Source organism: Pseudophryne corroboree, chromosome 6, assembly GCF_028390025.1.
Source record: "Pseudophryne corroboree isolate aPseCor3 chromosome 6, aPseCor3.hap2, whole genome shotgun sequence".
NCBI classification, from domain to species: domain Eukaryota; kingdom Metazoa; phylum Chordata; class Amphibia; order Anura; family Myobatrachidae; genus Pseudophryne; species Pseudophryne corroboree.
In genome coordinates this window covers 35,904,299-36,048,477 of record NC_086449.1, presented here as the reverse complement: position 1 = coordinate 36,048,477, position 144,179 = coordinate 35,904,299, and the positions used below count along the sequence as shown (strand labels likewise).

The 144,179-nt window shown below is 45.3% G+C and overlaps 1 protein-coding gene across 5 annotated transcripts; it reads left to right on the top strand.

Moving 5' to 3' along the window:
• Positions 1-40,546: 40,546 nt before the first annotated feature.
• LOC134935988 (uncharacterized) lies at positions 40,547-140,219 on the top strand. Of its 5 annotated transcripts, none has more exons than XM_063930854.1 (7): positions 83,318-83,831; positions 90,805-91,293; positions 94,172-94,567; positions 107,323-107,655; positions 116,937-117,311; positions 131,033-131,137; positions 139,780-140,219. In XM_063930854.1, the coding sequence occupies exons 2-7, from the start codon at positions 91,260-91,262 to the stop codon at positions 139,791-139,793; spliced, it is 1,257 nt and encodes a 418-aa protein (XP_063786924.1). In that variant the 5' UTR covers positions 83,318-83,831; positions 90,805-91,259; the 3' UTR covers positions 139,794-140,219. The 5 variants fall into 5 exon arrangements, with proteins under 5 accessions (XP_063786926.1, XP_063786922.1, XP_063786925.1 ...); XM_063930853.1 differs by having other exon boundaries at positions 90,798-91,293; XM_063930856.1 differs by lacking the exons at positions 83,318-83,831; positions 90,805-91,293 and adding an exon at positions 40,547-40,592 and having other exon boundaries at positions 131,036-131,137.
• The last annotated feature ends 3,960 nt before the right edge of the window (positions 140,220-144,179 follow it).

Below are 144,179 nucleotides of genomic sequence, written 5' to 3'. Positions count from 1 at the left end.
TACCAAATGAAAAATTCAATTTAGCATATAAGATATACTTATATCCAGGTGGATCAAGTCGGTCCAGTATGATGTATTAGCTCAATCAATCGCCTGCTGCTGCCTTATATAGCAATATCAGATTTTTAATCAACAAATATAATATACAAAATTCAAATAAAAATAAATCAAATAAAAAATCTTAGCTGATTGATATAAGCAGTAGGTAGGTCAGTCTCAACGCGTTTCGCCTCCAGGGCTTCCTCAGGAGAATACATCATGTCACATAATACACATATTTATAGTTACTTTCGGTTTCGTATTGCTAATACTTCCGGTTCACGTCATTTCCGGAACCGGAAGTGCTCGATCGAACTTACATCGTAAACATACGGTGTGGGTGCAAGTTTAGCAGTAAAATACATTGGTGGGGCAGTGTTTCTAACAATGTATGCACAGTTTCATTGTACTGGACATAGACGGAAACCTAGTCCGTGTAGTTTCGTGAAACCGGAAATGACGCGGCTCGTTCCAGCCGCTGCCGCGTCACTTCCGGTCCGATCCCCTCAGACTACATAGCCAGCGTGCGTTCCAGCCGTATTACTGAGCACTTCCTGTTGCTGGCTGGCAAACTGGATGGCGGAAGTGACACAAATAGTATCATGAGTGCATATTAAATTACTAGAGGTAAAAGGGAATATCACAGATATTAGGCAGTAATTCATGATATTCCCTTTTACCTCTAATGTATTTTACTGCTAAACTTGCACCCACACCCGTATGTTTACGATGTAAGTTCGATCGAGCACTTCCGGTTCCGGAAATGACGTGAACCGGAAGTATTAGCAATACGAAACCGAAAGTAACTATAAATATGTGTATTATGTGACATGATGTATTCTCCTGAGGAAGCCCTGGAGGCGAAACGCGTTGAGACTGACCTACCTACTGCTTATATCAATCAGCTAAGATTTTTTATTTGATTTATTTTTATTTGAATTTTGTATATTATATTTGTTGATTAAAAATCTGATATTGCTATATAAGGAAGCAGCAGGCGATTGATTGAGCTAATACATCATACTGGACCGACTTGATCCACCTGGATATAAGTATATCTTATATGCTAAATTGAATTTTTCATTTGGTACGCATGAAATATAGGGGAGGGTTCCCTAAGAGAAACACGAGGTTACTACACTATATGGCGATGATCTTTGTCTCCTAACATATAGGTGGGGAACAGCCACCAAGAATAGAGAGAGACAGACAGGCCTGATCTCAAGAATCCATCCGGTACTTACATTTTATATACGTGTATATAATACTCCGATTTATCTAAAATACTACACCATATGGCGCTTGTTCTTCTCCCCTGCCTCTACAGAATTGCATGACTGAATATACCCAGGTCATATTTTGAAGAACTGAGCAGCCACCAAAGAAGCTTGGGAGGTGTTTATTGACGGAGCATTCACGACCGATTAAGTCCAAACATCTGGACTTTTTGACGACCCCTTCCTTCAAAGGAACATTTGAACGTTAGACTAAGAGCACTGACCTATAAAACTCTTTCCATATATATATATATATATATATATATATATATATATATACGGGAAGGGGGCATCATAGCATGGGCTTTCTCTGGGATCAATTTTGTCATGCCCCTTCCCCGGGGTCCCCACACCGCACACCCATATAATTATACTTACCCATCCAAAGTCCCATAGCGGCTGGCTATGGTTTCATAAGTCTCAGGGAAAATTGCGTGGTGGCCATTTTGCTGGTGATTCACGCATTAGCAGTAGATATGTCCCTGGGAATAAGGCCCGGGCACCACTTTCCCGAAGATCTGCGCATGCGCAGTAGACTCTTGCGCAAAGCCAGAGTGTCAGGTTCGGTCTGGTTTGTGTCCCCGGAGGGGGCGCTAGTGGGTCAGTGGAGGTAGGAGGGAAAAAGTGAGGAGGCTGGATTAAGTTTCTGCGCATGGGCGCAATGATGTTTTATTCAACAGAAAGTTCACAAAGGCAGCAGAAATAAACAATAAGGAATGCAATGTAAATGGTGCAGCGTGAAAGCTGAGAGTCTATGGCAACAGAAATATGACAATGGATGAATGATAACTGATGAATGATAACTGATGAATGATAACCTGGTATGGGAACCAGAGCAGTTTAAAACATGGAGCCAGCAGAGATGGTAACATACAGCAAACCTGGTAGCAGAGGCAGGAGACTAGCAAAGTTCACAGTGCAGGTGATGAGGCACAAGCAGCAAGCAAGCTGCATCACAGGTGAGGTGATGGAATGCACCTGGAGAGAGTCTCTACTGCTAGGCTGAAGCACACTGTGTTGGTGATTAGTGTGAAGCCTGTAAACAGAAGCAGGTGTTGCTGAGGCTTGTAGTTCCACGGAGCTGTAAGAGGATTACCAGGAACACGGAGTAACAAGCAGGTAACCAGGAACACGGAGGAACAGGTAGGTAACCAGGAACACAGGGGAACTGGAGACTGGAACACAGGAACTTGCACACTGAATGTCGCAGGAGAGCTGGAGGGGTTGCTGGAACTTGTAGTTCCACAGGAACAGCTGGAAACTGGAACGGAACAGCTGGAACCTGTAGTTCCACAGGTCCAATACACAAGGATATCTCTGTAGACAGAGGACTGCAAACAGGAGACGCCTGTTCACAGAATGTGACGTGCAGGAGAGTTGGAGTGGTTGCTGGAACTTGTAGTTCCACAGGAACACCGGAACTGCTGGAAACTGGAACGTAACTGGAACAGCTGGGACCTGTTGTTCCACAGGTCTAATACACAAGGATCTCTGAAGACAGAGGACTGCAAACAGGAGCCGCCTGTTCACAGAATGTGACTTGTTGTCCAAGGCAATGTGAGAGAGCCACAAACTGGAAGTTATACCTCCTGCCCAGCAGTGATTGGACACAAACTGCAGGCGGAGATACTAGCTGGATTGGGTGTCCAGATCAGCTGTGAGTTAGCTGAAGCACTCCAGGCTGCAGAGGACTGAAAACTAGAACTGGAACAGAACTGAACTGCTGGAACCTGTAGTTCCACAGCAGTGATGCGATGGAAAATGCAGATTCCTGACAGTACCCCCCCTTTTATGGGTGGGCACCGAACACCCACGCTGGAACTTTTTGCGGAACCTTGAAAAAGAACTTAGAAATACACAAAAGCTGAGGTCCTCAAAAGTCTTCCCAACTTTCATCTTCAGAAGACAGATTTTCCACGTCAGAACAAGTAGACCATTCATGGTCATTTGAGACAGAATTTACTTCCTGGGAAAAGGCATAGCTAGGAAGGATAGAACCTCCCATAATGTAACTTGAGTCTTTATCAACAAACTCACTTTCAGAGTCAAAGTCCAGGTCTAGTGTGGTCATGGGAGCCTTCTGTATAGGAATAACATTATCTGAGACAACCTGTGGACCAGTGAATTTGAAGCTATATGAGACACCAGGACTAGGGGTAACGGCAGCATAGCCAATACTTACATCAACGGATGGTAGACTTTGAACTGGTTTTTGAGCTCTCCAATTCTTATAATTCTTGAAATCTCTGATACATTGATTCAACAGAACCTGAACGTGTTTGGAAAGAGTTGAGTCGAAAAACTGAGAACTGGAAGACTGATCAGAAGACTGAGCAGATGTCGAATCCGGGGAGTCAATACTTTCAGAAGTGTTGCTGTAGGATGGAGACACGGAAGTATATGCAACTTTCAAATCTGAAGTCTGAGAACCTTGTCTTGACTTTGCAGCTTGGAAATCTTTAATAGCTTGGTCTAATGTATCCTGATCTTGCACAGACAGAGATGTTGGAGAGGATTTAGCAGTAGACAAACTGTTGACAAATTGGCCAGAATGCCCAGATGACTCTGAATGCATAAACTTTGGAGCAAACTCCTGTTTTACGGCTTCGCAGAAAGCGGGAAGATCACTCAGTAGCGGATCTTTAGATTCAATGAGAGGATTCGCCCAGTCCAGTGCTCTACCTTTGAAGAACAGGAGGAAGTATCTGATTGCATTGGCTGGAGAAATAGTCACTGAAGATTCCGACTCAGTAAAAGCGAGGTATTGGCTCGCCACTGCACGAAACTGAGCATAGCCACCATCAAAGTAGACTGGAGCTTTTGTATCTAGTGGACACTTGGAAGGCTGAATGTCAGTTGAAGTCTCGGAAGACAATGTAGGACACTTGAGAGTTGAGGACTGGAATAAGCATTCAGAAGCAGGAGTAGAATCAACTTGAAATACTCGAGGGTGGAGAGAGGACGTCATCTCCTGGATTGACTGACGTGAATTCTCTGCTGAGGTTGACAGAACGCTAGAAGCTTCATCTTGGGGTGAGATGCTTAGAGCCTCCATCTGGGTTGAGGCAACTGCAACATCTGCAAGAACTGTAGACTCTGGACATAGCGACAGGAGTTGTTTACTTGAAACACTGGAGAGAACCACATCGGGTTCAGAGGAACTGGAATCGGCAGGGACCAATGGCAACTTTAGACAAATGGATGGATCCGGAACTTGTACAGGACTACTTGACTTGACTTGAACTGAAGGAGGCTGATCTGGACAGACGGATGGGACCGGATTGGGTCCAGAAAAGCTTGAACCGGCTGGAACCGGAGGAGTCTTCGGACTGACGGGTAGGACCGGATTTGATCCGAAGAGACTGGAATCGGCTGGAACCGAAGGAGGCTTACTGGAATCGGCTGGAACCGAAGGAGGCTTATCCGGACAGACGGATGGGACCGGATTGGGTCCGGAAGAGCTTGAAGTGGCAGGAACCGGTGGAGTCCTCGGACTGATGGATAGGACCGGATTTGATCCGAGGATTCTGGAATCGGCTGGAACCGAAGGAGGAAGCCCATCATTGGGGCCACTCAGGCTGGCTGGAACCAGTGGGGACTTTGGACCGACGGCTGGAACCGGGCTAGGTCCATTGACACTTGATTCTGTATAGACAGAATCCGGATGTTCTGATGATCCCTCTTGGAGTGGTACTGAGCTGGTAGCACTCTCTGAAGTTGGCAAACAAAAGATCATGTCTGTATCTGTGGCTTTAAGAATTCCTCCTGGGATCTTGGCCCTGGATTCCTCACTTGAGGCTGAAACTCCAAAGACCCCTCCTGGGGTTAATAGATTAGACACACTTCTTTGAGTTGCATGCCTGGATGCCACTCCTGGAACCTGAACATCAGATGCCCCACCTGGGGCTGTAGACACAGACGCCCCTTCTCGGGCTGTAGGCACAGATGCCCCTTCTCGGGCTGTAGGCACGGATGCCCCTTCTCGGGCTGTAGGCACGGATGCCCCTTCTCGGGCAGTAGGCACAGACGCCCCTTCTCGGGCTGTGGGCACGGACGCCCCTTTAGTTATGGGTAACATAGATAGTCTCTGTTGATATCTGAACTTGGGATTGGGTCTGTTTGTCACAGGACCCCAATCGTAGACTTTTTGGACACTCCTGTCCGGGGTAAAGGAACTTGAAACTGTAGAGGATACGTTGGAAGGTTTGCAGGTGAAAACACTGTGATGTTGGGACCTGTCACCAACTTTTGAGTTGCGGAAGGAACAGTCCTTAATAAGATGACTAGAACTCCCACAGTAAAAGCAGAGGTGAAGCTGCTTGCGATGCCGGCGTTCAGCTTCCGTGAGTTTGGAGCGCGGGTAGCTCTGGAATATGCCCTCTCTCTGCATAGGAGAAGAGACTTTAGTTTGAAAAAAAGTTGACACGGAGGTCGCACTAGTCTCAATACTTTGAGCGGTACTCTTGACTGCGTTTAAAGCACCACCTAGGATTTCTGGCATTATTGGAATGATTTTTGTTAGGAGACTTTGAAGTTGTTCCAATAGATGATAAAGTGTGCTTATTGGTTCAGAGTTCACAGCAGACAACAAAGGAGTCTTGAAGCTTTCAAAGGAGGAAGTCGCTCTCTCAGGAGAATTAGCTGTTAAGGGACTGCCATAGGACTGACTTGAGCAAGAATCATCCACAGGAACGGATTGTGCAGGGAAAGTTGAAATGACTGGAGCAGGAGTGACTTGAACAGGAACTGGAGAAACAACAGAACTTGGAAGGGATTGCTGCAAGGTATCCAAACGGATAGACATTCCCTGTAGAAACTGGAACATCTGCTGCTGCGCAGCCTCTTGACCATCCAAACGGGAGACCAGATTTTGTAAGGCCCCTGACCCCACATTCTGACCACCATCCGAGTCCATGGGCCTTGGACAAACTGTCAGGTTCGGTCTGGTTTGTGTCCCCGGAGGGGGCGCTAGTGGGTCAGTGGAGGTAGGAGGGAAAAAGTGAGGAGGCTGGATTAAGTTTCTGCGCATGGGCGCAATGATGTTTTATTCAACAGAAAGTTCACAAAGGCAGCAGAAATAAACAATAAGGAATGCAATGTAAATGGTGCAGCGTGAAAGCTGAGAGTCTATGGCAACAGAAATATGACAATGGATGAATGATAACTGATGAATGATAACCTGGTATGGGAACCAGAGCAGTTTAAAACATGGAGCCAGCAGAGATGGTAACATACAGCAAACCTGGTAGCAGAGGCAGGAGACTAGCAAAGTTCACAGTGCAGGTGATGAGGCACAAGCAGCAAGCAAGCTGCATCACAGGTGAGGTGATGGAATGCACCTGGAGAGAGTCTCTACTGCTAGGCTGAAGCACACTGTGTTGGTGATTAGTGTGAAGCCTGTAAACAGAAGCAGGTGTTGCTGAGGCTTGTAGTTCCACAGAGCTGTAAGAGGATTACCAGGAACACGGAGCAACAAGCAGGTAACCAGGAACACGGAGGAACAGGTAGGTAACCAGGAACACAGGGGAACTGGAGACTGGAACACAGGAACTTGCACACTGAATGTCGCAGGAGAGCTGGAGGGGTTGCTGGAACTTGTAGTTCCACAGGAACAGCTGGAAACTGGAACGGAACAGCTGGAACCTGTAGTTCCACAGGTCCAATACACAAGGATATCTCTGTAGACAGAGGACTGCAAACAGGAGACGCCTGTTCACAGAATGTGACGTGCAGGAGAGTTGGAGTGGTTGCTGGAACTTGTAGTTCCACAGGAACACCGGAACTGCTGGAAACTGGAACGTAACTGGAACAGCTGGGACCTGTTGTTCCACAGGTCTAATACACAAGGATCTCTGAAGACAGAGGACTGCAAACAGGAGCCGCCTGTTCACAGAATGTGACTTGTTGTCCAAGGCAATGTGAGAGAGCCACAAACTGGAAGTTATACCTCCTGCCCAGCAGTGATTGGACACAAACTGCAGGCGGAGATACTAGCTGGATTGGGTGTCCAGATCAGCTGTGAGTTAGCTGAAGCACTCCAGGCTGCAGAGGACTGAAAACTAGAACTGGAACAGAACTGAACTGCTGGAACCTGTAGTTCCACAGCAGTGATGCGATGGAAAATGCAGATTCCTGACACAGAGTCTACAGCACTGCGGCCACTAGCAGAGAGCAGTGGGCCTGCATGGAGCCTGCACATGGTCCCCTCCTCTCTTAAGGGAACATGTACTAAGCAATGATAAAAGTGGAGAAGTGAGCCAGTGGAGAAGTTGCCCATGGCAACCAATCAGCGTTGATGTAACATTTATAATTTGCATACTATAAAACTGTATAGAGCAAATAATTGGTTGCTATGGGCAACTTCTCCACTGGCTCACTTCTCCAATTTTATCACTGCTTACTACATGCTCCACTGAATCCGCCCTTGGCCCTGATGCTGTAATATCCATGCCTGCATCTTGTCCCGGTCACCCATCTGTGACTTTATGCTCCTTCCCTGGCATACAGCCCTACATATGAATGTACAAAGACTTAGAAGCCCTCTCTACAGACACTGTAATTATGCTTGATGCATCTTTAGCTGTCACCACCGGTCGCACCACCGAAACTTACATCAGCCCCATACCGAGGGCAGATTTTCCATCTGAGTATGGCCTCCAATATAAGTGAATAAGCATCTGATTATTAGAGATGAGCGGGTTCAGTTCTCAGAGAACCGACCCCTCCCCCGAACTTCACGGTCCGAGCCAGGAACCGAGCCCGGCTCGGGACTTCCCGCCAGACCATGAAACCAGAACGAGGCAAAACGTCATCATCCTGATGTCGGATTCTTGTGAGTTTTGGATTCCATATAAGCATCCGCGCGTCACCGCCATTTTTACTCTGGACTTGGAGAGTGAGGGAGAAAGACCTCTCTCTCTGTAGGGTGGTGGCATCGGGTGGGGTCATTATGTGCTCTCTAGGGGTGCTATTCCTGTCACTGTGGTGTCCCTCTGCTGTTAGGGGTGCTGTCCTGGCTGTCACTGGTGTTTTATTTGCTGTAAGGAGTGCTGCAGCTGTACATGGGTGTTCCTGTCCTGGGTTCTCACTGTATTGTACCGGGGGCATGGACACTGTTCTCCTGTAAGCAGTAAAAATACATGGGTACTGGCTGTAAAAATTCAGTGGTGCAGTAAAAATAAATGTACACTGGCCCTGTCTTGTATGCTATCAAAAATATGGGATGCTGCTGTGAAAATCAATGTACACTGGTCCTGTATGCTGTAAAAATACAGGGGTGCTGCTGTTAAAATAAAAGTACACTGGTCCTGTATGCTGTAAAAATACAGGGGTGCTGCTGTTTTAAAAAAATACGCTGGCACTGTATGCTGTAAAATTCAAGGGTGCAGTGAAAATAAATGTACACTGGCATTGTCTTGTATGTTGTAAAATTACAGGGGTGTTGTGAAAATACAGGGGTGCTGGCACTGTCCGCAGGTTGCGATGTTTATGCCTGACCTTTACAAGACTCTATGGGAAGAATAGGCTCTTACCACCATTTGCATGCCCTCTGCAAGAGCTGGCAGGAACACCTCCAGTCCAGTTGCTGTTATTGAGATTAAGGATGTTACTGTAGAAGTACACCAGGATGAGGAGGATATGGGTGTAGCTGGCACTGAGGAGGAAGTTGACAATGAGAATTCTGATGGTGATGTGATTTGTTTGAATAAGGCACCAGTGGAGACCATTGTTGGCCATGGGATGAAAAAGCCCATTGTCATGCCTGGGCAAAATACCAAAAAAGCCACCTCTTCGGTGTGGAATTATTTCTCCACAAATTTGGACAAGTGTCAAGCCATTTTTTGCCTTTGTCAATCCATAATAAGTAGGGGTAAGGGTGTTAACCACCTAGGAACATCCTCCCTTATACGTCACCTACAGTGCATTCATCATAATTCATTGTCAAGTTCAGAAACCTTGGGTAATAGCGTAAGCAGTCCACTGACACCTAAATGATGTGGTTTCTTTGAATATTATTTCTCTGTGAGGATGAGGATGTAAACATTGAAGAGGGAGAAATCTGAGGATGAGGACATCTTGGCACTCTAGATCCAGCTTGTGCAAGGAGATATTAATTGCTTCTTTTTTGGTGGGGACCCAAACAAACCAATAATTGTCAGACCCTGTCGCTGAAATGATTGGTTTGTTAAAGTGTGCATGTCCTGTTTATACAACATAAGGGTGGGTGGGAGGGCCCAAGGACAAGTCCATCTTGCACCTCTTTCCTTTGCCACATCATTCCAGGGGTGCTGCCCTATATAGGGTGCTGCCCCTCTGCCCTATCTGTCCAGGGGTGCTGCCCTACTGCTGTTTAATTCCAGGGGTGCTGTTGTCTGTCTGCTGTGCTGTGTAATTCTCCAGGGGTTCTGTTATGCTGTATAAGTCATGGGGTGCTGCCGTATAATTTATTCCAGGAGTGCTGCTGTACTTGATCCTAGGTTTAAATGAATGACTAGAGCAGATATGAAACATGCTTCAACATCACAGATTTGTGAAAACATAGCCGCAAAGATGGAAATGGAAATTGCTATTTTGACGAAGTGTTTTTTAATAAAGTGGAGAGAGACCACATTTGTGGCCAAAGTCAGTGTGACTCAGAAGAGACAGAATCATAATCCAGTGCAACTGCCAAAGAGGTAAAAGAGAGATTTTCTGCCGGAGCATTAGAGAGAGATCCTTCTCAATTAGGTATTCACTCAAATGAATGGCTCCAATTAGTCAACCTTAATTTTTATTTATTTTTGATGTTCCACATTTTGGAATTATTTATTTATAAGATGCACATTTCTTATACAGGGTTCTTTTCCTAAGGACTGCGTAGGGTTATCGCAAGACCTTGTGGTGTTAGAAGAACATAGTTTCAGTGATCTTGCATTGCATCAGCTTTCCATTGCACTGCAGCACTAGATGGGCCAGGAGCTCCTGTGAGGCACAAACAGTTACAGAATAAGGCCCAGTATGGAGTCTCATGTTGACTTACAGCTAGGAAGATGTCTGGATTGCCAGGCTGAGGCATGCTGTGGGCAAAGAGGTTAGCATTGCTTCCTCTCACAGTCCTACTTACAGTATAATATGAAATGAGTTTCGCTGTAGAGTAGTAAGCTCCACTAGGGCAGGGGCTCAATAACAAAAAATGTACTGCACAGTCCTGCTTAGTACTGTACTGAAACCACCCGAACTGAACTTGCCCTGCCCGGGGCTGCTGAGGGGGCTCAGGAGGGGCTGCTAAAACATCTAAGGGGCTGCTTTATTTAAAAATTAAATGTGAAAACAATAAACAAGACACACAGGTATGCTCATATGCATGTAACTGGGACACACAGGTATGCTCATGTGTGTTTGGATGATTGTTTGGGGAATCTCTTGGCGCTCCAAATGGTCTCTGCTGCCTCCTACTTTTATCCCGGATCTATCCCAATAGATCCAAAATGAAATACGTAGACAGTGAAAAAAGTGGAAAAAGAGGGATGGCGCTGAGAGTGGTTTGCTAATACTTATCTAAATATCGGGATATCCTGATATTGTGGGTGGTCTTCCTTCTCCTTCTGTTTTCTTTGGAGGTAATCTTCCAAAGAATTTCGGATGGTATATGTGAATAGAAAAATTGGGATAACTAGGTTATGTTCTAGTTCCAATTTGTTCTATGTAAATTATGCAATATAAAATTTATTGCCGGATATACCTAGCTTACACAATAATTGGTAAGACTTAGCACATAATGATTTCTTTAAATGATGATTGGAGCTAGAAGATCTCTCAAACATGCGCACTTTTTTTAGAGTGAGTGCGTACCTCCACTTACACTATAACGATAGCTGGTAAACTTATAAAGGTATCTTTTTTTCCTTTCAAATTCGTATCAGGGTTTGATCTTAATTTCAAATGATGTTACAAATGCATAGACATCTTCTAAGCGTACCTAACTTACACTCGTTAGGTGCAATGTCCTCCTATAAAGGTATCTTTATAAGTGTAGGAAGTCGTACCAGTACTCACGGTGTCGGTGTGTGTTACATTCGCATCAAGGTATCTTTGTTCTTCATGAAGATAGAGACTTATATATATATGGTAAATATAAAAAAATACATAATTTATTTTCTTTTTACAAAAAAGACAATGATAAGATCCAAAAAGGTTAAAAATATATATATATTGGCTGCCGGAGGGCACCGCCCGTATTATGGATTTAGGAAGACCAGCCAAATCTGTGCATAGGAACCGGTAACTATGAAACTGAGATGGAAAAAAAATTGGTCGTACCTTTAATCCAAACAGCGGGCGGTGTGGTGTCCAGCAGGCAATAGTCCTCAGCCGACGCCTTTCGAGTATGCTACTCTTTTTCAAGGCTGATGGAGGACTGTGTTTGAGGGGTATTTAAAGTATAAAGCCGGAAATTGAAGAAATGACATCACTTCCGGTTCCGGTGTATCTCGGAATTTGTGCATCTTAATTACTGGTTTTTCGGTGGTTTGTACATTCTGATCAATATAACTGGAGGATATATGGGTATTCTGTGCGGTTTACTGATGGTTTGATTTCATTTAATGGATTTATAGAGAAAACGCCGCACCGGAAGTGATGGTGGGGGTTTCTGGGAAATGTAGTTTTTTCCTATAAAACGAGTATAACTCTTTCTTGTGGAGTATTTCTTTGGGGCATTAAAGCAGTATATGCATGTGTTGGGGATTACTTAGATTCGTTGGTGATACAGTGATGAGTCTTAAATAAGCTCTGAAAGAGAGTGGTGTTTACGAGCCGCAACCGGAAGTCCGCAACCGGAAGTCTTATCCGAGGCTTCTGGGTAATGTAGTTTTCATGGTGAAATGGAGTCGGGTTTTTTTCTTTTGTTGTTTTTTGTCTTTAACAATCTTAATACAAAAAAATCAGTCAGATGATTTAATGGATGTGTCCGAAGGCTTGACAATCGGTACTGTTATATGAAGAAAAACATTCCTTAGTGTGTGCCGCAACCGGAAGTGGTCCCTATGGTTTCTGGGAGATGTAGTTTCTGGAAGAAGACACTTGATTTTATCTCCCACATATTGGAGATTGCCTCGTCCGTGGAGGGGGAATCTTGGGACATGTTTTCAATGTTGATAGTTGTCTGCACAATATTTCAAATAAAGTTGGAGCTGGATAATTCTGTTTACTGTTTTTTTATGAAACTAGAAAACAGAGGTTTATAGACAATTAGTATAAAACCTCCTTTAGAGGCAATTAACGATTATAGTGTGGTATAGGTATCAATAATACTGTATCTTTTTAGGTGAATTGGAATGAGATTGGTGGTTAGATATAGTTTGGAGCCAGTGTGAAAGAAAGGTGCTTAAAATGGATGTTTTAAATAAAAGGTATTAATAGCCCACTTGGTTGGTGTGCATGCATTTATTGTACGGTGAATGACAGAAAAAGACTGTTGTGATTAGGGTGGTTATAGAAATGAAAACTTTGTTCATAAGAACCACTTAAGTTCAAAGTCGTGGTTCAATCCTCTTGGATGGAGTGTTTTCAAATCAAAAATGGTTCGCATTTCTGTTCTTGCTAGTCTGTTTTCTATGTTTTTGTCCTTCCATGTTGTCTTTATGTGTTTCAACCCGACGAATCTTTTTATATGATTGGTGGAACATTTGTGTTCCATCTTGAAATGGTTGGACAGGTGGTGTGTTTGGAGTCCTTTTTTAATATTCCTTAAATGTTCGGAAATTCTTATCTTAAAAGGCCTGGAGGTCCTCCCAATGTATGCTAGACCGCATGAACATTCAATTATTGGAATTATTTTCTTAAGGACAGGATCTCGTTGTAAGAGATGCCAGTTCTTCTGAATTATTTTTTCAAGAAGAAAAAAACAAGGACCATGCGAAATGGGCATTCATTACCAAGTATGATACACAACACAAACAACTGGAAAAAATAATTCAGAAGAACTGGCATCTCTTACAACGAGATCCTGTCCTTAAGAAAATAATTCCCGAAAAACCATCATTTATATATCGGAAATCAAGGAACTTAAAAGACATGTTAGTAAGAAGTGCACTTCCTATACCATCAAAAAATCTGATTAGAACTAAGGGATTTCACCGATGTGGAATATGCATAGGATGTCGGAACATCAAAGATTCCAATTCCAAACACACAGAAGTCAAAATTAACAACAAAACTTTGAAAATCACAGATTTTATTACATGTAACACCCCGAATATAGTTTACCTAATTGAATGTTCATGCGGTCTAGCATACATTGGGAGGACCTCCAGGCCTTTTAAGATAAGAATTTCCGAACATTTAAGGAATATTAAAAAAGGACTCCAAACACACCACCTGTCCAACCATTTCAAGATGGAACACAAATGTTCCACCAATCATATAAAAAGATTCGTCGGGTTGAAACACATAAAGACAACATGGAAGGACAAAAACATAGAAAACAGACTAGCAAGAACAGAAATGCGAACCATTTTTGATTTGAAAACACTCCATCCAAGAGGATTGAACCACGACTTTGAACTTAAGTGGTTCTTATGAACAAAGTTTTCATTTCTATAACCACCCTAATCACAACAGTCTTTTTCTGTCATTCACCGTACAATAAATGCATGCACACCAACCAAGTGGGCTATTAATACCTTTTATTTAAAACATCCATTTTAAGCACCTTTCTTTCACACTGGCTCCAAACTATATCTAACCACCAATCTCATTCCAATTCACCTAAAAAGATACAGTATTATTGATACCTATACCACACTATAATCGTTAATTGCCTCTAAAGGAGGTTTTATACTAATTGTCTATAAACCTCTGTTTTCTAGTTTCATAAAAAAACAGTAAACAGAATTATCCAGCTCCAACTTTATTTGAAATATTGTGCAGACAACTATCAACATTGAAAACATGTCCCAAGATTCCCCCTCCACGGACGAGACAATCTCCAATATGTGGGAGATAAAATCAAGTGTCTTCTTCCAGAAACTACATCTCCCAGAAACCATAGGGACCACTTCCGGTTGCGGCACACACTAAGGAATGTTTTTCTTCATATAACAGTACCGATTGTCAAGCCTTCGGACACATCCATTAAATCATCTGACTGATTTTTTTGTATTAAGATTGTTAAAGACAAAAAACAACAAAAGAAAAAAACCCGACTCCATTTCACCATGAAAACTACATTACCCAGAAGCCTCGGATAAGACTTCCGGTTGCGGACTTCCGGTTGCGGCTCGTAAACACCACTCTCTTTCAGAGCTTATTTAAGACTCATCACTGTATCACCAACGAATCTAAGTAATCCCCAACACATGCATATACTGCTTTAATGCCCCAAAGAAATACTCCACAAGAAAGAGTTATACTCGTTTTATAGGAAAAAACTACATTTCCCAGAAACCCCCACCATCACTTCCGGTGCGGCGTTTTCTCTATAAATCCATTAAATGAAATCAAACCATCAGTAAACCGCACAGAATACCCATATATCCTCCAGTTATATTGATCAGAATGTACAAACCACCGAAAAACCAGTAATTAAGATGCACAAATTCCGAGATACACCGGAACCGGAAGTGATGTCATTTCTTCAATTTCCGGCTTTATACTTTAAATACCCCTCAAACACAGTCCTCCATCAGCCTTGAAAAAGAGTAGCATACTCGAAACGCGTCGGCTGAGGACTATTGCCTGCTGGACACCACACCGCCCGCTGTTTGGATTAAAGGTACGACCAATTTTTTTTCCATCTCAGTTTCATAGTTACCGGTTCCTATGCACAGATTTGGCTGGTCTTCCTAAATCCATAATACGGGCGGTGCCCTCCGGCAGCCAATATATATATATTTTTAACCTTTTTGGATCTTATCATTGTCTTTTTTGTAAAAAGAAAATAAATTATGTATTTTTTTATATTTACCATATATATATAAGTCTCTATCTTCATGAAGAACAAAGATACCTTGATGCGAATGTAACACACACCGACACCGTGAGTACTGGTACGACTTCCTACACTTATAAAGATACCTTTATAGGAGGACATTGCACCTAACGAGTGTAAGTTAGGTACGCTTAGAAGATGTCTATGCATTTGTAACATCATTTGAAATTAAGATCAAACCCTGATACGAATTTGAAAGGAAAAAAAGATACCTTTATAAGTTTACCAGCTATCGTTATAGTGTAAGTGGAGGTACGCACTCACTCTAAAAAAAGTGCGCATGTTTGAGAGATCTTCTAGCTCCAATCATCATTTAAAGAAATCATTATGTGCTAAGTCTTACCAATTATTGTGTAAGCTAGGTATATCCGGCAATAAATTTTATATTGCATAATTTACATAGAACAAATTGGAACTAGAACATAACCTAGTTATCCCAATTTTTCTATTCACATATACCATCCGAAATTCTTTGGAAGATTACCTCCAAAGAAAACAGAAGGAGAAGGAAGACCACCCACAATATCAGGATATCCCGATATTCAGATAAGTATTAGCAAACCACTCTCAGCGCCATCCCTCTTTTTCCACTTTTTTCACTGTCTACATATGCTCATGTGTGTAACTGGGAGCTGTGAAAAACAAAAATAAGACATCTGCCACAAAATATGCAAATAAAAATGCAATAAAAAATGAAAAAAAAGGGGGGCGTGGCTTGAGGGCTAACTGAGAAGAGGTGTCCCGAGAGAGCTCCTGCAGTTCCAAACCCTTATAACCCCTCAAATAGGCTTTTGCACCACCTGTCTCTCCCCTATACCACCCCACAATTGCCCCTGCTAACTAGGGTACTAAGGGAGTGAGCTGCAGAGCCGGAGCACGGGCTTGCCCTGTGCTTGCGGGTTGCGGCCTTCCCTGAGAGACGAAGCCGGGGCCTAAATTTATTCATACCCCCGCCCAGGAACGCCCACCGTCCGGCCGCTGAAACACTGCCCCCAGACTTACCCTTTTCATCATACCACCTACCCCTTGCCTGGGGAGGCCTGACAGGGAGGACGAAGGAGTAACGTGTGCTCCTGATAGTGCAGGGCCGGAGCCGAACTGAATCGCGGAGCTCCGGTGGCGGCGGCCATATTGGATGTGGCGTCTGACGAGAAGCAGACGTACACCGCTCCAGGAAGCCTGCTGGCCGCTGTAATTGACGGGGGGGGACGGGCGGAGGCCGCTGAGGGGCCTGGGAGCCTTTAAATACGCAATAAACCCCTGGGGGCACCGCTATAAAAGCCCATAAGAAGGTACAACATATATTAATGACGGCGGCCATCTTGGTTGTGGCAGACCAGACACGTCCTATATCACCTGCACTCTGCTGCCCCTGCTGGAGCTAAGAAAATACAATCTCCCTAATATCACAAGAAATCAAAGAAAAATTACAACCCAGCAGCTGCTATTTCTTATCTTTTACATCACATCTTTTACATCACATTTTATACAACCACGGAAAAATATGTTGTAAATCGGGACGCTCTCCCGTGGACCCCTCTCACTGTCTTCATCGGTTAATAGGACCAAAGACCTATAAATGATGTGATTTCACGGATGCCTGACTTCCCCCTCACCCGGACCAACTGTTGATCACGTAACATCAAAGTGGACCGTTCTTGTTACCACTCCTTAAACAGACGTTTTACTTTCACCAGATATTATGAGCAGAGCGAACACCAGAGCAAGAAAACCAGGTGCTTCTTAAGATATCTCACAACACTTCTCACGCCGGGAAAAACCGTCAGAAGCTTCATCTCCATCCTCACCGATGCCCACCCCCATCATGGATCAGTCGGATGCACCCTCAACTAAGGCGGACATCCAGTCCCTCCAGAACATGATACTAGACCTTAAGAATTCATTTACGACAGCTCTCCAGACAGCGATCGGGGAATTAAAATCTGACGTGGCGGCTTTGGACTCCCGCACAACCGCGTTAGAATCGCGGGTGGACCACCAACAAAATCTCCACAAACAAGTGGGGGAGGACATGAGCTACCTATCCAGCGAACTAGAAATCCTTAAGGATAAGGTTGAGGACAGCGAAAATCGCGAAAGACGGAACAACTTACGCATCCGCAATGTTCCGGAATCTATCACAGCCTCTGAACTGGAACCATACCTCCAACGCTTGTTTCTACACCTGGTTCCGTCACTTTCAAATTCTACCATCTCGATAGAGAGAGCTCACCGCACCTTGAGACCTAAACCAAAGGACTCGGAGCCTCCCCGCGATGTTATTCTCCGATTTCTGTCCTTCAAGATTAAAAATAGCATCACTCTGGCGTGCAGAAATTCAACCTCGATTTTATTTGAAGACTCCCGGCTTCAGATTTATCAAGATCTGTCACCAGTGACCATTGCTAAGCGACGTGATTTACGCCCTGTTACCTCCACACTGCGTGACAACGGTTATAAATATCGCTGGGGATTCCCTTTTCGCCTCATTGTGGAGATTGATGGCAAAATTTACACCATTCGCTCTCCTGATGATGGGGACAAATTGCTTCGAAAGTTGCAGCTGACCCCAGCTGCTACCTCATAGTCGAGAAGCTCCTGCCGTTTAATTTTAATGTTTTTATAACGCTTAATCTACTCGATTTTGTTCGCAATCTTGCTCAACTGTTATGTAAGCCCTGTTTTAGGTTCCGATCCATACGCAATTGCGCATTAACTCTCTTCTTAGAGGGGCTCTTGCTGACAGACCTTTATGCCTCACGTAGTTATAGGTTGTCGTCTCGCTGGGTTGGTCGGCAGCTAGGAGCCATTGCCGTATACATAGATTAATGGATTATATCCTATTCCTAAGGACTGTCTCTGGCGGCCGACCTGCCCAGCGATCTTATCATTGGTTTTATTGTTAACACTAAATTGTTACTATTTGTTATATAATCACTCATACTATCGGGTTCTATAGTTCGGAATATCGCGCCCCTGAAGTAGATCTTAGGTTGCTACACAACGGTCCGCCCGACCCATTTATTAGTGGTTTCGGGTGAGGGGCGTCAGTGTCCTATCCTGATACCTCCTCCCCCGAATCTTAGGGATTAAAGTTATTTTCACGCATAGAGGGGCAATACCCTCGTCTGTTATATTGTATTTGTGTCCCGCCAGCGAGCTCTCTCATTTTTCTCTTCTTTGAGAGCTCAACCTTGGCAGCCGAGTATCCTGCCTACTGGATACTACGTCTGCTTTATTCTTTTTTGTTCTTCTTTCTTCTGTTCCCCTCCTCTTATAGACCCTGATTACAGTCCACCTGTATATTGACACCCCTGTAACCACAGAAAGTTTGTTTAACTTAACTAACACTGTTCGTACACAGAATTATATACCCCTATTTTGTTTTTGTTTTTTTGTTGTCTCTTTCATCCATATTAGCAGAGTCCGGGACCCTAGAGATCTCCAGCGAAGTACCCCCTCTTCAGCTTCAAACATGCCGCTAAAATGCCTGTCCATTAATGTCAAAGGGCTGAACACTCCCCAGAAACGCTCTCATCTCCACAGATCTCTCAAGACATTAAAAGGTGACGTGATTTTCTTACAGGAGACACACTTAAAATCAGATTCCCATCCCTCCCTGACATCTAAACAATTTCCTATGGTCTGGTACTCCAATCACACAGCAAAAAAACATGGGGTGGCTATCTTAATAAGGGGGTCCGTCCCTTTCCAATTCCTAGACTGTAAACACGACAATGAAGGCCGATACGTAATGGTGAGAGGTAAAATTGGACACGAGGAGGTTACCTTGGCTAACCTGTACTCTCCAAACACTGCCCAATCCAAATTCTTTCGCAAATTTTTTCACGAACTTTACTCATATAGACGAGGTAAAATACTTGTTGGTGGCGATTTCAACTTGACTCTCACGGGCATGGACAGGTCCGGCCCTTTACGTAGTAGTCAAACCCCAAATTCCTCCGTATTACACAGGGGCATGGCCGAGGCTGGTTTGTTCGATGTCTGGCGATTCCTTAACCCGACCACCAGGGACTATACCTTCTACTCTAATCCGCACGATGTGTACTCTCGTATTGATATGTTTTTGAGTTGTGCACCTCTCTCCCGCACCGCTCGCTTTTCCTCGATAGTCCCACTTACCTGGACAGATCATGCAGCTTTAATTGCGACCTTTGACATTTTTGATATCCCTGACGGTAGACCGACATGGAGACTAAACGAGACACTATTGAAGATCCCTAAGTTTCAGGACTTAATTAAGACAGAACTTCGGGATTATTTTGCGGTTAATGTAGAAGGCGACTGTAATATAGCCACTATATGGGAAGCCCATAAGGCGGTTATCAGGGGATCCATTATCCAATTTGCATCCCGCCGTAAGAGAGACCGAGAAAGCCAAATTGTCCTGTTAACGGATAATATTGCAACATTGGATCAAGAACATAAACGCACACGCTCTAAAAAAACTCTAGCCGAACTTTCAAAAGCACGAGATGAACTACAATCTCTCTTGGCGGAGAACATTGAGCGCTCGCTTCGATGGGCCAATCAATCATTTTACGATAAAAGTAACAAGGCACATACTTTATTAGCTAACCAATTACGTGCCAAAAAAGCTAATCAATGCATCCATACTATCAGACAACCTTCAGGTAACATTACCTATGACCCCAAAACAATTAATGGTATCTTTTATGACTATTATAAGACACTCTATAACCTTGATCCTCCGTCCGACCCCTTAGCACAAGCCGATCAGGCACAACAATATTTAGATTCATGCGCTCTCCCTCGTATAGACGAAGAAACCAATTCTGCTCTCAATGCTGATATTTCTGCTGAGGAAATTGAAACGGTTCTGAAAACCCAGAAACCTTCGAAAGCACCCGGTCCGGATGGCTATCCGATGGTGTATTACAAAACCTTCGCCCCGCAACTCATCCCTCATATGGCCTCCCTGTTTAATAAAATATTACGGGGTACGCCCTTCCACACTGACTCCACGACGTCCCGCATTATTGTAATCCCGAAACCCGGAAAAGATCCTTCGCATTGCACAAATTACAGACCCATATCCTTGATAAACACCGATCTCAAACTCTTTGCCAAAATACTAGCAACTCGCCTGAACGCTGTGTTGCCATCATTAATAGATCCTGACCAAGTGGGATTTATCCCTGGCCGTCAGGCCTCGGACAACACCAGACGCACTATTAATTTGATTCACCAAATAAACTCGAAGAAAACACCAGCGATTGCCTTGGCGCTAGACGCCGAAAAGGCATTTGATCGCATTTCCTGGTCCTTCTTGTTTTCTACTTTATCTACGTTCGGCCTCCACGGTCAATTCATCACTGCAATAGCGGCCCTCTATTCCAACCCCTCATCTATGGTCCTGACCAATGGACTAAGCTCACCTCGATTTAATCTGAAAAATGGTACGCGTCAGGGTTGCCCTCTTTCACCCCTACTTTTTGCTCTATGCATCGAACCTCTTGCGGCCCATATTAGACTTAATACGGACATTGGGGGTATTACAGTGGGGCAGAACTCATACAAAATATCTTTATTTGCGGATGACGTGCTCTTGACTTTATCTAACCCTTTGATTTCTCTGCCTAATCTACAAAAAGAACTACTCCTATATGGTTCCCTCTCTGGTTACAAAATAAACCACACCAAATCTGAAGCCCTTGCATTTAATATCCCACCCCAGACCCACTTGATTTTAACCTCCTCTTTCCCTTTTATTTGGAGACCCTCTGCTATCAAATATCTCGGCATATTTATTACTAAATCCTACACCAGCCTTTACCAGACTAACTATGTTCCTATGATTAAAACTCTCACCCAAGACCTGGATAAATGGGACAGATTATTTGTTTCATGGATTGGTCGGATTAACGCCCTGAAAATGAATCTCCTTCCCCGTATTCTTTACCTATTTCAGACCATTCCGATAATGGTGCCCCGCGTGACTTTGACCTCATTGCAATCATTGTGCAACAAATTTATTTGGGCACACCGTAAATCCCGATTAAGACGAACACTGCTGGCCAAAAGTGCTACCTCAGGCGGATTGGGATATCCTAACCTCCAGGCCTATTTTAATGCCTGTCACCTTAATCATATGGTGTCCTGGCATTCCCTTCAAGGGAACAGAAAATGGGTCGATATTGAGAACTCTATGTACCAGGGCGTCCCCCTCGACTCTCTTCTATGGCTCCCCAGGTCCTGCAGACCAGCCTCGGCCTACTCAATCCCCACGATTAATTTCACCCTTGGATTATGGGACAAACTCCGCAGCACCTACAATCTAACCTCACACCCCTCACCTTTAACACCTATCTGGGGACATCCTGCCTTTCCCCCAGGATGCGAACGAAAAATGGCGGCTCCATGGCAATCACAGGGTGTCACAAGATTTATCCATGTTAAAGGCCATTCAGCACCGACCTCTTTTGGAGAATTTCAGGAACGCCTTGGTTTGCCACCCTCGTGCCATTACCATTACATCCAAATTCTTAGCTTTCTCAAATCTCAGCTTAAAACTACATCTTTGAAATCACCCACCTCCTTTGAACATATGTGTTTACTTTCAATTGGCAAAAAAGGAAATATCTCAACAATATACAACTCTATTCTGACCCCAGACCCCCCTGACCGTGAATCACATGAATTAGCCTGGGAATCAGATCTCTCCCATCCGTTGGAAGATGATCAATGGGAAGAAATCAGAATGCGCATTGCTAAAGCCTCCATTAATGTGGCACTCAAAGAAACATGCTATAAGGTCTACACCAGGTGGTACTTAGTTCCTTCCAGACTTCATTCCATTTACCCCACGACATCAAACCTGTGTTGGAGACTCTGTGGAGAGGAGGGCACCTTTTTCCACATATGGTGGACGTGCCCCTCTATTCGCCCCTTTTGGAAAATGGTAGGAGCACTTATTGCTCAAACATGCGGACATAATCTAGACCTCTCCCCTGAAACTGCTCTTCTGCATGCTCCCATACCATTGCTACCCAAACCCCAAGACAAATTTACCATGTTCCTTTGCATGGCGGCTAAATCTCTGATCGCTAAATGCTGGAAAGACCATAAACCTCCCTCCAAGGCATTACTGTTGACCAAGATTAATTATATAGCCAGTATGGAATATATCACAAGCCTGAGGAACAACACAGTGGCCCAGTTCCACAACATCTGGTCTCCTTGGTACCTCGCTCGGTCTTTATTGATGCCCGGACTCTGTTGATGTTGCTAATTATGCTAATATCTATATCACTTCTGATGTCCCCCCCTCTGTTATAAATACAGTGGACTGTTCCCATCCTCTTGCCTCCCGATATGCAATTTTTCCTTTGTTTCCCCTTTATTAAGATATACTCTATAGCCTCTTCTCTCCCTCCCTTTCCTTTTGCTTTCCTACTCTTACTCTTCACAAGATTACACTCTGTTTTGGTATAAATTTTATACTATATCGGAAAAATAAAATGAGAAAGGTCAGATACACATGTAGAGTTACGCAGGGCACAAATTACTAATACCTACTGGCCTATTACTCCATGAAAATGTCTCTATTGTTTTGATATGGTATGTAAAATGTTTGTTTTCATGTTCAATATCATTACCCCGCACAAGTTTGTTCTTGTTACTGTTTTGTTTACTGACCAACCTCAATAAAAATTCTAACTTTTAAAAAAAAAAAAAAAATGGAAAAAAAGAAACCCACGAGATTTTCAAAAAATAAGTCTCCAGACTCAGTGGAGGGGAAAATATCCAATCTTTATCCTGTGGTGTACACCAGTTTATTTGCATCCCAGCATTAAATCCGAGATTATCTTAATCCCTGAAAATGGAGAAGGGGGTTCATATTTAGAGGCTTTGACCCCTAGTTTTTCAGCTTTTCCAGTAATGTGGTAATTATATATTTGCTTGGTTGAAGATCTTTCCGTTCCACATCAATATAGGAGTGGAGGTGAAAGCCTGTGTGTTGTTCCTGATTGCGTGTGCCTCTCTGATTTTTAATTACCTTCTTGACACTGTCCTCTTCCTCTTGCCTCTTCTCATAATGTGAAAAGTCATCAAAGAAGGAGGTGGTATGTTTGAAGCTAGCTATGAGTCAGTGAACTTGGCAAGTTTTTTCCAAGGCACCACCTGTCGCTGAAATGATGGGTTTATTAAAGTGTGCATGTCCTGTTTAAACAACATAAGGGTGAGTGGGAGGGCCCAAGACAATTCCATCTTGCACCTCTTTTTTTCTTTGCATTATGTGCTCTTTGGGGCCTAGTTCTTAAAACTGCCATCCTGTCTGACACTGCAGCGCCACGCCTAGATGGGCCAGGTGTTTGTGCCGCAAACTTGTGTCGCTTAGCTTAGTCATCCAGCCACCTCAGTGCAACCTTTTGGCCTAAAAATAATATTGTGAGGTGTTCAGTGTTCAAAATAGACTGGAAATGAGTGGGAATGAATGTTATTCAGGTTAATAATACCGTAGGATCAAAATTACTCCCAAATTCTGTGATTTTAGCTGTTTTTATGTTTTTTTTCCTTCAAAAAACATCCAAACCCGAAAAAAGAGTGTCTGCTGCACATCTCTACTATTTATGCATCCATAACACTACCATAACATGCCCACAATACATCATTGTGCGTTTGATTAGCTACCCTGCTGTCTCCACATACGTGTGTCTGATATCACTACTTTGTCACTGTACATACTCAACTGAGATACTGTTTTTATGTTTTTTCTTCTTCAAAAAACATCCAAACCCGGAAAAAAGTGTCCGCGCACATCTCTAGTGTTTATGCATCCTTTTCAGCCCATAACACTACCATAACATGCCTACAATACAATATTCAGTGGCGGATCTTGCCATGGGCAAGCGGTACTTTTGCCTGGGGCGCCGCCTTCTGGAGGGCGCCGTCGCCGTCCGGAGGGCACGGCGCCATCCGGAGGGCGCCGGCGCCATCCGGAGGGCGCCGCACCAGGGCAAGTTCTGCCACTGTGCCCCCCGCAGTGCCCCCCCCCGCTTTGAAGGGAACCAGACACGTAGCGTCTAGTTTCCCGTCATTGAGAGGACCTTAGTTGTGCGGTGCGCGATGACGTCATCGCGCACCGCACAGCAAAGGTCCTCTCCATGAAGGGAAACTAGACGCTATGGTCTAGTTTCCCTTCATGTAGAGGACCTTTGCTGTGCAGTGCGCGATGACGTCATTGCGCACCGCACAGCATAGTGGCACAGACACTAGGGGTCATAATTGACCTCTAGTTTCTATGCTGTTCTATGGGAGAGACGTAATAACGTCTCTCCCATAGATCGAGGAGAGGAGAAGAGCGGCGCCGCCATGGAGGAGGTCTGCAGTGGTCTGCATCAGGAACGGGGATGGTAAGTATACTTTTTTTATTACGTTTTTTTTCAGTGTCGCTACAGGGGTCATAAATGGGGGAGTAACTGACCACGCCCCCATTTGAAGCCACGCCCCTATACTTTGCCCTGGGCGCCACAAGGCCAAGGACCGGCCCTACTGATATTGCTACTTTGTCACTGTACATACTCAACTGAGATACATGTGCAAAAATAATTGCTCTACTGCGCCCGACTTCCACATAAGATGTGACTCAGAATCAGGCCCTATATGTCATGGTAATCAAAGCTGGAAACATACATAATGATTGCAGGAAGACATGGCAAAAAGTGCAATGAAACATTCTGTTACATATTACACCATTGAAGATCATATTTTGGTTATGTCCCTGTGTATGATTGAGCAACATAAAAACGTAGCAAGGGGCTCAGGCCGCAGGACTCATCCCAGGGTCACAGGACTCATCCCAGGGTCATATGCACCTGTGCACCTATATATAAACATACCTGTGCTTACATATTACAAAGCGTGATTTTATGTAAGCATAATGTGTGTTCTAGTTATTCTGTATCATGTGCTTGTAATCTAATGAGAGGAATATTGGTATTTGGCTCATTGTCAGGTTGCTGTGTTACCTTTTTATAGTGAAATGCGTTATCCTGTACACTGAACATACATCCCACATTATCTGGGTAACGATTTTGCATATTCTATACTAATGTATTTGTGAATCATACAAATGTATAAAATATCCCATCAATAGGTGACTCATTCTCTGTGGTGATGATATATATATATATACAGGTTGAGTATCCCATATCCAAATATCCGAAATACGGAATATTCCGAAATACGGACTTTTTTGAGTGAGACTGAGATAGTGAAACCTTTGTTCTTTGATGGCTCAATGTACACAAACCTTGTTCAATACAAAAAGTTATTAAAAATATTGTATTGAATGACCTTCAGGCTGTGTGTATAAGGTGTATATGAAACATAAATGAATTGTGTGAATGTACACACACATTGTTTAATGCACAAAGTTATAAAAAATATTGGCTAAAATGACCTTCAGGCTGTGTGTATAAAGTGTATATGTAACATAAATGCATTTTGTGCTTAGACTTGGGTCCCATCACCATGATATCTCATTATGGTATGCAATTATTCCAAAATACGGAAAAATCCCATATCCAAAATACCTCTGGTCCCAAGCATTTTGGATAAGGGATACTCAACCTGTATATATATATATATATATATATATATATGTATATGGTGGCTGTGGTAGATTTTCATAATAATCCAATGGGATCTCTAACTCTGTTATTATCTCATTTCAGAACCAAGAACTAGAGCCGGCATGTGACAGCACAGAAGTTATATGGCAACGGGGACCTGGAGAGTGGACAAAAAGAGGATGGAGAAGATGAAAGTAGTAGAGAAGAGAATAGTGATGGCTGTCAATGGTTTACCTCAGGGTCATGAAAGAAGTCCCGGACATCTGTCACCTGACCCATATATAGGTGTTCATACACAGCACCAATTACACTATGGCACTTCTTTCTTTTCATCAAAGTGATTGAGTTTAGCTGTGATATTCTATATAAATGTGTGTGTGTGTGTGTGTGTGTGTGTGTGTGTATATATATATATATATATATATACTGTACAAATGTAATTGTCATACTTTGTTGCATATCATAATCACATGTAAGCACTTATGCTAGAAAACATTGCTTCTTGTGTTTATTTCTATATATATATATATAGTGTTTATTATAGAGATGAGCCGGTCTGGTTCTCTGAGAACCGGACCCACCCAAACATAGCATTATGAGCCAGGATCTGAGTCCGGCTTGAGTTTTCCTACCTGACTCGGATCCCAAAATGAGGCAAAGCATCATCCTCCTGCTGCTGGATTCTTGTGAGTTTTGGATTCTATAAAGGTCCCCTGTGATTGTGCCATCTTCACACTGCCTGTGGAGCTTGTATTGAGTGAACAAGTCCATGCTGTGTCTATCCAGGGGTGCTGTGTTGTCCATCCAGGGGTGCTGTGTTGTCCATCCAGGGGTGCTGTGTTGTCCATCCAGGGGTGCTGTATTGTCCATAAAGGGGCCGCTGTGTTCGTCCAGGGGTGCTCTTGCTGTTGATCAAGGGACTGCTGTGTCCAACAAGGGGCTGCTGTGTGCGTCCACGGGTGCTCTGGCAATCTAGGGCTCCAGTGTAAAAATAAATAAAAGCTAAAAATATAATTTCAAAAATGTATCTTTTTTTGTGCTATACCCCAGTGTACTATGCTATTATTTTTCTGTGACATCGCCAGTCAGACCGCAGTGTATCATACACGGATCGTGACACTGTAGGTGATACCACAACTGTATTTGCTTTGTCCCCAGGGGTGCTTTGTTGTACATAAATGGGTGCTGTGTTCATATTGGGGATGATGTGTCCAACAAGGGTCTGCTCTATGTTTGTGCATAGGTTCTCTGGCCTTCCATCAATGGGCTCCTGGGTCCGACAAGCAGCTGCTGTGTCCATCCAGAGGTGCTGTCAATATAGGGGTGCTCTGCCCTAGTGAAAAATAAAATAAAAGCTTATATATATATATATATATATATATATATATATATATATATAATGCTATATCACAGTGTACTATACCATTATTTTTCTGTGACACTGCTGGTCAGACCGCATGTATCATAAATGTATCACTATTCAAATGGCACTTTGCCACACAAATCGCTGACTTGATGAATGCCCTTTGTTGGCGAAGGAAGCAAATATCAAAGTTATTTTTTTATTGTTTCCTCTTTTTTATATAAAATAAAGAATCATATCTCAGCAAAACTGCGCATGCGTATGCACTGCAATGCACACGTGCGTCGTATGGGTACAAAGCGGATCGTTGCTGGCGATGGATTTAACAAAAAATCCATTTGCACAGCCGATCGCAAGAAGATTGACAGGAAGAAGGCGTCTATGGGTGTCAAGTGACCGTTTTCAGGGAGTGGTTGGAAAAATGCAGGCGTGTCCAATCGTTTGCAGGGTGGGTGTCTGACGTCAGTTCCGGGACCGGACAGGCTGAAGTGAGTAAGTTCAGACCTACTCAGAAACTGCACAAACTGTTTTTGTACCGCTTGGCTGCACATTCGACCGCACACTTGCAAAGCAAAAATACACTTCCCCATAGGCAGCGACTATCTGAACGCAGCGCTGCAAAAAATACCTAGCGAGCGATCAACTCGGAATGACCCCCTAAGTGTATCTGTGGGTGCCATGTGTGAGTATGAACTTTCCAATACTCTACTCGAAGAAGAGGATCCTTCCACCATTTAAGTGCCCTCTGCAAATGTGGGGATGAGCAGCAAAAGTCTACATGCTGACAGAAATTGAGGATGCCTCTGTGGAATTGCACCAGGATGAGGAGTATATTTGTCTAGCTGGGCTAATAAGGATGTTGATAATGAGGATGTTGATGAGGATGTTGTTTGTGTAAATCAGGCACCAACTGTCAACAGATGTGTACCCGTTGTAAAGGTAGAGACCTTAAAAATGTAGGAACTTCCTCCCTGTTACGTCACTTGCAGTGCATTCATCAAAAAACATTTTTTTTTCCAAATTCAGAAACTTTGACTAAAAACATAACAACAACCAGTCCAGCATCACCTAGCTCCCTTCTCTCTATTAGATCCAAGCACCTGCAATCTCCACCACCAACACCTTCATTGTCAATATGCTTAAACATGTTTAGAAGTAGTCCTGAATCCAATGTTATAAGCATGACTGGCTCCTATCCAGGCTTCCTCAGATGGATCCTTGAGTGCTATGCCTTCTGCTGCTGCTATGAGTGGATCTATATCCCTGAAGGGGACCAAGAAGACAACTAATAGTAGTTTAACAAAACAATTGACTGTTAAACAATCCTTTGCAAGGGGGAGCAAGTATGGCAGAAGTCACTCAGTTGCACAGCGGATAACTGACGCCATAAGAGCTATACTGTTTTTTGATGTGCGTCCAGTGTCCACCATTAATGCAGTGGGTTTTAGACAGTCAATTGAGATCCTGTGTCCCCGCTACCAAATCCCACCTAGATTCCACTTTACTAGAAAAGCAATTCCCAGCCTGTACAAGGGCATTAAAAAAAGTACTTAGTGTCCTCTGAAATTCCGCTGTTCCCACTATCTACTTAACCACAGATATGTGGACAGTCGGAACAGGGCAAATTTAAGATGACATGAATGTGATAGTATTGCCTTCAGCAGCAATGTGGCAATATATACCGTGTAATAGATACCAGACTGCACTAACATGCTGACACAAGGGTTACACTGTGGGTACTAGTATAAACGCAGACATGTTCTGATATATAATTGGCATAGATAGACCTGAAATAGGTTTTTGATACAAGAGAATGTGTGACCTGATGATCTCCATTCAGATCACATAGAGATTGACTCAAGAACCAACGCAATGTGACACCTATGCATGACATACAATACTCTGTGATATACAGGTTGAGTATCCCATATCCAAATATTCCGAAATACGGAATATTCCAAAATACAGAATTTTTTGAGTGAGAGTGAGATAGTGAAACTTTTGTTTTCTGATGTCTCAATGTACACACACTTTGTTTAATACACAAAGTTATTAAAAATATTGTATTAAATGACCTTCAGGCTGTGCGTATAAGGTGTATATAGAACGTAAATTAATTGTGTGAATGTACACAGACTTTGTTTAATGCACAAAGTTATTAAAAATATTGGCTAAAATTACCTTCACACTGTGTGTATAAGGTGTTTATGTAACATAAATGCATCTGTGCTTAGACTTAGGTCCCATCGCCATGATATCTCATTATGGTATGCAATTATTCCAAAATACGGAAAAATTCCATATCCAAAATACTTCTGGTCCCAAGCATTTTGTATAAGGGAGACTCAACCTGTACTGAGTGGGATAATCTCTGGTTCGGAGTTTGAAGTCTGGAGTTGTCATGTCATTTTTTGCTGTCACTCTTGTTTGCTGTTATCTGTGTCACCTTTTACTACGAGGACATGCAGAGTATCCAGGTAAGTGTTCATAAATTGATTCAGGGTAAACCACCTAATGTTGATCCCTGCTGAGATGAAAAGAGAAGGGAATATTCTTCCAATGACTTAATCCATTTTCACTGAGTGTGTGTTTGTGACAAAAAAAATGGATTATTTATGAGATAGACAATAAAAGTTAAGTTTTATGTATATTTACATACACAAGTCTTCTCTCTCTTCCCTGTCTAAATACGCATTTCTCTGACTCATGGGGAACACTGCCTGAACAACACAATAAATACAAAAACGTTCTCTAAGTGTAATTAACAATTTGAGAGACTCTAATAAGATAACATATCCGGCCACATACCAGTACAACATACTACTACAGGTTGAGTCTCCCTTATCCAAAATGCTTGGGACCAGAGGTATTTTGGATATGGGATTTTTACGTATTTTGGAATAATTGCATCCCATAATGAGATATCATGGTGATGGGAGTGAAGTCTAAGCACAGAATGCATTTATGTTACATATACACCTTATACACACAGCCTGAAGGTCATTTTAGACAATATTTTGTATAACTTTGTGCATTAAACAAAGTGTGTCTACATTCACAAAATTCATTTATGTTACATATACACCTTATACACACAGCCTGAAGGTCATTTTAGACAATATTTTGTATAACTTTGTGCATTAAACAAAGTGTGTCTACATTCACACAATTCATTTATGTTTCTTATACACCTTATACACACAGCCTGAAGGTCATTTAATACAATATTTTTAATAACTTTGTGTATTAAACAAAGTGTGTGTACGTTGAGCCATCAAAAAACAAAGGTTTCACTATCTCATTCTCACTCAAAAAAGTCTGTATTTCGGAATATTTGGATATGGGATACTCAACCTGTATCTAATAAACAAAACTTGTGCTCACTACCGCCCCCTTTTTTTGCAACATATATTTGCCCATACAGTATAGAGTTGTATGCTTCTCTGCATTTGGATGTCCCCTATACGTACACTTGGCACCATAGCCTCATTGGTTGCGTACTCACACCAGCCCTATCACTGCTGCAAGAGATGCTTCTGAAAACAGGGATAATTACAATAGGCACATCACCGCATTGGCTGATATTCCATTGACACACCCTCATTGAGTTTTGCCTATGGGTGAATGTCTTGCTACCACCACTCAGAAACCCCCCCTGTGTGCGCTACTGCAGGTAAATGAATGAGCTACAGTGTGGCCATTGGGCAGCCTATGGGCTCATAACCGGTATCACTAAAAGTATCCTTCGGATCCCTCTGTGGGCCACTATAGGCAATGTAATCTATAGAAAGTATCGCCTATCAGGCACAGGCTATGGTAACGCTTTCTGGTGTTTGATGCATAGAACCTGTTGGAGCTCTCTGTGCTGGTGGCCCGTATCTGCTGTGCACTTTTTAAATGGTTATAGCATCCATGTGTATTGTGGTAAACCTCCAAAAATGGCAGCTCTGAGGTAGGACCACATTTCCTATGAGACTCAGGGGTCTATTTACTAAGCCTTGGATGGAGAAAAAGATAAAGTACCAGCCAATCGAATCCTAACTGCCATGTCACAGGCTGGGTTTGAAAAATTACAGTTAGGAGCCAATTGGCTGGTACTTTATCTCCATCGGATTCATCTCCATCCAAGGCTTAGTAAATAGACCTCTAAGGGGCATATTTATTAAATATTGGGTTCTAGACCTGATATTAATTATTCATTGGCACATATTGCAGCAATATGAAGTTATGGATTTCCCCCATGTATCCTTATACACCTGCAGGGACAGCGACTCCGTTAGGATCCCAGCCCTGCCATGTGTTACAGGTAAATTAATGCAAACACTTCACTTGTTCCAAGGGTGTATCTCGGGGTCAGAGTGCCCCAGGCAAAGTAAGGGAATGGCACCCCCCTCCCCACCACCACATTTTTGTGCTCTGTACTAGTACAAATGCTGGTGCACCCCTCCATATTTTATGGAGGTACAGCACCCAAAAAAGTGGCATGGTCTTGTGGTGAAAGTGCATGGCCACACAATGGTACCTCTTAGTCAAATGACTCCACACAGTAGTGCCCCTTACTCACATTACACCACATATTAATATCTTGTATTCATAATATATCACACAGTAGGGCCTGTTATTTACTTTACACCACACAGTAGCCCCTTACACATTATGCCACGCAGTAATCCCCTTGTTCACATTACACCTCACATTAGTCCCTTTACACTTTATTCCACACAGTATGCCCTTACACATTATGCCACATAGTCAGGGCCGGCAACAGAAATCTTGGGGCCCCATACACTGATATCGCTGGGGGCCCCCTACCCCCTCAACTCTTCCCCTCAATATAAATGTGTGTATATATATATATATATATATATAAATATACAGTATATACATACACACGCACACATATACATACACATACACATATACAAACATACATATATAAGCACACATACATGTACATATACTACACAGACACAAACATACATATATAGACACAGACCCACAGATTGTCACATCACATTGGTAAAGCTGCAGTCGGCTGCTGTCTGATATTCCCAGTCAGTGGGCCTGGCAGTGCTGTGCCGCTCAGCTCCTCGGAGTCAGCGGCAGCAGCAGGGACGGGCTGGCGCGGGTTCATGCGTAGTGACGCCGCAACGCTGGCAACACAGCACGGGATCAGCTCAGACCAAGTGATGGGGTATGCGGCGGGGGTGGTGTTTGTATTGGGAAGTAATTATCTGTTAATTGATGTATGGGCGTCCCAGAGTGCACGGGAGCCACAGCTTTCTTAGGCGCTGCCTACACATTTCTTGTGGCCCTGATGCTCGGGGCCCCCCTGATCCTTGGGGCCCCATACGGGTGTCCCCTTTGACCCCCCCTGTCGCTGGGCCTGCACACAGTAGTAGTGCACCTTACACATTATGCCATACAGTAGTGCCCCTTACACATATGCCACATGATAGTAATTGCTCTGCGTACCATCAGTGGGGGTGCTCACAATTGTCCTGCTACTAGTCGTGGGAGTGTGCTTACACACACTCCCCCTGGTGCCACTGAGTATCAGTAGCTTCCTGCTATCCCTGCTAAGCTCCTCCAGCTTTTCCTTCTGTGGGTAATGGGAGCATCGCTACCTACTGCCTGCGTCTGCAATGAAAAAATATATATATTGGTGATTAGAGGTGGCACTCACACGGACTTCCAGATAAATAACACAAACTGTAGTCGCAGTTTGATTCAACTGCAGCAATTGTTATTTGTCTGGAAGCCCGTGTGAGTGCCACCTCTAATCACCACTGCATTGCTTCTCTCTGTGGATGGCACTGGGGGAGTGTAATATGGTATGTCGGCGGTCGGGCTCCCGGGGGCGAGCAGCATACCGGTGCCGGGAGCCCGACCGCCGGCATACTGACAGTGTGGCGGGCGCAAATGAGCCCCTTGCGGGCTCACTGCGCTCGCCAAGCTGTTAGCACGAGGCACTCTCAGGACTTTGCTGAAAATATGTAACATATTCAGCAATGTCCTGAGAGTGCCACCTCTGATTGTACCTGTCTATATTTGGCTGTACAAACAGTCGTGGAAGGCACCAAGACAGTACTGGATTAATGAAAGTTGGAGGGCTGGCTTGAACTCTGTATAGAGCACACACATCTAAACAGAGACACAGTGACTGAGCTACTGCACATCTCACCTTGGCCAGTGTGCCAGGAACCAGGCCGAAGAGAGCTGATGTTGGGGCTGGACGGCATGCACCCTGTATGCAGAGAGCTCTGTCAAGCAGAGCTCTCTGTAGCTGTGGCTCCGATCGTGAACGTGGCTTTTTCCACTTCTGTGGGCAGGTTGGAGGGCCATGCCTCATCCAGGTGTGAGTCCATGGGTGGCAGCGCCACCCTTTGGGTGGTGTCCCTGGCAACTGCCATCCTGGCCAAGGGGTAGATACGCAGATGATTTGTTCTGTGGGAGCTGGCAGCGCTACTATACATGATGGTCTGCTGGCCACATCAGTGCAGAAGACGATTGCCAGAGAGGGATTATTACAGACCCCTCTCCTAGAAAGTAGCCCATAGGCTACAATGGCTAATGCCATCTAAAGAGAGTTTTAGCTGCAGGGGCTAAGCTTGGCAAATTTGGCAATAAAGCAGCCACCATAGAACCCTATAAGGGCTGCCTCTTCATTGGAAAACAGAGAAATGCAGTAGATATCTTCTGTAGTTCTCTGTACGGGAGGTAGTCATGTGACTGCCAGACGCTATATGTCGATGCCGGAATCCCGAACACTGGACCGACCGACAGTCAGCATGCCGACTAACAGGGACTATTCCCATTGCCACGACACCCATAGAGTAGGAATAGAACCTGTGTCAAGCACAGCGAGCCACGAGCCCGCAAGCGGCTTCCTTACACTCACCCCCCCTTCTCTCTGGCAACTCACACAGGATACATCCATAATCATCAAGGAAGCCGATAAGAGCGGAGGCTTGGTGGTGATGAATAGGTCATATTACCTGACTGAAGCCCTTAACCAATTAGAGAACACTGCATTTTACAGTGTCCTCACTCAGGATCCAACTTCTAGATTTATTCAAGAACTTAAAATATTATTGGAGTCAGGGTTGAGTAAGGGGGTCATATCCAGGGACGAATTACGGTTCCTATTACCACAATTCCCCACCACCCCCACATTTTACTTTCTCCCTAAGATTCACAAGTCCATCACTGCACCACCGGGACGCCCAATTATTTCTGGCATCAATTCACTCACATCAAACCTTTCATTTTATATTGATGCTTTTCTTCAACCACATGTACCATTATCGAAATCACATTTGAGAGATACTAAAGATTTTTTAAATAAAATTCAACATATCCAGTGGAAGGAGACGTATGCCTTCCTGACACTGGATGTCAAGGCACTTTATACGAATATACCTCACACCACTGGTATCAAAGTTATTACAGATTTGCTACGCAGGACACAGGTTCTTGAAGAACAGCATCAATCTTTTCTTATACAATGTATTCTCTTCATCCTTACACATAATTATTTCATTTTTAATCACAAATATTATTTAACTCACAGGTACCACCATGGGAACCAAGTTCGCCCCCAGTTATGCGAACCTCTACATGGGGGACTTTGATGACGCCCGTGTGTGGGACGCGGCCTGGGAGGCGAACCTGGTTTTCTATGGGCTGTACATAGATGATTTATTTATTATTTGGGATGGGGATCTTCTCTCAGCTACCACCTTTGTTGCTCACCTTCAATCCAATGTGCACAATCTTAATTTCACCTTCACTTATGATAGGGACCGTGTTGACTTCCTGGATGTGACCCTTGAGATAAGAGAAAATACAATTATTACATCAAATTTTATTAAATCAGTTAATACCAATTCATACCTACATTATAGAAGTGCTCACTACGCCCCATGGAAGAACAATATCCCTAAAGGGCAACTAATGCGACTTAGACGCAACTGTTCGAATATAGACATTTTCAAAACACAGGCCAACCAACTTATAGACTCTTTTAAAAATAGGGAATATCCACAATATATTCTTGATAAAGCTCTCAGGGAGGTTCTGGATATGGATAGACAAGACTTACTACTTCCGTCTAGAAATAAAAATGTTAACCAGGATACAAAAGAAAGAGAAGTGGCTTTTATCTGTAAATATAACAGATGCGCCAACTAAATTAAAACCATTGTTAGTAGGAACTATAGGATATTAAAACAGGATAATGTCTTAGGAAGTATACTACCTAACAAACCACAGATTATATACAAGAAAAATAGAGCCCTTAAGACCATCTTGGCACCTAGCCATTTCAGACCTGCATTAATGAAAGGAAGAGGAGACGGTTCAGATTGGCTAACCACCAAACCAGTAGGTCTCCATAGATGTGGCAAAAGTAGATGCACTATGTGTCACCATATGGATCGTAAGACTACACACATCTCTATACCTGGTTCTTCTGAGAAATATATCCTCAAATCTTTATGAATTGCGATTCAAAATTTGTGATATATGTGTTAACTTGTGGGTGTGGCCTAAATTATGTAGGCAGGACCACAAGAGCAATGCATACACGTTTTATGGAACATCGCCGAAACATAATACGCAAATTGGAGGCACATAGTGTCTCACGACATTATATAGCCAAACATGAAAGCAATCCTGCTTGTCTTTCTATCATTTGCCTGGAACACATTACACCAACAGATAGAGGGGGCGATAGGTTCAATCAACTATGCCGTAGGGAAGTCTTCTGGATGCTCAAATATAATTTGTTACATCCAGATGGACTAAACGAAGCCATATAACTAAATTCTGTCATCTAGGGATATGTGGAATCCTTCTAAAATTATGACATATGTACTCGGTTACAGTACTATCATTTACATATATGCTTTTCATGACAATATTGTTAATATTGGGATTATCATATGATTATTATTAATACCGTTTATATTTTCTATTCTGGATATAAGATTGACTAATTTATTACTATGGACATATCCATCGGGGTATGCGTGCAGATGCACAGATTCTTATATACATTGGTTGATACGAAAATCATTAGACAATTGTTAATAATCATTATTCTGCACTAATTGGAATGATATCTATGGGTAATTATTTGTAGACTATAGACAAGATGTTTGAATTCACCCATACATCTAGTCTTATTTGAATCATAACAAAAGTAAAAAAACTTAACTCTATGTGGGTTCATGATGGCACATATAGGAAAATGAAATCTGTGTCCGCATCTATTTAAAGCAAAAGATATCTGTCATTTAATGAGTTCTTAATGTTTATTCATTCACTTCTCATACAACATTGTCTCTTATATTGATAAAATACACATCTCCAACCAAAGTATAATATGTAGAAACTGTATATAGGTCTGAAAAACTAATAATGCCAAACAGGTTTCCATGACAACCATATAGTACGGAAGCCGATATATGGGGGAGGCCCGGGGTGGGTTTAGTATTCCATCAAGAGACCGGGTCTTCGTTTTGAAGGGGAACTCACAACAAGTGGGTTGCGCTCACGTGACAAGCCGGATGATGACGCACATCACGTGAGCGCTCCGTCATGAGGTACAGGCCCGCCTACGGAATAGAAGATCGCCGAGGTCTCCTTAGGAGCAAGAATATACCTCGGGAGAAGGGGCTTTAAGAACATGGTCACATGTTAGATACCATGTGACCACTGAGAGACATTCCGGACCAATGGGACTGCTGTTTTTGCCGATCATGTGACGAGGCACGTCACATGATCGGCACTATCTTACATTCTTTTTCTGTTTAAATGGGGTAATAATACTCGTTTTTTAAATGTAATATAATTTATAAATAGATATTAAGTTTTTACTTTGGACTGATAGTCTTTTATATTGTTATTATGGATGGTTTGTCTTTATGTACTAACAATAACCCAAACAGGTGGTGCTAATGAGTTCATCAGGAAGGGTATAAATAGAGCACCCCATGCTTATGGAACTTATGCTCCTGAGTAAGCTGGATTATACCAGTGAAACGCGTTGAGATTACTCTACTCATCTGGACTTGAGTTTACCTGATCTATCTGGACTCCATTCTCCAAACCAGCCCGCAAAGCCGTGTCCTCCTTCGGCACAATTTGGACTTCTCTCCCATCACTGGACCCTATCATCAAAGTGGTTTACTTCACCCCTACAGCTACAAATGGACTTGTTCCAACGCTGATGCTTACCAACGTGGGGATCTGGTAATTATTTACCTATTACAGTGAATGCACAAAGGGAGGCTGTCCTAGCCTTTAGGAATGGACAATTCTAATACAGGAGAATATGAAATTTATGAAATTTTGTCCAGATAAGACATATTCAAGTTTTATCGCCACCTTGTGGCAACAGGAATTCCTTCTTTTTAGATTTGTTACATGTGATATGTCAATAAATTGTTACTTTTTTTAAATAGAGCAAACCATCCTTATTATTTTTATTACTATTAATATTATATTATTTTAACTTATTAATCCGTTCAGCCAGCGCTGGTATACATATCCTTTTTTCTATTGTTTAGTTTTGAGGTATTGACCTTCCTCTTACCTGCTGCTGTTGGTCGCGCCCCTGCTTATTTATTATCCACCTCTGATTGTACCTGTCTATATTTGGCTGTACAAACAGTCGTGGAAGGCACCAAGACCGTAATGGATTAATGAAAGTTGGAGGGCTGGCTTGAACTCTGTATAGAGCACACATATCTAAACAGAGACACAGTGACTGAGCTACTGCACATCTCACCTTGGCCAGTGTGACAGTAACCAGGCCGAAGAGAGCTGATGTTGGGGCTGGACGGCATGCACCCTGTATGCAGAGAGCTCTGCCAAGCAGAGCTCTCTGTAGCTGTGGCTCCGATCGTGAACGTGGCTTTTTCCACTTCTGTGGGCAGGTTGGAGGGCCATGCCTCATCCAGGTGTGAGTCTAACCCCTGGCCATGGGTGGCAGCGCCACCCTTTGGGTGGTGTCCCTGGCAACTGCCATCCTGGCCAAGGGGTAGATACGCAGATGATTTGTTCTGTGGGAGCTGGCAGCGCTACTATACATGATGGTCTGCTGGCCACATCAGTGCAGAAGACGATTGCCAGAGAGGGATTATTACAGACCCCTCTCCCAGAAAGTAGCCCATAAGCTACAATGGCTAATGCCATCTAAAGAGAGTTTTAGCTACAGGGGCTAAGCTTGGCAAATTTGGCAATAAAGCAGCCACCATAGAACCCTACAAGGGCTGCCTCTTCATTGGAAAACAGAGAAATGCAGAAGATATATTCTGTAGTTCTCTGTACGGGAGGTAGTCATGTGACTGCCAGACACTATATGCCGATGCCGGAATCCCGAAGACTGGACCGACCGACAGTCAGCATGCCGACTAACAGGGACTATTCCCATTGTCACGACACCCATAGAGTGGGAATAGAACCTGTGTCAAGCACAGCGACCCACCGAGCCCGCAAGCGGCTTCCTTACGCTCACCCCCCCTTCTCTCTGGCAATCTAGAGCAAAGGATCCCTGCATCGGTATGGTGACCGGCGGGATCCCAAACACCGGTCACCCGAACCCAACCGCTCTGTACATACATCCAGGGGATACTTAATATTTGCTGCTTCAGCCGAAAGCAGATGTTTTATGGAGACAACCCTAAAATATTAACTGATAAAGAGGCCCCTATGTTATATATCCTCCTGTCTCTCCCACCAGCCTCCATGACACAGGGACTGCTCTCTCTGGTCCCAACATCCAGTGTCAAATTACAAGAGGTAGGCCTAGGCGGTTGCTCAGGAACCCACACATACAGAGCGACCCTCACAAATGCCCACATCACAGTGTGGAGGCGCTGTGGCATAACATGAACCGGAGTTCTTGTACAGCATAATGGGAACTGGAGGCAAAGACAGATTAAGGAGGGGTGCAAGGCATACTGTCCCACAAGCCCCCCTCTGTCAGGGGCCCCCCCAGCAAGAGCACATTGATATCACTAGTTTTCCCTCTTATGCAGCAGCAGAATGAGACAGCTAGAATGCGAGCAGGACGGTATGCAGTGCAGGCAGAGACACAGGAGTATCAGAATTAATTAACTATCGATGGAGCTTCCTAACCAGAGAAGAGATAGGAGGCTGGTGAGATCTGTAAGTGACACAGGGTGGGATCCATGTGTCACTTACAGCTCTCTCCACACCTGGGTGTCTGAGTCCTGTGTAACTTGTTTTCTAATGAGGGTCTAGAAACACACACACACACACACACACACATACACACTCCTCCTGAGTCCTGAGCCAGTGTGTAAGTAGTAAAGAGGCTGCTGCTATTTTTGCATGTGACAAGATAAATTATATATTTTATTTTTCTATGTGTATTTTTAGATTGTTTAAGTTGTCTTTGTTCCACTACAAGAACATTTTATAAAATAGTTATATTTCAATTAGGTGTTTAGTTTAAATCTAATATACACCATTGGGCTAAATGTAATATACAAAATCCATAAATCCCAACATGACCCATTCCAGGAGAGACTAAATGCTCTCTACCTGGACTTCTTTCTTAAGTTATGATTGCAATCACCTGTGTTGAAACAGCTTTCTTATCAATGAAATAGTTCAACACAGGTGACTACGATCATATATTAGAGGGAAGTCCATGCAAAGAGCATTTTGTCCCTCCTTGAATGGGTCATGTTGGGAGGCATGCACAATCTTATATACAGCCCCCCCTCCCACTTCCACCGGGGACCCCCTGTCTAAAGTGCCCCCCAGGCTTAATCCAGCCCTGACTGGAGGCATTACAGTGTTTGTAACATATTTGTGGAGCTGGCAGTATTTGCATATTATACCTATTAATACCATCACCAGCGTATGATATTGACACGTCTTTTGGTAGGGGCACCCACATGTTAGTTGCTCTTAAGGCCACAAACCTTAATGTCTTTTGTGGGGGTTGCTATTGTTATTTCCAAAACACAAAAATCTCTTTAATAATTTATTTAATCTATTAGATTACTTAAATTCTCTGAACAACTTTTATCTCAAACTTCCATCTAATGTTCTTCCGAGAAAAAAAATCTATATTTATCATCTTTAGACTCATCAGCTATTTGTTGTTACTTCTCTGTCTCCCTTATTACTTATGTGTTTCTCCTCCTACTACTTCCTCTGTGTTGAAATCACTTAATTTTATTTTTTATTCAAACATTGAAAGAGCTTCCTGTATATAATCATATTCTACCTCTGTCTACAAGAAGACATGCAGCTCGCTATAGTGCTGATATATTGCTTCCAAGGTAAGAAATGTATTATTGTTACTTTTATTGGTATTATTATTATTATTATTATTATTATTAGTAGTAGTAGTAGTATTATTAATAGTGGTAGTGTAGTAGTAGTAGTAGTAGTAGTAGTATTAATAGTGGTAGTGTAGTAGTAGTAATAGTAGTAGTAGTATTAATAGTGGTAGTGTAGTAGTAGTAGTAGTAGTAGTAGTAGTATTAAAAGTGGTAGTGTAGTAGTAGTAGTAGTATTAATAGTGGTAGTGTAGTAGTAGTAGTAGTAGTAGTAGTAGTAGTATTAATAGTGGTAGTGTAGTAGTAGTAATAGTAGTAGTAGTATTAATAGTGGTAGTGTAGTAGTAGTAGTAGTAGTAGTAGTAGTAGTAGTATTAAAAGTGGTAGTGTAGTAGTAGTAGTAGTAGTAGTATTAATAGTGGTAGTGTAGTAGTAGTAGTAGTGGTGGTGGTAGTAGTAGTAGCAGCAGCAATAGTAGTATTACTATTATTATTATTATTATTGTTGTTATTGTTATTATTATTATTATTATTATATTTTTGGTGTCATTTTTCCATTCTTATAATTAGTTCCACAAACAAAAATAAATCAGTGAAATTATTCCAGTAATAGATAAAATAAGGGGTTGGGGCTAAAATTCCGGCTGTCGGAAAACCATCCATGAAATGTATAATCCCAATAGGGGTAGGGCAAGCATGCTACCCCTGTCCCCCTAACCTCCTAACCCTCCCTTACTGCAGCCTAAACCTAATACGCTCTCTCCCTGCAGCCTAATCCTCCCCGGTGGCGCCTAAACCTAACCCCCCCCCCACAGCCTAAATCTACCCCCTCCTCCCCACAGCCTAAACCGCCCCCCTTTCCTTCAGCCTAACTCTACCTAAACCTAACCCCACTGCTTACCTCTCCATCGGCAGTTACTCAATAGGGATCCCGGCTGTTGAGATGCCAACGCTGGCTTTGTGATCTCATTCGAGGTGCCGGCGTGCTGAGCAGTGTCGGGATTCCGGCATCTGTATTTCATTATACTGTATATAGTACATAAGAATATTGGTGGTAAAATTTGATACATACTCAGTGTCGGACTTGGACATGAAGGGCCCACCGGGGGAATGTTGTGGTATGGGGCCCATATTTAGGGGTGTGGCCATCCACTAAATTGGTTTACCTAACCATTAGAGAGTCCATGGTATGGTCCCCTTGATAAATATATATAGTAAATGCTGTCAGTGCGTTTATTTTAATGTAAAAGATTAATAACAGGAATTCATTGTAGAAAATATCCCATAGTCCCCTGCAGTATAATGAAACATATGTATAATGTAAAATTGAAGTGCACAGTCTGGAACTTGACCCTTGAGGGTGAGGTGGGGGGGCAGGTAATGGGGCCCTCTGGGGGTTTCCCCTGTACCCCTGTGGGCCAGTCCAACCCTGTACATACTGTATGCTAGAAGCCAGGGGCGTAACTAGAAATTTGTGGGCCCCATAGCAAAATCCTGAAAGGGCCCACCACGTCACTGTCACTACAATGCCCCTTAGGAGAGCAGGAGAGAGAGAGTGAGCAGAGTGAGAGAGAGAGACAAAGAGGGTGTCAGGTGCAGAAAGAGAAGAGCAAGACAGAGAGGAAAAGGGTGGGGGATCAGGGAGAAAGAGAAAGGAGAGATGAGAGAGGGAGGAGAGTGAGCGGGAGTGAGACAGAGTGTCAAGGGTGCAGGGAGAGAGAAAGAGCTGGGAGCAACAGAAAGTGAAAATGTCAGGGACAGACAAAAAGGGAGAGAGAGGGTGTCAGGGAGAGAGAGAGTGAAAGAGACAGTGTCAGGGAAAAATAGTCAGTGTCAAGAAGAGTGAGAGACACTGTCAAGGAGATAGAGAGACAGTGGGGTAAATTTACTAAGGTCCCGATTTTGACCGAGATGCCGTTTTTTCATCAAAGTGTCATCTCGGTAATTTACTAAACTCAAATCACGGCAGTGATGAGGGCATTCGTAATATTTGGAAGTCCTAGGAAAAAATCACGAATGAATACACCATCGGTCAAAACGCGGCTGTTTAAGTATGAATCTCGGTCATTTACTAAGAAGTGCAAAGCCAAAAAAAACAAAACACTGCCGTGAAAAATTACAACTCGTAAAAAAGTGCTTTAAAAAAACAGACATGCTTTTTTTATCCGTGATTGGATAGGCATGCACGGATCCATGAGATCCGTGCATGTATATCAGTGGGAAGGGGTGGGAAAGTGATTATTTTCTCAAAAAAAATTGCGTGGGGTCCCCCCTCCTAAGCATAACCAGCCTCGGGCTCTTTGAGCCGATCCTGGTTGCAGAAATATGGGAAAAAAATTGACAGGGGTTCCCCCATATTTAAGCAACCAGCATCGGGCTCTGCGCCTGGTCCTGGTTTCAAAAATAGGGGGGACAAAAAGAGTAGGGGTCCCCCGTATTTTTAAAACCAGCACCGGGCTCCACTAGCTGGACAGATAATGCCACAGCCGGGGGTCACTTTTATATAGTGCCCTGCGGCCGTGGCATCAAAAATCCAACTAGTCACCCCTGGCCGGGGTACCCTGGGGGAGTGGGGACCCCTTCAATCAAGGGGTCCCCCCCCCCAGCCACCCAAGGGCCAGGGATGAAGCCCGAGGCTGTCCCCCCCCATCCAATGGGCTGCGGATGGGGGGGCTGATAGCCTTTGTTGTAAATGAAAAGATATTGTTTTTAGTAGCAGTACTACAAGTCCCAGCAAGCCTCCCCCGCATGCTGGTACTTGGAGAACCACAAGTACCAGCATGCGGCGGAAAAACGGGCACGCTGGTACCTGTAGTACTATTACTAAAAAAATACCCAAATAAACACAAGACACACACACCTTGAAAGTAAAGATTTATTACATACATGCACACAAACATACATACATACTTACCTTATGGTCACACGCAGGTCGGTCCTCTTCTCCAGTAGAATCCAAGGGGTACCTGTTGAATAAATTCTACTCACCAGATCCAGGGTCCTCGGGGCAACCATTTGTAATCCAGGTACTTGAATAAAAAAACAAAACGGATTCCCGAGCCACGAACTGAAAGGGGCCCCATGTTTTCACATGGGACTCCTTTCCCCGAATGCCAGAAACCAACTCTGACTTCTGTCTAAGTGGGTTTCCTCAGCCAATCAGGGAGCGCCACGTTGTAGCACTCTCCTGATCGGCTGTGTGCTCCTGTACTGAGTGACAGGCGGCACACGGCAGTGTTACAATGTAGCGCCTATGCGCTCCATTGTAACCAATGGTGGGAACTTTCTGCTCAGCGGTGACGTCACTTTAGGTCAACCGCAGGGCAGAAAGTTCCCACCATTGGTTACAATGGAGCGCATAGGCGCTACATTGTAACACTGCCGTGTGCCGCCTGTCACTCAGTACAGGAGCACACAGCCGATCAGGAGAGTGCTACAACGTGGCGTTCCATGATTGGCTGAGGAAACCCACTTAGACAGAAGTCAGAGTGGGTTTCTGGCATTCGGGGAAAGGAGTCCCATGTGAAAACATGGGGCCCCTTTCAGTTCGTGGCTCGGGAATCCGTTTTGTTTTTTTATTCAAGTACCTGGATTACAAATGGTTCCCCCGAGGACCCTGGGACCCTGGATCTGGTGAGTAGAATTTATTCAACAGGTACCCCTTGGATTCTACTGGAGAAGAGGACCGACCTGCGTGTGACCATAAGGTAAGTATGTATGTATGTTTGTGTGCATGTATGTAATAAATCTTTACTTTCAAGGTGTGTGTGTCTTGTGTTTATTTGGGTATTTTTTTAGTAATAGTACTACAGGTACCAGCGGGCCCGTTTTTCCGCTGCATGCTGGTACTTGTGGTTCTCCAAGTACCAGCATGCGGGGGAGGCTTGCTGGGACTTGTAGTACTGCTACTAAAAACAATATCTTTTCATTTACAACAAAGGCTATCAGCCCCCCCATCCGCAGCCCATTGGATGGGGGGGACAGCCTCGGGCTTCACCCCTGGCCCTTGGGTGGCTGGGGGGGGGGACCCCTTGATTGAAGGGGTCCCCACTCCCCCAGGGTACCCCGGCCAGGGGTGACTAGTTGGATTTTTGATGCCACGGCCGCAGGGCACTATATAAAAGTGACCCCCGGCTGTGGCATTATCTGTCCAGCTAGTGGAGCCCGGTGCTGGTTTTAAAAATACGGGGGACCCCTACTCTTTTTGTCCCCCGTATTTTTGGAACCAGGACCAGGCGCAGAGCCCGATGCTGGTTGCTTAAATATGGGGGAACCCCTGTCATTTTTTTCCCCATATTTCTGCAACCAGGATCGGCTCAAAGAGCCCGAGGCTGGTTATGCTTAGGAGGGGGGACCCCACGCAATTTTTTTTTTATTTTACACTGTTTAATTTTAAAAAAAAATAAAAAATGAACCCCAGCACGGATCACACAGATCCGGCCGAGATTCATTTTTAAAAAGTCGGCAGTGTTTTACTAATCACTGCCGTAAAAATAGAAAAAAAAACACGAATGACATCGACATCGGAACAAAAGAAAAACCCGAATACGACAGCTTAGTAAATTAGTCGTAATAAATTCAAAAAGTTGCAGTTTTACACTTTCGATGTCATTCGTGATTGAACTTTGACCTGAAACGGGAAAATACGAATCTTAGTAAATTTACCCCAGTGTCGGAGAGGGAGAAAGAGCCAGGGTCAGAGGAGAGGGAAAGAAAGTGTCAGCGAGAGTCAGAAAGAGGGGAAAGGAGCAAGAGAGAGCGAGGGGAGTGAGCGGGAGTGAGAGAGAGTGTCAGGGAGGAAGGAAGAGAGACAGAGAGGAGAGTGTGAGAGTGTCAGGGAGAGATAAAATGAGAGAGAAAAAGAGAGAGTGTTTGGGAGAGAGTGAGACAGACACTGCCAGAGAGAGCGAGAGACAGTATTAGGGAGAGAAAGACAGTATTAGGGTGAGAGGGAGAGAGAGAGTGAGAGAGGCAGTGTCAGAGAGAGAGAGAGAGAGAGAGAGAGAGAGAGAGAGTGTCAGGAAGAAAGAAAGTGTCAAAGAGAGAGAAGGAGGAGTAAGAGGGAGGGGAATGAGCAGGATTGAGAGAGTATAAGAGAGGGAGGGAAAGAAAGAGAGGAGAGTGAGTGTCAAGGCGATAAAGAGTGAGATAAAACAAAAGAGAGAGGGTGTCAGAGAGAGAAAGTGTCAGGATGGGAGAGACAGAAACATTGCCAGAGACCATCTCAGGGAGAGAGAGAGAGAGAGAGAGAGAGAGAGAGAGAGAGAGAGAGAGAGAATGAGATCATGTCAGGGGGAGAGAGGGATATATATTGTGTGTGTGAGAGAGAGAGAGAGAGAGTGTCAGGTAAAGAGAGAGTCTGAGTATCAGGGAGAGAGAGGGAGAGACAGTGTCAAAGAGAGAGAGAGAGAGAGAGAGAGAGAGAGAGAGAGAGAGAGTGTGTGTCAGGGAGAGAGAGTCTGAGTGTAAGAGAGAGATGGAGAGAGCGTGTCAGAGAAAGAGAGAGAAATTGTTAGGGAGAGAGACAGTGTCAGGCAGGGAGAGACATTATCAGAGAGAGGGAGTGACAGTGTAAGAGAGAGTGTCAGGGAGAGAGAGAGAGTCTGTCAGGAAGAGAGAGAGTGACAGTGTCCGAGAGAAAGAGAGAGTGTGTCAGAGAGAGAGTCTTAGTGTCCGGACGAGAGACAGGGAGACAGACAGGAGCGTAGCTATGCCAGACGGGGCCCAATAGCATACTTCCATGCCGCAGAACAGGCCCACCCCTGTCGCTACTGCGCATGCCCCCCCGTGGATTACTTCATAGAAACCCCTTCCCCGCAGCACTCACCATTGGGACTGCACTGCCGCCTCATCCGCTCTCCCGGCCGGCCCGGCTCCACCTCGTGTCTCCTCACAGACGCTGAGAGGGGGTGTGGCCGTGGTCCAGGGATGTCCTTGCAGACTCAGCCACACCTCCTCCCAGCATTAATACTCAGGAGAGGCGGAGCTGGCGGCCGGGTGAGCAGGTGTGGCTGCAGTGCAGCAGCACACCTAAAGGTAAAAGATGCCAGTGCTGGAGCTCACTCAGTAACTACAATAGTGCTGGGGAAGGCTCGGGCCGCAGAGACAACTCGGGCCCCATAGCAGTCACTTCCCCTGCACCTATGGTAGCTAGGCCCATGGAGACAGAGAGTATCAGACAGGGAGAGAGAGAGGGAGGAAGCGTGGTAGCAGCTTATGAGCAGTAACTGACTACAGCTTCAGAGGTCTGAGATGGGAACGGGCACTTTTCGGCAATAGGCCATGCCCCATAAATACCCACGAATCGCGACACTGCTCTGCTCTTCGATCAGAACTTGGAGCTGACCACATATGGCCCCCCTCCTTGCTACACCCTCAGTGCGGCTGTAACCTGGGTGGGGAGCAGTGGGAGGAGGGGGAAGTGGAGCTATCGCTGGGGCTGTTTTTCCCGTGGGCAGGAGTGAAGGGGAGCAGGCCTTGGAGACAGTCCTTGACAGGGTGCAGGGGGAGCTGCAGGCCCTTGAAGCAGCCAGGGCCCCATAGCAGCTGCAACCCCTGCACCCTAGTTAGTTATGCCACTGCTGGAAGCAGAAGTCTTATACTATAAAGACTGTAATTAGTGAAGGAACTCAGGGATGTGATTGGAGGATGGGAAGGGGTATATGACAGATGGATGCTGGTGCCCAGCATGAGACAATAATAGGATTTTGGTTACCTACCGGTAAATCCTTTTCTCGTAGTCCGTAGAGGATGCTGGGGTCCATATTAGTACCATGGGGTATAGACGGGTCCACCAGGAGTTTAATAGTGTGGGCTGGCTCCTCCCTCCATGCCCCTCCTACCAGACTCAGCCTAGAAACTGCCCGAGGAGACGAAATACTTCGAGAGAAGGAATTACACAGATAGTGGCGAGATACATACCAGCTCACACAACAGGCAAATCCGGCTAACATGCCGGAACAGCTCAGCAACAGCTGAAACAGTAAATAACGCAGAACTTACCTAGGAACCAGGCAGTACTGAACAATAAAACCAATGCAAGAGAACGCAGCGCTGGGCGGGCGCCCAGCATCCTCTACGAACTACGAGAAAAGGATTTACTGGTAGGTAACCAAAATCCTATTTTCTCTTACGTGCTAGAGGATGCTGGGGTCCATATTAGTACCATGGGGATGTACCAAAGATCCCAGTACGGGAGGGAGGCTCCTGCAACACTGCTTGACCAAACTTGAGGTCATCAGAGTCCAAAGTATCGAACTTGTAAAACTTGGCAAACGTGTTCGACCCAGACCAAGTAGCTGCTCGGCAGAGTTGTACAGCTAAGACACCCCGGGCAGCCGCCCAGGAAGAGCCCACTTTACGAGTAGAATGGGCCTTTACAGATTTTGGACACGGCAATCCCGCCGTGGAACAAGCATGCTGGATAGTGAACCTGATCCAGCGTGAAATCGACTGCTTAGAAGCAGGACACACAATTTTCTTGGGATCATAGAGGACAAACAGAGAGTCACTATTCCTATGACGAGCCATCCTCTTCACATAAATCTTCAAAGTCCTCACTACATCCAAGGCCTTTGAAGCAATTGAGGAGTCAGTAGCCACTGTCACCACACTAGGTTGGTTGATATTTAAAGCCGATACAACCTTAGGCAGGAACTGTGGACGAGTCATGAGTTCCACCCTGTCTTAATGGAAGATCAGATAGGGGCTTTCACAAGATAAAGCCCCTAATTCCGACACACTTCGTGCAGAAGCCGAGGCCAACAAAGTGACCGCCTGCCACGTGAGAAACTTGAGAGCAGCCTCCTGTAGAGGCTCAAACCAAGCAGATTGCAGGAACTGCAACACCACATCAAGATCCCAGGGTGCTGTCGGCGCCACAAAGGGAGGCTGGATGTGCAGAACCCCATTCAAAACAGTCTGAACCTCAGGGAGGACAGCCAATTGTTACTGGAAAAATATGGACAAAGCAGAGATTTGGACCTTGATGTAGCCCAATCTCAGTCCCATACCTGCTTGCATGAAAAGGAGAAAACTCCACCGCAGGAAATTTCTTGGATTCACACCAATAAACATATTTTTTCCAAATTCGATGGTAAAGTTTAGACGTTACCCCTTTCCTAGCCTGAATCAAGGTAGGAATGACCCCACTCGGGATACCCTTCCGAGTTAAGATCTGGTGTTCAACTGCCATGCTGTCAAATGTAGCCGTGGTAAGTCTTGATAGGCGAACGGCCCCTGCCGTAGCAGATCCTCCCGAAGAGGTAAGGGCCTTGGATCCTCCAGCAGAAGATCCAGCAGATCTGCATACCAAGCCCTCCTTGGCCAGTCTGGAGCAATGAGGATTGCCAGAACCTTTGTTCTTCTTACCAGCGGAAGAACCCTTGGTATCAGAGGAAGTGGAGGGAACACACACTGACGTGAACACCCACGGTCCACCGCCACTGCCTGAGGGTCTTTCAACCTGGAACAGTAACTCCCCATCTTCTTGTTGAGGCGGGAGGCCATCATGTCTATGTGAGGAACCCCCCACCAACCGGTTACCTCCTCGAACACCTCCGGGTGGAGGCCCCACTCTCCTGGATGGATATCGTGTCTGCTGAGGAAGTCTGCTTCCCAGTTGTCTTCTCCCGGAATGAAGATTGCTGACATCGCTACAGCGTGCCTTTCTGCCCAGAGGAGGATTCTTGATACCTCTGACATGGCTGCCCTGCTCATCGTTCCACCTTGTCGGTTTATGTAGGCCACTGTGGTCACGTTGTCCGACTGCACCTGAACAGCCCGATCCTGTAGAAGGTGTGCTGCTTGCAGAAGGGCATTGTACACGGTCCTTATCTCCAGGAAGTTCATCGGGAGAAGGGATTCCTGATTCGACCACCTCCCTTGGAAGGTTTCCCCCTGAGCGACTGCTCCCCAACCTCTTAGACTTGCATCTGTGGTTAGAAGGATATAGTCCTGAACTCCGAACTTTCGGCCTTCCAGAATGTGTGGAAGTTGTAGCCACCAGAGGAGCGAAAACCTGGCTTCCAGAGACAGACGTATCCTCTGGTGCATGTGTAGATGAGACCCCGACCACTGATCCAATAGATCCAGCTGAAAGGGACGAGCATGAAACCTTCCGTACTGCAGAGCCTCGTGGAGGCAACCATCTTCCCCAGAAGGCGGATGCACTGATGAACCAATACCCGGGCAGGCTTTAGGACATCCCGGACCATTGATTGAATCACCAATGCTTTCTTCCATATGAGACTTTGGAAGGTTCAGGATCCAACCGTGCATCTTGAGCAGCTGTGTCGTGAGCACGACGGATCGTAACAACCTCTCCCTGGACGATGCCTTGATCAGGAGATCGTCCAGACATGGAATTATGATCACCCCCTGCTTGCGGAGGAGAACCATCATCTCCGCTATCACCTTGGTGAAGATCCTAGGTGCCGTGAAGAGGCCAAACGGCAGCACCTGAAACTGATAGTGATTGTCTAACAGTTCAAACCTGAGATATGCCTGATGCGGCGACCAAATGGGAATGTGGAGGTACAGTATGCATCCTTGATGTCCAGAGACACCAGGAACTCCCCCACCGTCAGTCCTGAGATGACAGCTCTCAGAGATTCCATCTTGAATTTGAACTCCATGAGATAAGGGTTCGTAGACTTTAAGTTCAGAATTGGCCGTACCGAACCATCCGGTTTCGGTACCACGAAAAGGTTTGAATAATCACCTTTGTTCCACAGCTGAGGCGGAACTGGAACAATGACCTCTGACACCGCCAATTTTCGGATGGTCCCCAGAAGAATTGTTCTGTCTGCCAGCCGAGCTGGCAAGCCTGACTTGAAGAAACGGTGAGGTGGGAGATTTTGAAACTCCAGACTGTACCCCCTGGACACAATATCCAGCATCCTGGGGTCCAGGCCAGACGACACCCAGACGTGGCTGAAATGCCGGTCTCACCCCCACCGGACCTTCCTCCAGGCCTAGCTGTCCACCGTCATGCGGAGGACTTAGGGGTATCAGAAGTAGGCTTCTGGTTTTGGGAACCTGCGAGAGCAGGTTTCTTTCCTTTTGCACGACCGCCTCTGAAGGTGTTCGAAGGCTTGTTTTTTCTAGGCCTCGTGGGCCGAAAGGATAGTGTCGTGGCTGGTGTAAAAGGCTTCTTCGTAGCCGGTGCAGCTGAGGGGAGAAAGGGAGACTTACCCGTGGTAGCCGTGGCAATCCACGCATCCCGCGCCTCCCCAAAAGGAACCTGACCTTGTATGGTAGGCCCTCCACACTCTTCCTGGATTCCACATCCGCAGACCATTGGCGCAGCCAGAGACCCCTGAGAGCCGAGATTGACATGGAGTAGATCTCCGCAGCCATGGAATCCAGATCGTTCATGGATTCTACCAGGAGCCCTGCAGAATCCTGTATGTTACGTAGGAACAATGCAACGTCACTTTCATACCATTGTAATAAATTACTCAAGTAACGTAAGAATTCTCAGTGAATGATGTTATTTTGCGCCAAAGACAACTGCAGCTGAGGTCTCCTCTCAAGGGTACCAACACTTGAATCAATTTAGAACAACAGAGACACCCTGAGGAAGGAAACATTTCCGAAACGCGTTGGTGATATGAGCTACAGGGAGTAAACATCCCCATCCATATAAGGAGTAAGATCTTTTTTCCTCAAGATTAACCTTTTTCCCCCCCGTTTTGTGCTGTTTTTGGGGACTTGATTGGCAGACCGGTTGATGTTTGAGGTCCTTATGGAGTGGAGTGATGTAATCCCTGATTTTTAAAATATTTTATGTATGGACAATTTCTGTTTTATGAATTAAAATATCCTCTACGAAGAATCCAAGTATTCCTATCCATATTTTAAGGAAAAACCATCTGGTTTTTTGAAGTGACCGATGCTGCAGTTATAAAGAAACCTTTGGATGAACATAGGGCCCAGACCAATGGTGAGTTTATTACCATATGCCCTTTTGATGCTGGTTTTAAAACTATAGTAAAAGATACCTTTATATGAGGAAACCTCACCATACGTCGGTGAGTAAGGTATATGAAATTATCAGTCATCCTCCCTAAATTATTTATAAGGTATAAGAATTCATGTTTTTCCGACTCCAATCGTACAAGGAAAAGATACCTTTATAAGAGGAAATTTCATTGTACGGCGGTGAGTGAGGTACATCAAACAAGGAACATTTTATTGAAAATATTCTCTGATAGTTGACTGAGGAGTAACATCGGTTGAGAGATATTAGCACATTTACTTGACATTAACAGCGCTGGTGGTCCACTCCCTTTTCTCTGTTACTCAAGTAACGTGTCAACTTTACTACAGCTTTAGAAATCCATACACGGGAAATGCTAGGTCATCGCCCCTGGATTTGAGCATAGCGTCAATCCTGCGATCAGCCGGGTCCTTGAACGCGGCAGAGCCCGGGACTGGTAAAATTGACAGTCTGGACACAGAGGTCCCAATTTATTCCATCCCCCTCCCAGGATATTACAAAACAGTGTCTAATACAATAGACTCAGGGAAGGGCAGTGAGGCTCTCATATTGTCAGTGACGTAAGGCCCACAGCAATATATAAACTTATATAGCTAATGGTCTCCCCCATGAACTGCACCCCCTGCAAGGGGCGCCGTCCTCCAGTAATGGGAGCTGATGTAAAATGGAGCTGAACTCCACTGAGAAGAAGCTCCGTCCACTGAAGATGGCGCGCCTTCCCACGCAACTTCTATACACCCGCCTGAGGATTCTGTCGTTAGCCAGTGGAAACAGTCCCCGGCCAGTGTCTGAGCACTGAGGAATCCGTTGTTAGTCTGGGGATTCAGTCCCCTGCTAGCGACTGTGACCATTATAGGGTATGCAGACGCTGGTTCAGCAGCGTGATTACTTTTCTGTGTATAATGAAATGGATTCCTCCTGAGAGGGAACCATCTCAATAGCATATGTCACAGAGTCCCTAGACATGGCAGTGAAAGGTATTGAACACCCACATACACATCAGACACAGCTTCCCCCCCAAGCATGGCAGAGAGACACAGAGATTGGAGCCAACCCACACACAGCGCTATAACAAGAATAGGGAAAACCTAAACGAGCGCTGACTATGTCGCTTAATAGGTGACACAGTCTATAGTCACAGCCTCTCCTCCCATCTACAACCCCCTGTACCGTACAGATAGCTGGAGTTGCTCTGGAAGGACTGTTCATCCACTTGCATCATTTCTGCAGGCAGGAAAATGTTGCTGAATGCTGCTGGGTCCGCTCTGAGGAGAAGCTCCGCCCGCCCCAATGGCACTGTCTTCCCGCTCTTTGTAGATTATACTGGCCTGAGGATTTTGTGCTGGCTGAGAGCTGCAGACCCCGACAGGCTTGTTTTGGTCAGTGTAGGGTCAGGTGCTGGCTCAGGGCGCCCCTCATAGCGCCGCACCGCAGTACCGCTGAGCCGTCCGGGAGCACGGTTAATACCGCGCTCCTACCTTAAGCCACCCTCTTCACACTGACCCCCCGCTTGTAAGGGGGGACAGTGACTCACTCGCCACACTTCAGCTCTGCAAGTGGGTGGCGGCTGGCTGCCGGGATGAGCGTTCCCCTGTGGCGGGGAGCGATCTATCCCCTCTGGAGGTCAATGTCCAGTAAGCGGAGTCAGTGGCTCAAAACCCCGCAGGGCGGACACTGCTCCCCCACCCCTTAGTCCCTCGCTGCAGGGAGGCTGTTGCCAGCAGCCTCCTGTAAAAAAACAAACTCTAAAATAAAACTTTTCCAGGAAAGCTCTGTAGAGCTCCCCTAGCTGTGACAGGCTCCTCCGGGCACATTTTCTAAACTGAGTCTGGTAGGAGGGGCATAGAGGGAGGAGCCAGCCCACACTCTCAAACTCTTAAAGTGCCAATGGCTCCTGGTGGACCCGTCTATACCCCATGGTACTAATATGGACCCCAGCATCCTCTAGGACATAAGAGAAAAAGGAATGGAGTATATTATGTGACACATAGGAGATGAATGTGACAGCCTTGTAAGTGGTGATGCCTGGTGTGACAGCTACAGTATAGAATGAGATATGTCAGGAAGTTGAGGTTTGGGTGATGGCTATGAAAGGGTAGTTGGGTGTAGCAGCAAGAATAGAGAAATACAGTAGAAATGAGAAAAGAGTGTGGGGGGGAGGGAAGTACAGTAAGAGGGAGACAGAGAGACAGGGGAAAGGGAGATGTGAAAGGAGAGGGAGTGGGAAAGAGACGAGGGGGAAAAGATGGGGGAAGAGGGGGAAAGAGAGAGTGACACAGCAGAAGAGAAAGAAACAGATAGGAACAGAAAGGAGCGAGGGCAACACACGGGGGGCTGTGGTATATATCAGAGGCATGTGCTTCATTCACTCCATCTTACTGTACAGCCAGGATATACAGTACTTACCTATCCTGGGGATCCCCTGAAATAAATGAACTCAGCAAATTATGCCCCTAAGTCTGTTTACTTTCTCCTATAGACACAACTTGTTTATTAGTTTTTTCAATGTTTCACTTATTCCAGCTATTTAGAGACAATATCTAACCGGATAATGCTAATTGTCAGTATCATCACTAGAGATTAGCGGGTTTGGTTCTCCGAGAACAGAGCCCTCCCAAACTTCCGGTATCCAAGTGCATCTGAGCCGCGGTTTGGGTTTTTCCCTCTAGTCTTGTATTCCAAAATGAGGCAAAATGTCATCTTCCTGACACCGGATCTCACGTGTTTTAGATTCAATATAAGCCCCCCTGCATTGGTTCAGGCGCCATTTCACACAGGACCTCCAGAGAAGTTGGATATAGGAGGACAAAGCAATATGTCCCATTAGTGTTATTGCTGGCCAAGCTAGTAATGATGTAGCCAGCTATCAAAACATTCTTTTTTTATTTTTATAGGGCAGGAACATCTATATTACTTGCATTTGGCCAAGTGTATCATGCTTGTGCTATATCTTAACTGCAGTATTAACCCTTAGTGCACACTGCTGGTATTGTTGTTTTTGTCACTGTCCACAGTGCAGCCCAGAGTTCCTAATATAGGGCAGCATTAACCCTTTACTAGTGCACACTGGTGCAGTAACTGCTTACAGTGCAGCTGAGAGCTCCTAATACAGGGGCAACATAATCCTCTGGTGCACACTGGTGTTTTTTGTCATTGCCCGCAGTGCAGCATAAATCCTTTATTGGTGCTCATTGGTGCCCGTAAAATGTTAGTGTATGCCACCATTACTGTAATGCAGCAAGTGCTGCTCAGCCTCTTTCTTTCTCTTTTTGTCTTTTTCTTCTCTCTCCCCCTTGGCTTCTCTCTCTCTCACTCTGCCCTCTCACTTGCGCACTCTCTCCCTTGGTCCCCTCTCTCTCCCCTCCTCCTCTCCCTCCTTCCTCCCTATGTTCCTCCCTCTCTCTCCTTCTGCCCCTCTCCTCATCTCCTCCATCTCTCTCTCCATCCCCATCTTTCTCCTCTCCTTTTCTGTTTCTCTCTCTTTCTTCCCCCTCTCTCCATCTCCCCATCTCTCTTTTTCTCCCCCTCTCTCGCATTCTTAGTCTCCCTCTCTCTCTTTCTCTCTCTACCCCTCTCTGTCCCACCTTCTGCCCCTCCTTCCCTCTCTCTCCATCTCCCCTTCTTTCTTTATCTCCACCTCTCTCTCCCTCCCTCCATCTTACCCTTTTCCTCACTCTCTCTCCGTTTCCCTACCATAATTATATTTCTATCCCTCTCTCTCCCTCTCCCCTCTCTTCTCTTTTCATTCACCCTTGTCTCTATTTCTGTCTTTCACTCTCCATCCTTCCCCTCTCTGTCTCTCCATCTCTGTCCCTCTCTGTCTCCCCATCCCAGTGTCCGCCCCTCTCTCTCTCTTTCTCTCCATATCGCCCACCCACTCTCCCTCTCCACCCTCCCTCTCTATCTCGCTCCATCTTATCTCTGTGTTCCCTTGCACCTCTATTTGTTCCTCTCCACCCCTCTCCCTCCTTCTGTCTCCATTTTCCCCTCTCTCTCTCTCAATCTGCCTCTCTCTCTCCATCTATCCTCCTCTCTCTTTCTCAGTCTCCCCCTCTCTCTCCATCTCCCCCCTCTCTGTCTCTCTCTGTCTCTGCCCCTCTCTGTCTCTGCCTCTCTCTCTCTCTGTCTCCCACTCCCTCTTTCCATCTACGACCCCTCTCTCTCTCCGTCTCCACCTCTCTCACTTTCTGCATCTCTCTCCATCTACCCCACCTCTTTCTGTCTCCCCCTCTCTGTCTTCCCCTCCCTCTCTTCCCCCTTCTCTCTTTTCATCTCCGCCCATCTCTCTCTCTCTCCCTCTATCTCCCATCTCTCCCTCTGTTCCCCTGAACCTCTTTGAAAAGCTAAATATTTATCTTATATAAAACCCTTTATGAGGTCTAAGAACACTGTACGCTATTTATGTATGGAGTACCGTAAGGGTACGCACGTTGCGTAACAATCGCTTAGCCGTAGTCGAGACGCCCAAGCGTCACGTTCGCTCACGGCCAAGAGATCACAGGCAGGCACGCTATTGGCTGCCGTCTAACGTAATGATTCGCTATAGCGTAGCGGACGCTCGGGACCACGAGGAGATCACCAGCGGCGCTGACGCTCACAATGTTAAACCTTTATATCTAAACCATAAACAGTGGGTTATGCAGTAAAACCTTAGTGTAGTGATAGAGTGTAAATGCAACACAGTATAACCTTATTAACTCAAAAGCTGTTCGAGCGTCACCGACGCTCTGAGAATACTTAACACTATAAGAAATACACAGATACCGTGCTTAGGGTCTAACGCCTTATATATATATTATGAATGATATACTTGCAAAAGAATTAACACAATACAAGTCATACACTACAATATAACATAGACTACCTAACCAGATAACTACACAGGAAATACAATACAATACAATTACGTTTTAAGGGTAAATAAGAGAGAAAGAGGAGAAGAGAGAGAGAGAGAGAAATGGCTCACAATAACAAGAAGATCAATATGATTGCGGAGAAGACTTACGCACAAGGGGAAACGATCGCATGCGCCTCGATATCCAGCTCCCGATTATCAGCAATGAGGACCGTTGAAGAGAGTGAACTGGATATGGTCGGCTTGTCTATTTATGCCCCACACACAATACAATTCAATGGTCCCTACAATCTCATTGTTCATTGGACACAGGAATTCGGCTTCGCATTATAACAAAAGGTCATAGGTTGATTCATACAGGTGGGCTGTGGCTACTTCCAACTGTTCAGGTGGGTGGGATACTGGGTTTCCCGCCGCATGGCTAAGTAAGAACAAATAATAGTAAATGGACATAAACTTCTTATGTCCATAACTATTCGCACGAGCGATTAATCCGCTCCAAACCAACACCGGAATATTGCTAATTAAATACTCTTCCGATGGGTACTAAACACCACTGTATGACCCCTGTTAGACCCTTCGTACAATACAAAGAGGGATCTCTCTGTCCAGGAACATGCTATATTAACTAAACTTTCAGAATCTATCAAAGGGACCATGATCTACAAAATACATTATATAGTGAAAATATGTAACGATTGAGTCGCACGCTACGATCACATAAACTCTACCGTAAATACGCATACCGTGCGCCTGCGGGTGCCCGCGACTGTGAGTATGCGCACGCACGGGAGAGCGTACGCATGCGCAGCGCGGACGTGTATGAGGTGCAAATATGGCAGTGTGTATAGAGATATTTTTCTGACTTTGACAGTCCACCCTTTGGCAGTCAATAATAACTGCCACCTTCTAAAACATTTCAAAAAGAGAAAAATATATGTCAGGGGTTAATACATTTCCATGGTTGGGTAAGGGAGGAGAGAGGAGTAGGTGTGAAGAGGGTATGACCTAGTGAGATAGCAGAAGCAGGTGTGTATGAATCCATGTTTGGGGGGTCATGTATCATCGTGCCGTACGTGTTGTACATCAAGCTTCGAGGTATTGCGAAGTATACATTTGAATTCCTTCTTATCCCGTATTAAGGGTCTGTGGATGGGCTGTCAAACTCTACCGAGCTCTTTTCGGCTGTGGTTGTAACAAAATGGGGGAGCACATTTTAGTTGATGATACATGAATGGGGGAGATATGTGATTGCTGATATCTGTGCCTGTATTCCCTATCGACTATGTGTGTCATTACCTGAGGGTTGTAGAAATGAAGATAAAGAACACTTATGGTAAATGCTGTGGTATTCTATGTCAGGTTAATGTACATTTGTCGGTTGAAGTCTTGTTCGGTGTCTGTTGGTTGCAGTCTTCTTTGTGCTTTTGCCCATAAGGTGCGAGCAAAAGCTGTCAATGTCCATAGATTTACAAAAGTGTTGGGCTAGCGTAATTTAAAAATTTCTAGGGAAACTGGGGATCTATGGCATAGTTCATCAAAAATCTGTGTATAAGGTTGTCAAAACTTCTTCTTTAATCCATCTGTTGTCTGTATATCGGCTCATCAAATTCCTCGTCCAAGTGGGTCTTTTTACCTTGGAGGAAAACGGAAAAACAGGTGAAAGAAACGGACCGTATAATCGCATTTTCATTACATTATTGTTTCTACCGTTGGGTCATAAATCAAGTCCATTGGAATTACAGTTTCCTCGCTCCTCAGACTCATCACTCTGGTACTTTGTTTGCACTTCATTAATGCCTGACCGCATCTAAATATCAATCCAATCGATATAATGACACCTAAGATACATAGAAGAAACTTCCCAACATCCATTATGACTCCTTGAGCCCAGTCTCCTAAACCAGAGAACCAATTTCGTGGGTTCAACCATGACACCCAACCAGTCAGCTCATTACCTACAGCAGCAAGAGTGAGATTGTGTCTCCTGCGAAATTCCCACTTCAATTGGAGAATATCGTCCATCTTTTGGTCTATGACCTCGACCGGATCCTCGGTGCTATTCGTGATATATGTGCAACATTTCACGCCGTATTGCGTTGCCAGTGTGACACAATATCCGCCTGTCACTGCTGTGAGGTAATTGAGAACCATTCTATGCTGTACCAGTTCCGTTTTGTAAGCTTGAAGTTCCCTTCCAGTATACCTAAACGTGTCATCATACATTTCAGTGATATTATCTAACAAATTTGCAAGCGCAGAGATGTATCTATAGTTCATCACTCCTCTAGCGGTGCGAGTGAAATCTAACGCAAGCAGAACCTGAATCCCGGTGGATTCATGGATCAGATCAGAGGCCGGATGCTCTGACCTTTCTGTCAGTTGCCTTTTAACTACGTGCTCGTAATGGGTGTGAGTATAAGGAGCTTGGGCACCACGGTGTATGTCTTTCATTTTGTCATGTGATACAGTCATTACTTCAGGCAGTACTTTTCCAATATAACACAATCCTTCAGAGTTTGGGGCAAGCCACTTATACGCCTTTCTCCCGCATATGACATATGCATCATCGGGGAGAACATATGGGACGGAGTAGGACATAACCATATTACACACCTTCCATGTGAAATCTCCTAACCCTAATTCTTCCATCTGCTTAGTACACGTATCAGGTTGTACGATATGTGCACAGTATCCTGGTGATACCTCTCCAACTCTCGTAATCCTATTTCCTAAGGTATACCTATACCGGAAAGATTTTCCTCTACTGGCTATGTGGCGTATAAGCTCTGTATCTGTGGGCATTCTATCTGCTCTATGCGAAAAGGTCATGGTTTGGTTACTCCATGACACTTCCCAATTTCCCGGCTTTCGGGGATTGGAGATGTTAAAACATAATAGGGACCTATCCACATGGTATTGGTGGAGCTTCAAACTAGGAGGGCTGGAGATATTAAACCTCCTGTCCACCGGTCTCCCACCACTTAACTCAAGTACCTCCCCTAACGTTAAAGGAAATGGTACTAGCCCTGATTTGCTATGACCTTGAGGTACTTGAGAGCATACCCAACAATCTGTTTGATTTAACACACTACCCACTAATGAGTGATAGTCACTCAACGGATGCCGGTCCATACGGATATTAAAACTGGATTGGCATTTCTTGATGCACCCATCCTCAACTACGTTGTTACAGAGCCTACAGATACAGTTTTCTTCAGCTAACAATCCTTAAAAGAAAATGTTTACAGATAACATGGCTGCTAGATCGTTTCCGGTACTCGCCTTTGCTTGGTGATTGGGTTGCTATTGGAAATTTACACCTCCGTCTCAGTCATCAGGACCTTTCTGGATCCTTTCTCGACCTCACTGGTACTCTCACCGAAACAGACTGCTCTGGTCAACATCAGGGTCAACAGGAAAAATCCATATCACAGTCTCTTGGGGCAAGTCCATCTTACAGGAGGAGAAAAGAAGAAATTTGTAATGGGGTACAGAAAATCAGTTTGAGGGGGAGAGAACTTGTTACGATAATTAGTTCTCTAGTCTTGTTGTTCTTCTTGTTCCGCTGTCATCTCAAAGGTGCTGTCTTTCAGTCTTCCAAATGAACATTCCGGTGATGCAATATTCCTTCCAAATCAGCGATCTCTCTGTAAGGAGCAAAAAATCTTGCATTACCATTTGTCTAACTGATGTGTGACATACCATCTTTAAACCATGAAAACATGAGTGAGAAGAGAGAAAACAAAAAAACAACAGAGAGAGAGAACACTTCATATGTATATGTATATTACATAAAGCAACAATAACCAACAATAGAAAAAGAGAAAAAAACATTTTTCAAACATTTTAAAACATTGTCAGATCATCAGGCTGTCATATCTACATGTCCAATGGTTTCCTTGCGCAGTCCCTCCCCACCAGCACCTGCATTACTCCACTGTCTGTATCTGGCCAGGATACATTGATGCGGATGGGTCATGCTGGGGTTTGGTAGACTTCTGCAAAGACCAAGCGGATATGCAACGTTTGAGTCCTTACTAATAATCGTCAGAGAAGGGGAGAGAGTGAGGAAAAAAAACATTTTCACAAATACATTTACAACGTTTCACCTGGTCATTCCTGTGTCTTCAGTGAATGACCTCCCTATTTGTTAACCGTTACCTCAGGCTTACCACCAGTCCTAATGATCACCTTTCCTGACCACATATCATGGGTGTGGCCCAAAATTCTTCCTATATGATCCCTGATTATAATTGTGTGTGTTATAATTTTGCTCATTTCTTGGTCTAGGGGGTCTGACTTTATGTGGGTTATTACAGTTGCTGGCATAATGCCCTTCTCTTCTACAATGATAACAAATCCTTGGCTTTCTCCATGTGCTAGGGGCCTGGGGTTCCGGTCGACTTGATGCCTCCTCTAGTGCTTGGATGTTCAGTGCCATCAACCGCTCTCCCTGCACTTCCCTGGTTCTTTGGATATTTCGGTCATGCTCGATAGCGGACTCTCTTAATGCAGCGACCGAGATACCTCTCCAATGAGGTATTGAGGTTTGTACCCTAATTTTTAGTGTGTCTTTTAAGTTGTTCATTAATACAGACACAGCTACCTCTCTGTGGTGTACATTAGTTTCAATGTCATCTATACCCGTGTACCTAGCCATATCCTGCAGAGCCCGGTGAAAATACTCTGATGCGGATTCACCTTCTTTTTGTTTTATTGTAAAGATTTTATTCCACTTTACTACTGCAGGAAAATATTCTTTCAACTGTAGATTGATTCTTTTTACATTATCTTGGTTATACTCGTCTGTTAGTGGCACTGCCTCATCTAGCTTACAATCGGCGATAAATTTCAATGAATCAACATCGGGGGGTAAACATGCCCTCAAAACTGTCCTCCAATCTTTGTTATTTGGCTCTGCAGTGTTTCCTAGCACTCTAATGTATTTTTGACAAGCAACTAAGTCTTTCCAGGGATCAGGAAATTCAGACAGAATTGTTCTTAATTCTGTTCGGGAAAAAGGGCAGTACATGGCGATGTTCCTGACAGGAGTGACTCCTGAAGAGTCCGTTTTCCCATTTGGTATTGCAATTACCCTGACAGGATTAAGTCCAGTAACGTCATTCTGAATTGATTCTACGATATAAGGTACATTTGTTCGTGCGTGATGTATAATACCATACGTACCTGTGGACACGACCTCACCTGACACTCCGTTAGGGGGTTTGATTACAGTCTTTACCGATTTGGTCGCGTCCACCTGGATGTCTTGTGTGATGGCTGCTGGAAAAGGCTCCGACATTGTGCTGGGCTCACTTTCTTGTTGGTGTTCCTGAGGAAAGTTTAACATGGGGTGCGACTTGCATGGGTTAATAGTTGTACATTTAACACTTTCATTTTTATAAACCTTATTACGTTTGTTACATTCATTCTTAATATAGTTACTAAGTGCACTTTTATCGCACCCCATTGTGCCTTTCTCCGCAACCATAATCCTCTCCATTGCCATGTCTCTCTTCTCAAGATGAAAGTTAGGTATGTAAGTTACATTTCTTTGCATGTCACTTTCCTGTAGCCATATCTGCAAACAATCATCATGTTTAACTCGTTGTTTCCAGGATTTTATGAGACAGATCCTTTGCCTTAAATTATGCAATACCTCTAAGTCAAAACTACCTATCCCGGGAAATGGTGCCTTATCCCCCGCAGTCATTTGTGTCCATTCATCACAAAAGGTCTCAGTGTGGGGACCATACCTCCTCCACATTACTAACCGAGCAGACCCTCGGGGTCTGCAAGCCTCTGGAGTCTGAATCCTGACTGCTGAACGTCTCTGTGTTGTGCACTTGGCTGCCATTGTGGACCTCTTTAACACAGAAAAACTTCCTTAAATGCACCAAACACAGAAATCTACGTTGGAAATCCTTAAAGCTCTTCCACTGAACTTCTTCTGCTCCGAGTATCTCCGGTCCGCCTTCTAGCAGACACGTGTAGCCTGAGAAAATTCCCTTCCTTTTTCTTTACACAAATCACGCTTGCATGTGCTTCCCACAACACGTATGAGGGCAATTTACCTCGTATCACGTTGCGTTATTGGTCACACCTACAACCGTGCGGTCCAATCGTACCACTTATAGACACTTGTTGCCCATAAATGGTAGGATCATTGGAGTCTCCCTACTGTGCTCCAAAACAGCCAGAGCGTAATACAACGAAAACTTTATCACACTCTGTTGCACGTTTTCACTCAGACCGTGCTCATCACGCTCCACCAAAGATCACCCAGATCACTCAGTTCACTCAGTTCACAAAGCGGGATTCAATACACTCATACCGTTTTCAACCCACTATCATTCTTATATTTTTCTGATCAGAAAAATCATTTCCCGTAGTCTGATAGCTGTCCCCAGAGGCATTACAGTAAAGTAAGGTATTTAAACTAAGTTTTGGAAAAACTGAAATCAATTTGTGCTATTATCACGTGGCTATACTATACCGCCCCCACTAAAACAATGCTATTGTGCGATTTGAGTTTCGGTGGGCGTACCCAGACGCTCCGTTGCGTAATATACGCTGCGTGCGTCGGCCTTTGGGTTGTGTTCGCGAGTCTCAGCCTTTTGTTAGAGACACGTGTACGCTGGCCACAAAAATACAATTTAGCACGTTTATCAATTGTGAAATGGCAACCAGGAAAATGACATGACTATACACGAAAAAGGAATGCAGATATATGCGTGTATGCAAAACAGAAATAAACAGTTTTAAAAGACACTAGTGTGTTGTTCTTACCTCCGGTTCCCGGATTCCTTCAGCACTCTTTACTAAGTGAAGCAGACGCTTATCCCGACAGCACTACGAGGAATATAACCTCCCGCCCTTTGCTGATGGATAATGTCTGCTGTATCTACCTAGTGCAGATATGTGAAGGACGGGCGAGCCGCCAATTGAGAAAGCTAAATATTTATCTTATATAAAACCCTTTATGAGGTCTAAGAACACTGTACGCTATTTATGTATGGAGTACCGTAAGGGTACGCACGTTGCGTAACAATCGCTTAGCCGTAGTCGAGACGCCCAAGCGTCACGTTCGCTCACGGCCAAGAGATCACAGGCAGGCACGCTATTGGCTGCCGTCTAACGTAATGATTCGCTATAGCGTAGCGGACGCTCGGGACCACGAGGAGATCACCAGCGGCGCTGACGCTCACAATGTTAAACCTTTATATCTAAACCATAAACAGTGGGTTATGCAGTAAAACCTTAGTGTAGTGATAGAGTGTAAATGCAACACAGTATAACCTTATTAACTCAAAAGCTGTTCGAGCGTCACCGACGCTCTGAGAATACTTAACACTATAAGAAATACACAGATACCGTGCTTAGGGTCTAACGCCTTATACATATATTATGAATGATATACTTGCAAAAGAATTAACACAATACAAGTCATACACTACAATATAACATAGACTACCTAACCAGATAACTACACAGGAAATACAATACAATACAATTACGTTTTAAGGGTAAATAAGAGAGAAAGAGGAGAAGAGAGAGAGAGAGAGAAATGGCTCACAATAACAAGAAGATCAATATGATTGCGGAGAAGACTTACGCACAAGGGGAAACGATCGCATGCGCCTCGATATCCAGCTCCCGATTATCAGCAATGAGAACCGTTGAAGAGAGTGAACTGGATATGGTCGGCCTGCCTATTTATGCCCCACACACAATACAATTCAATGGTCCCTACAATCTCATTGTTCATTGGACACAGGAATTCGGCTTCGCATTATAACAAAAGGTCATAGGTTGATTCATACAGGTGGGCTGTGGCTACTTCCAACTGTTCAGGTGGGTGGGATACTGGGTTTCCCGCCGCATGGCTAAGTAAGAACAAATAATAGTAAATGGACATAAACTTCTTATGTCCATAACTATTCGCACGAGCGATTAATCCGCTCCAAACCAACACCGGAATATTGCTAATTAAATACTCTTCCGATGGGTACTAAACACCACTGTATGACCCCTGTTAGACCCTTCGTACAATACAAAGAGGGATCTCTCTATCCAGGAACATGCTATATTAACTAAACTTTCAGAATCTATCAAAGGGACCATGATCTACAAAATACATTATATAGTGAAAATATGTAACGATTGAGTCGCACGCTACGATCACATAAACTCTACCGTAAATACGCATACCGTGCGCCTGCGGGTGCCCGCGACTGTGAGTATGCGCACGCACGGGAGAGCGTACGCATGCGCAGCGCGGACGTGTATGAGGTGCAAATATGGCAGTGTGTATAGAGATATTTTTCTGACTTTGACACTCTCTTCTTTCCTCTTCACCCCTTTCTCTTCCTCCCTCACTCTCCTCTTACCTAACATAATTCCTCTTCTATCCTTAAGTAAATTCTTCCACCAGCAATGTCTTTCCTCAGCTCTCATGTTAAAGCAACCTGTTTTTTCTTCTGCCTGTCTCCCCCACACTGATACTTTCCCTTCATGTCCCAGTGAACCCTGTCAACCCAATTTACCCTTTTACTCCCTCCTACAGAGACCTCTCATACCCTCTGCCTCTCCTCACCTCCTCCTAGTCACACTCTGCCTGTCACCATCTCCATCCTCCAATGCCTCTCCCTCTCACCCACTTCTTTTCCCTCTCAGCCTCTCCCTGTCACCCTTTTCCTATCACCCACTGTCTTTCCCTTTCACCAACTCTCCATTTCCCTGTCATGATTTGCCTCATCCCCATCATCCTCTGCTTCATCTCCGTCACCCTGTACCTCATCCAGACACCCACTGTCATGTGACCTATTTCAAACTTGGGGTGGGGTGGAGGAGCGGGGCCCAAAGCATAGTTTTGAACCTGGGCCCACCACTCACAAGTTCCACCACTGGGGTGAGTTATGGACAAAGAAGCAGTTAAGCAAATGTCCATAAGTCAGCAGAACATTTTCAGATCATACATACAGTAAGCTGTGAGTAAATTAAATTAATAGGCTTTATTATAGGCTTTGTGGTATATTGGCATTAATGCTCTAGGTTCCAAGTCTGGTTCCCATGTCATCCAGATGAATAGATGTATCCTGAGCACGTGCCGGATTTGGCTTCTGTACCTGCCGAATAGGCAGTATAGAGTGTGCCCCAGCCGATACCTGGTAATGGAACTTAGTCCCAGTAGATGAGGAGCAGCAGACCGAGAGATATCCTGGCTGGAAATGTCAAACGTTCAGGCTGTGTATAAGAGGAGCTGAATGGAGCAATGAAACCCGGCACCCTCCTGAAGAAAGTCCCTGTGGCATAGAAACGCATTGCGCACAGCTTCCAGAGACTTGCCCATGTGCAGCAGACTAGTCTCTGGGAACAGGGCGTAGATGGCATGCTCCTGGAGACCCGCACAGGCGCAGGTGACTCTGATACATGGGGTCTGCACACTGCTCCCTCCTCTCAAACCTCCCCTGGTCACCTGCACATTCTTTCTGTAAGCCTGTAGAATCCATCGGTCCTTGCTGGTTGGCTCCTTCTTAATTTCTTGCCCTGTGATTGGCCAGATTCTCCCATGAATATATTTGATCATAAGAAAATTATTGGTTAATCTATACAGATTTCCCAATCGCTGTTTTTTACTAAAATATTTGCTTTTGATGAGAAACAATTTTCTCTGGGTTTGGAATTTCCTGAATGACCTGACCTCTGTTACATAATGCTGGGGTCTACTCATTATTAATGATGATATCACCACACAGTTTAAGTATCTGACTCATTGTGTTTGTGAAGGCAGAGTCACAGCTACCACAGCAACTCACTACTGCTCTGGTGTGGAGACAGCTGTCCAACGAGCCCGACCACTACTACCATCACTGCTAATTAGTAGCTGCCAAGATTCACCTAGCAGTATTACTGTGTGTACATTTACTGAGTTCATGCAGGAGCTTAGAGAGGGCTTCCAGATTTAATGTTCCAAACTTGATGAATTTAGGTCCTCGTACTGTGTATGATCCTGATTCTGCGACCAGGACAGCTTCCAATGGCTGCACATCTGATGTCTCCCTGCTTTCAGCAAAAGGCAAATTCCTGACTATACTATGCACAAAGACGGGAGGCGGTCAATTTACCTACAATCAAAAGCCCGACGGTCAAAATACCAACATTTAAAATCCCGACGAGGTCAAAATTCCAACATTTAAAATGTCGACAGGTCAAAAAGTCGACATGAGATTTTTTCATAATTTTTTTCATTAAAACCTACTTGTTTACACTTTACCATTCCAGTGGACCTGGAGGGGTAATATAATAGTGTGCCAATCACAGCGAGCCTTGCGAGGGGATACGGAACACTTATATGGTTTCCGTGTCGACCTATGTCGACACACACACAAAAAAAACCAATGAAAAACATGTGTCGACTTTTTGACCTGTCAACATTTTAAATGTCGGTATTATGACCATTATCAGTATTTTAAATATCGGTATTTTGACCTTGTCTGTATTTTCACCGTGGGGATTTTGATTGTAGGCATTTCATACTAAATCCCACAAAGACACAAGGCACAATGGGACTGTGCTGTGTGCTTATGATATCAGTGATATTTCCTGCAGTGCAGCAATTGTGATTTTTTTTTATACCAAAAACACGCGGAAACTACTGCACTTTATGTTCCATATTTCCAGCGGTGGCTCTTTACCTGTCTGGCTGGTGGGGCTGGGCTGACTGATCTCCCGGCTGGCTCCCTGCACTCTCTGTGATTGACATCTGACATCACTGGGAGGCTGGGCTTAAGGCCACCAGCAATGGAGAGGGGCTTAAGTCCGAGGGTGGGGCTTATGTCAATCACTGATAGAGGACAGCCTGACTTCTACGGACTGCATCAGCTGCAGCCCATAGAAGACACAAAGGGCTGCTGCCGCATTAGCAGGGAAGTGGTTTCACATGTAAAGCTTTCTATCCGCTATCACAGTCCGGACTAGCTGTCCCAGAGGGAGAAAATGCCTTCCAGGGACTACCTGTATTAACATGTAGTGCTTGTTATGGGAAGTCATTGTCACTGCTAAGCAATCCCTGCAAGTGGCAGATTTTACTGTGTGTGTGTAGGGGGAGGGGGGGGGGGGGGCAGCAGCCCTGCATCCCATTGGTAAAATCTGTCCCTGCATATTTCTAATTGATAGTGTATTAGGCCTGGTGCAATTAATCTATGTACAGTGCATCCGGAAAGTATTAAAGGTATTCACAGCGCTTAACTTTTTCCACATTTTGTTATGTTACAGCTTTATTCCAAAATGAAATAATTAAATTTTTTCCCCTCAAAATTCTACACACAATACCCCATAATGACAACGTGATAAGAGTTTTTCTTTAAGATATTTGCTAATTTTTTAAAAATAAAAAACTAAGAAATCACATATGTACATAAGTATTCAGTTTCACAGCCTTTGCCATGAAGCTCAAAATTGAGCTGCGGTGCATCCTGTTTTCACTGATCATCCTTGAGATGTTCCTACAGCTTAATTGGAGTCCACCTGTGGTAAATTCAGTTGATTGGACATGATTTAGTAAGGTACACACCTGTCTATATAAGGTCCCACACTTGATAGTGCATGTCTGAGCACAAACCAAGCATGAAATCAAAGGAATTTTCTGTAGACCTCTGAGACAGGATTGTCTTGAGGCACAAATCTGGGGAAGGGTACATAAAAATATCTGTTGCTTTGAAGGTCCAATTGAGCACAGTGGCCCCCATCATCCGAAAATGGAAGAAGTTCGGAACCACCAGGACTCTTCCTAGAGCTGGCCGGCTGTCTAAATGGAGCAATTGGGGGAGAAGGGCCCTAGTCAGGGAGGTGACCAAAAACCCGATGGTCACTCTGTCAGAGCTACAGCATTCCTCTGTGGAGAGAGAACCTTCCAGAAGGACAACCATCTCTGCAGCAATCCACCAATCAGGCCTTTATGTTAGAGTGGCCAGACGGAAGCCACTCCTTAGTAAAACGCACATAGCAGCCCACCTGGAGTTTGCCAAAATGCACCTGAAGGACTCTCAGACCACGAGAAACAAAATTCTCTGGTCTGATGAGACAAAGATTGAATTCTTTGGCGTGAATGCCAGGCGTCATGTTTGGAGGAATCCAGGCACCGCTCATCACCAGGCCAATACCATCCCTACAGTGAAACATGGTGGTGGCAGCATCATGCTGTGGGGATGTTTTTCAGCGACAGGCAGGGCTGCCATCAGAAATTGTGAGGCCCGGGACTGAAAAAATAGACAGGGCCTCTCCCTCCCCCAAAACTGTTTCTTTCGCACTGTTTCACCCCTATGTTATGTCATACATTGGGATGTTATATATAGGTGGAGTGTTGCGTTCCTACAGGAACATTTTACAGGGAGCTGATGCACAGATAAGGCTTGTTTTAAGAATCCTCCCTGCGCATCAGCTCACTGTTGTTTCACAGACTGGTGCAGCTCTACAGGTATTGGCGGTAGGATCAAGGGGTGGGCAACCCTTTTTGTAAGAGCCCGGGACACCAGTCCCCACAGTCCCCCCCTGATGGCTGCCCTGTCGACAGGAACTGGGAGACTAGTCAGGATAGAGGGAAAGATGAATGCAGCAATGTACAGAGACATCCTGGATGAAAACCTGCTCCAGAGCGCTCTTGACCTCAAACTGGGGTGCCGGTTCATCTTTCAGCAGGACAACGACCCTAATCACACAGCCAAGATATCAAAGGAGTGGCTTCAGGACAACTCTGTGAATGTCCTTGAGTGGGCCAGCCAGAACTCAGACTTGAATCCAATTGAACATCTCTGGAAAGATCTGAAAATGGCTGTGCACCAACGCTTCCCACCCAACCTGATGGAGCTTGAGAGGTGCTGCAAAGTAGAATGGGCGAAACTGCCCAAAGTTAGGTGTGCCAAGCTGGTGACATCATATTCAAAAAGACTTGAGGCTGTAATTGCTGCCAAAGGTGCATCAACAAAGCATTGAGCAAAGGCTGTGAATATGTATGTATTTATTTTTAATAAATTTGCAAAAATCTAAAAAAAAACACATTTTTTATCATATTGTCATTATGGGGTATTGTGTGTAGAATTTTGAGGGAAAAATGTATTTCATTTTGGAATAAGGCTGTAACATAACAAAACGTGAAAAAGTGAAGCGCTTTGAAAAATTTCCGGATGCGTTGTATTAATAGGGCAAGGGCTAATTTTTATAAGTGACTTACTGTATTTCTATGAAGCTGTTGTCTGAGCAGGGATCAAAGATCTCGGTCCATAGATTTACAGAAACATTGGCATTGTGATTGGTTGATTCATTTACGAGTTATATGGCAAAATATCCACCTGCCATTGACAATGCATCACCATTGTGCTCTGGAAAATGTGACAGTCAGCTCTGACTGTGCACCTGCTGGGTGACCTGGAACATTTAACCTGCTGCGTGGTCTGGAAACTGTGACAGTTATCTGTTGGCTGACCTGAAACATGTGACCTGCTGGATGGTCTGGGAACTGTAACAAGCTTTGTAGCCACCCACTAAGCAGGGATTTTTTAACTCCTAAGGGGGTGAAAAGGGGAAAAAAATTCCGCCCAACAAAGCTTTGCACGGTTAACACCGGCCACATCAGCTACAGTAATTTGTAAGTAATATAGAAAATGTCCAAATAACATTCACAAAATCCTTGGGTCGCTTGGAATTATGGGCCTGATTCTGAAATGGAAGTAAAGAAAAAAAAGTAACAGTGCTCTTTGGTGTCACCATGCTGCACTGGAGGTGGGGCAGATGTAACAGGTGCAGAGCAGAGCTGGATTAAGGGGGGGTCACAGGGGGTCAGTACCCCGGGCCCTCTAATCTCAGGGGGCCCCCCAGCTGGAGCTGTTCTACCTCTGACACAGCCGGCCTCTGCTGCCTGCACACTGCAGTCACGCTGAGTGGCTGCACGAAGGGTTGCACTGCTACAGTACAGCAGCAGCAGACCACGCCTCCTCCCAGCGTCTCTGAGGAGAGACAGACCAAGCGGACTAAAGGAAGCCAGCCAGAGAATGGACAGACCTCTGACTGAAGCTGATAAAAAGTGGCACGGGTCAAGGTACAGTAGTCTGGACTTTGGAGAGGTGAGCACCAACCCCACACAGTGACACACCAGTAGCATGTATTTCTGTGTGCAGCAGTGTGCTGTGGAGGAGGGGAGAGCATATCATGATGGCTGTGTCCTCTTCTGTGTGAATGTATGTCATGGTAGCACCCCCAACATATGATTGAGAATTGTAACCACAATACATGTATTACTGGGGTATTCATTAGACTCAAAATAATAATTGATTTTCGACTTGTGCAGAAGATAGTCCCCCCATTCCCTTTTCCTTTATTGGTTCTCTACTACGTCAGTCCTGGCTCACCGGATATTGTGGCTGAGATCCTGGTCTGTGGACCTGGACTCTAGAAAAACCCTGGAGGTACTCCCTTTCAAGGGAGATATTCTGTTTGGGGAGGACTTAAATAAGATAGTGGCTGACTTGGCTACTGCCAAAACTGCCTGTCTGCCTAATACAGCTCCTTCTGTGTCAAAGGCCAAAGGAGTGTCCTTTCACCCCTTTCGTCCTTCAGGTAAAGCAAAAGGTCAGGCGTACCATAAGCAGACCCGCCCTTCCAAACCTGGTAAGCCGAAGTCCAAAAGAGCCTGAGCTGCCCGTCAGCCAGCTGCAAAGACTGATAAGCCTTCCGCATGACGGGGCGGGCCTCCCCTGGGGGATCCCAGGGTGGGGGGCCGGCTTCTAGGGTATACCCAGGAATGGTTGAAGACCACTTCAGATGCCTGGGTACGGGAAGTCATCACTCGAGGTTACGCCATAGCCTTCAAAAACCGACCCCCTCATCGATTTTGCCAAACAGATGTCCCGTCGGACCAGACAAAGGCAATCACTCTTCATTCGGTGGTACAGACCCTCCTGGATACAGGAGTCGTAGTACAGGTGCCTCTTGCTCAGAGAAGCCGGGGGTACTATTTTCCGCTGTTTCTAGTCCCGAAACCAAATGGGTCCTCCCGGCCCATTCTCAATCTGAAGGCATTGAACAGGTTTGTGAAGGTATCCAAGTTCCGTATGGAAACCCTTCACTCGATAGTTCTGGCCTTGGAACCTGGGGACTACATGGTCTCCCTGGACATACAGGATGCTTACTGCATATTCCTATAGCAGTGTCACATCAACAATACCTGAGGTTCGCTATTGGCAACCTACATTACCAGTTTCGGGCGTTACCTTTTGGTTTAACAACGGCTCCGCGAGTCTTCACCAAAGTTATGGCGGTAATGACGGTGGTACTCCGCCGTCAAGTGGTCAGGATACTGCCGTATCTAGACGACTTGTTAATCCTGGCTAATTCCCCAGATCTTCTCCTGCGTCATTTGGATATGACGGTCCAGTTTCTACAAGCCCACGGGTGGCTCATCAACTGGAAGAAATCCTCCCTGGTCCCTGCTCAGAGCATGGTGCACCTGGGAGCGCTGTTGGACACTCACAACCAGAGGTTGTTCTTGTCTCAGGAGAAAGTCCTGAAGCTTCAGGACAGGATTCGTTGCTTCCTTTCTCGTCCGCAGGTGTCGATACATTCGGCAATGCAGGTGCTGGGCCTCATGGTCTCGGCATCCGACATGGTGGATTATGCTCAATTCCATTCTCGCCCCTTCCAGAGGCTGATCTTAGCCAAGTGGAATGGCCTGCCTCACCGGATCAGTTCTCATATGATCTCTTTGACTCTGGAGGTCCGTCTGTCGCTGCTCTGGTGGCTCCAGGACCAACAATTGTGCAGGGGCTGTCCCTTCTGGATATCCAACTGGGTCCTGTTGACGGCAGATGCCAGTCTAAGAGGTTGGGGCGTGGTGCTGGAGCAGCACTCCTTGCAGGGTCGGTGGACCAAGGAGGAATCTCTCCTCTCGATCAACATTCTGGAATTGCGGGCGGTTTTCAATGCGTTGAACCTAGCCCAGCATTTGATTCAGAACCGTCCTGTTCAAGTACAGTCGGACAATGCCACTACAGTGGCTTACATAAATCATCAAGGCGGCACTCGAAGCCGTCTGGCAATGAAGGAAGTTTCACGGATTCTACGTTGGGCAGAACGCCATCTACTGGCAATATCAGCAATATTCATTCCGGGAGTCCTGAATTGGGAAGCGTACTTTCTCAGTTGACAGGACGTGCATGCCGGCGAGTGGGGCCTCCATCCAGAAGTGTTTCAACTCCTCGTGGAAAGGTGGGGTCTTCCAGATGTGGATCTGATGGCGTCTCAACACAATCACAAGGTTCCGGTCTTCGGAGCAAGGACAAGGGATCCTCAAGCAGCATTCGTGGATGCGCTGGCGGTGCCGTGGAGGTTTCGGCTGCCGTACGTGTTCCCTCTGGTGTCACTCCTGCCCAGGGTAATTCGGAAGTTCAAGCAAGAAAAAGGAAATCTGCTTCTCATAGCTCCGGCGTGGCCAAGACGGCACTGGTTCTCAGACCTGCAAGGCCTATCGTCAGAGCGTCCACTTCTGTGTCTACCAGGATCTAGCCCGGCTATCTTTGACGGCGTGGCTCTTGAAGCTTCCGTCTTGAGGGCTAAGGGTTTTTCTGAAGAGGTCATTAAAACTATGTTGCAGGCCCGGAAACCGGCTTCTGCTCGGATTTACCATAGGGTCTGGCATTCATACTTTGTTTGGTGCACATTTAACAATTATGACGCTTCCAAGTTTAGTACAGCCAAACTGTTGGCTTTTCTGCAGCAGGGCCTAGATTTAGGCCTGCGTTTGGCCTCCCTCAAGGTTCATATTTCTGCCTTGTTGGTGTGGTTTCAGAGAAAAATTGCAACTTTACCTGATGTTCATACTTTCACTCAGGGTGTGTTGCGTATCCAACCTCCCTATGTCCCACCTGTGGTTCCTTGGGACTTGTCGGTGGTTTTGGAGGCATTGCAGGATCCTCCATTCGAACCTCTTGGTTCAGCTGACCTTAAGTGGCTTTCCCTTAAGGTGGTGTTCTTGCTGGCTATTGCTTCTGCTAGAAGGGTGTCGGATCTGGGAGCCTTGTCTTGTAGTTCCCCATATCTGATTTTTCACCGTGACCGGGCAGTTCTTAGGACTCGTCCCGGATATTTACCTAAGGTGGTTTCTTCATTCCACCTTAATCAGGAGATTGTGGTTCCAGCCCTTGTCTCTCCTGATTTGTCTCCCAAAGAGCGATCTTTGGATGTGGTACGGGCTCTCCGTATCTTTGTGAAGAGAATTGCTTCTATTCAAAAATCTGATTCTCTCTTTGTTTTGTTTGGATTTCACAAATGGGGCTGGCCTGCTCACAAGCAAACTCTGGCCAGATGGATTAGGATGGTGATTGCACATGCTTATGTGAAGGCTGGTCTCTCTGCTCCTGTTCACATTACAGCCCATTCTACTAGGTCTGTTGGACCTTCTTGGGCGGCCCAACGTGGTGCGACCCTTGAACAATTGTGCAAGGCGGCTACGTGGTCCTCCGCAAACACGTTCATAAGGTCTATGCCTTTGATACTGCCGCTTCCCAGGATGCTTCCTTTGGACGCCGGGTTCTTGTGCCCACTACTACAGTGCATCCCCTCCCATAAGGAACTGCTTTAGGACATCCCCATTGTCCAGACTTGTGGAGCCCAGTGTACCCCGCAGCAGAAAACGAGATTTATGGTAAGAACTTACCTTTGTTAAATCTCTTTCTGCGAGGTACATTGGGCTCCACAAGGCGCCCACCCTGATGCACTTAGCTTCTTTGGGTTCATTTGGCATTAGCCGCTGACACTTCTCTTGTCGTGAGAGTGTGGTGTATGTGGCTACTAACCGTTGTCGTCTCTTTTCCTGCTACTGCATTGGGCTGGTTAACTAAAACTGAGCTCCTGTGCAGGGAGGCGGAGTTATAGAGGAGGCGGCGCTGTGCATTCTGGGAACAGTCAAAGCTTTGAGTCTGTTGGGGCCTCGGATCAAGATCCTACTCTACACCCCATTGTCCAGACTTGTGGAGCACAGTGTACCTCGCAGAAAGAGATTTAACAATGGTAAGTTCTTACCATAAATCTCGTTTTTTAATTGTGTTTGCTAAAACGTTATTGTATGTGCACTGCCTGGCCAGACACAGCATCCTTCCCCGGCATCTTCCCTGTCAAGGGCGCATGTGCAGAAACACAGGCGCGGGGACCACTGGGAAAGAAGCACACTGCACATGCTCCACAGTAGTACGAACGGCGAAGAGAGAGATGTGACTGCATCGCCTCCCCAGCCACATAACGAATCCTTTTACTGGCCAGAGGAGCGTTCATACATTTCAGTGAAGGATGAGTACAAAACAGTACGCTAATGTGGAGAAGTGACAGCCTGCACATAACAATCTTTTCTGAAGGGATAAAACATCTGCCCCATTAAGTGGTATCTGTCAGTAAGAGGTATTGTATCCGTGTCAGTAAGGCAGTTTGTGTGTGCAGCTATGGGGGCAGTGTGTGTGTGTGTGTGTGTGCGTGTGTGCGTGTGTGTGTGTGTGTGTGGCTATAGGGGCAGTATGTGTGTATTGCTATGGGGGCAGTATGTCTGTGTGTGAGACTGCATGCAGTTGAAGGAGGGGGGACCTAAACTGATGGTCTAAATCTGGCTCTGGGTGTGGATACAGGGAATTGCTGTTGCGGAAGGAGGAGACACACACACACACACACACACACACACACACACACCAAACATATAACCAGGGGGGTGGTCCTGACAAGAGGGCCCCCCTACCTTAAGTACCCCAGGCACCCCTAAGGCTTAATCCGGCCCTGGTGCAGAGAGATTTAAAACTTTATGTACAAAGTAGTGATGTGCACCGAAATTTTTTCGGGTTTTGCGTTTTGGTTTTGGATTCGGTTCCGCGGCGTGTTTTGGATTCGGACGCGTTTGGCAAAACCTCCCTGAAAATGTTTTGTCGGATTAGGGTGTGTTTTGGATTTGGGTGTTTTTTTTTTACAAAAAACCCTCAAAAACAGCTTAAATCAAAGAATTTGGGGGTAATTTTGATCCTATAGTATTATTAACACCAATAACCATAATTTCCACTCATTTCCAGTCTATTCTGAACACCTCACACCTCACAATATTATTTTTAGTCCTAAAATTTGCACCGAGGTCGCTGGATGACTAAGCTAAGCAACCCAAGTGGCCGACACAAACACATGGCCCATCTAGGAGTGGCACTGCAGTGTCAGACAGGATGGCAGATTAAAAAAATTGTCCCCAAACAGCACATGATGCAAAGAAAAAAAGAGGCGCAATGAGGTAGCTGTGTGACTAAGCTAAGCGACCCAAGTGGCCGACACAAAAACCTGGCCCATCTAGGAGTGGCACTGCAGTGTCAGACAGGATGGCACTTCAAAAAATAGTCCCAAAACAGCACATGATGCAAAGAAAAATGAAAGAAAAAAGAGGTGCAAGATGGAATTGTCCTTGGGCCCTACCACCCACCCTTATGTTGTATAAACAGGACATGCACACTTTAACAAACCCATCATTTCAGCCACAGGGTCTGCCACACGACTGTGACTGAAATGACTGGTTGGTTTGGGCCCCCACCAAAAAGAAGCAATCAATCTCTCCTTGCACAAACTGGCTCTACAGAGGCAAGATGTTGTCCTCCTCCTCATCCTCCGATTCCTCAGCCCTTTCACTGTGTACATCCCCCTCCTCACAGATTATTAATTCGTCCCCACTGGAATCCACCATCTCAGGTCCCTGTGTACTTTCTGGAGGCAATTGCTGCTGGTGAATGTCTCCACGGAGGAATTGATTATAATTCATTTTGATGAACATCATCTTCTCCACATTTTCTGGAAGTAACCTCGTATGCCGATTACTGACAAGGTGAGCGGCTACACTAAAAACTTAGGTAAAATAAAGCCAGTTTCTGCAAGGGCCTCCAAATTGCCTCTTTTTCCTGCCAGTATACGTACGGACTGTCTGACATGCCTACCTGGATGCTGTCACTCATATAATCCTCCACCATTCTTTCAATGGTGACAGAATCATATGCAGTGACAGTAGACGATATGTCAGTAATCGTTGGCAGGTCCTTCAGTCTGGACCAGATGTCCGCACTTGATCCAGACTGCCCTGCATCACCGCCAGCGGGTGGGCTCGGAATACTTAGCCTTTTCCTCGCAGCCCCAGTTGCGGGAGAATGTGAAGGAGGAGCTGTTGACGGGCAGAGCCGGCCTTAGGCATAGGCAAACTAGGCAAATGCCTATGGTATTTGGTATGCTTAGGGGCACCAGCAGCTTCTGCTGATTAAAATGATATGTGGCATGCCTATATTCTGTGTGTATTCCTGGAAATCACTGTAATGTAGTATTTCGTATGCAGATACATCCGCAGTCGCACACAGAATAAAGGCATGCTGCATATCATTTGAATCAGTAGAAGCTGCTTGTGCATCCTAGCCACATAGTAATGCAAATAAGATGCATATTCATTAACAAAAGGCGTCCAACGTTAGCAGAGCTGCCAGCTGACTCATGCCAGGCATCTCTTGCAGAACTAGCGGCGGTGCTAGGGGGCACCAGCCAAAATCTTGCCTAGGGCATCATATTGGTTAGGGCCGGCTCTGTTGACGGGTCACGTTCCGCTTGACTTGACAATTTTCTCACCAGCAGGTCTTTGAACCTCTGCAGACTTGTGTCTGCCGGAAAGAGAGATACAACGTAGGTTTTAAATCTAGGATCGAGCACGGTGGCCAAAATGTAGTGCTCTGATTTCAACAGATTGACCACCCGTGAATCCCGGTTAAGCGAATTAAGGGCTCCATCCACAAGTCCCACATGCCTAGCGGAATCGCTCTGTTTTAGCTCTTCCTTCAATGTCACCAGCTTCTTCTGCAAAAGCCTGAAGAGGGGAATGACCTGACTCAGGCTGGCAGTGTCTGAACTGACTTCACGTGTGGCAAGTTCAAAGGGTTGCAGAACCTTGCACAACGTTGAAATCATTCTCCACTGCGCTTGATTCAGGTGCATTCCCCCTCCTTTGCCTATATCGTAGGTAGCTGTATAGGCTTTAATGGCATTTTGCTGCTCCTCCATCCTCTGAAGCATATAGAGGGTTGAATTCCACCTCGTTACCACCTCTTGCTTCAGATGATGGCAGGGCAGGTTCAGGAGTGTTTGCTGGTGCTCTAGTCTTTGGCACGCGGTGGCTGAATGCTGAAAGTGGCCCGCAATTCTTCGGGCCACCGACAGCATCTCTTGCACGCCCCTGTCATTTTTTAAATAATTCTGCACCACCAAATTCAATGTATGTGCAAAACATGGTACTTGCTGGAATTTGCCCACATGTAATGCACGCACAATATTGGTGGCGTTGTCCGATGTCACAAATCCCCAGGAGAGTCCAATTGGGGTTAGCCATTCTGCGATCATGTTTCTCAGTTTCCGTAAGAGGCTGTCAGCTGTGTGCCTTTTATGGAAAGCGGTGATACAAAGCGTAGCCTGCCTAGGAACGAGTTGGCGTTTGCTATATGCTGCTACTGGTGCCGCCGCTGCTGTTGTTGCTGCGGGAGGCAATACATCTACCCAGTGGGCTGTCACAGTCATATAGTCCTTAGTCTGCCCTGCTCCACTTGTCCACATGTCCGTGGTTAAGTGGACATTGGGTACAACTGCATTTTTTAGGACACTGGTGACTCTTATTCTGAGGTCTGTGTACATTCTCGGTATCGCCTGCCTAGAGAAATGGATACTAGATGGTATTTGGTACCGGGGACACAGTACCTCAAGCAAGTCACTAGTTTCCTGTGAATTAACGGTGGATACCGGAAACACGTTTGACACCACCCAGGCTGCCAAGGCCTGAGTTATCTGCTTTGCAGCAGGATGACTGCTGTGATATTTCATCTTCCTCGCAAAGGACTGTTGGACAGTCAATTGCTTACTGGAAGTAGTACAAGTGGTCTTCCGACTTCCCCTCTGGGATGACGATCGACTCCCAGCAGCAACAACAGCAGCAGCGCCAGCAGAAGTAGGCGTTACACTCAAGGTTGCATCGGAGGAATCCCAGACAGGAGAGGACTCATCAGATTTGCCAGTGACATGGCCTGCAGGACTATTGGCTTTCCTGTGTAAGGAGGAAATTGACACTGAGGGAGTTGGTGGTGTGGTTTGCAGGAGCTTGGTTACAAGAGGAAGGGATATAGTTGTCAGTGGACTGCTTCCGCTGTCACCTAAAGTTTTTGAACTTGTCAATGACTTCTGATGAATGCGCTCCAGGTGACGTATAAGGGAGGATGTTCCGAGGTGGTTAACGTCCTTACCCCTACTTATTACAGCTTGACAAAGGCGATACACGACTTGACACCTGTTGTCCGCATTTGTGTTAAAATAATTAAATAATTCCACACCAAAGAGGTGATTTTTTTTGTAATTTGACCAGGCATGTCAATGGCCATATTCGTCCCACGGACAACAGGTGTCTCCCCGGGTGCCTGACTTAAATAAACCACCTCACCATCAGAATCCTCCTTGTCAATTTCCTCCTCAGCGCCAGCAACACCCATATCCTCATCCTGGTGTACTTCAACAGTTACATCTTCAATTTGACTATCAGGAACTGGACTGCGGGTGCTCCTTCCAGTACTTGCAGGGGGCGTGCAAATGGTGGAAGGCGCCACCTCTTCCCGTCCAGTGTTGGGAAGGTCAGGCATCGCAACCGACACAATTGGACTCTCCTTGGGGATTTGTGATTTAGAAGAACGCACAGTCCTTTGCTGTGCTTTTGCCATCTTGTCTTTTCATTTTTCTAGCGAGAGGATGAGTACTTCCATCCTCATGTGAAGCTGAACCTCTAGCCATGAACATAGGACAGGGCCTCAGCTGTTCCTTGCCACTCCGTGTCGTAAATGGCATATTGGCAAGTTTACACTTCTCATCAGACGCTTTTAATTTTGATTTTTTTTGGGTCATTTTACTGAACTTTTGCTTTTTGGATTTTACATGCTCTCTACTATGACATTGGGCATCAGCCTTGGCAGACGACGTTGATGGCATTTCATCGTCTCGGCCATGACTAGTGGCAGCAGCTTCAGCACGAGATGGAAGTGGATCTTGATCTTTCCCTATTTTACCATCCACATTTTTGTTCTCCATTTTTTAATGTCTGGAATTATATGCCAGTAATATATCAATAGCAATGGCCTACTACTATATATACTGTGCGCAAAAACTTAAATGCACCACAGGTATGGATAGATAGTATACTTGACGACACAGAGGTAGGTAGAGCAGTGGCCTACTGTACCGTACGTCTATATATTATATACTGGTGGTCAGCAAAATTATGCACTGTCCTACTACTGTTTATATACACTGCGCACAACTTTAATGTACCACAGGTATGTATGGATAGTATACTTGACGACACAGAGGTTGGTAGAGCAGTGGCCTACTGTACCGTACTGCTATATATTATATACTGGTTGTCAGCAAAATTATGCACTGTCCTACTACTATATATATTCTGTGCACAACTTAAATGCACCACAGGTATGAATGGATAGTATACTTGACGACACAGAGGTAGGTAGAGCAGTGGCCTACTGTACCATACTGTTATATATTATATACTGGTGGTCAGCAAAATTATGCACTGTCCTACTACTATATATATACTGTGCACAACTTAAATGCACCACAGGTATGGATGGATAGTATACTTGACGACACAGAGGTAGGTAGAGCAGTGGCCTACTGTACCGTACTGCTATATATTATATACTGGTGGTCAGCAAAATTATGCACTATCCTACTACTATATATATACTGCGCACAACTTAAATGCACCACAGGTATGGATGGATAGTATACTTGATGACACAGAGGTAGGTAGAGCAGTGGCCTACTGTACCGTACTGCTATATATTATATACTGGTGGTCAGCAAAATTATGCACTGTCCTCCTACTATATATATACTGTGCAAAACTTAAATGCACCACAGGTATGGATGGATAGTCTACTTGACGACACAGAGGTAGGTAGAGCAGTGGCCTACTGTACCGTACTGCTATATATTATATACTGGTGGTCAGCAAAATTATGCACTGTACTACTACTATATATACTACAATGCAGCACAGATATGGAGCGTTTTTCAGGCAGAGAACGTATAATACTGGTGGTCACTGGTCACTGGTCAGCAAAACTCTGCACTGTACTCCTCCTATATAATACTGCTGGTCCCCAGTCCCCACAATAAAGCAGTGTGAGCACAGATATATGCAGCACACTGAGCACAGATATGGAGCGTTTTTCAGGCAGAGAACGTAGATATTTGCAGCACATTGAGCACAGATATTTGCAGCACACTGAGCACAGATATTTGCAGCACACTGAGCACAGATATTTGCAGCACACTGAACATAGAAACTGAGAGGACGCCAGCCACGTCCTCTCACGATCATCTCCAATGCACGAGTGAAAAATGGCGGCGACGCGCGGCTCTTTATATAGAATACGAATCTTGCGAGAATCCGACCGCGGGATGATGACGTTCGGGCGCGCTTGGGTTAACCGAGCAAGGCGGGAGGATCCGGTCTGCTCGGAACCGTGCAAAAAAGGGTGAAGTTTGGGCGGGTTCGAATCCCGAGGAACCGAACCCGCTCATCACTAGTACAAACCAGAGGCTTTTGTAAGCCATCACTTCCCAGTGGTTTGGAGGTGAAAATTTAAAACAGCGCTCAGGGGTGTAGCCAAAACTTTGCGGGCCCCATAGCCACAGTTTGAAGGGGCCCCTACCCAAATGCTTCTAGAGAGACACTTCTCCACAGCAGTTGCTAATTTTATGCCCTAGTTCATTTTCTGGACCATAGTAGTGCTCTATACATTATGCCACACAGTACCAAATCACCTTATGACATACAGTGTCCCCAGCTCATATTATGTCACAATACAGTGCCTTCACTTTATATTGTGCCACATTTCAGGGCCCCAGTTCAAAGTATGCAACATTATAATTCCCCTCCAGTTAATTTTCTATCACATTACAATGAACAGGTCAAGTTGCGTAACTAGAAAGATTGCAGGATCCAAGGCAAATATTTGTATGTGCCCCATGTACCACCGAATTATGAAATCTGTATATAACATATGTAACTTTGACAGATAAAAAGGGCCCCTCTCAACCCCATAGCAGCTGCACTGTCTGCACCTATAGTAGCTATGCCCTTGACAGTGCTCACAGTTAGGGTGTAATTCCAAGTTGATCGCAGCAGGATTTTTGTTAGCAAATGGGCAAAACCATGGCCCTCATTCCGAGTTGATCGCTCGCAAGGCGAATTTAGCAGAGTTGCTCACGCTAAGCTGCCGCCTACTGGGAGTGTATCTTAGCTTCTTAAAATTGCGAACGATGTATTCGCAATATTGCGATTACAAACTACTTAGCAGTTTCAGAGTAGCTTCAGACTTACTCGGCATCTGCGATCAGTTCAGTGCTTGTCGTTCCTGGTTTGACGTCATAAACACACCCAGCGTTCGCCCAGACACTCCCCCGTTTCTCCGGCCACTCCTGCGTTTTTTCCGGAAACGGTAGCGTTTTTATCCACACGCCCCTAAAACGCTGTGTTTCCGCCCAGTAACACCCATTTCCTGTCAATCACACTACGATCGCCGGAGCGAAGAAAAAGCCGTGAGTAAAAATCCTTTCTTCATAGCAAAATTACTTGGCGCAGTCGCAGTGCGAACATTGCGCATGCGTACTAAGCGAATTTTCACTGCGATGCGATGAAAAATAACGAGCGAACGACTCGGAATGAGGGCCCATGTGCACTGCAGGGGGGGGCAGATGTAACATGTGCAGAAAGAGTTAGATTTGGGAGGGTTAGTTTGTTTCTGTGCAGGGTAAATACTGGCTGCTTTATTTTTACACTGCAAATTAGATTGCAGATTGAACACACTCCACCCAAATCTAACTCGCTCTGCACATGTTAAATCTGCCTCCCCTGCAGTGCACATGGTTTTGCCCATTTGCTAACAAAAATCCTGCTGCGATCAACTTGGAATTACCCCCTTAGTATGAACATGGTGGACTTAGGTGGTCATTCCGAGTTGTTCGCTAGTTGTTTTCGATCTCAGCGCAGCGATTAGGTAAAAAAGCGTCACTTCTGCGTATGCGGCGCAATGCACATGCGTGACGTACTTTCACAACAGCCGATGCAGTTTCACACAAGTTCTAGCGACGCTTTTCAGTTGCACTGCTGGCCGCAGTGATTGACAGGAAGTGGGCATTTCTGGGAGGTAACTGACTGTTTTCGGGGAGTGTGTGGAAAAACGCAGGCGTACCAGATACAAACACAAGCGTACCTGGGGAAACGCAGACGTGGCTGGCCGAACGCAGGGCATGTTTGTGACGTCAAAATAGGAACTAAACAGTCTGAAGTGATCGCTAGCTAGGAGTAGTTCTGGAGCTGCTCAGAAACTGCGCAATCTTTTTTTGTAGCAGCGCTGCGATCCTTTCGGTCGCTATTCTGCTAAGCTAAGATACACTCCCAGAGGGCGGCGGCTTAGCGTGTGCAATGCTGCAAAAAGCAGCTATCGAGCGATCAACTCGGAATGAGGACCTTAGTTTCAAAGTTTCACCTCCAACCTGTCGGGAAGCGATGGTTAATAAAAGTCACTGCTTTGTAAATAAAGCCCTTAGATTAGGAAGGGGCGTGTCCAAATTCAGATCTAAATTACATGTAGCCCGTATCAAATACAGACAAAGGGGTGTATATATAATTGTAATGTTTATTGTAAATTGCTGTGATAATATGGGGATGTACCCTAAATGCAAAGTATATATATATATATATATGATTGTGCCTGATATTAATCCATAGTCTGCAGGGATATTGCACGTGTGGACAGTTGAGAGAAGTTTCTAGAGACTGTCCCTCGTGACTGGAGAGCTGGAGCATGCGGGCAAGGATAGTGACAGTTGAGAAGGGGAGAAAAAAACAGCTGGGCTGACGCTGAGGAGGTGTGATGCAGACAGGAGCCCCGGAGCGATACGCGATGGAGAACGGGAAAATACCAGACCATATTCAGTGAGAACTGTATCTCGGCTGGCTGCAGGGAGGAAAAAAGAGAGCAGACTTACCCATATATGGCTGTCTAGATCCCGGATCGCTGCAACAAGTTGGAGGGAGAGCAGCCGTGCACACGCCATACAGTCGAAGTAGAGAGGAGGTAGGAGGGCCGGAGCAATAGGGGGAGGCACTATCAGATCTGACCCGTCTGGAAGGGATAGGATCAGCACAACTATTGCCGCCCAGCAGGAGGAGTTGGGGGAGGATCAGCCGATGTCATCGTCATCCCCTCCTACAGTATATAAAAGTGAGTGATATTCCTAGTGCTACGAAGTCAGCCCTGAACTCAGTGTATATCTATTTATTAAAGTAGATAGCATCTACACTTCAAGAGATATACAGACTGTAGGTAATCAGTATACAAGTATACATGAACTGCACCAGTGAGACCGACTAGTGGATATTAGTAAATAAAGCACTCAGAGACTGTTGGATTGCATATAGCACTGACATTTATTATAACGCACACAGATGCAATATAAACTGACCCTGCTGGTGCATCAACCCTAGATTGTCAGTATCATTAACCTTTCTACTGCATATACCTCATTGACCTTAAACTACACCTCCATACAAGCAAGCCGTAAAGTTGTGTTTAGAGGCTAATCAGCAGTATATCCAGATAAGGAGAGACATTAATAGTGATTTGATACAGATAGTTAGGATCATCCTTCTCTGGAGCACAGGTAATAATATTGAGTCAGTGTATCACACTAGTAGTCACCTAAAATAAGGAAGAACTACAGTAATACTGGGCTGACTACTTCCTATCAACACCCCGTGGTAGTGGGAAGGAGATAGAGGTTCACAACGGATGATATAGGTTGATACACCCCTGATGAATTGCCTTCAGAACATTACAGGTTGATGGCATATACTGATTGAAGACGATCCACAGTACATACGGATGAGTTCAACGGTGGTTTATTGGATTAATACTGCGCACTTGATCTAGATGAAATATTGATCTGGATCCAATTCACACGCGGTTACTTAAAAAGCTTACATTTGGGCCCCAACTGTGCACCAACGCAGTACTCAGGTCGACCAGTTTTGGGGATAATTTTAATGGACTGCCAGAAAGACAATCTGGTAGGGGGAGTACATAGGTTGATGGTATTATTTGATGCATCACCTTCATTTTTTACAGGTTTAATATTTTTTTTGTAATGCATGCAAATAGTAGTTGCATTATACAGTAACTGTTGATACTTACAAGACGAATTGTGATGATAATACTTGTTGTTACATATTCATTGAGGGATTAGTAAAACAAAACAAAACATGATATACATAAGTTAGTTGAGTGTTAATATCATTACATGTATTACTACTTACCAATACTATACCAGTGGACGGGAGTACTGTTGATCTTGTCACAGGAAGATCTGAAACCACAAAAGAAGAACAAGCAGTGAAGGTATGATAGTTATTACAATCGGAGTAAGTGTTACCAATAGCTAGTGTTCACAGGCTTTCCTAAGCATGCCTAAATTAAACTCAAGCTTGGGTGGAGGCACTTATATATTGAAACGCTGAATAATATCATAATCCAAATTACCAACTTGAATAGGGTTACATTTATGGAGGCACTGCTGAGATCCTAAATACCAAGGATAAATAAGGTACTTACCTACCACAATAAAGGAAAAGCTATGGAAGAGGTGACCAGTGCTGATATCTATAGGTGGTGTAGGGAAAAGGAGGTAGAACCCTTATGTAGTTTTGGGTTAGTGGGAAAACTATCTATGATCAATGATGAAACAGCCATTCGGGCTGTAGGAAAGTTATATGGCATTAGCCATCCATGTATGGTAGATCGGTGGAAAGGGAAGACTGGAGACACCTTCGCGCTGTTGATGAGCAATAGACTACCCTTAGATCCAACCTTAATACCAAGTATGTTGGTGGTGGAAGGTGTCCCTGGGGGAAAGATTCAATTGCTATGGCCAGTTAGTATGGAAGAAGAAGTCACTTCTGAGGAAGATAGGGGTAATGGAGCTTCAGCTATGAGGGAGTGCTCCCACCCGACTATAGCCACTTCGGCACCCATCGAAATTACCGTGGAATCCAGTGGAACCGGGGTTGAAACGATGGTAGATAAGATGGTCAGCCAACTAGAGAGATGGCACTATGAGGGTGGCTATCGTAGATTAAGGATATTTTCAGGGATTTCACCGGTTCCAGCCGGAGAAGAGACCTATGATACCTGGCGAGAAGCGGCTATTCAACACTCGGAAGAGTGGCAATGCCCGGAACACATCAAGAAGCAGCGCATAGTAGAAAGTCTTTGGGGACCTGCTATGCGGGTGATCCAGGCCACTCGACGCAGTAAATCAACGGCTACCCTTCAAGATTACATTGAAGCCTTAGATTTCTCCTACGGTACCCTGGAAGATGTAGGCGATTTGTTAGCTAGACTACATCGAACATATCAGGAGCCTGGGGAAACACTGACGCAGTATATTTACAGAGTTGATAGGTTGATATACCAAATTGTTGAAAAAGGAGGTATAGCTAAGGATACCGTGGATGAGAGCCGAATGAAACAAGTACTGAAAGGAGCTTTGACCAACAACCCCGTGGCCCAACGGCTTAGGTGTACACGTACGTCTGGGACCCCCCCTACATTGACTGAATTAGTAAAAGAAGTTAAGCTAGAGGAGGTGCAGATAGAGACCAGAGAGAAAACTATTAAGCGGATTAAAGCTATAATACCTACTCCGACACCTACAGTTATAGATGACAGATTGTTCAAATTGTTAGAGGAACAAAATAAAAAATTAGATCAATTGATCGCTCTTCAAAGCCAAGCTAGATCTAGGTCCTCCTGGCCATCAGAGTCGGGTAGAGGAAGGAATCGTGGAAGTGGCAGTAGAGGTCACATAATATGTTATAGCTGTGGACAGCCAGGACACCGATCATTTGAATGTCCAGTGACGGCCATGGATAGGAGAGGAATATCCCAGACCTTTGGTCAGGCACGAAATAATCAGTTGGAAAACTCCAACGGGAGTACTGTGAACCCCTCACAGGCTCCCCAATAATACATGTGCATGCAATGGGGAGTGCCCAATGGTCCGATACTATCCCTGATCAGCTAATGGGGCAGGCACCACTGGTAAAAGCACTGATAAATGGTCATGATTGTATGGTGCTGATGGATAGTGGATCCCAGGTGTCAATTGTATTCGACTCGTGGTATCGGGAGAATTTATTGGATGTACCTATACAACCCCTTAGTGGGCTCACTGTTTGGGGCCTAAGCGAGCAGAAATATCCTTATCTGGGCTATATAGTAACACATATCACCTTAGAACCAGGACTCATTACCCCAAATGAGTCTGTATTGCTTGTCGCTTTGGTATGCCCTGATTCACCAGGGGATAATGGTCAACTTTCAGCTATTGTGGGAACCAACACCCATATGTTCAGAAATCTCGGGAAGTGGTGTGAGAAACAAGAACGAGGGAACCATGTAGATTACAGTAATTCCATAGATCAGGATAGAACAAGGTGTCACCGAATAGACAGCCGGTCTAACATAGATAATGCTGAATTCCCTCAGGAGGTCACCCGAATATCCACCATCGGGACTATCTCCTCGTGTTTCAAAGGAAGTGACATCGATAGTGACAATAAACAAATATTAATGGAGCAGCTACTTCTACGAGAAGGGGTGTTTTCCAAAAGTGACTGGGACTTAGGGACGGCCTCTGGGGTGGAACACCACATTAAATTGACTGATAATACACCATTTAGGGAAAGATCGCGCAGATTGGCCCCCGCTGATTTCGAGGATGTGAGGGCGCATCTTCGTGATTTGCTAGAAAACAATGTCATAGCTGATTCAGAGAGCCAGTATGCCTCACCTATAGTGGTTGCTAGAAAGAAGAGTGGAGAAATTCGTCTATGTATAGATTATCGCACTCTGAATAGTAGGACTGTACCGGATCAATACACGGTGCCAAAAGTGGACGAAGCATTGGATTGCCTCCATGGGAGTAAGTGGTTCTCTGTTCTTGATTTACGGTGTGGATATTATCAGATACCAATGAGTGAGGGTGATAGGGCCAAGACAGCGTTCATTTGTCCCATAGGATTCTTTGAGTTCTTGAAGATGCCCCAAGGAATAAAAGGCGCCCCAGCCACGTTCCAAAGAACTATGGAACAAACTGTCGGTGACATGTGTTACCGTGAGGTGTTGGTGTACCTGGACGACATTATTGTATTTGGCAAAGATTTGGAGGAGCACAATGAAAGATTACTCAAAGTACTGGATCGACTACATGCTAGAGGGCTAAAGTTATCAATAGAAAAGTGTAAATTGTGTAGATCATCTGTCAAATACTTGGGACATATTGTGAGTCGACAAGGTATATCTACAGACCCGGATAAAGTGGCCACAGTAAAAAACTGGCCCAGACCGGACAATTTAAAAGAATTAAGATCTTTTTTAGGATTCTGCGGGTATTACCGGAAATTTGTCCCACACTACTCCAAGGTGGCTAAACCCTTAACAGATCTAACTAGAGGATATCCGCCTGTTACCACCAACCGGTATAACAGGCGAGAAGTTACATACTACAAACCCAGGGAGTCGTTTGGGAATAGGTGGACCATTCAGTGTGAAGAAGCCTTTATCAATTTGAAGGAACGTCTAACTCAGTCTCCGGTGTTGGCATATGCTCGGCCGGATTTGCCTTACGAGGTGCATATAGACGCTTCGTTTGAAGGTCTTGGAGGAGTATTATATCAAAGGCAGGAACAACAATTGAGGCCTATTGCCTATGTCAGCAGAGGGCTAGCCATCAGTGAACGCAACTATCCGGTTCATAAGTTGGAGTTTCTGGCACTGAAATGGGCAGTTAGCGAGAAATTTCATGATTATCTTTATGGTGCTCAATTTCTGGTACAAACAGATAACAATCCCCTAACTTATATACAGTCATCGGCCAAATTGGATGCTACTGGTCACAGATGGCTGGCCGCATTAACCAATTATGACTTTACCATAAAGTACCGCCCTGGGGTAAATAATCAGGATGCTGATGCCTTGTCCCGGATGCCACATGAAGAATCACAGGACTATATAGAAGAGTGGGTTGAAGTGCCGGCGGCAGCGGTGAGAGGCTTGTGTCAGTATATTAGTTTAGATAGAAATAGTGATATGGCTGCAATCATCACTACCGGAGCTTCAGAGTTAGCTATACCTCCATCCTATTGCTGGTTAGGCCAAATTGAAATGGAAGGATTGGGGATGGTAACATCTGAACAGCTGGTTAAAGATCAAAGAAGTGACCCAGATATATTCCCCCTTATTCGGCAACTGGAAGATCCTAACCTACGCATTTGCCGTTCACAGTTGTCTCCCAAGGCCAAAGCTTTATTGCGACAAATAAAGAGGTTGATTGTGAAGAAGGGAGTGTTATATAGAAAAGTTAGTAAATTGGATGGAAATATCAAAATGCAGATCATACTGCCTACAAAATATAAACAATTGGTGTTGGCATCCTTACATGATCAGCATGGACACCTGGGATATGAAAAGACCCAAGGTTTAGTATCGGATAGGTTTTTCTGGGTCTACATGAATCAAGACATAGATCACTTCTGTCGAACCTGTGGGAATTGCATTCTCAGGAAAACACTTCCTGCTCATGCTGCCCCAATGATCAATATAACTAGTTCAGGACCCATGGATTTAATATGTGTTGATTTCCTTACCCTTGATGGACCCGGAAAACCAGATTGCCATATACTCATAGTAACTGACCACTTTACTAGGTATGCGCAGGCATATGTAACCGCTAATCAAACGGCATTAACAGTAGCTAAGACGCTGTGGGAAAAGTTTTTTGTGCACTACGGTTTACCTGCTAGGATTCATTCAGATCAAGGCCGGGAATTCGAGAGTCGATTGATTCGAGAGCTGTGTCAGAGCTGTGGGATCACGAAATCTCGCACTACCCCATACCACCCTCAAGGAGACCCTCAGCCCGAAAGGTTCAATCGAACTTTATTGAACATGTTAGGGACATTGGACTCACATCGGAAATATAAATGGCGCCAATATGTGGCCCCGTTAGTGCATGCATATAACTGCACTAAGAATGAAGCCACAGGGTATACTCCTTACTTCCTCATGTTCGGCAGAGAGGCTAGATTGCCGATAGATGTTTGCTTAGGAACCCGAATCAATACAGCCACTCACTCTTCCCACAGTGATTATGTTAAGCAACTACGCCGGCAGCTTCAAGAAGCATATCAAATGGCTGCAGAGACTGCATGTAAATTGGGAGAAAAGAACAAGAATCAATTTGATAGACATGTCAAGGAAAATCGATTGGTGCCTGGAGACAGAGTCCTAATCCGAGCTCTAGGATTGCCAAGAAAGCAGAAATTGCGGAATAGATGGAGATCCACCCCTTATATAGTAATAAAGCAGTTGCCAGACATCCCAGTTTACCAACTAATGGCAGCTGATGGACAGGGGCCTATGGTAACTTACCATAGACAGCATTTGCTCCCCATTGCTCAGGATATACGATGGGAGGAGATTGACAGCTCTAATGAACAGGATATCCTGACATCTGATACTAGTATAAAGAATAAAATCATCACAAGAGTGGATAATGAAAGTAATTCCGAAGAATATACCCCTGGATATTATTATCGGGATAATGACTATAGTAGTATCGAACCTGATCATAACAAGTTGGAACCCAAAATAGTTAGCTCATCCCAACGGTGGGGATATGAGGATGATGAGAGTGATAATGGTGGGGGGACTGAAGGTGATTGGGGAGTGAGAAAAGAAACTGTGTCCATGGATGACCCTGAAGGATATTTGGCAGATACACCACTGATGTCTCCTAGGCCAAAGAGGGTCAGGAAGCCCCCAAAGATACTCACCTATGAGCAACTAGGGATTCCCACGGAAATTCCTCTTATTGTGCATCCCAATATGGTGATGTCATGGCCCTATTTTGGGTATGCGTCAGGTCAAATTACTTTAGATGGTGAGGTTCACTAGGATCTATGATCTGTGTGTACTCACCAGGGGGAGAATGTAGCCCGTATCAAATACAGACAAAGGGGTGTATATATAATTGTAATGTTTATTGTAAATTGCTGTGATAATATGGGGATGTACCCTAAATGCAAAGTATATATATATATATATATGATTGTGCCTGATATTAATCCATAGTCTGCAGGGATATTGCACGTGTGGACAGTTGAGAGAAGTTTCTAGAGACTGTCCCTCGTGACTGGAGAGCTGGAGCATGCGGGCAAGGATAGTGACAGTTGAGAAGGGGAGAAAAAAACAGCTGGGCTGACGCTGAGGAGGTGTGATGCAGACAGGAGCCCCGGAGCGATACGCGATGGAGAACGGGAAAATACCAGACCATATTCAGTGAGAACTGTATCTCGGCTGGCTGCAGGGAGGAAAAAAGAGAGCAGACTTACCCATATATGGCTGTCTAGATCCCAGATCGCTGCAACAAGTTGGAGGGAGAGCAGCCGTGCACACGCCATACAGTCGAAGTAGAGAGGAGGTAGGAGGGCCGGAGCAATAGGGGGAGGCACTATCAGATCTGACCCGTCTGGAAGGGATAGGATCAGCACAACTATTGCCGCCCAGCAGGAGGAGTTGGGGGAGGATCAGCCGATGTCATCGTCGTCCCCTCCTACAGTATATAAAAGTGAGTGATATTCCTAGTGCTACGAAGTCAGCCCTGAACTCAGTGTATATCTATTTATTGAAGTAGATAGCATCTACACTTCAAGAGATATACAGACTGTAGGTAATCAGTATACAAGTATACATGAACTGCACCAGTGAGACCGACTAGTGGATATTAGTAAATAAAGCACTCAGAGACTGTTGGATTGCATATAGCACTGACATTTATTATAACGCACACGGATGCAATATAAACTGACCCTGCTGGTGCATCAACCCTAGATTGTCAGTATCATTAACCTTTCTACTGCATATACCTCATTGACCTTAAACTACACCTCCATACAAGCAAGCCGTAAAGTTGTGTTTAGAGGCTAATCAGCAGTATATCCAGATAAGGAGAGACATTAATAGTGATTTGATACAGATAGTTAGGATCATCCTTCTCTGGAGCACAGGTAATAATATTGAGTCAGTGTATCACACTAGTAGTCACCTAAAATAAGGAAGAACTACAGTAATACTGGGCTGACTACTTCCTATCAACACCCCGTGGTAGTGGGAAGGAGATAGAGGTTCACAACGGATGATATAGGTTGATACACCCCCATACCCTCCAACATGAGCCGCCCCACTAGGTACAAAATGCTCTGTTTCTGGACTTCCCTCTTAATTTATGATTGCCATCACCTGTGAAGAAACAGCTTCTTATCATGTAACTAGTTCAACACAGGTGATGAAAATCATACATTAAGAGGGAAGTCCAGAAACAGAGCATTTTGTACCTAGTGGGGCGGCTCATGTTGGAGGGTCTGCACCCCTGATGAATTGCCTTCAGAACATTACAGGTTGATGGCATATACTGATTGAAGACGATCCACAGTACATACGGATGAGTTCAACGGTGGTTTATTGGATTAATACTGCGCACTTGATCTAGATGAAATATTGATCTGGATCCAATTCACACGCGGTTACTTAAAAAGCTTACATTTGGGCCCCAACTGTGCACCAACGCAGTACTCAGGTCGACCAGTTTTGGGGATAATTTTAATGGACTGCCAGAAAGACAATCTGGTAGGGGGAGTACATAGGTTGATGGTATTATTTGATGCATCACCTTCATTTTTTACAGGTTTAATATTTTTTTGTAATGCATGCAAATAGTAGTTGTATTATACAGTAACTGTTGATACTTACAAGACGAATTGTGATGATAATACTTGTTGTTACATATTCATTGAGGGATTAGTAAAACAAAACATGATATACATAAGTTAGTTGAGTGTTAATATCATTACATGTATTACTACTTACCAATACTATACCAGTGGACGGGAGTACTGTTGATCTTGTCACAGGAAGATCTGAAACCACAAAAGAAGAACAAGCAGTGAAGGTATGATAGTTATTACAATCGGAGTAAGTGTTACCAATAGCTAGTGTTCACAGGCTTTCCCAAGCAAGCCTAAATTAAACTCAAGCTTGGGTGGAGGCACTTATATATTGAAACGCTGAATAATATCATAATCCAAATTACCAACTTGAATAGGGTTACATACAGGCTAAAATTTGGGGGCTACATGCAAAAGCAGCAAGTATTTACCCTTCATGCAGACATAATAAATGAATTAGCAGCGTGGTTTGGCCAGATGCAGAGCTACTTGCTCTTTTATGCTTTACACCCACCTCAGTATCAGGCCCTATGGGGGTCATTCTGAGTTGTTCGCTTGGTAAATTTCTTCGCATCGCAGCGATTTTCCGCTTAGTGCGCATACGCAATGTCCACACTGCGACTGCGCCAAGTAAATTTGCTATGCAGTTAGGAATTTTACTCACGGTTTTTTCTTCGTTCTGGTGATCGGAATGTGATTGACAGGAAGTGGGTGTTTCTTGGCGGAAACTGGCCGTTTTATGGGAGTGTGCGAAAAAACGCTACCGTTTCTGGGAAAAACGCGGGAGTGGCTGGAGAAACGGAGGAGTGTCTGGGCGAACGCTGGGTGTGTTTGTGACGTCAAACCAGGAACGACAAGCACTGAACTGATCGCAGATGCCGAGTAAGTCTCAAGTTACTCAGAAACTGCACAGAGATGTCTTATCGCAATATTGCTAATCTTTCGTTCGCAATTTTAAGAAGCTAAGATTCACGCCCAGTAGGCGGCGGCTTAGCGTGTGCAAAGCTGCTAAAAGCAGCTTGCGAGTGAACAACTCGGAATGACCACCTCTGTGTATTTGGCTAATAATCTGCCAGTGCATACACAATGGCCCTCATTCCGAGTTGTTCGCTCGTTCTTTTTCATCGAATCGCAGTGAAAATCCGCTTAGTACGCATGCGCAAAGTTCGCACTGCGACTGCGCCAAGTAACTTTACTATGAAGAAAGTATTTTTACTCACGGCTTTTTCATCGCTCCGGCGATCGTAATGTGATTGACAGGAAATGGGTGTTACTGGGCGGAAACACAGCGTTTTAGGGGCGTGTGGCCGAAAACGCTACCGTTTCCGGGAAAAACGCAGGAGTGGCCGGAGAAACGGTGGGAGTGCCTGGGCGAACGCTGGGTGTGTTTGTGACGTCAAACAGGAACGACAAGCACTGAACTGATCGCACAGGCAGAGTAAGTCTAAAGCTACTCTAAAACTGCTACGAGGTTTGTGATCGCAATATTGCGAATACATCGGTCACACTTTTAAGAAGCTAAGATTCACTCCCAGTAGGCGGCGGCTTAGCGTGTGTAACTCTGCTACATTCGCCTTGCGAGCGATCAACTCGGAATGAGGGCCAATGTCCGTTACACATTGCACACTGACACACACTGCTGCTGCTGCTGATTCACAATTGCAGAAAGTAGTATAATATTTTATAACACCTGTGATAATCTCTGTCTGTGACTCATTACAGGGATCAGCTGGACTTCAGGCCATCATTGTGTTCATCAGCCAAAAGCTCTGACAGTTGTGGAGAAAGGGTCCATCACCATCCCCTGTACAATCACCAATACTGAGGACCCGGGGGAGTATATACAGTACAGAGTACATTGGAGGAAGACAGATAGATTATTCTGTGAGCTTTCTGATGAGGAAATCACTGACGCTGCTGGGAATGGTACCGGCCAGTATGAGGGGAGAGTCTCCAGGGAGCAGGATCCGGATAACAAGCGGAGAGAATCTCTCACTATCACTGGGCTGAGAAGGTCGGATGGTCCCATCATCTGCTGCACAGTGTCTCGTATTTATCTCCACAATAGCTACCAGTATAGATGGAAAAATATGTATGGGACTTCTCTACAATTCACAGGTAGGGATTTATCTCTAACAAGCTATTCCACATATTGTACATCTATGCTAAATCCATATGTCTACTTATTACTGAATACAACAGGTAAGAGTAACAATATCTTTAGTATCCTGATACTGACTGTTTAGAATGAAGACATCTCCGCTCTGTACATTACTAGATCTGCAGAAGTCTCTAACAATCTTACAGGGGTGGCTCAGTAAATAAGATAACAGACCTCTCATTGTGTAAATGTATTAAACTCGTACATACAGAACACGTATAATCAGGTATGGGACTCAGGGTCAACAGTGTCTAGGTCAACACCCTTAGGTCGACGCCTATTGGTCGACAGTGGCTAGGTTGACACTAGAAATAGGTCAACACAGCCATTAGGTCGACATGAACCAGGTCGACATGAAAAAAGGTTGACATGAGTTTTTCATGGGTTTTTTGGTGTCGTTTTCTTCATAAAGTGACCGGGAACCCCAATTAGTGCACCGTGTCTCCTTGCATAGCTCGCTTTGCTCACCATGCTACGGGCAAGGTTACCATTCCCAATCATAGTCCACGTGGATCGTAAAGTATGGAAAAGTTAATAAAAAAATAAAAATGTGCAAAACTCATGTTGACTTAGTTCATGTCAACCTAGTTCTAGTGTCGACCTAGTCACTGTCGATTAATGGGTGTTGACCTAATGGGTGTCGACCCAGAGTCCGGATACCATATAATCAGTATTATGACCTCAGTACAGATTCTTTTTCCACATAAGACAAGTAATGGGACTAAGCACTTGTTCCAATGGTGCACCAAGGCATCTATCCCGGCATAGAAGAATTGCGTTGGGTATGGTATGCCATCTGCCGGGATCCCGATGGTCAGAATGCCGATACCAGGATCCCAGCAGCAGAATGCTGGCGGCGGGTCGAATGCAACAAAGTCCCTTGCGGGCTCGGTGTGCTCTCCCCAGGTTCTATTTTTCACTCTATGGGTGTCGTGGACATCCACGGGTGGAAATAGTCCCTGTGGGTCGGCATTTCATCTGCTGGCATTTTTAACATTCGGGATTCCAGCGTCAGCATGCAGACCGTCGAGATCCCGAGCGGCAGTAACATAACCGCATCCCAAAGAAATCAGTGTCAAGAGCCTGAAGCCAGGACATGACGGCTTGCTGAACTTCACCATTGACTACGTATCGCCTTCCTCCGAGGGGCTTCTTCTATGGTCCGTAGAGATGGAAATCACTCGGTGCCAGGTCAGGACTGTAGGGAGAATGGTTCACTACCTCCCAATAGCAACCACTAACACATGCAGCTGGCTGAGTGTGGCCTGGCATTATTGTGCAGCAATACGTCACCTGTACGCAGCAATCCAGATCATTTTCGATGAATTGCCAACCGTTAGTGGCTCAGTGTGTCACAATTGCAGTCAGAATTCACAGTTTTTCCGTTGGTGAGGAAATCAACAAGAAGCACGCCTTGGTGGTCCCAACACAGTCGCCATGACCCTCTTCTTATTATATTACACATTTACTTATTTATCAGTCATAGCTCCGCTCATTTGCTGGACAAACACTTATAAAACAACATTGGGAATTAACAGACAAACACAATAGAGTGTGACATATGATTTCGAGCCAAATTCATGGTCGCACACAAACAGTGGCGTAACTACCGTGGCTTCAGGGGATGCAGCTGCTATGGGGAGTCCATTGCCCGCCGCTCCCTCTGCACCCAGTCATGCGGTGCAGTTAAAATAGATTGAGGATCAGAGCCAGGAGCTGCTGCAATGCTGCCTGTGCCTGCTCTGCTTGGACGTCTAGGACTCCTACCACAGGGAGGCTTTGAAGTCCAGCATGTTAGGCAGCAAAGACAGATTAACAGGGACGGCGGGTGTATGCAGGATTGGACTGGCGAGGTGGGGTCCCTTGGATTTATTGGTTCAAACTCCATTAGGTGGGTGGGGCTAAGCCTGCCGTCCACAGCCCGCCACCCGCAAACCTGGCCGGTGCATTTTGCAGCCAGAGCCAGCCCTGCAGCACACACATGGCAGCTAACTAAGAAGTGTGCGTGTATTTGTGTGTTACCGAGTTACCAGCTGTTGCGGAACAGCATTGTCAGTACCAGCCTTATAGAAGGGTGGTATTCATGTGACCGAAGGTCACATGACCTCCTTTAGCCTCCCGACACCCACTATCCCGATGGTCGGCATGCCGACCAATAGGGACTATTTCCACTCGTGGGTGTCCACGAAATGATGGGGGTTTAGTTAGTGGATTGGCCAATGCACGGAAGCCTGCATACCGATCTCCAAGGTACCCCACCTTCATGCAGGTCCTACACTATCACAGAGTCTCAAAATCTGACTACTTCACTGCTGTTACACACATCATCTGCCTGCTAGATTTAATGTGTACCTGCCACACCCTTTATGGCTTTTAAAGGTACACTAGTCACCTTGCACTGGCTCAGAGATGATTGCTAAGGAACAGCTGAGACAGGTTCAGGATAATAAAGTCCACACAGGGGTGCATGAGAAAGCTAGTGGCCATGGTTAATAAGAGCTAACCGTAGATTAACCCCATCGTAAAGCCTGCATATCCTGAACCTGTCTCAGCTGTTCCTTAGCAATCATCTCTGAGCCAGTGCAAAAGGTGACTAGTGTACCTTTAGAAGCCATAAAGGGTGTGGCTGGTACACATTAAATCTAGCAGGCAGATGATGTGTGTAACAGCAGTGAAGTAGTCAGGTTTTAAGTCCCTGTGATAGTGTAGGACCTGCATGAAGGTGGGGTACCTTGGAGATCGGTATGCAGGCTTCCGTGCATTGGCCAATCCACTAACTAAACCCCCATCATTTATTTATTGAATTGTTGAGGATAAGTGAGCTTACTTTGGTGAGTGTTGGGTTTTTTGTTTGTATTTCTTAGAGCGATGAGGTCATGGGCTACATGCACCCCGCCCTGTGAGTGGTAAGTACAGCTGTGTACCCCGCTTTTGTGGTGGAGAGTGCTATGTTACATGCACCCCTCCCTGTGAGTGGTAAGTGCATAGCTGTGCCCCGCTTCTGGGGTGGCGAGTGCTGTGGTTTTCTCTGTGTGTATATATATATATATATATATATATATATATTAGAGATGTGCACCGGACATTTTTCGGGTTTTGTGTTTTGGTTTTGGATTCGGTTCCGCGACCGTGTTTTGGATTTGGACGCGTTTTGGCAAAACCTCCCTTAAAAATTTTTGTCGGATTCGGGTGTGTTTTGGATTCGGGTGGTTTTTTTTTTCAAAAAACCCTTAAAAAGAGCTTAAATCATAGAATGTGGGGGTAATTTTGATCCTATAGTATTATTAACCTCAATAACCATAATTTCCACTCATTTCCAGTCTATTCTGAACACCTCACACCTCACAATATTATTTTTAGTCCTAAAATTTGCACCAAGGTCGCTGGATGACTAAGCTAAGCGACCCAAGTGGCCGGCACAAACACCTGGCCCATCTAGGAGTGGCACTGCAGTGTCAGACAGGATGGCACTTATAAAAATTGGCCCCAAACATCACATGATGCGAAGATAAAAAAAAAAAAAGAGGTGCAAGATGGAATTGTCCTTGGGCTCCCCCACCCACCCTTATGTTGTATAAACAGGACATGCACACTTTAACAAACCCATAATTTCAGCCACAGGGTCTGAAATGACTGGTTGGTTTGGGCCCCCACCAAAAAAAGAAGCAATCAATCTCTCCTTGCTCAAATTGGTTCTACAGAGGCAAGATGTCAACCTCATCATCATCCTCCGATTCCTCACCCCTTTCACTGTGTACATCCCCCTCCTCACAGAGTGTTAATTCGTCCCCACTGGAATCCACCATCTCAGGTCCCTGTGTACTTTCTGGAGGTAAATGCTGGTGAATGTCTCCACGGAGGAATTGATTATAATTCATTTTGATGAACATCATCTGCTCCACATTTTGTGGAAGTAACCTCGTACGCTGATTGCTGACAAGGTGGGCGGCGGCACTAAACACTCTTTCGGAGTACACACTGGAGGGAGGGCAACTTAGGTAAAATAAAGCCAGTTTGTGCAAGGGCCTCCAAATTGCCTCTTTTTCCTGCCAGTATACGTACGGACTGTCTGACGTGCCTACTTGGATGCGGTCACTCATATAATCCTCCACCATTCTTTCAATGGTGAGAGAATCATATGCAGTGACAGTAGACAACATGTCAGTAAACATATATATTGGTAGATGCTCAATTAGCTTAGGGATGTCATTCAGGTGGTCGAAAGGGAGGGGTATTTCTAAGCAAGAAAAAAAAAGCCATTTGTTTCCCCCAGCACCCCGAATCATAACCGTAACCAGATATAAATCCCACATGATAATAGAATTCAGAGATCTTCATTACACATATTTGCTCAAATGTGTGAATAAGCCCCAAAGCCGCATAAAGGCGTCTCTGTATATTTGGGGTCCCTAGCGCTATATCTAGGTGCATGGTGTGGCACCCCAAAACACCAGCATAAGCCAGAAAGCCCAGCGAAGCATACCAGTGAAAAAACTATAGTGTTAATAAATTAGTATTTAGGAAGCCGAAGCTATAGAGAAAGTGATACAAAATGAAATGCAATTAAAATAGAGAAATAGTGTTAAGAAATTAATAAGTGAAAAGTGTTAATAGAATGTAAAGGTATGCCACACTAAGGCCATCCAGCTCAGCCAGTCCAGAGGCACCACACCTCACACCTCCATTACCCCAATCTGGGTCTAAGATTAACCAGCAAGGAGCCACATGATAATGGCTCCTTACTACAATATGTCTAAGCTAAGAGCTACCTACTTTGGAGCACTTCCATAATGCTCCCTGTGGCATGTCAGGGCCTGCACCTCCTCCTAATGCAGGAACCTCTCTGCATCTCACAACAAAACATATATATTGGTAGATGCTCAATTAGCTTAGTGATATCATTCAGGTGCTCGAAAGGGAGGGGTATTTCTAAGCAAGAAAAAAAAATGCCATTTGTTTCCCCCAGCACCCTGAATCATAACCGTAACCAGATATAAATTCCTCATGATAACAGAATTCAGAGATCTTTGTTACACATATTTGCTCAAATGTGTGAATAAGCCCCAAAGCCGCATCAAGGCGTCTCTGTATATTTGGGGTCCCTAGCGCTATATCTAGGTGCATGGTGTGGCACCCCAAAACACCAGCATAAGCCAGAAAGCCCAGCATAGCATACCACTGAAAAAACTATAGTGTTAATAAATTAGTATTTAGGAAGCCGAAGCTATAGAGAAAGTGATACAAAATGAAATGCAATTAAAATAGAGAAATAGTGTTAAGAAATTAATAAGTGAAAAGTGTTAATAGAATGTAAAGGTATGCCACACTAAGGCCATCCAGCTCAGCCAGTCCAGATGCACCACACCTCATACCTCCATTACCCCAATCTGGGTCTAAGATTAACCAGCAAGGAGCCACATGATAATGGCTCCTTACTACAATATGTCTAAGCTAAGAGCTATCTACTTTGGAGCAACCCCATAATGCTCCCTGTGGCATGTCAGGGCCTGCACCTCCTCCTAATGCAGGAACCTCTCTGCCTCTCACAACAAAACATATATATTGGTAGATGCTCAATTAGCTTAGTGATGTCATTCAGGTGGTCGAAAGGGAGGGGTATTTCTAAGCAAGAAAAAAAAAGCCATTTGTTTTCCCCAGCACCCTGAATCATAACCGTAACCAGATATAAATCCCACATGATAATAGAATTCAGAGATCTTCGTTACACATATTTGCTCAAATGTGTGAATAAGCCCCAAAGCCGCATCAAGGCGTCTCTGTATATTTGGGGTCCCTAGCGCTATATCTAGGTGCATGGTGTGGCACCCCAAAACACCAGCATAAGCCAGAACGCCCAGCATAGCATACCAGTGAAAAAACTATAGTGTTAATAAATTAGTATTTAGGAAGCCGAAGCTATAGAGAAAGTGATACAAAATGAAATGCAATTAAAATAGAGAAATAGTGTTAAGAAATTAATAAGTGAAAAGTGTTAATAGAATGTAAAGGTATGCCACACTAAGGCCATCCAGCTCAGCCAGTCCAGAGGCACCACACCTCACACCTCCATTACCCCAATCTGGGTCTAAGATTAACCAGCAAGGAGCCACATGATAATGGCTCCTTGCTACAATATGTCTAAGCTAAGAGCTACCTACTTTGGAGCAACCCCATAATGCTCCCTGTGGCATGTCAGGGCCTGCACCTCCTCCTAATGCAGTAAACGTTGGCAGGTCCTTCAGTCCGGACCAGATGTCAGTTTTCGCTCCTGACTGCCCTGCATCACCGCCAGCGGGTGGTTTTAGAAATTTGATCCTTTTCCTAGCATCTCCAGTGGCGGTAGAAAATGAAGGAGGAGCTATTGGCGGGTCACGTTCCGCTTGACTTGACAAGTGTCTCACCAGCAGGTCTTTGAACATCTGCAGACTTGTGTCTGCCGGAAAGAGAGATACAAAGTAGGCTTTAAACCTAGGATTGAGCATGGTGGCAAAATGTAGTGCTCCGATTTCAACAGTTTGACCACCCGTGAATCCTGGTTAAGCGAATGAAGGGCTCCATCCACAAGTCCCACATACTTAGCGGAATTGCTCCGTTTTAGCTCCTCCTTCAATCTCTCCAGCTGCTTCTGCAATAGCCTGATGAGGGGAATGACCGACTCAGGCTGGCAGTGTCTGAACTGACTTCACGTGTGGCAAGTTCAAAGGGTTGGAGAACCTTGCACAACATTGAAATCATTCTCCACTGCGCTTGAGTCAGGTGCATTCCCCCTCCTTTACCTATATCGTAGGCAGATGTATAGGCTTGAATGGCCTTTTGCTGCTCCTCCATCCTCTGAAGCATATAGAGGGTTGAATTCCACCTCGTTACCACCTCTTGCTTCAGCTGATGGCGGGGCAGGTTCAGGAATGTTTGCTGGTGCTCCAGTCTTCGGCATGCGGTGGCTGAATGCCGAAAGTGGGCCGCAATTTTGGGGCCACCGACAGCATCTCCTGCACGCCCCAGTCATTTTAAAAAAAATTATGCACCACCAAATTCAATGTATGTGCAAAACATGGGACGTGCTGGAATTTGCCCACATGTAATGCACGCACAATATTGGTGGCGTTGTCCGATATCACAAATCCCCAGGAGAGTCAAATTGGGGTAAGCCATTCTGCGATGATGTTCCTCAGTTTCCGTAAGAGGTTGTCAGCTGTGTGCCTCTTATGGAAAGTGGTGATACAAAGCGTAGCCTGCCTAGGAACGAGTTGGCGTTTGCGAGATGCTGCTACTGGTGTCGCCGCTGTTGTTGCTGCGGGAGGCAATACATCTACCCAGTGGGCTGTCACAGTCATATAGTCCTTAGTCTGCCCTGCTCCACTTATCCACATGTCCGTGGTTAAGTGTACATTGGGTACAACTGCATTTTTTAGGACACTGGTGACTCTTATTCTGAGGTCTGTGTACATTCTCGGTATCGCCTGCCTAGAGAAGTGGAACCTAGATGGTATTTGGTACTGGGGACACACAGAGCCGGCCATAGCTATTGGCAAACTAGGCAATTGCCTAGGGCATTTGATATGCCCAGGGGCATCAGCAGCTTCTGCTGATTAAAATGATATGCGGCATGCCTATATTCTGTTTAGCATTTCATATGCAGATACAGCCACAGTCTCACACAGTATAAAGGCATGCTGTATATCATTTTAATCAGCAGAAGCTGCTTGTGCATCCTAGCCACATAACAATGCATTTTCATTAAAAAATGTGCCCGACGTTAGCACTGAGGCAAGATTTATGAGGACACATCTGTATCCAAGCAGAGGCAGAGGTCACAGTGTTAGCGGCAGTGTGAGTGCTGTGTGCATGTGAGTGGGTTGGTTGTGCAGTAGTGTTCGGAATATGTGTAAGGAGCATTATGTGTGTCATGTAAAAATGCATTAATAATGTGCAACATATTTATAAGGGGCACTGTGTGTGTCATTATGTGTATAAGGGCATTAATAATGTGTGGCATACAGTATGTGTAACAGGGTACTACTGTATGTGTCATTATGTGTATAGGGGCACTAACAATGTGCAGCAAATGTGTAGGGGGCACTATGTGTTTCATTATGTGTATTAGGGCATTAATAATGTGCGGCATATGTGTAAAGGACATTATGTGTAAAAGGGCATTAATAAAGGTTGTCATAATGTGTAAGCACATTATGTTTAGAAGGACAATAATGTGTCTCATATGAGTTAGGGGCATTACTGTGTAAAATTGTGTTTAAGGTGCTCTTCTACGTGGTGTTGCGTATAGAAAGGGCACTACTGTGTCATCTAATGTGAATAAAGAGCAATATGGTGTAGTGTAGTGTAATGTGAATAAGGAGCAATTCAGTGTGATGTAATGTGAATAAGGGGCTCTACTGCGAGGAGTAACGTTTATAAGGTAAAGTGATACTACTGTGGGATGTAATGTAATATGAATTTTGGAAACTATCGCATGATCAAATGTGAATAAAGTGCAGTACTGTGTGGCGTATTTGGAATTGGGGTTACTATTGTGTGGCCATGCCCCTTGCCAGCAAAAACACACCCCTTTTTGGGATGTGCGCCAAATGTGCAAACTGTTCCTATTTAAAATATAGGGGGTACAAACACCAAAATAAGGACTGCTATGGCTGAGGGGTGATGGTTCTGGGAAAGAAGTGCAAGGTCAGAGTCAGAACCAGCAGTGGTGCTAGGGGGCACCAGCCAAAATCTTGCCTAGGGCATCATATTGGCTAGGGCCGGCTCTGGGGACACACTACCATAAGCAATTCTCTAAGTCTAACGGTGGATATCGGATGCACGTCTAACACCAACATAGTTGTCAAGACCTGAGTTATCCACTTTGCAACAGGATGACTGCTGTGATATTTCATCTTCCTCGCAAAGGACTGTTGGACAGTCAATTGCTTACTGGAAGTAGTACAAGTGGTTTTCTGACTTCCCTTCTGGGATGACGATCGACTCCCAGCAGCAACAACAGCAGCGCCAGCAGCAGTAGGCGTTACACTCAAGGATCCATCGGAGGAATCCCAGTCAGGAGAGGACTCGTCATACTTGCCAGTGACATGGCCTGCAGGACTATTGGCGTTCCTGTCTAAGGAGGAAATTGACATTGAGGGAGTTGGTGGTGTGGTTTGCAGGAGCTTGGGTACAAGAGGAAGAAGGGATTTAGTTGTCAGTGGACTGCTTCCGCTGTCACCGAAAGTTTTTGAACTTGTCAATGACTTCTGATGAATGCGCTCCAGGTGACGTATAAGGGAGGATGTTCCGAGGTGGTTAACGTCCTTACCTCTACTTATTACAGCTTGATAAAGGCAACACACGGCTTGACACCTGTTGTCCGCATTTCTATTGAAATAATTCCACACCGAAGAGGTGATTTTTTTGGTATTTTGACCAGGCATGTCAATGGCCTTAATCATCCCATGGATAGCAGGTGTCTCCCCGGGTTCCTGACTTAAACAAACCACCTCACCATCAGAATCCTCCTTGTCAATTTCCTCCTCAGCGCCAGCAACACCCATATCCTCATCCTGGTGTACTTCAACAGTAACATCTTCAATTTGAATATCAGGAACTGGACTGTGGGTGCTCCTTCCAGCACTTGCAGGGGGCGTGCAAATGGTGGAAGGAGCCACCTCTTCCCGTCCAGTGTTGGGAAGGTCAGGCATCGCACCCACCGACAAATTTGGACTCTCCTTGGGGATTTGTGATTTAGAACGCACAATTCTTTGCTGTGCTTTTGCCAGCCTAACTCTTTCCATTTTTCTAGCGGGAGGATGAGTGCTTCCATCCTCATGTGAAGCTGAACTAGTAGTCATGAGGAACTTAGGAGAGGGCCTTAGCCGTTCCTTGCCACTCCGTGTCGTAAATGGCATATTGGCATTGGCAAGTTTACTCTTCTCCTCAGACAATTTTAATTTAGAATTTTTGGTAATTTTACTGAACTTTTGCTTTTTGGATTTTACATGCTCTCTACTATGACATTGGCATCGGCCTTGGCAGACGACGTTGATGGCATTTCATCGTCTCTGCCATAACTAGTGGCAGCAGCTTCAGCACTAGGTGGATGTGGATCTTGATCTTTCCCTATTTTACCCTCCACATTGTTGTTCTCCATTTTTTAATGTGTGGAATTATATGCCAGTAATATATCTGGAATTAGACGGCGGTAATGTCTGGAATTAGATACTACTAGATAGATACCAGATACCACTGTGACTAGAATGATGATGACCTATGCACAGTGACAGGACACTACCACAGCGCCCTACAGCAGCAAGATGCAGCACAAGACACTGGACTAGTATATTAGTAATGTACTGTAGTATTACTGAGCACCACAATGCAGCACAAGACAATGACAGTGGTACTGAGCACTGATGAGGATACAACTGAGAACTGACACTGAGCAGCAATATGCAGAACAAGAGAGACACACTTCTAGTATTACTGAGCAGCAATAAGTAAACGCTGATACTGAGCACTGATATTGAGATTTGCCACTGAGAGAACGTAGCCACGTCCTCTCTGCTCTCTCTACAATGCACGTGTGAAAATGGCTGCAACACGAGGCTCTTTATATGGAATCCGAATCTCGCGAGAATCCGACAGCGGGATGGTGACATTTTCCCTCGTTCATGTTTTCCGAGTCAGGCGGGAACAACTTGCCTCAGACCCGTGTAAACCACGTGGAGTTCGGGGGGGTTCGGTTCTCGGAGAACCGAACCCGCTCATATCTAGTGGAAATGCTTATGTCAAAGGACTCAGCATCGAACATGCTGCCGAAAACAAATAATAAACATATGTGGAGAGGACAGACACTGTAGATATATAATACAGACAATCACCTCTAACAGTCAACCAGTCAATAAACCTCTACCATCACCACCAGTAGCAGTTACCTGTTTTTTTATCCATTACAGCAAGGATACAGCCACTCAGATGGAAGGGTACATATACAGACTTCTATAATAGAAACATATCCACTCTAATAACGGCCACATCAAATACTTAAGATAAAACAACTCCAAACAATGGGGGTCATTCCGAGTTGTTCGCTCGTTGACGATTTTCTCTACAGAGCGATTAAGGCAAAAATGCGCATGCGCATAGTACACAGTGCGCATGCGGCTAGTATTTTTGCTCAAAACTTAGTAGATTTACTCATGCCCGAACTAAGATTTTTCATCGTTGAAGTGATCGTTGTGTGATTGACAGGAAGTGGGTGTTTCTGGGCGGAAACTGGCCGTTTTCAGGGAGTGTGCTAAAAAAAACTCAGGCGTGCCAGGTAAAAAAGCAGGAGTGGCTGGGCAAATGGGGGAGTGGCTGGCCGAACGCAGGGCGTGTTTGTGACGTCAATCCAGGAACTAAACGGACTGAGGTGATCGCAATCTAGGAGTAGGTCTGGAGCTACTCAGAAACTGCAAGGAATTATTTAGTAGCAGTTCTGCTAATCTTTCGTTCGCTATTCTGCTAAGCTAAGATACACTCCCAGAGGGCGGCGGCCTAGCGCGTGCAATGCTGCTAAAAGCAGCTAACGAGCGAACAACTCGGAATGAGGGCCTATATACCAGTGTACTTACACGGTTCAAGTTGCATCATGCTTGTGGCTGTATAGCTCAACAAGCAAGTACTGAGTTATTTATGGAGAACTGGCCAGAAGTCACTTCCGTGACCGGAAGTAACTTAACAAATCATTAAATCATCAAAAACGAACTCAGAGAGAGCGGTGCATCCAATGGGAAAACATCCACTCTTCTTCATCCCCCTCATAGATACCGACAACTGGCTAGAACACTCACTGCAGCCAGTGCCCGCGGAAAATGGCCCTATGGACCTAATTCAGTAAGGATTGCAAATTCAGATTTTTTAGCTGAATTTGCAATCGCTTCACTTGCATGCTGGGGGCCGCCCATCGCAGGGCAAGGCCACCCAGCATGCTAACCTTCCCCCCCTCATCTGTGACCATGTACTAATTGCGATCGCACCGCAATTAGTGCGCAGTTGCATAAATTTGGGAAGCCTCCTGCTGGCGCAGCCTGGCTGCGATAGCAGGAGGCCTGCCACCATCTTTTTGATCGGAGACGCCACCCCGATAGTGCCGCCGCCATTTCTCCGTTCATAAGCCACCGCCCCCTGCAATGGTCCATCTCTGCCTTTGAAATGGAGAATTTCCGCCCCGCAAATGCCTCTGCCTGTCAATCAGGCCGAGGCATTTGCATTTACTGCGGGACACCTGGGGCAATTGCAAAAATTCCGGTTGGATCGAGATTTGCGATCCAACCTGAATTAGCCCCTATGTTCCCTATCACATGGACACACACATATATATGGTGAGAGTTGAACAAAAGAACTCAGTGCTGTGAGTTAGTAATGCTAACCACTACACCAACCATAGTGCCCCTTATAGTCACTGTCAGAGAGACACAGACATTTCCTCAAGTAGAGTGCAGGAAGAGTAAGTACCAAGGTGCGGTGAGCTCCCTATATAAGGCCGTGGACATGTGACATCTGCTGCTGCTGCTGCTGATGATGATGATGATGATGATGAGCCTCCCATTCCAGGTGGCTGATAATTATTTGTATAATTCTGAGGAAATCGGAACCAGATCATGAAACCATTTGTCAGGTGGAATCTCTGAAATCCAAATGGACCCTCTGCTAATCAGTACCCATTGTATTCTCTCTGTAGGTGACAGGTCCATATCTCAGCTGGATGAGCTGATAGCTGTCCCGGGAGAAGAGGTCATCATCCCCTGTCACTACCCGCAGGAGGTCACAGGGGCAGTACAAAACGTTACCTGGTATAGAGGAGACAATGAGCTTTGCACATATAATACATATAATCTCTACACATCAGACCAGCGACACAGAGATGACCGGTATTCGCTGGTCAGTTTCCCCACAGATGTCTCACTGCGCATACATAGATCTGACAGCTCTTCTTACACCCATTACTGCTGCAGGGTGACCACCAGCAATGGAACATTCACAAGCAGAGCAAGCACAGAGCTGGTCATTGCAGGTAAGGATATGACTTACAGTAGACCTGTGTACTCTGTGGTCCCAATGATAATAAGATTCTTGTATCATTTATTAAAGCTTCATTTATAAAGATTTAATACATCCATTGACCTAATAAAAGCAAATACAGAAGCAGTGGCGTATCTATGGTGGTCATTCCGAGTTGTTCGCTCGTTGCCGATTTTTCACTATGCTGCGAATAGGTGGAAAATGCGCATGCGCATGATACGCAGAGCGCATGCGCTTAGTAATTTTACTAAGAACTTAGTAGATTTACTCACGAGCGAACTACGTTTTTTCCACGCTGAAGTGATCGTAGTGTGATTGACAGGAAGTGGGTGTTTCTGGGCGGCAACTCAGCATTTTCACGGCGTTCGCGGAAAAACGCAGGCGTGCCAGGGAAAAACGCGGGAGTGGCTGGAGAAACGAGGGAGTGGCTGACCGAACGCAGGGCGTGTTTGTGACGTCAAACCAGGAACGAAACTGACTGAACTGATCGCAATCTGTGAGTAGGTCCGGAGCTACTCAGAAACTGCAAAGAAATATGTAATAGCAAATCTGCTAATCTTTAGTTCGCTATTCTGCTAAGCTAAGATTCACTCCCAGAGAGCGGCGGCCTAGCGTGTGCAATGCTGCTAAAATCAGCAAGTGAGTGAACAACTCGGAATCACCCCCTATAATGGGTGCACCCATTTCTCCTATACTTACCTTTCCAGCATCCATCGCTGTCCGTGTGTGGGCCCCCTCCTCTTCCAATGCCGTCGCGCCGCTGCTAGCGCACTGACCACTAGAGACTCTGGCATAGTGCTAGAGTCTACAGCGCATGCACAGGACAACGGAAAAATGTTGCAGCGGCTATTTTTCGGAGCCCTGCGCATGCGCTGTAGACTCTGGTACTGTGCCAGAGTCTAGCACGCTCAGCGCGCTAGCAGCGGCGCAACAGCTACGGGAGAGGAGGGCGCCCACATACGGAGTCTGCACACGGGTCCCCTCCTCTTTAGAGACGCCCCAGTACAGAAGATATGTGATATGCAGGGCTGTAACTAGGGCTGTGCAAGCAGTGTGGCCACAGGGGTCTAAAATGGCACCCTGGATCCAGCATCTATGCTGCAGTGTCGGGCAGAGCGTCCTTTAGAAACTCCAGGCAGGCACCCTCAGGTAGTGCAGCACTTATCTGTACTAGTGGCCTCGCCCCCTTCATGACATCATAATGACATTGTTCAGGGAGCGTGGTTGGGGGCATGGCCAGCATTGTATAGCCCTGTTATGGCACTGGCAATATGGTACAAAACTGCGCACTGTCAGGGCTTGGGGAAAACAAGGCCACTCTGGAGAAAGTTGGTCAATATTTGGTATAAAAACCCACTGACTGTTCCTCTAGTTTAGTGTTTCTCAACTCCAGTCCTCAGGAGCCCTGACAGCTGACATTTTCCAGGTCACCTAGCTGGGTATAGGCGATATTAAAAAGGACCCAGTCACATTGTAAAGATTCACAAGTGGCCTGAAAATCATGATCTGTTTGGGGTCCCGAGGACCGAGTTTGAGGACCACTGCTCTAGTCTGACAGGTGACCAGCAGCCACTTTCAAGGAAACAGAATGGGCCTGGTTCAGAGATGGATTTAGACCAACAGATTCAGACATCACTAGACACCACCAACAGTTGCACCATCTAGACTTGCACCAGCCCTATGACAGCTGCAGAGTATGGTCTTCTGTGTGAGCAGTTCAGCGTCTTTGTATGCAACTGCTTCCAGCAACACATCTGCTATATATCCGTGTGTATGCAAAGCCACCTCCCTGTTACCCCCCAGTCACAGTCCAAGAATGTCCCTTACACTACTGATACCATGGGTCCACATGTGCACTGCGTCTCTGAATGAGCAAAGGTCCTAATTCAGATCTGATCATAGCAGCAAATTTGTTAGCTAATAGGCAAAACCATGTGCACTGTAGGTGGGCCAGATGTAACATGTGCAGAGAGAGTTAGATTTGGGTGGGTTATATTGTTTCTGTGCAGGGTAAATACTGGCTGCTTTATTTTTACACTGCAGTTTAGATTTCAGTTTTAAAACACCCCACCCAAATCTAACCCTCTCTGCACATGTTACATCTGCCTTCCCCTGCAGGCTTGAAAAAGCTTTCAAAAAAGCGAAAATGCTCATAGGCATATGATGTGTCCTGCTATATCATGTTTTTAATGTCTATAACCGGCATTAATGTATAACTGTATGGAGCCACTGCTCAGCGTACAGGAAAGGTCACACTGATTTGATAGTGAAGTGAGCAGCAAGATTTGCATTCAAAAAACCTATGCAAACAAAACTACTGTTGTCCATAGGAGGGGACGCCCACCATTGTCTAACCAGCAATAATATAAAGCTTAAAATAGCTCATTGTACAAACATACTGACAATTTAGAAGTGTGATTAATATAGGAGTTTGGTTTGACTAATTAATGCACTGAGACTTCTGCTTGCCTTACTGTATAACATGTAAAGGTGCCATGGATAGGATTACTGCCTGAACACCAGTTAAGCATCTCTCTAAGATATTGAGAATAATAAACTAAAGGCCAGTACTGACTGGGGAGATGTGTGCAGAGCGATCTTAAAGGGCCGTATTCACGGGCCGATTTCGGGAGAAATGTGTGCTGAGCGGTTCGTTCAGCACAAATCTCTCCCCCCGCTCAGCACAACGCGATGTGTGCTGAGCGTGTGGGGGGAGACGGGGGGGGGGGGCGCTCATTTCACCCAGCGGGTGAAGTGAGCGACCTGCTAGATTGGCCAATCTAGCACCAGCGATAGCGATGCACAGGGCTGCACATCGCTATCACTGAGGGGTACACACGGAGTGATCACTGCTTAAAATCTAAGCAATCTAGTCAGATTGCTCAGATTTTAAGCAGCGATCGCTACTTGAGTACCCCCCTTTACACAGACCACTCAGCACACATCTCTCCCTCCGCTCAGCACAGCGCAATGTGCTGAGCGAGGGGGGGGGCGACGACGGGGGGCCGCTCACTTCACACAGTGCTGAAGTGAGCGACCCGCTAGCTTGAGCCTGCATGCAGACCAATATAGCGACACACGGGGCCGCGCATCGCTATCGCTGGGGGCATACACACGGCAGATCCGTGCTTAAAATCTAGGCAATCTAGTCAGATTGCTTAAATTCTAAGCACGGATCTCTCCGTGTGTACCCCCCTTTAAGTATACACTAACTTATACCCTTAAGCCTAAGGGCTGGTGACTATTGTATCTGCACCAAAATGAAAAAGCAATATGATTAGTGCATAAAGCACTTTTATAATACTATTACAGAGATGCGGTATTCCTTTTAAAATAAAAGGTTATGTAAATACTAATGTATAATACATAATATGAATGTTTAACAGCAATATAGCAGTGGCAGATATAAGTGGTTGAAATTATACACTACTCGGCAACAGTGTTGAATATAGGGGGTCATTCCGAGTTGATCGTAGCTACGATCAGGCACTCAGACATGCGGGGGGACGCCCAGCACAGCAGCGATGCTTTTGCATTTCAGGAGTAACTCCCGGCCAGCGCAGCTCCTGCGGCTGGCCGGGAGAACCTCCTTGCTGCCCGGGTCGCAGCGGCTGCATGTGACATCACGCAGCCGCCGTGGCCCACCCCCCCAACGGTCCGGCCACGCCTTAACGCCTCCGTCCAGCCCCTCCCGACCAGCGACCGCCTCTGCCTGTCAATCAGGCGGAGGCGATCGCTACAATATAACGGCCTTCGGCCGCCAAGCATGCGCCGGTGCACTGCGGCGCTGGCGAATGCGCAGATTCGACCCGATCGCTGCGCTGCGATACACTGCAGCGAGCGATCGGGTTGGAATGACCCCCATAATCTGTACAAATCAGTGTACATTACATAGTAAGAACAGCCAACATATAAAATACAATTGGCTGACAAGAAATAAACAACTTGTATCTATTATTCTGAAATTCCGTTACAACAGGAACAGCACTGAGACGCCATATAGAGTTCTAGACTGAAGCATTCATCATTGAATAGAAATTGGCAGAGCTGACATGCAGAGAGCAATATTGTACTGGATTAACAGTTGTTGAATACATGCCGCATAGTATGACTGATAAGAATATATACACAGTCACTGAAAATATAATGCATAACATATAATGAAGAAATAAAGACAGGACACATTAAATCATTTTAACATTTATCTTTATTCACCCAACACAATATTTCTTTATATCACGCCACACAATTTCTTTCACTCATTTTATACTTCGCTCTAGCTAGCCCCATAGTGTACTATTAAAGGTTATATTTTAACTATATTTTGGGAAAATGTGCAGCCAATAAAAATCCAATCTTTCTCTCTTCTAAATTTATTTAGTCTGTTTCAAATTGGAGGGTGGCACTTGATCACATTGCTGACGTACCAATAACAACACAGTTTATTTAATAGATCAATATTTCCCTGAACCTATTTATATCTGGTGCAGAAACGTTTCTCTTCTTACATGTGGGCATTATACACCGGTTCAGCAGTATATACATGTGGGCATTATACATAGGAGCAGAAGTATATACATGTGGGCATTAAACAGGTACAGCAGTATATACATGTGGATATTATACACAGGTCCAGCAGTATATACATGTGGGTATTTAACACAGGTACAGCAGTATATACATGTGGGCATTATACACAGGAGCAGCAGTATATACATGTGGGCATTATACACAGGTGCAGCAGTATATACATGTGGGCATTATACACAGGTGCAGCAGCACTATATACATGTGGGCATTATATACAGGTGCAGCGGTATACACATGTGGGCATTATACACAAGTGCAGCGGTATATACATGTGGGTATTATACACAGGCGAAGCAGTATATACATGTGGGCATTATACACAGGTGCAGCAGTATATACATGTGGGCATTATACACAGGTGCAGCAGTATATACATGTGGGCATTATACACAGGTGCAGCAGCACTATATACATGTGGGCATTATATACAGGTGCAGCGGTATATACATGTGGGCATTATACACAGGTGCAGCGGTATATACATGTGGGTATTATACACAGGCGAAGCAGTATATACATGTGGGCATTATACACAGGTGCAGCAGTATATACATGTGGGCATTATACACAGGTGCAGCATATAATGCTGGAAATTTGGTGAGTTTTGATCAGAGATGTGTGGAAAAGATAGGCGGGGAAGTGGGGGGAGGGGGGGGCAATGCCTCACCTGCCGTAGACATTTCACTCCAGAATTTTGACTATAAAATGATTAGAATAATACAAAGAAGATACACTAGGGTAATCAATTATCCGCAAAGTCGCGGCAATTTTTCATCCGAAATTTTTTTTGCGGCAATCAGGCGAAAATTGCTGCGAAAACGCTCCGTTTTTCGACCTATTTAATTCCAAACGGGTTTCACCTGAAAATTCTTGCAGTGAAAAGTGCAGGTGAAAATGGGGAAATCAGTCAGTACCCCCAAAAATGCTAAACTAACATAGGAAAACAGAAGAGAAGTGTGTTAGAGATCACATTAGAGAGTTTTTGGGGACTTAAATTGTGTGAAATGGCTGTTATATGCATTTTTTTAAAAAATGCAAAAAAAAAAATGTTAGAAAGCAAGTTTTTTTGAGCAAAATAAATGCTCTCATTAAATTTGGGGTACATGAAAATGGGTATAAGTATATATTTGGGTAATTTAGGGTACTTTAAAAAAAAGTGGAAACAGACCGATTACTCCCATCTGCAAGCCTAAAAACACCTGTCCCACTCATAAAGCACCCCAATATACCTGTCCCATACCTTGAACCCCAATTTCCATCACTTTGTACTTTTTCACCCCAAAAATGACATGTCATTATTGGCCAATTAAAAATAATTAAAAACCTCAACGTGCCTAATTAGTCATTAAGGGTGGTGTCCCAGGAGTTCTGTACCATATCCAAACATTTTTACCTTAAAATAGTGACTTTTCCCAACTTTTCACCTGCTTCAGAGTAGGTGAAGTGAAATTAGTGAAAAAATGATCACCGATAAATTTTCCAGGAAAATTGAATAGGCTGTGATTGCGTTTCGCGGGAAAAGTCCGTTATCACTGCTAATTGAATATACCCCACAGTATTTCTAATATATTCTTTCTAGGGTATTCAATTATCCGCAAATTCGCGGCAATTTTTCACCCGAAAATTTTTCGCGGCAATCGGGCGAAAATTGCCGCGAAAACGCTCCGTTTTTCCACCTATTTAATTCCAGACGGGTTTCACCTGAAAATTCTTGCAGTGAAAAGTGCAGGTGAAAATGGGGAAATCAGTCAGTACCCCCAAAAATGCTAAACTAACATAGGAAAACAGAAGAGAAGTGTGTTAGAGATCACATTAGAGAGTTTTTGGGGACTTAAATTGTGTGAAATGGCTGTTATATGCATTTTTAAAAAAAATGCAAAAAAAATGATAGAAAGCAAGTTTTTTTGAGCAAAATAAATGCTCTCATTAAATTTGGGGTACATGAAAATGGGTATAAGTATATATTTGGGTCATTTTAGGGTACTTTAAAAAAAAAGTGGAAACAGACCGATTACTCCCATCTGCAAGCTTAAAAACACCTGTCCCACTCATAAAGCACCCCAATATACCTGTCCCATACCTTGAACCCCAATTTCCATCACTTTGTACTTTTTCACCCCAAAAATGACATGTCATTATTGGCCAATTAAAAATAATTAAAAACCTCAACGTACCTAATTAGCCATTAAGGGGGGTGTCCCAGGAGTTCTGTACCATATCCAAACATTTTTACCTTAAAATAGTGACTTTTCCCAATTTTTCACCTGCTTCAGAGTAGGTGAAGTGAAATTAGTGAAAAAATGATCACCGATAAATTTTCCAGGAAAATTGAATAGGCTGTAATTGCGTTTCGCGGGAAAAGTCCGGTTTTTTGCGCGAAAAACGGACTTTTCACGCGAAAAGTCCGTTATCGCTGCTAATTGAATATACCCCTTAGTATTTTTCATATACTTTAGATAGTCAAAACTCTGGTGCAAACAGTAGTATGACAAGAAAGGATCTGCATCACCTGCTTCACCCCACCGCACGCCACTGCGCCACCTCCACCCCCACACACACTATTTATATCTTAATCATGTACATTGAGAACTTAACTAGTCCTGGCTGTCTTCCCCTTTGATAAAGTAAAAACTGAAGTCAGACGGTCTGGCTGCGCATCCAGATAGCGATTGTCCCCAGCAGAGGCGTATCTAGGGTAGGGCGAGTGGGGCACGTGCCCTGGACGCCTTGGCAGGCCCAGGAGAGGGGGGGCGCCACCGGCGGCCAGGGCATCATGCCCAACTTGCCCCCGTCAAGCCGAAATGTGAGGGGAGGAGAGCGCATCGTCTCTCCCTCCCCTCACCGCCGCTGAAAGCCCTAGCAGCGCTGCCAGCTGCGCTGCTGTGTCCGGTCTCCGGCGGCGTTAGCCAATCAGAGCTTGCGGACCGGCTCCTGATTGGCTGCCGGTCCGCGAGCTCTGATTGGCTAACGAACCGGCGCCACACAGCCGACGGAGACCTGGAGCGGTGAGGGGAAGGAGAGGCGCTGCGCTGCACTCTCCTCCCCTCACATATCAGAGCAAGCGGTGAGTGACCGGGGGGGAGGGGGGGGGAGAGAGAGAGCACAGTGGGGCATGTATCTGGCACAGTGGGGCATGTAACTGGCACAGTGGGGCATATATCTGGCACAGTGGGGAATGTATCCGGCACTGTGGGGCATGTAACTGGCACTGTGGGGCAGTGTAACTGGCACTGTGGGGCAATGTAACTGGCACTGTGGGGCATGTATTTAGCACTGTGGGGCAGTGTAACTGGCACTGTGGGGCAATGTAACTGGCACTGTGGGGCATGTATTTGGCACTGTGGGGCAGTGTAACTGGCACTGTGGGGCAATGTAACTGGCACTGTGGGGCATGTATTTGGCACTGTGGGGCAGAGTAACTGGCACTGTGGGGCAATGTAACTGGCACTGTGGGGCATGTATTTAGCACTGTGGGGCAGTGTAACTGGCACTGTGGGGCAATGTAACTGGCACTGTGGGGCATGTATTTAGCACTGTGGGGCAGTGTAACTGGCACTGTGGGGCAATGTAACTGGCACTGTGGGGCAATGTAACTGGCACTGTGTGGCATTGTATCTGGCACTGTGGGGCAATGTAACTGGCACTGTGGGTCATGTATCCGGCACTGTGGGGCATTGTATCTGGCACTGTGGGGCAATGTAACTGGCACTGTGGGGCATATATCCGGCACTGTGGGGCATTGTATCTGGCACTGTGGGGCAATGTAACTGGCACTGTGGGCCATTTTCAGTGGCCTCACCCCTTCTGATGCGTGGCCACACCCCTTCTGGAGTGTGGCCATGCCCATTTTTTTCCGGCGCGCGCACATTCTTCTTATGCTGTGTTTTTTTTTTTTGGGCGGGCGCCATTTTCCATCTTGCCCTGGTCTCCGAAAACCCTAGCTACGCCTCTGGTCCCCAGGCTGGTGTCGGTGAAGCAATGGGAGCCGCAGGCAGGGAGTGTTGATGAGGCTGTGAGATCTGCCAGCTACAGTATGACCAGTGTTGCCGACTTGCCATTCACATCTCCCCACCAGTGGGAACAGTGGAGGGGGCCACAGCCTCCTGCCTGGCCCGTGTGCTGACACACCTGTTGGAAGTGGTGAAAACAAAGCTTACAGCTGCAGGAGTAGCTCGATGCCTGCGGCTTCCACCACCAGGGCTGCTATACTAGCCTACTAAAGGCTGGTGTACCTCATCCACCTCAACCTTTATTCCCATGCAGATGATGCAGGCCTGAAAGGATTTTAGTCCCCCCGAACTGTTCGGGCCACCTGGAAAGCTCCCTGGGAGGAATGCTGCCAATGCGGTCCTGCTACCAACTGTATCATTGGTCATAAGTCTCAACTTGTGATACATATACAGTACTTCAAAGTACGATTAACTATATTCTAACTGATTGTTTTTTTATTTCTGTAAAGATACATAAAAACAATGTATGCCATACTCAAAAAATGTTTTACCAGTCACAAAACATGTGGAAGGTCAAGGGTCACCTCCATCATGTACTAATAGTTAACTCTAAATTACTTTCATTGACTGATTTATATAATTGTTGAGCTCTGTAATTATCCAATGTCACATTCTCTCTTTCTAGATTCATCGTCCTCCTCACCTTATCCAATGTCACATTCTCTCTTTCTAGATTCATCGTCCTCCTCACCTTTTACTGTTAAGCAGACAAATAATATCACAGCTGACACAGAAGGTTCCGTGACTCTCAACTGCTCATACAGACTTATCAGTGGTTACAGAGATAGGGATATCCTGTGGGTCAGCGCTTACTGGAGAGTGAACAGCACTAGTGGCCCTTACGCCTACCACCCCTACCAGGAAATGGTCCATCCCAGGTATAAGGGAAGAACAGAGATAACAGGATTAGCAGATCTCCACATAAAGGGGGTGCAGGCAGAAGACAGCGCTACCTACCACTGCTTTCTGGTGATCAAGCTGTGTATGAGTACAGAAACATCACGACGCATGGCTGCACATGGAGAAGGAACCAGTCTGATTGTGAAAGGTAACAGGAAAATATAAATGAAAATTATTTGTTTTCAGTATTAAAATAGCTCCTAGACACTAGTGTGTAAACTTGGGGGGAAAAATGCATACCCTGTGATCTGATAAGCAGCATTTTTATAAATACAATATATATCTATATATATATATATATATATATATATATCTATATATATATATATATCTATATATATATATATATATATATATACATACAGTGCCGTAACTAGGCATTTTAGCGCTGTGTGCAAGAAACGACATTGGCGCCCCCCCTCCCTCATGCAGGACAGGGGCGTGGCTTCATGGGGAAGGGGCGTGGCCACAAAATAATAGCAATTCATACTACGGTACACAGTAGTCTCCATTATGCAAATTACGCTGCACAGTAGCGCCACTACACCAGGTAAAGCCCCTTTTATACATTACAGCCGACAGCGTCCCCCTTTTTACACATTACAGCAGACAGTCCCCCTTTTTACACATTGCGGCAGCCAGGACCCCTTTTTACACATTGCGGCAGCCAGTCCCCCTTTTTACACATTGCGGCAGCCAGGCCTCCTTTTTACACATTGCGGCAGCCAGGCCCCCTTTTTACACATTGCGGCAGCCAGTCCCCCTTTTTACACATTGCGGCAGCCAGTCCCCCTTTTTACACATTGCGGCAGCCAGGCCTCCTTTTTACACATTGCGGCAGCCAGGCCCCCTTTTTACACATTGCGGCAGCCAGTCCCCCTTTTTACACATTGCGGCAGCCAGTCCCCCTTTTTACACATTGCGGCAGCCAGTCCCCCTTTTTACACATTGCAGCAGCCAGGCCCCCTTTGCGGCAGCCAGTCCCCCTTTTTACACATTGCGGCAGCCAGGACCCCTTTTTACACATTGCGGCAGCCAGGACCCCTTTTTACACATTGCGGCAGCCAGTCCCCCTTTTTACACATTGCGGCAGCCAGGCCCCCTTTATACACATTGCGGCAGCCAGTCCCCCTTTTTACACATTGCGGCAGCCAGTCCCCCTTTTTACACATTGCGGCAGCCAGTCCCCCTTTTTACACATTGTGGCAGCCAGTTCCCCTTTTTACACATAGCGGCAGCCAGTCCCCCTTTTTACACATTGCGGCAGCCAGTCCCCCTTTTTACACATTGCGGCAGCCAGGACACCTTTTTACACATTATGGCAGATGGTGTCCCCCAGAGAGAGAGAGAGAGAGAGAGAGAGAGAGAGAGAGAGAGAGGGGGATATACTTACCTTCTCCCCGCTGACAGGCTCCTCGTGCTGGCATCTCCCTCTGTGCAGTGTGCAGGCATCGGACAAGGAGAAGGAGGGAGGGGGACTGGAGCCGCAGCAGCGCTATTTCATTGGTAGTAAGCGCCGCTGCAGCATCCCCCTCTCCTTCCGTATTGGTTGCCTGGCGCTGCTGTGGATGCTGGGATGGAGGAACCGCATCCCAGCATCCACATCAGCGCCGGGCAGCCAATACGGAAGGAGAGGGGACAGCTGCAGCGGCGCTTACTACCAATGAAATAGCGCTGCTGCGGCTCCCGTCCCCCTCCCTCCTCCTCCATCTCAGCTGCCTCTGGCGCTTCTCTCTCCTCCAGCGCGGCTGCGGCGCATGGCGCGGACTTCAGAGGCGGCATGTAATGAGTCAATTTGACTCATTACATGCCGCTGGCCGTGCGCCCTCAGGTCAAGTGCGCTGTGTGCCAAGCCCACTTGGCACACACGTAGTTACGGCCCTGTATATATATATATATATATATAGGCAAAAAGGAAAAAAATAGTCTGCCGGTTTATGCTGCAGTTAGGGATAATCGTTCACATTTTCCTGCACACACAACACAGCTTCACAGGTGGTACACATGGGTGTGATTGTTCAACTAGTCCACATGGGAGGAGGCATGAGTAGCTGGTCTTGTGTTGTGGGTGGGGCAACTGATGCCAAGTTAGTTAGTCGGTGACTAGAGAGGTGACAGCCGTGTCTAGTCAGGGTTATGGGAATATTTTTGTTGGTGTGTCATCTGAAACCAGAGGCATGTGCCGAAGGTAACATCCTGACATCTCAATAAACACAGCGCAGTGGTTCAGTAAGACCTGTGTGGAATCCTCATGGAATCCTAAAGGACAGCCAGATACTTCTATCCTCAGAGCCGACAGATCCAGGGTGGTGAGTGTTGTAAACCTTAATCACAAAGTGTTCTGTGAAGTGCTGATTAAAACAGAAATTTGGCTACATGTGTGAAAATAAAGTGACATAGGGTTTGCTAAAACACAAGTCTTGTATGCTCACTGGAGGTCATTCCAAGTTGTTCGCTCGGTAGTTTTTTTCGCATCGCAGCGATTTTCCACTTATTGTGCATGCGCAATGTTCGCACTGCGACTGCGCCAAGTAAATTTGCTATGCAGTTAGGAATATTACTCACGGCATTACGATGTTTTTTCTTTGTTCTGGTGATCGTAATGTGATTGACAGGAAGTTGGTGTTTCTGGGTGGAAACTGGCCGTTCTATGGGTGTGTGTGAAAAAACGCTACCGTTTCTGGGAAAAACGCGGGAGTAGCTGGAGAAACTGGGGAGTGGCTGGGCGAACGCTGGGTGTGTTTGTGACGTCAAACCAGGAACGACAAGCACTGAACTGATTGCAGATGCCGAGTAAGTCTCGAGCTACTCAGAAACTGCTAAGAGAGGTGTAATCGCAATATTGTGAATCTTTCGTTCGCAATTTTACTATGCTAAGATTCACTCCCAGTAGGCGGCGGCTTAGCGTGTGCACTGCTGCTAAAAGCAGCTTGCGAGCGAACAACTCGGAATGAGGGCCACTGTCCTTGGAGAGAAATATGTTGTTGTAAAGTTGTTCAAGTGTGTCTTTAAACCACAACAAGTATATATGAAATTGGGTGAAGCGCAGAAAGTTTTAAGGGAAAAACGTGTTTTCATGCTGGATGCCCAATTCTGTTTCTGTATCTCCTTAAAGCACTTAAATAGACAGTTATTATTTTTAATTGTTGCAGTTCCACTGTCACTGACCTGAGTTGGGAGTGTTGAGAACTCGGGGGTTCTTCCGATGGTCGGGAAGAGGAACCACAGCTGGGTCGGAGTAGAGATGGCCGGATATAGCTTTTCCTCATGCAGAACTTGACAGTTATAATTGGTGCAAAACGTTAAAGAACTTTACTATGAGAAGGGTTGGGGAGCGATGCTGAAGCACATAGAAGAATGAGAACTTGTGAGCGATCTTTAAAGACACTGAAGAATGAAGAACTTGTGAGCGATGTTTAAAGACACTGATGAACATGTGAGCGATGGTGAAAGACACTGAAGAATTTGTGAATGATGTTTAAAGACACTGAAGAATGAAGAAATTGTGAGCGATTTTTAAAGACACTGATGAACTTGTGATCGATGGTGAAAGACACTGATGAATGAAGAACTTGTGAGCGATGTTTAAAGACACTGATGAACTTGTGAGCGATGGTGCATGACACTGATGAACTTGTGAGCGATGGTGAAAGACACTGAAGAATGAAGAACTTGTGAGCGATGTTTAAAGACACTGATGAACTTGTGAGCGATGGTGAACGACACTGATGAACTTGTGAGCAATGGTGAAAGACACTGAAGAACTTGTGAGCGATGTTTAAAGACACTGATGAACTTGTGAGCGATGGTGAACGACACTGAAGGAATTGGTGAGAGTCTCGCTAAACGCTGGTTGCACTGGTATCTATGTTTCTGAGATACTCACAGGACGCTGGAGGCACAGAGATCTGTGCAGCAAAAGAGCACCAGAGTTGAAAGCAGTAGTTGGAGACACTCGCACACTGGAACACTGGAGTTTCAAAGTAGTAGTAGGTAAACCTTGCAGGCTAGAGCACTGGAGTCCACTTTCTGGGAAAGAGAAGATACTCAGGCACCGGGGCTCTGTCCGGCGTCTGCTTTTGAACTTTCCGCCCCAGTTTGATTGACGGAGGGAAGAGAGCCGATGACGTCACCCGACCGCCCATCTCCGCGGATGCTGGACGCGCCGGCTTCGCCCACCCCCCGGGACCCGGAGCACACCAGCGGGGACGATCGCCAGGCGACCCAGCGCACCCGGAGAGGCAAGTGCGGTGGCCGCGGCGATGTGACAGTACCCCCTCCTCTAGGAGTGGCCCCTGGACACTTCCCTGGTTTTGTTGGGTGTCTAGAAAGGAAGTTCCGAACTAGTCGAGGAGCAGTGACCTCATCGAGCCTTTACCCAAGTTCTTTCTTCAGATCCATAACCCTTCCATTCTACCAGATACTGTAGATTCTTGTGATACTAACGAGAGTCCAGTATGGTTTTGATCTCAAATTCTGTTCCAGATTCGGTCTCCATCGAGGTTGGACTAGAAGACACCAAATGGAAATGATTTAGAATGAGAGGACGAAGGAGAGAAACATGGAAAGAATTTGGTACCTGAAAGTGAGAGGGCAAACCCAATTTGCAGACAACAGGATTCAGGACTTGCACGATGGGATAAGGGCCAATGAATATCGGAGCAAATTTCATAGCGTGTACTTTTAAACGAAGATTGCGAGTAGAGAGCCATACCCTGTCGCCAACCTTGTATTGAGGAGCTGCCCACCGTTTCTTGTCCGCAAAGAACTTGTATCGGCTGGAGATTTTCTTGAGATTAACATGAATCCTACTCCAAATTTGACTGAAGTGCCGAAGAGTGGAAGTTGCAGCAGGAACATCCTCTGAAGGAAGGAGTGGTAATTCTGGAACTCGTGGATGGAGTCCATAATTGATGAAGAATGGAGACTCGCCAGTGGAGGAGCGATACAGATGATTATGGGCAAACTCAGCCCAGGGCACCAGTTCTACCCAGTCGACCTGTGAAGTAGAGAGATAAATGCTGAGAAAAGTCTCTAAATCCTGGTTGACACGTTCGGTTTGCCCATTGGTTTGCGGATGGTAGGCAGATGAGAACTTGAGTTTTATCTGTTAGGCTGAGCAAAGAGCCCTCCAAAATCTTGCTGTGAACTGCACCCCCCGATCAGAGATCACCTCCTGAGGTAACCCGTGCAGGCGGAAGTGTTCTCGGATGAATAGTAGAGCCAACTTGGGAGCCATTGGTAGACCAGTCAACGGGACGAAATGTGTCATTTTTGAAAAGCGGTCAACAATTACCAGATGGTATTACAACCCTTAGAGAGGGGTAACTCGTTAATAAAGTCCATAGAAATATGGGTCCAAGGTTTCCTAGGAATGGACAGTGGACAAAGCAAACCAGCAGATGGAAGACGAGGAGTTTTGTGCTGGGCACATTGAGGACAAGAATTAACATAATCTTGTATATCTTTCTTCATGGTGTCCCACCAATATGACCTTCGCAGAAACTCGCACATTTTTTGAACTCCTGGATGACCGGTGAATTTGGAGACATGGGCCCACTGCAGTAACTTTGGTCGAAATTCTACTGGTACAGACATTCTCCCGGGAGGAGGACCTAAAGAAGTGGGAGCTGCTGAAATGGAGACTGGACTAAAAATCAAACTCTTCTCAAAGGAATTCTCTTCATCTGAGGCCGTTAGTGAACGAGACAGAGCATCAGCTTTAGCATTGAGAGACCCAGCCCGATACTTGATAATAAACGAGAACCGAGTGAAGAAGAGCGCCCATCTAGCTTGACAGGGATTTAAGCACTGGGCAGTTTTGATATACAATAAGTTCTTGTGATTGGTGTAAATGGTGATTAGATGTTTAGCACCTTCCAGGAAGTACATCCATTCTTCTAGGGTGGATTTTATTGCCAAAAGTTCCTGGTCTCCAATAGTGTAGTTCCGCTCAGCAGGGGTGAACTTACGAGAATGAAATCCACAAGGATGCAGCTTCCCATCAGAAGAGTATTGTGACAGGACGGCACCGATGCCGACAGAGGAGGCATCGACTTCCAAGAAGAATGGTTCTGAGAAATTCGGCTGCTGGAGTACCGGGTCTGACATGAAAGCTGATTTTAACCGAGCAAATGCTACTACAGCCTCAGGAGGCCAAAGACTTGGGTCTGACCCCTTTTTGGTCAAGGCAGTAATGGGTGCAACAATGGTGGAGAACCCCTTAATGAATTTCCTGTAATCATTTGCAAAGCCCAGGAATCTTTGTACTGCTTTCAAAGAGAGAGGCTGAGTCCAATCCCGAATGGCAGTAAGTTTTTTCGGATCCATACGAAGCTCCGTACCCGAGATGATATAACCGAAGAACGGAATTGAAGGAACCTCAAAAGTACATTTGGAAATCTTGCCGTAGAGACGATTATTTCGTAGACGGAGAAGTACTTCTTTGACCTGTAGTCGATGCTCTGCAAGATTCTTGGAAAATATCAGAATGTCATCCAAGTACACCACTATGCTTTGATATAACATATCTCGGAAGACTTCATTTACGAAACCCTGGAAAACGGCAGGAGCATTGCTGAGGCCGAATGGCATTACCAGATATTCGTAATGCCTGTCCCTGGTATTGAAGGCAGTCTTCCATTCGTCCCCCTGTTGGATGCGAATAAGATTATAAGCCCCTCTCAAGTTGAGCTTAGTAAAGACGTGGGCTCCACGAACCCTATCAAATAGCTCAGTGATTAGTGGCAGGGGGTATTTATTTTTGACGGTGATATAATTTAAGCCACGATAGTCGATACATGGTCTTAACCCCCCGTCCTTCTTCTTCACGAAAAAGAAACCTGCTCCAGCCGGGGAAGTAGAGGGGAGGATGAATCCTTTCAGAAGATTAGATTTTATATAATCTGACATAGCTTGGGTCTCGGGTAATGACAGGGGATATGTGCAACCCCGAGGCGGCTTCTTCCCTGGGATAAGCTCAATGGGACAGTCCCAAGGTCTATGGGGTGGTAACTGATCGGCCGCCTGCTCAGAGAACACATCTGTAAACTCCCGATAGGCCTCCGGAATGAGCTCTTCATCCGATCTGGAAGATGCATGGAGTGGATAAACAGGAGTGAGGCAATTAGAGTGACAAAACGAACCCCAGGATAGAATTTGTGACGACTTCCAGTCGACATGGGGGTTATGAATTTTGAGCCAGGCAACCCGAGAACAAGATCGTAAGACATCTTCGGAATTACTGAAAACTCCAAATGTGCTTGATGCAGAGCTCTGACCTGTAGCTTGATTGGCTCTGTGTGACGTGTAATGAGACCATTGGATATTTTGGTACCATTGATAGCGGTCAACGTAACAGGTCGTTTGATAGACTGCAGCTTTAAGCCCAAACTCTGAGCACAGGAAAGAGAAACAAAATTCCCTGCAGCCCCAGAGTCCAGTAGGGCGTTAACAGACTTGGCGTTTGACTCGGAAAACAAAAATACGGAGAGTAGACAATCCACCATCGGAGAAGATTTGGACGTGAACCCCCAATTTGACTCCTCCGGAACAAGCTAGGCCTGCCCGTTTCCCGGACGGGACTTGCTGAACTTGATGAAGTAATCCGCAGCTCCGCAGTAGATGCAAAGTTTACCCTCACGTCGACGCTGTCGTTCCTCCGGTGACAACCGGGATCAGTTGATTTGCATCGGTTCGTCTGGACTCGGTACAACCGTTTGTTTAGAGGGAGAAAGCCTGAACCTGGATCAATCTGACTAGGTACGTTCGCTTCCACGCTCCTGCATGCGAAGGTCCACTTTGACGCAGAGTGAGATCAATTCTTCTAAAGAATCCGGCAGATCCCTCGTAACCAGCTCATCTTTCAGACGATCAGAGTGCCCGTTCCAAAAAGCGGCCCTGAGGGTGTCATTATTCCAGCGCAATTCAGAGTCAATGGTCTGAAAATGAACCACTTACTGTCCTACTGAACAGGAGCCCTGACGGACACGGAGCAAGTCTGAAGAAGCAGTAGTTGTTATGCCGGGCTCATCGAAGATCCTTCGAAAGGATGCGATGAAATTGAAGTAACTGGAAACCAATGGATCAGATCGATCCCATAACGGGGACACCAAATCCAAGGCTGACCCTTCTACCAAAAAAATAATATATGCTACTTTGGATCGATCCATAGGAAAATTGTGTGAGAGAAGCTCAAAGTGCACCTCGCACTGATTAAGAAAACCTCGGCATAATTCTTTGGATTGCCATTATAACGAGAGGGAGTAGGAAGCTGAAGGCAGGACCTGATTCCAGCCGAGGATTGGATATTACTGGGAGCGGGCACCGGAGCGGATACCGGAACAGGAGCCGGAACTAATGAAGCCAGGGAAGCCTGAATTTGATCCAGACGGACGGATAATTCCTGGAGATACTGCATCACCTGGCCCTGTGCCGCCTCCTGACTCTGAACTCGAGATGCCAAGTTTTGGATGGCGCTTGACTCTGGGTTCCGATCCTCCGGGTCCATGTGGCCTGAGTATACTGTCACTGACCTGGGTTGGGAGTGTTGAGAACTCGGGGGTTCTTCCGATGGTCGGGAAGAGGAACCACAGCTGGGTCGGAGTAGAGATGGCCGGATATAGCTTTTCCTCATGCAGAACTTGACAGTTATAATTGGTGCAAAACGTTAAAGAACTTTACTATGAGAAGGGTTGGGGAGCGATGCTGAAGCACATAGAAGAATGAGAACTTGTGAGCGATGTCGAAAGACACTGAAGAACTTGTGAGCGATGGTGAACGACACTGATGAACTTGTGAGCGATGGTGAACGACACTGATGAACTTGTGAGCGATGGTGAAAGACACTGAAGAACTTGTGAGCGATGGTGAAAGACACTGAAGAATGAAGAACTTGTGAGCAATGTTTAAAGACACTGATGAACTTGTGAGCGATGGTGAACGACACTGATGAACTTGTGAGTGATGGTGAAAGACACTGAAGAATGAAGAACTTGTGAGCGATGTTTAAAGACACTGATGAACTTGTGAGCGATGGTGAACGACACTGAAGGAATTGTTGAGAGTCTCGCTAAACGCTGGTTGCACTGGTGTCTATGTTTCTGAGATACTCACAAGACGCTGGAGGCACAGAGATCTGTGCAGCAAAAGAGCACCAGAGTTGAAAGCAGTAGTAGGAGACACTCGCACACTGGAACACTGGAGTAACAAAGTAGTAGTAGGTAAACCTTGCAGGCTAGAGCACTGCAGTCCACTTTCTGGGAAAGAGAAGATACTCAGGCGCCGGGGCTCTGTCCAGCGTCTGCTTTTGAACTTCCCGCCCCAGTTTGATTGGCGGAGGGAAGAGAGCAGATGACGTCACCCGCCTGCCCATCTCTGCGGACGCTGGACGCTCCGGCGGCGCCCACCCCCCGGAAGACCGCCGGGACCAGCGGCAATGGACGCCGGGACCCGTAGCCCACCAGCGGGGACGATCGCCAGGCGACCCAGCGCACCCGGAGAGGCAAGCGCGGCGGTCGCGGCGATGTGACATCCACATCAAGAAGATTGCTTTTGCTGTATTAAGAATACTCTTCACAACAAAAAGTGGTACAAATTTAGAAAAAAATTAATTTATGCTTAGGGAAGCAAATTTTCATTTTCTATACACACAGAAACCAGTATGGAGGATATTCTGAGGGTTGTGTTGAATGTGGCCTAAATGCAGCAGGAGCTTCAGGTCCAGGTAGAAAATACTAAGCTCTTATGTGAAGAGCTACTTCAAGCAAGTCATGAACTTGGGGTGTCTGGACCAACTGTCTTGTAGAAAATGGCCTTCTCACATTATGTGGAGGGTATTGTGTCTATAGATCAACACTAAAAAGGTCTGCACACAATAGGCAACCACTAATGGCCGACATGCATTAGTTCGGCAGAGTCAAAAGGTCTACATATGGTTGACACATGTTTTTTTAGCGTTTTTAAAATTTTTACATCTTTTGCTGCATTTACTATCCATGTCACAAACTATTTTCCTTAGTAACCTTGTGAGCCACCGAGCCTGAACCATGGCGAGCAAAGTGAGCCAGCGAGGGGACGCATTTCAACAAATTGGGGTATAAAATGTTTAAAAACACAAAACAAAACCACAATTTTTGTGTTGAACTTTTGACCCTGTCGACCTGTGGACTGTCGACCTTTTGACTGTCGATCTTTTGACCCTGTCGATCTTTTGACTGTCTATCTTTTTAATGTCTATCTTCTGCATTACAACCAAAGTGGAGGCATATCTCAACCTTTGAGAGCACAGCCACAAGGTGTAAATTGCCACCAGAATTCTAGGTGGAACAGCTAGCACTGTTTTTGAGCAGCAAAGCTCAGCGGCCTATGTTGACTTGTCTGATGAACAGGCCTCGAACTATCAGAAAGTAAAGACTGTGAATTTGTCCTGGTTAGGAGTGAAGGGACAATGAAACGCTCACTGCTTCCATAACTGTCATTTCATAACAGGTCATTCACAGCTGCCAGATCTCTCCAAACTGTTAAAGAGCTGGTTGCAGATAGAAACTAATTCACTTCGCCACATGATGACGAGTCTAGCCATTGACCACTGTTTCCATGGGCTTGATTGAAGCTTACAGAGGTGGGTACTGCAAGAAGATCCATAGACTTTTGAGGACCTGGCTACAGCAATAGACCGATATTCGGCACTGCAAACCATTGCTCAGACAAAGGTTCACACTGTGACAGCAGAGCAAGTAGGCAAAGTGTCTGCGCCTACAGTATATCTGTAACTTCAGCCATGCACAGCTGTGCGTGTCAGCTGTGCGTTCCAATACTCAAAGCGTTCCTTCTCTAAGCGTTATGAAAATGAACAGTTAAAAAAACAGTTGAACAAACATTGAACAGCATCAAGAAAGAAATCTGGAGCATTATGTGGCCAGTCCTCACCTCTGCCATGAGAACACCAGGACCAATGCCTACTACTTCTCTGTCCAAGAACATCATGACTGCCCCCGGGACTACCCCTCAAGCTGAGCAGGGAACTGAGGGACGTGCGCATCAGGACCAGACTTTGCTGGGTCAGTTCCATTGGACATTAGTGTGCCCCCACATTCTCACACCCACCCGCACTGCTCTCCACACTCTCACACCCACCCGCACTGCTCCTCACACTCTCACACCCACCCGCACTGCTCTCATGAGACCAGGACATTTATGCTTTTCACAAAATAATGTTAGTACAGTTTTTCCTGCAAATGTGTCTTTCTCTTCTTTCTTCTTACAGGGTACTTTCCACCCCACTGTGTGATATTCCTGTAATGTTTACCTCCATTGGTTGCACACCCTGCCAGCAGTAACACAGTGCGCCCCACATGGCTGCCTCGGATGGTTCCTCCGTGGGCAGGGTGTGCTTCATTTGGATCTTTCCATGCAGGGTATAGCATACTCCTACACACGTGTCAGTTCTCCCATACATGCATTTAGCCCCTGTCTGTCTCATCTCCCACTGTGTAACCTTTGTAGTGCGCCCAACATGGCTGCCTTATCTGGTGCGCTTGTGGATGGGATGAAAAATGCGTGGACCTGATGTTTTTATTGGAACCCTACTCTGAACTTAAGGACTCTGCAATCTCCCCATTTTGTGTTCTCTTCTAGTGGTGGACTATTCCACCGTGGGTAATCCTACGCAGTGCGCCTAAGATGGCTGCCGCACCTGGTGCCTTGTGAGGGTGGAATACACAACCCCTGGAGGTTATTACTCAAAATGCCTACACCAATCATGCATTATTCTTTCTGTGTCTTTGTCTGTGTGGTTTATCTTTTGATGTAATACTTACATCTTCTGTATTATGTGCATTGTGTGAGTTCTAGTTGGCGCTGCGGATGGCTGCCTCGTGCTGCTCTGCCAAGCAGCCTTAGTTTTTAGTCTTAAATGTATAATATGTCTACTGTACAGTTGCATATGTGCAGTATGAACTCATATGTGTAATGTTTGTAATGTATGCTACGTTTTTCCTCCTTCATGTTGCTGCTTGGCGATGCATTGTACCACAAAGAATTCCTAGTGTACGTGAGTACACCTGGCCAATAAAGCTGATTCTGATTCTGAGATGGAGCCTACCTTATTGTTGCAGGTTCTCTGTCTAAACTAAGTATTTGTAATGCCTAAGCTATAGCTTAGGTTGTTGAGGTGTTGCATGGAAAGGCGCATTAGGGTGCGACAACATATGCAGCATGCAATACACATCTTCACCACTGGGCGGCTAATGGTCCACTAATCCAGTACTGTAGAGCGAATAGCTGTATTTTCTACAGCGTCCCTGAAGCCCAGCGTTCATTAGTAAATCATGGTATCAATGCATGTGTGATGCCGGTACATCATTGCTGAAATGACAGTCCAGGCATTGTGAGCCAACTGCATAAAAATACGCCTCCTTTATTTACAGTACACTATACTGTACACTTCAAGTTCCTGATTGACTGTCTCCATCTGAGTGTTGGTCTGTGTGTATAGCATTACAGTTGTCACTGGCCATTTGCCAAGGCTTGCTAAGAGTACACTATTACAGAATGATTACTGTACTGTATATCCATCCGCCGTTATTCGCTCTACAGTACTGGATTAGTGGAGCATTAGCCACCTAGTGGTGAAGATGTGTATTGCATGTATGTTGTCGCACCCTAATGTGCCTTTCCATGCAACACCTCAACAACCTGAGCTATAGCTTAGGCGTGACAAATACTCCATTTAGGCAGATAAACTGCAATGATTTCACCTGTAACAAAAACACATGAAAGAGAGAGGGCCACCTCTATTATAGTATATTTGAGAGCAAACAGCACAGCAATCCCATTTGAAGCCAATTGGATACAAATAAAAACATTATTTTATTATTTAGCTACAAGTATAATTTTGTTTGGTTTAAAGTGTTGCAGAAGACAAGATGTTACTGTTAAAGCTGGCTATTTGAGAAGAAGCTAGATGGCTAAAAATATGATATTGCCACAGTGACAATTTGTCTTTGCAACATATTTTGTGTTGATGGAATGACATAAACAGTGGTGAATTATTATAAAGTGTGTTTAATAGTCTATATGTAATGTTTAAAAACACCGGCCGTGTGGATTGTATATGTATATGTATATGTATATGGATACAATAAAATCCTTTTTTTATGAAAAGTGTTTATGCTTTTAAATAACAGCGCTTCATATAAAATCTTTTTTTTCTTGGTCTACTTCACTTTTTGGAGAGCTAGTGATCTCCTGGAGGAGCTGAAGTTGAAGTTGATTAAAAGCTAAATCTCCATGGGGGTAATTCCAAGTTGATCGCAGCAGGACATTTTTTAGCAGTTGGGCAAAACCATGTGCACTGCAGGGGAGGCAGATATAACATGTGCAGAGAGAGTTAGATTTGGGTGGGTTATATTGTTTCTGTGCAGGGTAAATACTGGCTGCTTTATGTCTACACTGCAATTTAGATTGCAGATTGAACTCACCACATCCAAATCTAACTCTCTCTGCACATGTTATATCTGCCTCCCCTTCAGTGCACATGGTTTTGCCCAACTGCTAACAAAAATCCTGCTGCGATCAACTTGAAATTACCCCCCATACACGGAGAGTTTGTATTTTGGTTTGTGCTTGAAACATGAACTTGTTTGTACTTTACCTCTCTCCAAGGCTTAGTACATAGACTCCTAGTCTGCTTCTGTTTTTGTTTCTTTCTCTAAACCCTTGTTGTTGGCTTTTTACATTTTGAGAATACAGGACACAAAAAAATAAGTTATTTTAGCCCTCACGGTTACGTGACGTTTCTGTCCAGTATTTCTGTCGTTTCCCTTCGTGGAGTGATCACAATTTATTAATTGTATTTTATGTGTTCAGCAGACTCACCTGGGAAAGGACGTAATCTGGTGATCGCTGTGTCCATCTCTGCTTCTCTCAAACTGATCGTCATATGTGTGATGTTTATCTACATAATGGGAACAGGTGAGGTGACTTCTACCTGGCTGAATTTTTTGATCTGTTGCAGGAGAACCTTTGACTTGCAAGTATCGGATACAAACTTTGTGCACACTGGCATATTTATAATGGGTGCAGTGTATGAAGTGCTCGTGGGCCTCCGCTCTAAAGACGCCCATTTCCGCACGTTTTTCTAGAAATCATATTCTAACTAACCCTGTATTAAGCACGTCACTGAATAGCGTTTCCTCAACACTGTGCTGAGACAATTTTTCCTTTGTGTCCATCATATTCCAACATCAATATAAAAATCATTTGTACATGAAAATGATGATACTTTTTTTTTTTACATTTGTTGCAAATATTTACATCCTAGTAGGGAGGCCAATCCCGGGCCATTTTTTTCAATCCCAGGAATCAGGATTGAAAAATGGTGAATCCCGGCATTCCCGGGATTGGCCTTCTTCCTGTGTGTGTGTCCGCCCACCCCACATCACTCCTCCCTTTCCTGCAAATAAATCAACTCACACACATAAATCAGCCGCGGAGACTGCACGGATATACAGGAAGAGGCGGCGGGTGACGTCCGCCTTACCAGCGGAGATTGCACGCAGGGCCGGTTGTAGACCTTGTGGCACCCAGGGTGAAAGTTTCCTGTGGCACCCCCCCTCCCCCCAGGTAAAATAGAGTTGGTGCGTGCCAAAGGCGCTCGCCCAAAAATAGGGGCGTGGCTTCTTCATAGGGAAGGGGCATGCCCACAGTTATCCCCCTGTACTTGTGCCCCCAGTAGCTGTCCCCCCTGTAGCAGTGCACCCTAGCTGTGCCCCCAGTAGATTGGCCCTCAGTAGCTTTGCCACCTGTAGCAGTGCCCCCAGTATTTGTGCCCCCTGTATCTGTGCCATCAGTTGATTTGCCCCCAGTAGATGTGCCCCTTGTAGCCATCCCCCAGTTGATTTGCCCCCTGTAGTTGTGCCCCCTGTAGCTGTGCCCCCAGTTGATTTGCCCCCAGTAGATGTGCTCCTTGTAGCTGTCCCCCAGTTGATTTTCCCCCAGTACATGTGCTCCTTGTAGCTGTCCCCCAGTTGATTTGCCCCCAGTAGATATGCTCCTTGTAGCTGTCCCCCAGTTGATTTGCCCCCAGAAGCTGTGCCCCCTGTAGCAGTGCCCCCAGTAGTATTGCCCCCAGTAGTTGTAACCCCTGTAGTAGCGCTGCTTGCAAACACCAAAAAACACCCAAAAAAACAAACAATACTTACCAGCCCCGCTCCTGCTTCTGGACCGCTGCTGCGCTGTTCTCTGTCTCCGGCCGCCGGCTCCTCTCTATGGGAGAGACGTCATGGCTTCTCTCCCATAGCAGTGCTGTACAAACACTAGAGGTCAATTATGACCTCTAGTGTCTGTCACTGTAGCCGGTTGCAGCGGGTGCCCACACAGCCCACGGCGCCTGCTGCAGCTTGGGAGAGCGGGGATCAGGAGTAGCGGCTCTTGCCATGGCGGCCGCGGTGCCCTCAGGGCAGCGGTGTCCCGGGCAAAAAGCCTGCTTGCCCATGGCAAGAGCCGCTACTGACTGTATGGGCATCTGGGAGGAGGCAGCGGGTGACGGCAGCCTTACCAGTGGAGACTCCTCGGCCAGCAGCCTCAGCGGCAGGTCACTGCGCAGCGTGACCTCACAGTCAGAGGTCACGCTGCGCCGGGGGGATGGAGCCGGGCAGTGTCAGAACATCCTGAGGATGCTGAACGCTGATCCCGCAATCCCCGGGATTGGACCTTCCAATTCCGGGATTGAACTCGTCTATTTTTGGCCTAAATTCCGGGATCCCGACGACCCCGATCACGGGATTGACCACACTACATCCTAACAAGGTATTTTTTAATAACCTCATTAAATTATGGGACCCTTATATGGAGGAGATCCCTTATTCACCCATGTGTGGAATTTAATTTTCCTTTACCTATTACCTCAATGCTACAGAGTCAGCCTAAGCTGACCGACAGGATCTTATGTCTGTGTCCTGGAGATTGTACTACACTGGATGAAGCCGGTCACATTTAATTAGCCCTTTTATTCTTGCATTGTTCGGTATTTAAATTATTTTTGCATTTTTTCCAAGGGAGCGATTAGTTTATTCATCTACTAAGCAATACAGATGGAGCCACGCGCGTTGTGGCTCCGTCTGTGCGTGGGCGTGCCCGCCCGGATGCGCCTAACACCGAGAGCTTCTCCGTCTGGGCGGGCGTGCGCATCCGTGATGCACACGTGCCCCATTCACTAGAATTGGAGAGCATCTCCGTCCGGGGCGCGCTTGAGTCCGTGACGGAGACGCTGACGGAGAATGGGAATGCGTCTCTGTGCACTCCCGGCGGAGCTAGGCGGACGGGTCACCTAGTCATGCCGGGAGAGCACACCTGCAATGGAGCCGCGGCTCCGTCTGTATGTACAGTAGAGTATATTAACCTGTGTCTGCAGACGGAGACCTGAACTGCAGCAACAGGACCCAGGGATGGTATTTCAAACAAACAAAAAGAAGAACCCTGATATGGAGGCCTCAACAAATAGAAGTCCCAACACAATGCGTCACCGGAGGCAGAAAATGCAGTGTAGTATATGCTGTATATACAGTATTGTGCAAAAGTTTTAGGCATGAATGGAAAAAAATGCTGCAAAGTAAGAATGTTTTCAAAAATAGCTTTACTAGTTCATATTTATCAATTAACAAAATACAAAGTGAATGAACAGCAATCTAAATCAAATCAATATTTGGAACAACCTCCCTGCCAACTTTAAAAATCTGTGTGCAAGTGTGCCTAGAAGATGCTGATTTGAAGGCAAAGGGTGGTCACAGCAAATATTGATTTGATTTAGAATATTGTTTGAGCAAGGGGGGCTAAAATTGTTGTCTTACTTTAGGCCCCATGTGGTCTAAATCCGCCTCTGCTACTGGGCACGTGCAGCAGCTCTGTCCATTACACTGCATTATGTTTCGGCAGCAAAGTCATCGTATTATATACCATTGCTACTGCTGTTATAATATGAGCCACTTGCCCTTTTGTGTAAGAAAATGTATGTTCGAGTTATTCTGTATCGTGTGCTTGTACTCTAATGAGAGGAATATTGGTATTTGGCTCATTCTTAGTATGCTGTGATAGCTATCAATGGGTGACTCATTCTCTGTAGTGATGATGGATATATATATATATATATATATATATATATATATATTGTAACACTGTAGGGGTGCAAGGTGCCTTTTCCTGGGGAATATGGCAGCCCGCAGCAGCTGAGGAACAACACAAGTCCAGTTTCTGGTACAACTGACCCCGGCCAGTTTTATTGAAACAGAAAATAAAACAAACCCCAAAATAAAAATACCTTGCCTGTCCGGCACTATCTAAACATAAGATATTCCTAACTGTTACTAAACAAAACACAGAGTTCTTCAGTACATACTGTATAGCTTACTTGCATCAGAAAGCGTGTCTCTCACACACAGATCCTGCAGCCTTCCCAGGCAGTCTGCCCATACTAATCAGGTTAGAAGCACTATATCACTCTTACACAGCTGAAACCCTGATTAGCCCTCTGTGAGGCCAAAGACCCGAACTGGGCCCAATGTCTAGAACTCGCCTTATCTCTCTCTCAGAGCCTTTACCCAGCTTTTACAGCAAACTGAAAAGGTTCAGACAAAACAAAAAGCATTTTTCCTAGAAGTTAACATTTTCTAAAACATGTAAGACAAGAACCTGGGACAAATATACCTGCCCTCAAACACTATCCCAGTGTTCTTGTCACATATCCCCCTCCCCTGTTTCGACCTAGGGGCCGGAACACTTGTAGCCCCCAAACAGAAGATGCGAGACAATGCATCTGCGTTGGCCAATTGTGTTCCCGGTCTATGTTCGACAGTAAACTTAAAGTCCTGCAACGCTAGAAACCATCTAGTTACACGAGCATTCTTGCCTCTATTTACATACATCCATTTTAAAGGGGCATGGTCTGTCACTAGTCTGAATTGTCTACCCAAGAGGTAATATCTCAAGGTATCTAGTGCCCACTTAATGGCCAAAGCCTCCTTTTCCACAATGGCATACCTTTTTTCATGCTCATTGAGTTTCCTACTCAAATAAATGATAGGGTGTTCGTCCCCATCTCTGGTTTGGGACAGCACAGCACCTATCCCTACCTCTGAGGCATCTGTCTGTACCACAAATTCTTTTGAAAAATCTGGTGTTATCAACACCGGTTGTGAACACAAAGCCACTTTTAATGCTTGGAACGCCTTTTCTGCATCAGGGTTCCATTTCACCACATTTGACTGCTTCCCTTTGGTAAGGTCTGACAACGGCACCGCTGTGGTCGCAAAATTAGGAATAAACCGTCTATAGTACCCAGTAATTCCCAAAAAAGCCCTTACCTGTTTTTTATTCACTGGACGAGGCCAGTTTTGAATAGCATCAACTTTATTCAATTGGGGCCTAATCAGACCTCTGCCTATGGTGAAGCCCAAGTATTTGACCTCCTCCATTGCGAGGCAGCACTTCTTTGGGTTAGCAGTTAACCCTGCCTCTCTGATTGAGTCCAGTACTGCTTGTACTTTAACCAAATGTGACCCCCAGTCTGTACTGTGAATTACCACATCATCCAAATAGGCAGCTGCATATTTTCTATGGGGCCTCAAAATTTTATCCATCGCCCGTTGAAAGGTTGCTGGAGCCCCATGCAACCCAAAGGGTAACATCTTATACTGGTACAGCCCCTCCGGAACCGAAAAGGCTGTTTTTTCTTTGGCGCTATCAGATAAAGGTATTTGCCAGTAACCTTTGGTCAGGTCCAATGTGGTGAGAAACCTGGATGTTCCCAGCCTTTCTACAAGCTCATCCACACGGGGCATGGGGTATGCGTCAAACTTGGACACCTCATTTAACTTACGAAAGTCATTACAGAAGCGTATGCTACCGTCGGGCTTCGGGATGAGCACTATGGGACTGGACCACTCACTGTTAGACTCCTCTATGACTCCAAGTTCTAACATGGTTTTAACTTCCTTAGAAATAGCTTCTCGCTGAGCTTCAGGAATCCTATATGGCTTTAAATGAACCCTGACCCCTGGTTCTGTGACAATGTCATGTTTTATTATGGTCGTTCGGCCAGGCAGCTCTGAAAATACCTCCCTATTTTGGATGAGAAATTCTTTAACCTGCTTGTTCTGATCAGCTGATAATGTCTCTGACACCTTCACTGCGGGAAGCAACCGGGGTGAAGACACCGAAGGGCAAGGCTCCGCTGACAGAGACAACCTATCTTTCCAGGGTTTGATTAAGTTAACATGGTAGATCTGTTCGGGTTTTCTCTTTCCCGGCTGGTATACTTTGTAATTAACCTCATTCATTTTTTCCCTAATCTCAAATGGACCCTGCCATTTAGCTAGGAATTTGCTTTCCACAGTGGGTACCAAAACAAGAACTCTATCTCCAGGAGCAAATTCCCGTATCTTGGCACTCCGGTTATAGACCCTCTGTTGAGCACTTTGGGCCTGTTCCATGTGCTCTCTGACAACAGGTACCACGGCTGCAATCCTATCCTGCATTTGTGTTACATGCTCAATAACGCTTCTATAAGGAGTGGGCTGTCCTTCCCACGTCTCTTTGGCAACATCCAACAGCCCTCTGGGGTGTCTACCATACAACAAATCAAATGGAGAAAACCCCGTAGAGGACTGAGGAACTTCTCTGATGGCCATTAACAAGTAGGGCAACAAACAATCCCAGTTTTTCCCATCTCTCTCAACAACCTTTTTTAACATACTTTTTAATGTTTTATTAAACCTTTCCACCAACCCGTCAGTTGGGGATGGTAGATGGACGTCCTGAGGTGAGTGACCTTAAATAACTTGCACAATTCTTTCATGATCCTTGACATAAATGGAGTACCTTGGTCAGTCAAAATTTCTTTTGGTATTCCCACTCTACTAAATACCTGCACCAGCTCCCTAGCTATCGCCTTGGTTGTGATAGTGCGTAAAGGGACAGCCTCAGGATATCGAGTGACATAGTCCATAATTACCAGGATATACTGATGGCCCCGAGCAGACTTTAACAAGGGCCCCACGAGATCCATGGCTATTCTGTCAAACGGGACCTCTATAATAGGCATGGGAACTAGTGGGCTCCTGAAATGGGGTCTTGGGGCATGATACTGGCATTCAGGACAGGAAGAACAATATTCAGACACTTCTTTATAAACCCCTGGCCAAAAGAACCTTTGTAAAACTCTTTCAGTGGTTTTTTCTGCCCCTAAATGTCCTGCGGTAACGTGACTATGAGCTAAATCTAGTACCGTTCTCCGATAAGGCTGGGGAACTACCAGCTGTTCCACCACATCCTCACCCCTTTTGACAATGTGGTACAAGAGCTCATTACAGATGGCCATGTGGGAATACGTAACCCTGTCACCTGGTACCACAGGTTCCCCATTAACAATCTTAACATTCTCTCTAGCCTTTATTAAGGTAGGATCCTTTAACTGTTCAGACGCAAACAGATCCTTCTTTACCTCCAGGTCAGGCACGCTTTCAGTTCTAACTACTATGTCTCTGTTCCCGGCAAGAGGGTCCTCACTGGACTCCCCATCTGTCACTTCCCCAGCCAAACTAGCAAAAGGCAAAGGGCCAGAAAGTTCCGAAGACCCACGTACATCCATAAAATCACCGGTATTATCAACTGGCTTTTTACTTCTCACATCTGTTGATAACCGTGATTCCCACAGTTTCCAAAAATGAGGAAAATCCCTCCCTATTATGGCCTCATGCACCAAGGTAGGGACCAGTCCCACTTTAACCATTGCTGACCCACAACAAGTTTCTATATTCACCTCAGCAGTGGCATAATGTTGGGTATCCCCATGTATGCAAGTTACCCCAATAGGTATTTGCTGGACCTTTAAGGGGTTCACTAACCCAGCTTTCACGAGGGTAACTAAACTTCCTGAATCTAGCAAGGCCTCTACCCGGTTACCTTCTAAGAACACATCACACATTTGTTTTTCCAGCTCAGGTGAAGGTACCACAGTACAGGCTAACCTAGCAAAGAAAGACATTCTGCGACATTCAAAGGCAGCATCACATTGCATGGGTTCTTGCGTGACTGGGCAATTGGCAATAACATGACCTGGCATACCACACCTAAAACATTTAACCACATGATTATCAACCCATTTGGGCAGCATAGACCGTTCTAGCCCCATTGGCCTGTTTCCAGGGCCAGTGTTTACAGTCTCTCCAGCCTTGCGTTCTCTTAACCGCCCAGCAACGTTTTCCCACGGAACAGTCTTACCAGTCTTTACTGAAGGGCGCTGTCGAGGATCTATGGGTTGCTGGGTGGTCATCAGTAGTTCCTCTGCTGCCAAATACCTCTCTACCATGTCCACTAATTGGTCAGCCTACCCGGGTTTCCATGGCTCACCCACTTGCGCAGGAGCATGGGCAAAGATCTCAAGTAGCGGTCCATGACGACTCTTTCCACCATCTGGGGACCAGTTAATGTCTCTGGCTGTAGCCATTTTTTTGTTAGCTGAATAAGGTCGTGCATCTGGGAGCGCGGAGGCTTCTCCATGGCGTACAGCCAACGGTGCACCCGTTGTGCTCGTACTGACAGCGTGACTCCCAGGCGGGTCAGGATCTCAGTCTTTAGTTTATCATAGTCCCGAGCCTCAGCAGGGCTTAAATCAAAGTAAGCTTTTTGGGGCTCACCTGACAGGAAAGGTGCCAGCAGACTTGCCCACTGTGCTTTCGGCCAGTTCTCACGCTCGGCAGTCCTTTCAAACGTGGTCAGATAGGCCTCCACATCATCAGCCTCTGTCATTTTCTGCAGGAAGTGACTGGCTCGTATAGAACTAGAGCTGGTTGGAGCACTGACGGCCACATCTCCAACCCGAGCTGCAAGTCTCTGCACCACTTCTGCTAAGGCCTCACAAAGCTGCTGCTTTCACTTATGCGCAGAACGGCCTGCTCGCATTCTCCACCAAGTTGTAACACTGTAGGGGTGCAAGGTGCCTTTTCCTGGGGAATATGGCAGCCCGCAGCAGCTGAGGAACAACACAAGTCCAGTTTCTGGTACAACTGACCCCGGCCAGTTTTATTGAAACAGAAAATAAAACAAACCCCAAAATAAAAATACCTTGCCTGTCCGGCACTAACTAAACATAAGATATTCCTAACTGTTACTAAACAAAACACAGAGTTCTTCAGTACATACTGTATAGCTTACTTGCATCAGAAAGCGTGTCTCTCACACACAGATCCTGCAGCCTTCCCAGGCAGTCTGCCCATACTAATCAGGTTAGAAGCACTATATCACTCTTACACAGCTGAAACCCTGATTAGCCCTCTGTGAGGCCAAAGACCCGAACTGGGCCCAATGTCTAGAACTCGCCTTATCTCTCTCTCAGAGCCTTTACCCAGCTTTTACAGCAAACTGAAAAGGTTCAGACAAAACAAAAAGCATTTTTCCTAGAAGTTAACATTTTCTAAAACATGTAAGACAAGAACCTGGGACAAATATACCTGCCCTCAAACACTATCCCAGTGTTCTTGTCACAATATATATATAGTGGATGTGGGAGATTTTCATAATAATCCAATGGGATTTCTAACTCTGTTATTATCTCATTCCAGAACCAAGAACTTGAGCTGACATTTGACAGCAAAGAAGTTATCGGGCAACGGGGAGATGGAGAGTAGACAGAAGGAGGATGGAGAAGACGAAAGTACAAGTAGAAAAGAAAATAGTAAAGGCTGCCAATGGTTTACCTCAGGGTCATGAAAGAAATCCCGGACATCTTTGACCTGACCCATATATAGGTTCTCATACACAGCACCAATTACACTATGGCACTTTTTTTTTTTTTTTAGCAAACTGTTTGAGTTTAGCTGTGACATTCCAGGATAAATAAATGTAATTAGAATATATAAATGTAATTAGGATATATAAATGTAATTAGCATATATAAATGTAATTAGGAAATATAAATGTAATTAGAATATTATAAGTGTAATTGCCATGCTTTGTTGCATTTGATAATCACATGTACAGTAAATGGCTCTGATACTAGAAACCATTGTTTCTTGTGCTAATATATATACTGTGTTTATTATGGTTTAGCATTTGGTTGAACTGATTTTTTTTTAAAGTTATGGGCCTGATACTACGTTGGATCGAAATTACGGGCTCAATATCTAATTCTGCTGCACTGAATGCACTCATACAATGCATATACGCACAAATAGACTGGTGGTGCACATCTGGTGGTAGGCCCAACCCCTTTCTGCATGCTTGGTTCTTCTTATATTCAATCAGATTACTTGCTCCAGCCTGTAATAGGTTCTAGTATACCAGGTGATATGCCCGGAAACTGGTTTATTTACTACTACCGTATGTCCGACTCTGGCACGCTCCTACAGAACGCTGTCTACATGAGATTGCTCTGTTACAGCGCAGTAGCACCTGTTCAATGGTAAGTAAAGATGCGACTGAAATGCACACAGCTCTGAGCCCCCCAAACTTGCATAGAGAGTACAGACATGTCCACCTACATCTAGCCTCCCTGCAACATTAAATAGCCCTTCTAGTCACGCCATGCCGTGGCATAACTTGATAGGGCAGAGCGTCTTTAAGTGCGACTTTTTCCATGCGAATAGGATGCACAAGCAGACTCACATTCTATGTGTGACTGCGGCTGTATCTGCATACAAAATGGTACTTTACAGTCTTTTCCTGGAAAACATTGTAACGTACCATTTGGTATACAGATACAGCTGCAGTCACGCACAGTATAAAGGCATGCCACATATCATTTTAGTCAGCAGAGTCTCCCTGTTGCGGATATTCATGACATTCTTATTTACGAACATGAACCTACCTCTATATGCTTCTGCACCAAGTCTCCTGATGTTTCTTTAGCTTTCTGGCACTTCCTGTCCTCTCTTGGCTGTTCTGAATATTTTCTGCAATAGTTATTGCCTACGTGGCAAGAGTTCACTTATGATAATCTGGAACACTGGGATGATCTAGCCCTCTTTTGGGCATCATTGAAAGCGGTCATCAAAGGGCCACATAATTGCCTATCAGGACAGATGGGAATACCAACAGAAACAAGAATCCCTTCATTGCTCATTTTCCCTTGCATCCCAGTTTTATGTGCTAAGCCCATCACACTCAACTCAGGATGAATATAAACAGAAACGCCAACCTTCTTGAAAGTTTTCTCTTATCGAATGCTCAGCTGAAGGCTGATTGTGCAGCTAATTGCGATAATGTTTGGGCAACAAGGCTGGTCGTTGATTGGCCAACTTGACCAGAGTGCAGAAACATGAACTCCATATTGAAAGGTGTGTTCCACAGCGGACATTCTCATCAAATTTCACTCCTCTTATACATCCATATACACGGCTGTACATACAGTAGTGATCCTCAGTGACATAATCATTTGTTAGAAGAGTCTAATTTACCTAAACTCTCCCCAGCCCAACGTGAACCTCTTATATAGAGGAGTAGGAGGAATCTATGTAATTTCTCAGCTTCCTAATAACAAATTCCCAGGCCCTGATGGATTTTTTGCAGAATATTGCAAAATTTGGACACTCCATGTAGTTCCCATCCTGATGCTACTTTTCAATAAGATCCAGAAGGATCAGACGCACTTTCCATATTTTTACGGATGCCCATACAATTTAATTTTGCAAGCCTGGCAGGGACCCTGAGCTAGTCTCCTCTTATAGACCCATTATGCTCCTTAACCAGGATTTTAAATTGTTATCTAAAATGATGGAGAACCACCTTCAGGTCATATTATCCTTCACTCCCCATCAGCTTGGTTTTAAAAATAATCAGTTCTCTATTAGGGGGGTCCACACACTGCTGTCTGCATTTATGGTGGCTCCTCTACAGAAGAAGTCTTCTGCTGACATGCTTCTCAGCCTTGTTGCTGAGAAATGTTCAACTCTGTGTCATGGCCTCATTTTTTGCAGATATTTGAAAGTAAGGACTTTGGTCATAAGTTCTCCCAGTTTTACCAGTATATTTATTCTTCTCCATTGACATATTTGATTATTAATGTGGAATGCAGGTCCAACATCACCGTGACAAGGGTACGAGACAGGGCTGCTCACTCTCCCCTTTGCTATTCAATATTGCTTTTGATCCCCTGTTAAGGATATTGCAATCCTGGATAACTTTTAGCGGAATGCAGTTATTTGGAGAGGTAATAGTTATGACTTTCATGGATGATTTGCTTTTATATATTTTATCTCCAAAAAAAAATAGACCCACAACATGTAGGTGCAGTGAAATGAGCCTGGCAGCCTTATTTTACCACAGGGCGCCTAGTCCATAGGATGTAAACAACACTTTGAAAGATGAGTGAATTGGTCTTTTAAAGGGCTATATGAATAGAACATACTTTCACTCATCTTTGAAAGTGTTATTCACATCCTATGGATTATGCGCCAGTGTTTTCCATCTATATGTCTGTATATCTCCTCTCTGGAAGCCACTTTGTCTTCCATATTATCTAAATTTGGATCTTAAGGTTGGTTTCTCTTTTCACCATTAATCATGACAAATCTCAGGCTTTTCTCCTCTCCTGGGTCCCACTGTATGTCCTTTATGGGGTGCTGATTTTCAGATCAAATGGGCTCCGACATCACTGAATATTTGGGAATCTAGTTACCCAAAAGAGTCCAGGATTTGTATACTTTTCATATACAAAGGACTAAGGAGATAATTCAGACCTGATCCGTAAAACGCACATCTACGGTCAAATTGTTTGGCGATCGGGGGGATGCCCAGCACTGGGCAAGTCCACCCCGCATGCCGGATCCAACCTTCCTCCCCCCTGCAGACATGCGAAACCATCACACGGTGGCGATGCTTTCACATGTTTCGAGTAGGGCCCTTCCTACACAGCCTAGCTGTGAAGGCAGGTGGCTTCCCGCCATGTGTTGGGTTGCAGCTGCTACATGTGACATCATGTACCTGCCGCGGCCCGCCCCAGCAATGGTCTGGACATGCCTGTGTTGTCTGGACTGCGCCCCCCAACGCCGCTGCAACGCCACCTCCCACCCTGTGACCAAGTAAGATGCCGTTGCATCTCACTGTGTGCGCACGCACAGTGCCTCTGCTGCATGTGCGCACACTTCACCGGGCTTCAGCCTGCGACCGCTGCCATGGCAGCGTCCAGGTATGGATCAGCCCCTAAATGTAATAGTCTGTGAGCTGCTGGAGGTGCGGGACTTTGTACAAGTCTGACCGTAATTTTAAAGTGGCAATCTGTTACAGGGCAAGGCCAACCTGGTTTTGCCTTGTAAATTATTGGCACTTTAAAAAAACAGCAACCATTTACAAAAAGATCATAGAATGATGGAGTCCCAGAGCCTTAGGATTTGCTTTATAACCCTTTCCAAACTGATATATTTAGGAAATTTTATTATCTCTTCTGGATTTCTTTTTGATCACGGCATAACGTGCTGCTTGTTGAGACCTTACAGATAACTTCACATGAGTTCTATTTTAGTGTTGTTTAGATTAAGCAGGTCCGACAGCAAACAAGCCTGATTGTATCTAGCCTAAGTGGTCCCAATTATCAATTCTATTTGTTTCATTGGTTGAACGAGTGACTAAGAGGGCAATTAGTATTTCCCAAAGGCCTAGTTGATGGTAAATAAGCATTTTCCTTCAATAAATGAAATTATCAACTAAAAACTGTTTTTTTTTTAAATTTTTACCCAGATTGTCTTTGTCATATGAAATATTTGAGGGTTTGAGCGCGCCAACCAGGACTTTAGACGGGTAATGCCATTTTGTGCGGCTAAACCCGGTAATAATGAGCACACACAGAGGCATGTGCGCCTAATGGGGGGAACAATTGAATAGCTCAGGTGGGCACTTGTCATGTTTGGGCGCCCACAAGTTGCATTCACAATGTTGCCATCACCCTGTACCCCAGAAAAATTGCAAATAACATTGGTTAAGAGTGTAGATGGCTACTAGTGGCCATTAGCAAAATATTTGAGGTTCT

Excerpts from the sequence above, each read along its gene's own strand:
- LOC134935988 (XM_063930852.1), top strand. The coding sequence starts at position 40,556 with ATGCAGCTCGCTATAGTGCTGATATATTGCTTCCAAG. Across the intron at positions 94,568-107,322 it reads GACTTCTCTACAATTCACAG|GTGACAGGTCCATATCTCAG; the intron begins GTAGGGATTTAT and ends TTCTCTCTGTAG. Across the intron at positions 117,312-131,032 it reads AACCAGTCTGATTGTGAAAG|CAGACTCACCTGGGAAAGGA; the intron begins GTAACAGGAAAA and ends TTATGTGTTCAG.